At 41.4% G+C, this 144179-nt stretch overlaps 3 protein-coding genes and 1 pseudogene across 10 annotated transcripts in view; 1 reads left to right on the top strand and 3 right to left on the bottom strand.

Moving 5' to 3' along the window:
* Nucleotides 1–83788: 83788 nt before the first annotated feature.
* Nucleotides 83789–94896, bottom strand: ENC1 (ectodermal-neural cortex 1). The gene is made up of 3 exons (XM_081053179.1): nucleotides 94455–94896; nucleotides 89087–90901; nucleotides 83789–85013 (listed from the first exon to the last, which is right to left on the bottom strand). Exon 2 carries the CDS (start codon nucleotides 90886–90888, stop codon nucleotides 89119–89121), a length of 1770 nt encoding a protein of 589 aa, XP_080909305.1. The 5' UTR covers nucleotides 90889–90901; nucleotides 94455–94896; the 3' UTR covers nucleotides 83789–85013; nucleotides 89087–89118.
* A 25106-nt stretch (nucleotides 94897–120002) lies between these two features.
* Nucleotides 120003–121251, bottom strand: LOC308499749 (large ribosomal subunit protein uL4-like; annotated as a pseudogene). Its single transcript has one exon. The product of its transcript is annotated as a large ribosomal subunit protein uL4-like (transcript).
* Nucleotides 121252–127118: 5867 nt separating this feature from the next.
* GFM2 (GTP dependent ribosome recycling factor mitochondrial 2) overlaps nucleotides 127119–144179 on the bottom strand; it is a 79524-nt gene continuing 62463 nt past the window's right edge. For 2 of the 4 annotated variants that reach the window (XR_013993626.1, XR_013993627.1), the window contains one exon: nucleotides 127119–128196. The gene's annotated coding sequence lies outside the window, so the exon portion shown is untranslated. Of the gene's footprint in view, nucleotides 128197–139926; nucleotides 140045–144179 lie in introns of all 4 variants that reach the window. The other 2 variants (XR_013993625.1, XR_013993628.1) reach the window with 2 other exon arrangements.
* The window catches only part of HEXB (hexosaminidase subunit beta), a 26566-nt gene continuing 19947 nt past the window's right edge, over nucleotides 137561–144179 (top strand). For 3 of the 4 annotated variants that reach the window (XM_081053465.1, XM_081053466.1, XM_081053467.1), the window contains exons 1-2: nucleotides 137571–137918; nucleotides 141450–141595. In XM_081053465.1, the coding sequence (XP_080909591.1) occupies nucleotides 137671–137918; nucleotides 141450–141595 (394 nt within the window). In that variant the 5' untranslated portion in view covers nucleotides 137571–137670. Of the gene's footprint in view, nucleotides 137919–141449; nucleotides 141596–144179 lie in introns of all 4 variants that reach the window. The other variant, XM_081053464.1, reaches the window with a different exon arrangement.

The raw sequence follows: 144179 nt of genomic DNA, 5'->3' as shown, positions 1-144179 counted from the left end.
CTTCAATCAACTCCTTGTACACAGTGTTATATCTTCCTCCTCCTTCCCCAAGAATCCATTGCCCTCAGTGTTCTTCCAGTTCCAATATTACCCCTTTCTCCTCTCCTGCACCTACCCTGCGGACACCACCAAAGGACCAAGTCCAGTGACCCATTTCACTCCAAGATGGAGGTAACTGAAAACACCCCAGGTCTGACCCCTCTCTCAGGAGCTGCCCCTGAACCACAAGTGGCCTGTCTGTCACAAGTTCTCTTACTGCTTATAGCTCTTGGAGTCAATCAGAAGAGTTGAGGCCAATGGAACACCAGGAGGCCTCTCTGTCCTCTCCTGCCCCTCAGTCATGATAAAATCATTAATGTGGTAAAAAGAAAGCTAATAAATCACCTCCCTCAGCAACGTCCTTCACAACCATCCCTGCTCCACCACGCAGAGGGGACCACCACACAGTCACTAAGGGCTTTGTGGCTCTGCTCACTGTAGGACAGTTCTTTTCTCTGGACACTTCTTACTTTGTTCACATGGGGAAAGTGCCAAGAAGTCGTGGTGGGGAAGGGAGAGAGTGGAGTAGCCCACTGTCCCTCCAAGTCCCCAGCAGTGAATGAGGGCCGCAGCTCTGGAAGAGACAAAGCTCCCTTCCTAAATGCATTCATGCTGCTGAAATAGGAGACAGCCCAGATCTCTGACACTAGACGGGCAGTGACAGGGTGGTTCCCTGCCCTGCCCACCCTGCGCCGGAGGAAGTTCCCAGTCAGGAGTTATTTAATTATACAAGCATTTCTCAGGTTCTCAGGGGCTTTCAACCCTGGGCTGCCAGGAGGCAAGGTCTAAGGTTCAATTAATGCAAACCTCTCATTTGCAGGGAAGGAACAAGTCCCAGGGAGGAGGAATGACCAGCCCGGCACTGCAGTTAGGGAGGGCAGCGTGAAGGCCTGACTCAGGCCCCTCCCGGCACTCTTGCCTCCCGGGGGCAGCCTAACCTCCTTTGCAGAAGCAAGGAAAACTAGTGGTAGGCCTTAGTTTGCACAGAGGGCCTGAAGACAAGCCAGCAGCAAGCCTAAAGAGAAATGTTAAGATCTTTCTGCCTTCTTTTGGTTCCTTGGTTTTCAAGGGAATTTTCTTTTTCCTTTGGAAAAGTATGAGAATGTTTGAAGGTAGCAGATCACTTGGGTTCTCAATGGTCTGGTGACAAGAATTGCCTAGATGTAGGGAAGGGTGGAGCAGATAAGTGAGGAGGAGTGGGAGAAGGGGAGGAGGAAAGGAGGGAGAGGAAGGGGAAGGAGGAGGAAGGCTAACGTAGCGTTTGCTACCAACGTTCTATTTGCCACTAACTCATTTAATCCTCACAACTCCATGAAGTAGACATTTTACAAACAGGGACACTGAGTTAAAGAGCAGTAAAAGTAGCTTGGTCAAGTCATCCAGCTGGGTAGGCTTCATTATAAAAGAGAATTTGGTGGGCTTCTCAGCAAATATCAAACGACACTTATAATTACTTATCTAAACCCATTTCAAAGAGTTTCAATATTCCTATACTTTCAGGAAAAGGAAGCTTCTAGAATTATTTTTAATTCTGGAGAATTAAACATTTGTGTCAGTTTTGCAACCTGTTCAGAGACCTTTCATTTTCCAACTCTCCTAAAACTAGACACCAGGTAAAAAGCATTTCTCAGCTGCAGCTGCTCAGAGGGCACCTCTAAAATATGACCCCCTCCCCACCACACACATACCTGACAGGGAACAAAGCCTTGCTCCTCAGTCATTATTTTAGTTGAGACAAACTCTCTTTTTGAGCTCCTAAATTGCCCCTTGGTGTTTCCCACTTGTTTCTTAAAAGTTTATGGAGGATACTAAATTTAAGATAAAAGAGGTTAGTGCCAAAAGCCCATAGAAAGAAATATGTTTCTTTTGCCAGTTCTAAAAAATCTACCATCTACACAGTAAGTGAGGGATGTTTAGTCTCTCCTAAAAGGTTAGTTAAGTTTACCCCTTAAAAACTACAGACCACAGAGAGGAATTCACATTAACCCTTACACTAGACCTCAAATTGCAGTCTTAAGTGAAATTAAGCAATAATTATTCCAACAAATATGCTAATGTTTTTAAATGGTGTTGAGGGGAAGCCCCTCTTCTCAAGCCTGCCCCCTCACTCCCCCTCCCACCATGCATAACAATCCCTTTGCTCTTCCATCAGAGGGAAACGACCACAATAAGAGCCTTGTTTTTGATAAGTTATCTGTCACTGACAAAGAAGAGGCAATGTGTTTTTTATTGAGTCGACCCCCTTAATGAGCAATACACAAAAGATCATTAATTATAAGCCAGCCTCTGTCCCAAGCTCATACATGTATTTGCATTTCCAAAAGCTCCACTCAGCCCTTTTGAAAAGCTTTGAACTTTTGTCAAACTGCTTAGGAAATGGCTGCACCCAAAGCCACCTCCAGCTTCAACTCTCAGTGCACAAGACACATATTTAAACAGCAGTCTCCGGAGCCCAGGCAGCTGGGGGAAGGATGTTCACAGGTAATGTTGGCACCATTTTGGAAAAACAAATGTGAAGTGGGAGGAGAAGTAGTGAATTTCCTGCCTTTTGTGCATTTGTGTCACAGCAGGAACACCACCTAAACAGAGAATTTTGCTGAGTTTGGTGACCGTGTAGGAATGAAAAGAAAAAGGAAATGTCCTGTTTAGAATAGCTCTGTTCTCCCTGGGAAACACGGATTAACTTGTCGAACTAAAAACAACTTATTGAAGCCGCTTCTTCAGATGTGCTTTGTGGGCTCAACACACTGGGAAAATCCTCATGTTTATATTTTACATGACACAAAGTCTTACAAGATTACTTGTTTCAAAAGAACAATGTGGGCAGGTCTGTTTTCTACCGTGCAAGGGATGTACGTACAATATGTTCTAAGAGGCTAGAGGACACGTTGTACGGGACTCCTAATCACATTTACGATTGGGAAAGGATAGGGGCAGACAGAGCCCACCTGGTGAGCAACTTCCTGGCCTAAAAAAAAAAATGTATGAACAGATCACATGTCATCAGGAAAATGCAAATGTAAAAGACAAGATACCACTACACACTTATAAGAATGGCCAACATCCAGAACATTGACAACACCAAATACTAGCTAGGATGTAGAGATGCAAGAACTCTCATTCATTGCTCATGGAAATGCAAAATAGTACAGCCACTTTGGCAATCACTTACAAAACCAAACATGCTCTTATCATGTGATCCAGCAAAAACACTTCTTGGCATTTACCCAAAGGAGTTGAAAACCTAGGTCCACACAAAAACCTACACATGGATGTTTAAAACAGCTTTTTTCATAATTGCCAAGCAACCAAGATGTCCTTCAGTAGGTGAATAGATAGATTGTGACACAGCCAGACAATGGAATATTATTTGGTACTACAAAGAAATGAGCCATCAAACCATGAAAAGACATGAAGGAACCTTAAATACATATTACTAAATGAAAGAAGCCAATCTGAAAAGGCTACATACTATATGACTCCTATATGATATTCTGGAAAAGGCAAAACTATGGAAACAGTAGTTTTCAGGGGTTGCAGAGGTGGTTGAATATGTGGAGACCAAAGGATATTTACAACAGTGAAAATACTCTGTTTGATACTCTAATGGTGAATACATGTCATTATACATTTGTCCCAACCTATAGAATATACAACACCAAGAGGGAACACTAATGTAAACTATGGACTTTGGGTGATAATAATGTGCCCAGGTGGGTTCATGAATTGTAACAAATATACCCATCTGGTAGGGGGTGCTGATAATGGGGGTGGCTGTGCATGTGTGGGGGCAGGGGCCATATGAGAAATCTCTGTACATTCCACTCAGTTTCGTTGTGAACCTAAAGCTGTTCTTAAAAAATAGTTTTAATAATTTAAAAAAACAAATCTTTAAGAGCTACGTCAGGAGACCGTCTTCCCTAGGTTTAGCAGGAACATTCTCAATAGGCTAAGGTAGAATGAGCAATTGAACAATAGCTATGTGAAATATATGTATATGCAAGAATAGATGCAATAGGAAGCAAATAACTATTTAAATGAGCACTATTTCAGATTTCATAATAAGGAAATGGCCTCATGCAAACCATTGTTTGTAATTATTGTGATCCTAAAGTGTTGCATTTACACTAAATCAATTTTTTCCTCCAATGATTTATAACCTCTTTTAGCTCTAAAGTTAAAGATTCTATTACTGTGCTTTCTACGATGCTTTATCTTCATTGTACATCCTTAAGTCTAATAATTTCCCCCAATATTCTGTCTTCCCCTTTTATTCATTCGCCAAATATTTGTTCAGCTAGTATTGTGGGTCAGGCATACCCTTAAGCATTGACTTCATGTTTATTTTCCATCCTGTCCTTTTGCTTACAGTCAGTGAATATTTAGGATGATATTGTAATAGCATATACAAAAGGTAGAAAAGTCATAGTGATAACTGCTGAAATGAAGGGGACACAGGAGTTAGCAGTTGATAAGATGGCAGGATTACAGGGCAGAAGTAATGAGATGGAGAAGCTAATGATTCTCCTCAGGGTGAACCAATAGATCTTGGAATACTAATCTGGTTTCTGTTTGTGTCTTCCAACCCTCTTTTTTTCTCCCACTTATACCCCAGGGATTTTTCTGTCCTCTAGTCTATACCACACCAGGAAAAACATTCGAAGAAACTGTTTCTTTTTCAAAATATCTAACGCATCATTCAGTTGTGTAAGAGAGGTTATCAGCTATTGGAACCAAAACATTTACAGCTTTTCTACATATACAAGAAAACATGGCGTCAAACAGGAGTGAAATTGATTTAGAAGAACAGCCATTTGACCTAAATGAAAGTAATGCTTCACAGAGAGATATGTAATTGAACCTTCTGCAACTGTACGCGTTAAACTGTCCTCTTAAAGTGACTACAAACTTATAAAGTAAATGTGATGCTTTTTCGGAGGTAAGAAAAAGTGAATGAAATCGTCTGCATAATAACTCATTTTTAATATCACCCTTTTGTCCTCCAACTTGTAAAAATTCTATCTTATGCACTGTAGTTATCAATAAAATGAAATGACTCCCATTTATTAATGGCCCTTATCATAAAGTGGGTGTACATCTGTCCCGTGATGCCACATAGTAGCTGTTGATGGCTTGCCCAGCTAAAATGATCAATGAATATCATGGCTCCGACCAGAAATCCAAAGCCAAGACCCTCTCCAGTCCACTTTTCCTTGTTCCTTAATGAGGAGTACACCCCCATACAGAGAGAAACTTCTTCCCCTTCAAGTTCTAATCTCTCCACTCGTGTTGTTTAGGAGGAAAACTCCAAAACTCCAGGAGTTTTTCTAATATTTGCTTGAGAGGAATGTCTGTCTCCCTACTCAGATGTTAGCAATAAACAGGCATGGTACCAGCACAGTAAGTCTGGCACATAGTAAGTGCTCAATTAAGGGTGGCTGAAATGAAGAAGGAGATTACTTATCCTCTAAAAAGAACCATATTACATTCTTTGCATCTGACAGGGTTACTTAACTCTTCATGTTTACTTTCAGGAAAATGGTCCCTGTGTTTTACAGGTTTGCCCAGAATGTGGAAAAGAATGACAGTGGGAAGTTCAGAAAAGAGCTGACCCAAACAGAACACGAGGCTCACTGAGATGGATGCTGCTATGCAGCGTTGTATCCCGCCAGGTAAACCAGGGGCCGCCTCAGCAGTCTGATAACTGAGATGTGTGTGGAAATGACACCCCCAATACAACAGAACAAACACGTGCAGGTACCGAGCAGAGGGATGAAGAGCATCGGCTGGATGTGGAACATTTGCTTTGGGCCAATTGCTTAAACCTTGCTAAGTCTCAGGCTCCTCATCTACAAAATGAAAATACAGTTACCTCCTGAGGTTGTTGGCAGGATTAAACGAGATCATGTGCTAACAAATATTCAATACATGTAAACTATTCACCATCATGATCTTGATGAAATAAAATAATCCACAGGACAAAAAAAATGAGCTCACAAAGGAGCTGATTCAGGTTGGAAGGCATGAAGACATCACCCTCAGTTTGCCCCTCCTGCCAAGGCAGGAATTTTTCACTTGGGGTCTGCAGAGCCTTCAAACTCCCTGAACTAATGCAAAATATTGTGCATAGGTACATTCTTCTAAGAAAGATGTTCATGGTTTTCATAAGCTTTCCAACTGAGTCTGGCATGTCCCCCAAATCAGGAATCACTGCCCTAGGGTATACCAACTCTTACTCTGAGTCTTGTTTTCAAATCTAAATGTACACAAAACTCCCTTTCTTCTTCCTCTTTTGGTTCAGCCAATACATGCTGCATGTTTCAAAAGAATTTCACTAAGACTCTAAGGAGAAATTAGAAAGGGAAATAAAGCACATATCAAAAAAAAGTGAACATCAAAGTACAGTGTATATTACTGACTCTAAAACAAAGACTGTATAGCCACACATCAGCTGCGCCTGCTTGCAGGTGTGTGGGTCCAGATTCCTTCCTTCACAGCTCCTCTCTTTTGTCCCTTGGAAGATTCACTGCTTTCTTTTATTTAAATGTGGAATTCTTTTAAAGAATTTGGCATCTGCTTGGATTTGTTCATATAGATGCACACCATTGCTTCTCTCTTAAGAGAACCCCTAAAAGAAAGTTTATTAATAACCAAAAGGGGGTACAAATTATTCAAGCTCTTGATGACTAGGTGACTAGGAAGAGATGCAGAGGAAATTAGAAAGAAAGAATTTGGGAAGAATCAGAAAGGGAAAAGAAAAATCATGTTAGAGCCCTATACTACCGACAAAAGAATCTGTTTTAATAAGTAAGTACAACATTATTAGTTATTAAATCCTTAACATTAATGAGTTTTACAGGCTTTCCTGAATAATAGATTCTTTTTCTGGGGAAGAATCAGAGGTAAGTAAGGAAAACAAAGATATTAGATCTATTAGATCCCTAAATATGCTCTCTTTCCCTTCCTTTATTTTTAAGTCTGAATGGCTGAGGGCATTCATAACATTGGAGGGAGGGGAAGAAAACATGAAGAATAGGGAAGTTTCTGAAAATCATTCCAATTCAAAAACACTGAGCTCTTATTGAATGCCAGTCTCTGTACTAGGCTCTGGAAAGCTCGAAAATGTATAAGGTTGAAGTCATGTCTTCAAGAAGCTCTTAATCTAAAGAAAGATATAAATAATAAACAAATATCATTTAAAGTAAAAAGCATGTTGTTAATTGTGTGAGAGGAAGCCAGAAGAGGAATAAGATTGAGGAAAACACATCTCAAATTGAAAACCAGATTACCTTACTTTTTAAAGATAATCTCTGGAATCTGCCGCTTTCCTGTCTACAACCACACCGTGTTCCTCTTAGACTCTGATATGAAAAAAATTTCCTGGGATCAAAACATCTCAGGGTAAAGTCCAGAGATGAGTCTATGAGAATTGTGGTTATAGGGCCAGTAACTTGTTTCCACTTCCAAGGAAACAAAGAAAAAGAAAAGGAGAGGTTTTTTTTTTTCCCATAGACTGAGCCTTTGCAACTGTCAGCTTTCCCTTTGCTTCTGGAACGCCTTGTTCTGCAAAACTCAGAAGTTTGTGACACAGAAACTACTTTGCCAGAGTGTAAAGGAATCTCAGGAGGTGAGCTCCATAAGGGAAGGAAAGCTATGGGCACACAGTCTGGTTCCTTAGACGTACTTGGCAACAAACGATCCATTACTAACAGGATGTTACTTCTAAGCTATACTTCCTAGCCCAACTTCTGTCACCAAGGAAGCCAAACCTTTTTTGCGTGGGTCCTCATCCAATTCTAAACCAAATTTGTTCTCTCCACCATCTCAGGAACTCCTCAAAGTAAATCACTGAGCGCTAGAAACCTTGGGTGACAACAGGTGTGGGTAACGGAAAGGGAACACGACAGGCTGACTCCAAGGTCCACAAGAGGGATTAAGGAGAGGGATCCTAGGAAACTCGTATTTACCTTGGCAGGAGGCCCAGTTTCTCACACCTTACTGAAAAATATAGATGAGTTTTAAACAACTTACTGAAAAATAATGGCGTGCCAAAAATGTTGCTTTGGACTGCTTTACTAAACCATTTTGTAATGAAGGAAATGGAGCTTCTCTGGGAATCCCTATGACAGTTTTACATATTTCATATGTCTCTGTATTGTTGCACGATTTGCTTACTGCACTGCTGAGGGAATTCTAGAACCAAATCCAGTCTTAACTCTGGTTCCTCACTGATGTAATTCAGCATTGTATCAAGACTATTCTCTACAAACTACAGCAAGTAAGCTCATTAAAATCTTGGTTGGGATTCTCAATTTGTAGGAGTTTTCTGTTTGTTTCATTATCTACAAAGGATCTTAATTTAATCTGTGGAAAGATAGAAACATGTTAATATATTTCTATAGCCATTTTGTGTGCTTTTGAAAATTATTGACTAATTTTTAAACCATGTTCCCTCCTAAATTAGTCTGGCTCTCTTCCAGATCCATTTCTTTAGAGGATATTGCAAATTTATTACAAAAGTGCTTGGTAAGTGAATCAATGATGGGTTTAATAAAGTCATTTAAGTGAGAATTCATCTATATTGAGTCAGCTTTGTCAGGCACTGAGCCATATTAGAAGAGTAAAACATGTCAAATGGAAAATAAAGGACAACATCAATCTAGCAGTAGCAGCAATGGTTGATTCCTCAGAGACAGTAACGTGGGAACTATTGTTATGCTCATCCCTAAAGCCAGAGTCTAGGGATCAAGATGGCATTGTAAACTCATGGTTTGAAGTCACTCCCTCTACTCAAAACACTTAGCAATTATAGATAACATTTTAAAGGAGTAAAATTAAAAGATATTGGTGGGGGGAAGTAAAGCATGAGCATATGCATACATAAAGAAGAAATAAATATCTGTGCACTAGAAATTGAACCAAAAAAAAAAGCAGCATAAGTTACTAAAGCTGGGGTTTGGTAGACACTAGCAGCATGCAGAGATAGGCAGGATAATGCCTACACAGTAGTGGGAAGTAAAGGTACCTTAGATGGTTGGAGCCTGGATCCAGCCTTATTACTTAAACCTAAATAGGGTGGGAAATTCCTGCCTGAAAATAAGCTGCAACTGCTACCTGAGGTGTGAGGGCTTAGATGAATGTGCATCTAGAAAAGTAGGAATAAGCAGGCATGGTCTTATGGCAAGGACTTGAGCCAAACTGCCAGCTGGCTCAGTGACTGAATATGAAATGTCCCAATATTATCAGAAGATGGGAGTCCACAGCCACCAACACAAGACTGGGGCCTTAAAGCCTAACCAGTGCAAAAATGCTAGACAGGGAGAAGTAAGCAGGGAGACAAAGGGCAGCTAACAGGAGAAAAAGGGAGAAAGTGTGTGTGACACTGTTCCAGGTGTATATCACAGAAATTAAAATTCTAAACACTTGAATAAAATTAACTCTAAGAAGAAGAGACAACAAAATCAATATTTGGGAGACTTTTGTTCCAGATTAAATAAAAATAATAGCAGAATCTGAAAGTTCATTTAAAATAAGAATGTTTAGAATTCCCAAAGAGAAAAAGAAAGAAAGAAATCTATAGAAATGATCGATAAATTGTAAAACAAAAATGAAACATGAAACAAGAACAGGTATGAAAATTTTTTTTTAATCTTGGTAATGTAAAGTATAGTACTTGAATTAAAAGTTCAACGGACATGATTAATTCCATCTCGGATATAACAATAGACACAAGTGTGAATTGCAAGATGATACTGAAGAATTTGCCCAGAATTCTGCATAAAAACTTAAGGAGGGAGGGAAATAAAACATCAAATGGCAGTTAAGTGACATGGAAGACATATTGAAAGGTTCTAACATATATCTAATAGGATTTCTAGGATAAAATAGAGGAAAATATCTGTTAATCAATAGCCAAAGAGACACTGGCTAAGAAGTTTTCAGAATTAAGAAAATAATATGTGTACCCTTTCACTTGTGCAAAAGCATACACCAAATGTCAAACAGAATACATAATTACACATTGAACCAAGAAATATTTCATAGTGACACTGCTGAACATTGAAAATAATAGAAAATCTTCAAGCTACCAGAGAGACTTACAAAGAACTGACAATTAGACTAACGCTCATTTGTAATGCATGCTGAAAGACAGTAGAGTAATAATCTTTTCACAGCTTTGGGAGAAAACAACTATCAACAAAGAATCCCATACCCAGGTAAACTATCATTCACAACAAAGTAAAATAAAGCATTTTCAGATAAAAAGACTTAGTGTATTACCACTCACATGTTAAGCCCAAAATGTATAAAATATGTTGATAAATATAATTAACCATTGACTTTAAATAACTCATTTGTTCTAAAAAACTAAATTTAAAAATCTAGATAGCAATACTATGAAAGATGGGGCTGGTTTTTGATGGGTAGAAAGTGTGTGCTAAATTTCTTCAATCTTTGAGGAAGATGAAAGAGATAGTGAATAGCTCTAGATTTTGTTAGAAATTTTACTACATATATATGTATATATATATATATATATTTACTACATATATATACATATATATATATTTAGATGTAATCACATAAATTAAAAACTAAAAAGTAGAAGCCAGAGTTTTCTGATGACAGGCCTAAAAAATCTGCAGGGCAAGGTTTGAGTTGTGAAGATAGCAGTTCACTAAAGACTGCTCATGGCCTGAGAAAACAAAACTTTCCTGATTTCTTCATTGTTACTACAGAGGAACTTAAGCATTGAAGGAAGTTAAATGCCATGAAATTGAATTTATATACAAATTAAAATTTTTGCTTCTTTGGTAACTAAAGGATTTGAAAGAGAAATTTAGTACATCCTCTATTCAAAGTAGTTATTGATTATAAGACACCATTCATTTAAAAAGAAATTTATTTTGTCTATATTAATCATTAATTATAAAGTGCCACTTGACTTCAGAAACACTATTTATTTATATTGGTATATATTTTACATATATTGTGCAAGTTTAAGGCATACGTATATTAATTTGATACATTTACGTTCCAAAATGATTGCCATCATAGCATTAACTAATGTCAAATTATTATCTGTTCTAGTGTTGAGAACAATTAAGATTTAGCCACTTAGCAAGTTTAACGTTTATAATACAGTTTTGTTGCCTATAATCACTGTACTGTGTATTAGACCTCTAGGACTTATTTATCTACAAGTTGTTAGTATGTACTCCTAAACAACATCTCTCCCATTCCCCCATCCTCAAGCTCTTGGTAACCACCATTTTACTCTGTTTTCATGAGTTTGTATTTTTTTAGATTCCACATATAGGAGATGTCATACAGTATTTGTCTTTGTCTGTCTGATTTATCTCACTTAGCATATCCTCAAGTTCCATTCATGTTGTAGCAAATCGCGGAATTCCCTTTTTCCTCATGGCTGAATAGTATTCCATTATATATCTATACCATGGCTTCTTTATTCATTCATGTGTTGTTTCCATATCTCGGCTATTGTGACTAATCCTGGAATAAACATGGGAGTGCATATATTTCTTCAATAACCTGTTTTGATTTCCTTTGGATGTATACCCGAAAGTGGGATTGCTGGATCAAATGGCAGTTATACTTTTAATTTTTTGAGGAACCTCCATATTGTCCTTTATAGTGGCTAAACCATTTTACAATCCCACCAACAGTTCACAAGTGTTCCCTTTTCTCCACATCTCTGCCAACACTTGTTATCTCTTGTCTTTTTGATGATAGCCATTCTTACAGGTATGAGCTAATATCTCATCATGGTTTTGATTTGCATTTCCCTAATGATTAGTGATATTGTGGACCTTTCTTATTCCTGTTAGCCACTTGGATGTCTTCTTTGGAAAATGTTTATTTAGATCCTCTGCCCTTTTCTTAATCAGATTTGTTATTGTTATTGAGTTTTATGAGTTCTTTATACATTTTGGATATTAATCCTGTATCTGATACAAAGTTTATAAAAATTTTCTCCCTTTCTTTAGGTTGCCTTTTCATTTTGTTGATTGTTTATTTTGCTATGCAGAAGATTTAAGTTTAATGATGTCTTACCTTTTGATTTTTTTCTTTTGGTGTTTAAGTAAATACTTTAAGTCAATACAATGCATTAATTGCATTAAAGTCAATACAATGCATTAATTTAAACATCCTTTAGGCCAGGTAACATGGTTCTCCAAGTGCATAAGATTCTTTTAGAAAATCTTATTAAAATCCAGATCTTGGATACAACTCCCAGAGATTCTTCTGATTTTGAAGGTTAGGAGAGACTAGGGGTTTGCATTTTTAACAGATACAGGTAATTTTGATACAGGCCATATAAAGACCATAATTTCTGAAATGTTGGCTGGATGAAATTAAATTAGACAGACAGCCCTGAGGGAATCAACACCAAACATAAAAATTGAGCCATCCATTCTGGGAGAGATCTAGGTTGGAACTATAAGGAACTATAATGTTAGCCACTATAAGAAACAGTATGGAGGTTCCTCAAAAAATTAAAAGTATAACTGCCATTTGATCCAGCAATCCCACTTTTGGGCTAATTGATGAGTTAAATACGAGTCTAGAAATCAAAAAATCTGGTTTCCGTCCCAATTCTGCTGGTAACTAGTTTTAAGACATTGGAGGTGGGGGGGTGTGGGCGAGAATTATTTTTCTTTTCTAGGCCTCAGTTTCCTCATCTATAAAATAAGATTAGATTAATCCCTGCCAGCTCTAATGTTCTTTGGCTCAATGAGTTCAAGTAATGGGACCGTGGGCCTGTAATTAATTTCATCTTCATGCATTCTTTGAAAGAAGAGCTCCCCTTATTTCCCTGAAGTATGGCAGTGGGAAATTGCAGGGAAATGCCCAGGATGGTTTCTGTTTTGGGGACTGTTTCATTAGCATTCAGGGCTGTAAATAAGCAGGTTCTGAAGGCTATATCAAATTGCCCCTTAGAATCAGATCTTCACCTTCCCAGTTGCAAAAGTTATTCCCTGGTAAGAAACTTACCAAACTAATTCAGCAAAGGAGGAATAAAGAAAATGCAATAGAGTTCCTTTAATTGGAAATTATCTTGACAATTACACAAGGCAATTTAAAATAAAAATGAGTAGCAACCAATAACAACAACAAAGAATTGATTCCCAAGTTAAAATCTCTCAGATTCAGCTCAAAGTCTGTTGGCACACACAAGCTACAAATCCTGGGAGATACAGGGCCCTGGAAGAACTGTATGGATGGTGGCAACAGGGGCCCTAACAAAATAACCTTCGGAGAATAAATAGACTGTTAACTAGTTCTAAGAAAAAGAGTTTTTCCTTTAAAACCTGTCTTTTGTGAGCCTTGGATTCCTTCAGCAATGAGTGTAGTACCTAGCTGTTACCCCATAGACTGGAGCCCTGCATACCTCCTCCAGCGTCTACTGTAGAAATCCTTGTTTGTTCTGGAAGCCCTTTTATCAACACTTCAGTTACTCCTACAGTGTGGATGGCCAACACTACTGTTTAAGAAACTATCTGCAAATACCAGAATGGCTAATCCCAAAAATAAGGTGTTAATTGGTGTCTGGGTGATTCCAACCTCACACACAATAAATAGCCTGTAGTGTTTCTTTTCAACGGTAGACATTTGCCTTCACTGCTAGTCCAAAATGCTGGGCCCTTCTTACCTGGATTTCTTTTTTCTTTTTTGTCTTCTTTTCAGCTCAGGTTTTAGGCAAGGATGAAAGGAAACGAAAGTGGTGAGAAATATAAGGGGTCTTTCTCTCTTCATCTGACAGTAATTACAGGGTGTAAACCCAAAGTAAACCAGGCTGTACAGTGTCCTCAGGAAGAATCGAATTAGGAGGGAAGTTTGTCATTCCTGAAGTCTTCATCAAGAGCACAGGACCCTCCATTAAATAATACACACATCTTGGTGCCTCTGGCCCAATGCTCAGTTCACTATGGCCCAGTTTCCCTGGCTGTTGCCTGTTTACCCCAGGCAGAGATCAAATCGGCAAACTGCTGACATTAATCCTTTGTATCATCTTTATTGTCATCTTCCACCTCTGACCTGCAACAACTTCACATTGTCAGCTCAGATTCCGGGGTTTCTTAACCCTTCCGTGCCACTGAAAATTAATTTCCTCATTTGAGTGAAGTAGTGTGACTGTGGAGTGGTGACACAGTAGGGAAGACCCACCCAGGCAGCTACCAGGCGGACAGCCTCTAGGCTCTGCTCCCAACTTCCTTTATCTTTTATACCACCACACACTGCCAATACTTCACTGTCAGTTCTTGCTTTGGCATGAATAGGAATCTGACTCTGGTTTTTTATTGGTTTTCAGTTGAGTAGATGGCCGTAAAACAACGGAGTTTCAAGAATGTACAGTTCTTGTCCTTTGCTTGTGAGGGGGCCAGAGCAGAGAGAGGAAAGGGTTGCACTGATGGTGATAGTCCTTTCCCCAAAGTCTCCAGGATAGACACAGTGTTGAGCTGGACTTCGAGACTCTCCTGGGACTGCATGTACTTCCGGAAGGGCCTGGACGCCAAGTTGCCTCTAGTGGGACTGGCCTGGAGCCTGTAGAGCAAAGGTCAGGAGACAGGATGCAGGGTCTATCTGGGAACAGAGACTGAGCCGGCCCAGCGCTGGGAACTGAACACTCAGACATTACTTCACATCTCAGCAGAATGATGCAATGAGGGCTCCGCTGCACATTCTATTAAACTGCTCAGTGTTTGGTTCTCTGTCCTCAGTGATATTCTTGTCACCAAGCCAATGGCTTCATCAGAAGAACTAAGCAAGGCCCTTCTGATAGCCATTTTTTGTTACTGGTAGTAAACAGTAATAATTATTGGCTCCTTCTACTGAACACCATGCAAAAACCAAAATGAAAAAAAGCGGCAGCACCTTTCCAACAACTCATCTCCATAAAGATTATTGTTTAGTCCTTCTATATGATTCAGTCAACAAATATTCAAAGAGCAGGTTTTATGGGCATGACAATATGCTGGGTCTGCTGGTAGAAGACGAATTCAACACCATCCTACCCTCCAGGAATGTGCAAGACATTGCAGAGGATAAATGTGCCCGTAAAAAACAGAGAGTCCTAAGTACCATGACAGAGACCTGCAGCTAGGTGGAAGGAAAAGCTATTTCTAGCTGAGAGGGAAACCAGGCTGGTCTGTGTAGAGTTATCCTTGTGTACATGTTTTATTCTGGGGTGAGTAACTTGTCTCTACTATTATAACACAGTGAGCCTGTTGGGGTGGTAAACTCTATCCTTTCTCCATGCCAGGATGTTGTGGAATAGGTATTTTGTATAAAATCTCACCTGCTCTTGTCTTTCTATCACTTCCACTACAATAGATGAAAAGAAGGGCAGAGACCTCTGAAATAGTTTAGAATGATATCGAATAATAAACCCCACTGGGGTTTATTCAAGCTCACCAGTACAATACTCATATCCACACAAAATCTGAAATGGATTCCTGCTGGAAAATCAAGAATGGCCTGCAGTTGTCTTCACTTATTTACCATAAGTTCCTTTCTTCCCACTATGAGCAATGCACCCACAACACACCCAACTTCCTCTCACAGTGCCTAAAACATCACCACCCAGAGACCTTCCCTGAAGACTCTACCCAAGAGAGGTTGTCCCCACCCCTCCCCTGTCCCTTTAATTCATGAAATACATCACTATTTGTAATGTTTATTTTCCCATCATCTATCTTCCTGACAAGAATGCAAACTCCTTAAGCACAGGGGTCCTTTCTGTCTTATTCACAATGGTATACAAGTGCTTATTGCAGTGCCCAACACGTAGGAGATGTACACAAATTATGTGACGCATGAATAAATGAATGAATAAATGAGCGGTGGCACCATTACTTTAGGCAAGTCCTCCTCCTTCTCTAGACCATGGTTTCTGCACCAATAAAATGAAAGCATTTGAACCAAGAACCACCCCCATGATTAATATGCATATATGATTCTCTGACTTGTCAAACTCAAACCTAGCTCCTCACCAGCAAATGTTGGCCATCTCTGATTTAATGGAGTTTTCCTAGAAAAGAGATAAAATTAACAATGGATCGGAAACTGTTGGGCATTCTGATCCCATGTTTTAAAAAACAAAAATGCCTAAATATGTTTTGTGTCTGCTAAAAAACCAAGAAACAGAAAAGGAGCTCCTCCTCCCATGGAGGCAGACTGATTCAAACAGTGGGGGCAGTCAGGGGCCCGGGCTTCGCCCCATCCACTGGAGGACAAGTAACAAGAAGATACGTGCAAAACACTTTTCTGACGAGTCAAAATTGCTTCTGCTCAAACCCACGAGCTTGCTTTAAGTGCCTCAGTTCAACAGAACTCTAGCACTGCCTTACAGATCCTAAAAGTGGGTGGTCTAAACCTCTGCTTCTGAGCCTACCTCAGACTCAAACAAACCCCACATTAGTTCAAAACACAGAGGCCAGAGGGGTTGGATGGATCAGCGATGTTGGTAAATACAGTGGCTTTATTTCTTTAATCAGCAGGAAACATAAACTCCTCCTCAGAGCAAGGGGTGGGTGGAGGGAAAGCACTGCAAGTAATTTGTATCTGAAACTGTTTAGTAGCCCATGTGAAACACATCGGCTGTGTCACTCTAATTCACAGCAGACCCATTTCCAAATTTTGTTTTTAAGGCAGTCTTTTTCTGTTTCCTGTTAACAAAGAACATGGGGTTATTAAAAAAAAAAAAAAAAAAAAAGCACTATTCTACTGGGTTTCCTCAAGTGTTGATAAGGCTTGGAATCCTGCGCATCTCGTGAGAAGAAATCAAAACTCCTAATTAAAAGTTATGTTCTCACAATCAAATCTTGAACCTGTGTCCCTTGGCCTCACTTCTCATATGGTAACTCAATTCGATTTTCCTCCAAAAGATAAGTCAACTGTGTATGGGATGAACCATTATCAGAAGATTATTAATTGTTATTGTTTCCAGTTTTAAAAGGAAAGGGATTTTGCTGTAACATCATACTTCAGAGACTGTGTGATGTGTATTTGTGTGCCCAGCACCTAACCCAAGGCTCAGGGCCTACCAGGCAGTGAATACATGTTAAATTGAATTCTTCCTGGATTCCTCACAATTGTGTGTCTCCTAGAATGACCACACAGACAGAGGCGGTTTAGGAAATAGATGAGGTGTAGGCTCAGGTTGAATCCAATGACAAGAAACTGCAAATAGATCTCACGTTGGATGATTTGGTATTTTTCATCATTTTAAACAGACAGTTCAGATACTAGTGTTTTGGAAGGCTGCCCAAGATCTGCTCTGCATAGAAGGAAACTGTATAATGCAAACGAGGGCTACGACAAACCACCTGCTTATTTCCCTGAGCAGACTTCATATTTTCTCAACTGAAATATTTGGTGGGACCACAGGCCTAACTATTCGGAATTGGGACGGTCCTAGAAACCTGGAACATATGGCCAGGACCTGAAGGCTGGAGTCAAATCGGAGTTTTCTTACCTATTACGTGAACCCTTTCCTCACGTCCCCTGCCCCAACACACACACACACACACACACACACACACACACACACACACATGCATACATCACCATCCCAAAATTTCATATTCCTGTGAAGGACAAACATATTTTATAGAACTTAAATATTGAAAAGAGCCCTTACAAAATTTTAAAAGTGTCTTTAAAAGGGGTATTTAAATGCTTTCAAGTCTAGTCCACTTATAATTTAGAAAAAGACATACTCAAAATTCAAACATGAATGCAGGGATGGACACATCCAGGCAAATTCCTTTTCTTAGCAAAACTGAGTCTTAATTCTGATTCCTTTGGAGGTCACTTAGAAATTTCTGGAAGAGAAATAGTGCGAACACCCTTTCTGCTATCAAGACTGCCAGTGGTTACAGCAAATCATATTATGAAAACTTCTGTTTTACTTATTAAACAATACACTCATGTTTGGAAAGCTTTAGGTGGAGGGAGAAGTAGATGGGAAGCCAGTGAGGGCCTGACTGAATGTTAATCCAAATTGAATGTTAGCCCCAACCACTCTCCCAGATTCTATCTAGAAGGCTCTCTGTCTTGGGAGGGGTGGTTCCCTAAAACAAGGGGGAAAGGTGATGCTGAATGGAAATCCTTGTTCATCAAAAGAAGAACCTTCCCTCTGGTTCACCCATCTCTTGATTACTCCCCGTGGGTTCCACCGCTGCCTGGCACCTCTCCAAAGCTTGATGTGCTGTTTTTGGCTATTTCTGGCTGGGGGAAGACATGAGGTAAAATGCTAATAGCCTAGCTTTCCCACTCTTTACAACTAAAAGATTGCTTTTGAAGAAGAAACCTTAAAGTTGTGGCAAATTCAAGGCCCTTTGGATAATCCATCAATCTAAATGATGCCTTACATATCTGTTCCCTTTGCTCAGGCACCACTGAAAGAGAACCAAACTAATGGAATCTTATTACCCTATTTGCCATTTTACATTTTAAGAAATCCATATTTTGAACGCAAGAAGGAATTTTTTTGCTCAAGAGCAGTATCCTATTGTAGGTATTCTCCCAGAGACTCGACGCATAGCCCCTTGGTTTTCTATAACAGAGCCTTGAGTTCTAAGAAAGACTAGATAGCTCTCCAGCCCATGATGTAATGGAAAGGTCATCTCACTCCAAGAAGAGGCAGCAACATGCAGGAAGAGGAAAGGGAATTTTACTGGGTGACAGAAAACATCTCCAGCTAAAGCACTGCAGCTTCCCCCATCTCCCTTTCGTCCTCCTCATTTATCAGACCCCTTCCAGCACAATTGGAGTGAGCTTTTCCCCTCCAGTGCACCTCCTTTCCTCCTCATGTTCATCTATGAGGCTCCGGGGCCTGCAGGCAGTCACATTCCAAAAAGGATCTTGAATATTTCATTGTCAGGGGAATCCTCATTAGCAGGCTTCCTACTCTTTTCTCCAGCTCTTACTTGAAGGCAGGAGACTTTGTCCTCTCCTAATTTGCCCTCTGCCCCCCTCACACCCCAAACCCACTGCCTCTGGCACCCCTGCTGAGAACAATTGATGGGGGAGAAAATATTTCCGGGATTAGTCTCATAAATCTTTCACTGGCTTCCCAGGAAATTCTCTACCCTTGATTGAGCAAGTCGGGTGTGGGGGAGCCTTAGAAGATCATTCCTGACTCATCAGCACATTTCTGCAATGTGCCAGCTGGATCATCTAAAAATTCTTCAGTTACCCAGGAGGAAAAGCTTTTTGCCAAACGACAGGCTAACTCGAAGAATTTAGTGCGATCTTCAGCCCTAGTGTCAGGTACAAAGCTGAGAAGGTCACTCAAAGAGCCATTTTCTGGCCCCCAGAGTGGTCAATGGCCCCTATCGTAGACCTTTTACAGAGAGATTCTATCCTTTCCTGCCAAGCTTCCTAAAGAAAGGTTCAGGAAAATAATCCATTGTGTTGCTGCCTTTATGTGTGTCTGGGAAGAAGGAAGTCGTATACCTTCCTGTTCCTGATGGAGCAGGTCCTGGGAAATATAACCATAACCTTTCCCCTATCAGATCCCCATGAATTCAATCAGGCTGATAACACAAGCCTTTAGATTTTTACGTGTGCATTCACCATTTATTCTCTGAACCACTTTTGTCTTTGCTGCTTTGGCCACTTCCACATCTAAACGATTTTATCCTCACTTTCTCATTGTATTTGTGTCTGTGTTTCAGTCCCTGGTTAATTAATGCTTTATTTGATGTATCATTTTTATCAATAACAGAAGCTACCATTTATTAAATCCCTATTCATATCGGCCACTGCGCTGAGGGCTTTCCCTACATGAGTTCACTTATGCCTCGATAACACTGCAAAGTAGGTGCTTAATAACTATTTACACACAAGGAAACTGAGGTCTCGGAAAATTAGGACTGTTACTCAAATCACACAGCTAGAAAGTGGCAGTCCGGATTCGAACCCTGCTCTGAAGGTACGCGCTGCTCAAAGCTGCTTCACTAACACACAGAGCCCAAGAATGGTGCACTTTCTCTGATAATACCCAGACCGGAGCACGTGCTACAGAACCTGACTGACATCCACTGTCAGTCACCTCATCGGCTCTCTGAAGATGATGAAGATCGAGATGGCCATGACAATTTCTGCAAAAAGGCACAATACAAAAGGAATTTTAAGAATTGTCAAAAACCTTGAGGCCGAGAACGTGCCTAGTTGGTAATACAGAGCAGGGTGCTGAACAGGTGCCTGACTGAATGTTTCTGATGATGAAAGAGAAATCCTCAGGCAATGGAGATGGGATAATGAGGCGAGGAATATTAAATGAGCCACCCCCAGGAGGCAGAAACAGGGGTACTATCAAAGAAAGGAGACAGTCAGGCGAGCATAAAGCCAGAACAGTTATGAATAGAAAAGGTGAGCCTCTGGAAATCTGAGGGATGGGAGAAGGTCAGATATTGCACCAGAAGTCCCTCTGCTGTTGGATTCTAGGCATCAAATCTGTTTCCCCTCGTCAGTGCTAACCCTTTAGCAGCATGAGCTTAGTGCAATGCTAAGAGCCTAATAAAATATCACTGGAGCTAATTAGGAAACACTTGTTTCTGACATAGTCTCTCTGTCCTTCGTTTTCCCATCAAATCTATCCATTCATTCTAAAATAGTCAGAGCAGGCTGTACACAGGGTTTTGTCACAGCACTGTGAGAGGTGCAAGGAACATCAGATATGATTCTTGACCCTGCGTGGCTTGCTGTCGAGGTTATAAAACAAGAAATGCACACATCAAAAAGTGAATGAAAATAGTTCAGATCCATATCTATCTGCTTTACCATCCCCACTTGGAGGATTAATAAATACCTCGAACTTGAACATTATTCAAAAATAGACCCTTGGTTTCCCCGGGATCTTGACTCATCCCTTTCACTGTTCTCCATATCACCTTTCAAGGCTCAGCTTGTCTCCCCCTGGACGGAACCAACCTGCCCCTCCAGCCCTTACCGACTTCTCTCTCCTCTGACAGAGGTGACCCCTGCCATCCTCATCTTAATAAATAGCAACTCTTACCATCCGCCTTCTCAGGCTAAGACCATGAAATCACACTTGGTCTCTCACTTGCCCTCTGGAGTTACATCATTCTATTAACAAATCACTGCTTTTACCACCATCACGCGCTGGGACTTTTGCAATGGCCTTGTAACCAGCCTCGCTACTTGCCCTTGATTGTTCCTCTGCTATTTTTCCACACAGCAACCAGAATGACATTTTTAAATAAATTGGAGCATATCATTCTTTTGATTAAAATCTTGAAATGTCTTCCCATTAAATCTAAACTTCCCACTTGACACTACAAGGCTGTGCCTGAGCTGGGGCCTGTGTATGCCTGTGACACACATTCTTACTTATCTGCCTCCCTTTGCACCCAGGAGGTAAATGGACCTGCTTTCTTTTGCTCCAACAACTAAGCGTGTTCCATCCTTGGGGCATTTAATTTGCTGTTCTCTTCATCTAGAACATTCTTGCCCCAGATCACCCCAGGGTTGACTCTTGTTGTGATTCAAGTGTGAGCTTAAATTTCCCTCCTCAGAAAATCCTTTTCTACAATGCCAATTTACAATAGCCCATCAAGCACTTTCCAATCCATCACTGTTCAATTTTCATCCTAGCACTTACGATTGAATTTTTCTTGATTGCTGATTTATTCACGTAATTGCTAACTACCTCTTTCACACATACAAATTAGAATATAAGCTTCATTACAAGCTCTGTTCCACACTATTTCCACAATGTCTAGGAAAGCACTCAGTAAATATTTACTGAATAAATTAATGTAGTACAATAGTAGTTTTTCCTAACTAGGAAATGGTACTAAAAATACATAAGAACTAATGTGTTTCAGAGGAGAAAGTAAGCAGTGTGAGCTGGCTGCATCAGGAGGCTGCGTGGAGGATGTGAGACAAGCTGAACCATGAAGGAGCATGAGGAATTGAGCAGTGAATGGGATCAGGTCACGCATTTCTGGCTAGGGATTTAGCACAAGGACAGGCTCCTTCATACACAGCAAGAAGCAGTAAGACTTGACACAAACCTAGGCAGCCCAAATCCAAATACAGAACCAAACCCCACAAACGACTAATAAGCTAGGGAATATTGTAGTCATTCAGACTTGAGGTGCTGACTCCAGAGTGGAAAATGTGAGGGAGATTATAGAGGAGAGACAAATAGGCAACAAGTTATTTTAGTATAATTCAATTGAGCAAACAAATTAGAAGTAGCAGGATGACTTAAAGATGAATTTGAATTTGAAAACCAAAAATCGAAGATGACCTTAAAAAATTAAGGAGAAATTGTTGTGCCATTGATTGTAAAGAGGATGATCCATCTTGTGTGGAAAAGTGGATTAGATTTTAGTAGAGTTGGGTCTGAGAAGGTGGCGGGCCTTCCAATGGAAATATCTAGGCAGCCACAGGAAATGTAGACTGGTGTCTGAGACTGAGATAAAAGCCAAAGAAATGGGTCTGCAAGTCATCAAAACAGAAATAATAAAGGACCTTGTGATATATTCCAAGAGAAAGGAAAATTGAAGAGACAGTCTCAATGTCTCTCCCCTCAGCTGCTGTCATCCAGCTTCAGGAAAGGGGGACCTTGCCCAGGTTAGAGGTAGAGAGGATTCCAAACACCAAGAACAGAGAATGTCCTCCTGGAAAAATTGAACCGCAAATTGGAGCTCTAGGGAAGCAGAGTGTCTAGGTGGGAGCAATTCAAATGCTGGTACCCAAAGCAAGCAAGGTCATGTGTCAGACGGGCTGAAAAAGTAGAGAGCAAAGAACAGAATAGGTGCAGAGGGAATGAGAATTCAGGCCACAGGTGGGGACAGAGAGCAGAAGGGAAGGAAACCAACAGGATATCAACTCTATGTGATCAGAAGATCCAGGGTGGTAGAGTCAAGCAGCCAAGAGATGAAACTTCAAGGACCAGCTGTGACCAGAGTGTCTTGTGTTGCAAGGATATCAAGGAGAGCGAAGTGTAAGAAAAGGTCATTGGTCTTTCCAATCAATGAATTCACATTGACTACTGGGAACAATTTCAGTTGAGTGGTGGAACAGAAACCAGATCGCATGGGTTTATGGGTAGGAAATAGAAACCCCAGGTGCACAGAATTGATTCAAGAAGAATTGCAGTAACTGATATATTGTTAGTGTTCTATAAGGCAGTGGATGAAAGAGAAGAAATGAAGTAGGGGGTCAAAGGAAGAGAAGAAATAGCGTAGAAGCTATGGAGATGGGATAGATAATAAACTCTCTGAAGTGATGGCTATTTGAAAAGTGAAAAATGCTAAATACAGTCATTTGTTCATCTAATAAATACTTTTTGAGTATTGTCTTAGGCGAAGAGATAGGGCATGAACCAGCTCATGCCCTCAGGCAGCTTGCAGGGGTGGGTGTTGTAGTGGCCAGAATAACACTTGCCATTACTCTTCTGTAATTTTATAGTTGGAAAAGCACTTTCATATTCCATTATTTCATTCAAACCTGACAATGTTGCTTTGGGGCCAATGATGGGATATTCATTTTACAAAAAAATAAGAAAACTGAGGCTGAGAGATTAGAAGACACATCGAAGGCTCCACAGCTAGTTACTATGAGAGTGAAAATGACGACTCTGTGTGGACTCGGGCAGGGGCTTCTCACAACAAGCAAAGAGCTGGGTGGGCAGAAGGTAGCGATTTTGAGCATCTTTTTTCTTTGCTCTCTCCTCCTTCCCCTTTCCTCCCTCCCCCCACCCCTCTATAAATTATATGAAGTCTTTTCTTTAGATCTAATTTTTTGATCTGGGCTCAGCTCCAGCATTAAAATGCCAATTCAATAAACTTTGGATTTAGGGGTAGCCAAAGATAGTAGCTATCAATTTTTAGATGAACATTATCAGCTTTTAGGTTAATTCAAATAAATCCTCATGCACGCACCCAGCTATCCCATGGGATTTCCTTTTCTCTTGCGCTCTAGTAAATTTTGCTTAAACCTCCCACTTCTAAAAACTGTGAAAGTTCAAAGCACTTCCCTCAATTTCTATGAATTCCTGAAGCTTTACAGTCTAATCTTGTACCTGGTTTCTGCCCTCACACGTGCTATCTTCGCTTTGGCCCCAAACTTCAATCCAGCCCCCTTCACTTGTTTCCATTTGACTTTTATCAAATGTATAGATTCGCTAGGGGGTGAGGAAAGGGGTTTGAGGATATGCCTAATTAAACAATACAGAGTCCTACACCACCTTACTGTCTCTGCTCTCTCCCCGCCTTATTCTCTCCCAGTCCTCCCCTTATAAGCTAAATAAAGTCCTCTTCTTATGTCATGCAATTCAGTGTATCATTCACATTACGTGTCCTGAGCTTGCCCTCGGGAGTTTCATCCTCTACCTTGAGTGTCTTATCTAAGTATTTCTTCCAAATAAGTATAGTATTATCTACTAAGAGAAATTAAGGCAAACAAAATGATCTACATTTTTGTGACATTCGTAATAACCCTCCAAAGTAAATAGATATTATTATTCCCACTTTGCAGATGATGACTTGAGGTACAGTAAAGCTAAGCCACCTGCCCACATTTTTATAGTTGGTAAGTAGCAAGCCCAGATTGCGATTAAGATCTGACTCTACAGTCCATGTTTTTTGTAAGATGCCATAATCGTGAGGTTGTCCCAGAAAAGTCTAGGTGAAGGACCAATCTTGGAGAAAGAAAAATGGGAAAGGCCACTTTCTACCATATTCAGGAGGAATTGCAAAGCAGAAAATTATGCCTATAGGAGATATTTCCCTGCACATGTCCTAGTGAGAATAAAGCCTAAAACTCCCAAATTGTTATTTTGAAATGGCCTGACATGAATAGGTCTGTAACTTTCAAATCTGACAGAGGAATTTATCTTGAAGTGATATTTATCCCAAGTACCAGAAGTACTTACATCTTAATATTATTCACTTTAGAAAATTGTGCTACAACAACATGGATGGACCTTGAAAACATTATGCTAAGTGAGATAAATCAGATAGAAAAAGACAAATACTATATACCACTGATATGTGGAATCTGAAAAAGACAAACTCATAAAAACAGAGTAAAATGCTGGTTACCAGGGATGGAGGGTGGGGGAATAGGACAGATGTGTTAAGGATACAAACTTGCAACAAGTAGTAAATAAGTCCTAGAGATCTAATGCCCACTATAGTGAATAAAAGAAAGATATTGCATTATAACAACAATAATGCATTATAATCCTCAAACTTGCAGAGAGACTAGAACTTAATTATTCCAACCACTAAAAAAATAATTATATGACATGATAGAGGTGCTAATTATTGCTACAATGACAATCATATTACAATATAAATATGTATCAAAGCAACATGTTGTACATTTTAATTTACACAATGTTATATGTCAAATATATTTCAACTTCAAAAAGAAAATTGCTGTGGAGACTGACCCCCAAGGAAGATGAAGTCATAATTGAGGGAGCATCATTCAAAACATCTGAGGCTGACTGTAAGAATAGTAACGGATGGCTGCGTTTAACTCAGGAAATGAACCAGCCAGCCTCAGATCTCTTCCTGCTGACTCCATGAACCTAATAGTCTATGAGAATCTGCCTAATCCAACTGATGTCTTTGCAACACCTTGCATGATAGAATAGAGCCCAGAAATGACGTCTATGCAGAAGGGTGAACTGTTGCATTTGACTTGGGGTTAAACAAAAATTATAGAGGGAAAATCTAAAGGGGTGCACCTCCTATCACCCCATATGTCTTACAAGACATCATCATCATCATCATCATCATCATCATCACCGATTAACATAAGCCAGGTGCTGTGCTAGGCGCTATAGGTACAAGCACAAGTAAAAGCAGAGTTGTTGCCCTCACAGAACGTCTAGTCTAGTGAGGAAAGAGATTTTAATTGTAAAAATCACAGCTATAAGCGTATAATTGCACTAGCAAATACTTTACTTTCCTTGACTTATTTGAGTCCCATAACGCTAAAAGGTAGGCATTTTATGGCCGAGTAAATTGGGATTCAGAGAGGTTAAGCAACCAGACTAAGGCTACATGGGACTGGGATTTGACCTAGGTCTAAGCCCAAAGCTACCTCTCTGCCTTCTTGCACTACTGAAAAGAAGGACCTAAGGTGAGCATTTTAACATTGAATTATGACCCGTTAAGTCATGTTATTATGTTAAAGTGATGGTGTAAGAAAAGAGAAGTGATTATCCATTGAGCCTCGTGGAAACTTCTCGAGGACCCCCTTACAGTTTGTGCTATCACATTCTACCCTCCCCTTGGATTTTTCCTACCCTGCGTTCTCCTTAAAAGGCGGATGCTTTTAGGACCACTTTTGATTATTCCCTTGTTTATTTGATTATTCCTCGATTATTCTCAAGGAAATGACAATTCTTAGCATGACAGGGCCCTTATGATCTGACCCTTTCAATCCCTCTGCAATTCCCCAAAAAGGAACACACCATTGTTTTTTCAAGACCATATCTTCCCATTTAATTGCCTTAGAAAAAAATTTTTAAAGGGAAAAAAACTTAAGAGCTTTCCCCACCTACCGCAGGCATTTCCTCCTTTGTGTTCTCACCTTTATTAAAGCTCTTATGACCTTCTAGAGTATTAGTGCCTCACCAGGTGAACCCTGAGTTTCTCCAGGTAATAACTGTGTCATGTCACCTAGATAATTGTAGCACCTGAGAACAGGCACATATTAGGCACTTGATAAATGCTCACCGGATGAAAGTATGAATGAGTGAAGGAATGATTGAATATCCTGTGACTCAGGACACTAGCATTCCTGGCAGGTACAATTTCAAAATTCCTACTAAGCAATTTCATTTTAAGTAGCTCAATAAGTAGGGTCACAAAATATCAGCTCTGGAAGATTCCTGAAATAATCTCTTTTGACACTTTCATTTTACAGATGAGAAACTGAGCTTTGCAGAGAAGAGACTTGCCCAAGGTCACTTCTACTTACTCTCACTCCTAAATCACTGTTGGTTGCAGGTGATTCACTCTTCTAACTTTAAGCTCAAATGTAATCCGAAGACATTTTTTTTTAAATTAAAATTAATGACTGATCTACAAAGAAGCTTATTAGTGTCACAATTACCCCGGGGGACTTTTAGAGACGCTCTGGCGGATGGAGGGAGGCAGAAGCAATGAGGTCATCATGGTGTCTGTATTTATCAATAGGGATCTTAGTCCTTTTCCTCCATGAAGACTCTCTGCATTTAATGAGGAATTTTAAAAGCTTGTGGTTTGCAATAAGATCCATCACTGTGGCTTCAGCTGAGTCTATTGTTCCTTGCTCCTCACTGCAAGTACAAAGTGGGTCTCAAATAAATATGGAATGATAGTGAATAAATATACATACGGTGTAGGTAACATACAATTAGTCCAATCAGAGATCATGCAACTAATACTCAACTGTGTGTTGTATCCAAGAACTTGGCAAAGTCTCACTCTTCAAAGTTATTATGTTGTTGAATTCTTTACAAAGAGGTTTTATCTAAAAATTATGTAAAAAGCGTTTTTCTCCTGCTTATCAAACAAGAAGCAGCCAGACCTCACTGATGTGCCCATAGCTGTTTAGCTGTCTCTCTTCTCTTTTAGAAAGCAAGGGTTTTCAGAACAGGAATCATCTCTTCTCATCTTGTATCTTCAGTGCCTCAAACATAGTAGGAGCTCAATAAATGTTTGGTGAAATAATAGGTTCAGCAAACAAAAGAACGAGTGTTTGCCTACTGTAATTATTAAGGTTAGGTTCAGCTGTACATAATTTAAAACCAAAACAAGTGGTTCAAATTAAGAGGTTTTGCTTTTACATAAAAGAGAGGTAAGAAAATCAGACTAATATAAGAGTTCCACAGCCACCAGGGATTCAGGCTCATTTTATCTTTTTGCCACCTCTTTCTATACTCAAGGTTGCCTCAAGATCAAAGGTGGCTGCCACAGCACTAATTATTAAGTCCATGATGAGGGCAGAAAGAAAGGAGAAAATGCAACCTACCTAGTCAAGTAAATTTCTTTTCTTAATCTCTCTCTCTTTTTTTTATTGTGGTAAGATACAGCAATAGAGATAGAGATAGAGATATTGCATTTACCATTTTAACCATGTTTAGGTACATAGTTTAGTGGTATTAAATGCATTCATAATTTTACGCAACAATTACTCCATCCATCTCTAGAACTCTTTTGATCTTATAAAACTAAATCTCTGTCCTAGTTAAACCCTGACTCTCCATTCCCCCCTCCCCTCTGCTCCTGGCAACCACCATTCTACCTTCTCTATGAATTTAACTCCTCTAGATCCCTCATGTAAGTGGAATCATACAATATCTGTCCTTTTGTGACTGTCATATTTCATTAGCATAATGTCCTCAAGGACAATCCATGTTGTAGCATGGGTCAGAATTTTCTTCCTTTTAAAGGTTGAATTATACTCCATTCTATATGGAGTATATACCACTTTTTTTTTTTTTAACTATTCCTGTCAATGGACATTTGGGTTGTTTACACTTTGGGCTATTATGAATAATACTGCTGTGAGCACAGGTGTATCAAGTAGATCTCCTTTAGAAAGCTTGGCAGAAAGTCCCATCTGACTTCCACTTATTTTTCATTGGCCACCCTTCACTACAAGGGAAGTTGGGGAAAGTAGTCTTTTTTGTAGGCATATTTGCCATCCCAAATAATATATTTCCCATATAAAAAGAGAAAGAGAATATTGGGTAGGCAACCAGCAGATCGTGCCCCTCTGCTAAACAGTGTGAATGTCATCAAAGTGCCTGAGTTTTCCAAAATAATTCCATTTGCTCCCATGTCTGAACGCTCCTCCAAGACAGTTTGTCTGTGGGTTAAAGGATTGTATCTCTAGAAATGCCCTTCCTGGAAAAGAATGACATGTTCAGGCCTGAATAATAATTCTGCTATATTGTTTTCAGAGCGTTTTCACATATCTCATCTCCAGATCCACAGTTGCAATGACCTGTTTAACATTCCGACTTGGAAATTCGCTGGCATTTTAACTCAACAGATCAGAAAGGGTATTTATCCTTCCATTGCTCCCCACCCACCAAGCAGCTCTTCTTTCTCTGACTTCCTATTTCAACTAAAACAGGTTTTCTTTACATAACCTTAGAGAGTCTTTAATGTCATATTTGTATTGTGAAGCTCCAGAAAGAGAGGTACAGACTGGAACAAATGTATTTGTCCATGCAAAGCTTTTTTTCTTTTATAAAACAACTCAGGGTAAGCGAGCAACATATTATGGGAAACAGCCTCAAAGCCTGTAAACTCATAAACATCTTCAAGTTCCTCTTTCCTTTGCCACTTTCCAAGTCATCTCGATTCTGCTCCCACCATGTTTCTCATCTCTCCTCTTCCTCCCTTCTCTCCTGTTAAATTAATTAAACAAAGACGTCATTAGACCGAGGTGGTTCTAATACATTAGCCACTATCATGTAAGCAAGCCAACACCTGAGCCTGCAAATGCCTCAAATTTACGAAATTGAAACCTAAGGACAACCAATCACAAGCAGCCAACTAGGCTTTTCCATAAGGAAAATGCTAAGTTATAGCCAATCAAATGACTTTCTTTGCTTCCTTCCACCTTTTCCCCACCACGTCTGCCAAGCCCTTCTTAACCACTTCCGGTTTGTCACTGCCAGTTTCAACTCGATTTTTGCTCAAATAAACTCTTAAAATTTTTCATATGTCTCTGTTTATCTTTTCACACTCTCTTCCATCTCTAAGATCACCATTCTGAGATAGGACAGGGGTAGGACCTCTAAGAAAACCATTAACCTCCAATTGAGCAGGGGCAAGGCCTCCAAGAAAAACCACAAACTGCCAAAGACAAAAGACCCTAAATCAAGATAAGACAAGGAAACCAGCCAGAATGGCCAAGAGTAAGATTGCAACAAGAGTCACCTCCAAGTAACCTCTAGCAACATTATACGGGTCATTGTAATAGGCTCCATGCTAAATGATACTCCCACCAGTACCATGGCACCTCTGGAGAAGATCATATAAGGACAAAAAAGGGGTGTGTCCTAAAGTTCCGAAAAGGCCCACCCTTTCCAAGAACTAATAAGAAAATTTTTCCCCCTCTTTCCATATTTAAAAACTTAACTAATAAAAACCACAGCTATAAGAAGGATCGGGCTGTCTCTTGCCTCTACTTAGCCTGTGGAATGGATTACCTTACAATAAACTTCTTTTGTTCTGTTGTCTGGCTCATGCTTGAATTCTTTCCCGCTCAAGCCAAGAACCCTCTTTCCTGTAAAAATTCCACCTTTCCCAGTGTGACTTCTCCTCCTGAGCTAGGGCAGTTGCTTTATTCATTTATTCCAGCAACTGTGGACCAGTGGCAGTGCCAGGAGCTAGCAAGAAGCCAAGGGCCCTGTGTGGTGCTTTGCATTACTTTCATGCAATGGGCATGAAGAAACACCAAATAATCACAGAGTAAGAGTACGGTGACCTGTGATGGGCACTGCAATGGACAGGAACATGTAGCTTCCTGGGTAGGTCCCTGAGGAGCCATGTTTGAAGAAGAGAGCTGATGTTTGCATAGGAATTAATTAGATGGGAAGAAAGAGTTCACCAGGCAGAGGGGCACCTGGGGGACAAGGCAGAGCTGTGGCAGAAGGCAGTCTGGTGAGGAAGGCTGAACCATGGCACAGTAACCATATGGCACAATGAATGTCTATGGTGGAAGTGAACCATAAAAGCAAAAGAGATAGGTAGGGCCTTGAAGAACTTGTTAAGAATTTTTATCATTTACCCTTAAGCCTGAGGGTGATTGATCACCGTTTTCATCTTGAAAAGATAGCTTCGTCAGCTGTGTAGAGGACATGGGACTACAGAGAGGCAAGGTGATGTGTGCACAGAGACCAGACAGGAGTTATTGTAAGTATCCACGTGAATGATGGTGGTGGTGGCTTGGGCCACCGTGGCTAGATGATTATGGAGAAATGCGCATAGATTGAAGTGGTATTTAAGAGATAGAATCAACAGAACATTGTATTGGATGCTATTAGAATATTTATGGATTGGTCCCATTCCTTGAAGAAAAAAGTCTGTGTCTTACTTATTTCTTAGCTCCTCATACCTAACTGCAGAACTTGCATTTTAGATTTGTTTTGAATAGTTGCATACAGAGAGCAAAGGTTTGAGGAGATCCAACCAAATAGGTACACTCTGACGCAAAAAGAAGGGGCAAGTCCCACCCTATTGCACAGTTTCTGAGGCCAGCAAACTGAGTTGGGTACCCCCACGAAGCATGTCTGGGCCCAGCATGGGGACACAAAAGGAAACTCTCTCTCCCCTGCCTCTATCTGATGGCACAGACACAAACCTCTGTGGAAGAGATGTAATTGTATTATCATTTTCCTAATGAATTAGGGAGATAGGTGGACCACTGCTGAGCCATACAAAAGGGAAAGAGACTTGAGGGCCTTATTTCGAATAACATTTTACAACAAAGAGCAGTTGCTGGGGCACTTCAATTCTCATCACAATTATTGCTCTTAGATGTCGGTGGCTATGCTTAAAAATTGGAAACAATAAACAAATGAACCCACAATGGTCCAAAGTGCTTTTTGATTCATTGCTGTAATTCAGAACACTCAATATGGACCACCAAAAACAGTCATTGTGATCTTATATAAAGACTAGAAGTAAAAAATTATTTTACCCCACTCATAAACAGAGTTAACTTCTGTCAGAGATGCTGAAGAAAGTTCTAGACTCAAGGGTCAATCATTGCCATCTTGTTTTCAGTGCTGAAGCAATTCTGTTCCAAACACAAAGAGCTCCTTGTCCTCACTTGTCTCCCTCTGGCCCTAAGAAACGTTAGTGTTCTCCGGGCATCTTTGCCATTGACCCCACACCATAATTACAACCCAACCTGAAAACTTTCCAGAGCTCCATGGCATTCACCTAAATGACACCTTGGAAATAGAAAAATATTTTTCTTTGAAACAACAATGCTGTCCACATTGATGATGCTTTGTAAGTGATTAGGCTGAGCAGGAACAGGATGGTTTGGGGAAATTGCAAAACAGTAACTGATCATGAGATAACAAAAGGAAAAAAGGATGCCTGAGGGGAATTTCTAAAGCAAAGCTTTTTTGTTTTTTTTTTCCTCTAGCTCTGCATTTTCATTAGTTGCTGTCTGGATCTGAAAAGGTCATAGGCCTAATTATACCTGAAGACACCACATAATAGAGGCATTAACATGCTGCCCACTGACCCGCCAAAGGGCTCCTCCCCATCAGCCTGAAAGTTCCCAAAGCAGTCAAATCAAAATGCCCATGAAATTGAGATGACATTAATGAATTACTGGGATGTTTTAGGTATGATAATGATATTGTGAGTACATTTAAGAAAGCGAACGAGAGAGAGCCCATAGCTCTCAGAGATACACATTGAAGTCATTACAAATGAAAAAATAGGATGTCTGGGCTCTTCATCAAGGTAATCCTGCTGGGGTGGGGGAGAGAGGGGAGAGAATAAATGAAGTCCAATCAGCCTTGTATTCATAATTGCTGGTGCAAGGTGAAGGGAGAATGGGGGTCGGTATACAATGCTCTTCGTGTGTGTGTGTGTGTGTGTGTGTGAGTGTGTGAGAGAGAGAGAGAGAGAGAGAGAGAGAATGAGAGAGAGAAATTTTCCATCATAAAAAGTTTTTAAAACACCTCGGGGCATCTTCTTTTTCAGAACCAGCCTTTTGATACCCAGAAACCCATCTTGAGGCCAGGAAACCAATATAAGCATGTTGCTGTTATCACATGTTCTTTGTATTTCTAAAACATTAAATGTTGAACTCTTTGTCTCCAGAGGCAGGGGAAGCTAGGGGTGAGGCGGAGACTCTCTCTCAATGCATAAAAATATTAGTCACATCAACATTTTCCCTCACTTCTAATCACATGTGCCCTGTGGCCTGCCAGATGTTAGTCAACTGATTACTTTCAGAAGAATTTTTAAAACACTACTACTGCGGCCATCAGGCAAAAGGCCCTGTGGCTAATGCACTCCAAACAAGAACTGAGAGCCAATTAGAAATTCTATGTTCAAAAGCTTCTAAGCTTCTCCTTAGAAGCCACATCCACAATCTCCCTAGAAAACTTCCCCTGTTGGGGGTTTAAAGATTGCTCAGGAATCTGGCCCTTGGGGTTCCTCTCAGGTGGCCCACTTCTCAGCCCCTTTTGTCTCCTTTCACAACAAGAAGGTAAAATCACTCTTCTGGAATTTTTCTCCCACCCTTCTGGTTTCTTCTTCCTGTCCAGAGCAGCACAAGATAACGTCCTTTAGAACCTCCTGCTGTACCCATTCTTCATGCAGAGCACTTGTCCTGTGCCAACTCAGGTGTTCAAGCAAGATCAGAAAGTATCAATGTAGCTAGCACCTTCTGTGTGCCCAGAACTATTCTATGTCCTTTAAAAAAAGGAAAGAGAGAGAATGAGAGACAGAGACAGAGACAAAGGGAGGGGATGAAAGGGGAGGGGAGGGAAGGGGGGGAAGGAAGGGAAGGGAAGGGAAGGACAGGGAAGGGAAGGGACGGGAAGGGAAGGGAAGGGAAGGGAAGGGAAGGGAAGGGAAGGGAAGGGCAGGGCAGGGAAGGGAAGGGAAGGGAAAGGAAGGGAAGGGAAGGGAAAGGAAGGGAAAGGAAGGGAAAGGAAGGGAAAGGAAGGGAAGGGAAGGAGAACAGAGGGAGGGAAAGGAAAGAAAAATATGACTTCCTAATCAACTATCTTCCATAACTTTCAGTCATGAGAATATGTTTTTCCAGAAAATACTTTCCTCAGATTCACTAATACAGAACTTTAAGAGAGAAAAAGCTAAGCTTGATTTTCAAAATTTGTCTTTCTTCTTTTTTTCTTCAGTTATCTTGGGTTCAGAAGGCTATTTCTGTCAGCTGCCTCATCTGGACCTGGACCATTTGGTGGAGGCAGCAGCCATGCTTGATGATTCAATTGACTCAGCGGATGACTAAATAGTTTTAAAAGCCCTTTGTGTCAGCACAGGTCCTTTGTCTATATCATATGCAAAAGGAAGCTCTGCAGCCACTTCACATGGGCCTAGAGTGCTCCCAAATGGACTGGACACTGGGATTTGTTAAGAAAAATTGAACAGTACCTAGTAAAGTTCTTCCTGAATAATGGGTCCAGATGTTGGCTTGAAAAATGTCCCTTGTGCTTGTTTCATTTTAAAGTGTGTGGTTAAGAGACTTTGGCATGATTTATTTGTTGGTTGGGCATGTGGTAGAGTAGAGGGAAAGGGGCAGAAATTATATGACAATTTAAAACATAACAGATTTTGTTTGGCACTCCTTGGTGGGAACTTGAAATCAAATACAGTAGCAAAGTCATCTGTCAAGGGTAACTTGCTCTGATGTCCAAAAGAACCTCCATAGAAACTTATAAGTCATCAAAGTAAGAAATAAATGACATTTTTACTCCTTCCATTCTTCATGTCTTGGGGATATAAGATACAAGGAATGAGATCTTGGATTACAAATCATGGTGACTGGCTGCTAAGTCTGAGACAGGCCCATAGGTTAGTTAGTCTGCATGTTCAGCATTGTTCATTTTCAGCTCTCTCTTCCTGCCCTTCTCAGCTCCCAGACTATCCACCCCCCCACCCCACCCCCACCCATCCCCGTAGGCTTGCTATTGACCTTCATTTATCTTGATATGGATGACATAATGGAAAATTGTTAGGGCTTGAAGGAATTGCAAAGGAATGGTCAACTGAAAGATTCAATGTGGTCCTGCTACCTTTTTGGGACCTGTGAAAAAACCAAATGATAAATGAGGGAGAGGGGGAGGAATTGAACTAAACTAGCAAGTTTTTTTCTCATACTGATAAAAAAGTATATATTTTTTTGCAAATGTGACTTGACATTGGAAGATCTTTAATAATCGGAGGGCTCAACTAAGAAGATCAACTCCAGCCTATGTCTGTTTCCTACACATAAAGAAGTCAGGATTATAAAGGCTTACCTAGGTCATAGAAGGAAAATCAGGGAGTTGCTTTATTTTACATAACACCAGCAAAAATGTGGCCCTTGAGTCCTATTAAGACAAGTGTGTGTGTGTGTGTGTGTGTTGGTGAATGTAAAGAGAGGAATAAGAAGTTGGGTCACCTGACCAAACGCTGGCCTTTTCCAATATATGCAGCTGGAGCCCTTCTCCAGCTTTGTGGGTCTATGCTCCACTCATTTGTAGACAGTCAAGCCTGGAGTTCAAGAGGGGTTTTGGCAGTGGGGAGAGCAATTACTTCTTTCCACAGTGTCTGCTATTATTCTTCCCCAGGGCACCAGGAGGGTTGGGCTGCCTCCATCTGAAACCTCTTTTTGAAGAAGGAGGAGGAGGAGGAGGAGGAGGAGGAGGAGGAGGAGGAGGAGGAGGAGGAGGAGGAGGAGGAGAAGAAGAAGAAGAAGAAGAAGAAGAAGAAGAAGAAGAAGAAGAAGAAGAAGAAGAAGAAGAAGGAGAAGAAGAAGAAAAAGAAGGAGGAGAAGAAGAAGGAGAAGGAGAAGAAGAAAAGTTATTTCAGTTAAGAAACTGACACATTGATTTACATTGGTTCTGGCAGGAAACTGGCAGACGAGTAAGCTTTTACAGATGAACAGTGAATGCTCTGGCCCTTAAAACGGCCTGGAGCCATCAGTTTTTCACAGCCGCTGTGTCTAAATGCGGCATCACCATGGGGAGGAGCCTTGCAGAAATTTTATTTTTACATGTGATTATTCAGGTCCTCTGAGAATTGCAAGAGGTGAAAGGGATCCAAAATAGTGGGTGAAAATAAATGGAAATAAATTAAAATACACATGGAATTGAAGCACAAGCTGGTACATGAATGCAGACGTACTCTCCAAGTCCGGTCCATAGAATCAGAGAGGCCAACAGTCTCCAAAGAAGCAGAGAAGCCCCCCAGCCCATCGACAGCCCGTTCTCTTTGAGACCAGGAAGACTCCAGCTATGGGTCTTCCTATGTTTCAGGTCAAAGAGAAAAGTACATTCCTCTACAACCCATTCTTCCTTCTCTCCCTGCTCTGGATGCTGACCATGTCATATTCACCAAGATCACAAGAGATTATCTAGCAACCCAAAATTCTGGCTTATTACTTTGGGATAAACATCATGGCCAAGATGACTGGACTTGTCATGTCAAACTCTTAGAACCTTCTGTTCTCAGCAGCAAAATCAAAATAATAGCAAAAGCTTCCTTGGTGAGTATACTCATTGCCAAGAGAGTTGGACTTGAGGAATATTTTTATCAAGATATTACAACTTGAGAAATCACCTTTTTCCTCTGAAGGCATTCATCTGCTACTTGGACCAGAATTCATCTCTCCTTCCTTTGAGTTTACAGCCTGGAGAACTGCAGTTAGTACACCCCAGATCATCAAGCTGAGAAAAGAGTCAAGGATTTGGGACAGAGAATCAACCTATGTGGGAAAAATAATTCTCTCTCAGAAGGTAAAGTGAGGCAACAGGGTAAAGAAGTATAATTACAATCATTGTTAAGAAAGAGTTTGTGCTCTAGCTACAAATCCAGGCTCCACCATTTACCAGCTGTGTGACCTTGATCTGGTTATATGTCCTCTCTAAGCATGTTTCTGTACCTATAAAATGGGTTAATAAGGTTGCTGGGAGGTTTCAATGAGCTATAAGACAACACACAGTGCCTGGCCCCCTATAAGTGTTCAACAAATGTAAGCTAATATAACCATTATCATTTACTGTCTTGATTTTGCCATTTTTACCTTATACATTCTCCAGCTTGTTTTGGATTTCTCTCTATTGTGCAATGATCCCTCAATCTAAAAAGATGGGTCCCACTCACCCACTACACAGTCCAACATTTTCTTATCAAAGATAAAAATAATTTAAATTAGGGGTGGCCGGCTAGGTCAGTTGGTTAGAGTGTGGTGCTAATAACACCAAGGTTGCCGGTTCGGTCCCCACATGGGCCAGTGAGCTGCGCCATCCTTATAAATAAATAAATAAATAAATAAATAAATAAATAAATAAATAAATAAATAAATAATTTAAATTGGAAAGGAGAGGAGAAGCGACATTCCTCAGCACAGTATTCCTTTTTTTTTTCTGGAGAGGAAGCCTATGCCTGTGAGACTTGGGTGTCTCACCCAGGGGCACAGAGGCCATAGAGAACTGTCTTCTGAGTACAGGGTCCCTATGCTTCCCAGGAGCTAGGGAGTGCCACCCTGCCCATCACCTAACGCTGATTAGCTCCTAAGACTGTACCTGACCTGGTCCCACCATTGCTTCGTCCTCAGCCACCTGTGCCAACTCAGAATGGGGAGAACAAAACATTCCCTGGCTTTCTCCAAATCCAGGGTTACTTTTTTGAAAGGAGCTTTTTTCCATAGGAACTATTCACATGGGTGTCTCTGTATATTGTTTGGTGTCTTTACTATTGAGTGTCCAGAACCCTGTAATGCATATGCTCCTGGGATAAAATTATTTTGAGCAGTGACGTATCCTTCAGGTACAGATGGGCACATACATGTATAGCCCCGAAGAGGATTCAGGAAGGAATGATTATGAAAACAGAAACCAGAATCTCTTTTATCACAAACAAAATAGATAGTCATCACCACAGAAAATGTGTAACTTATTACGACCTTTCCCTTGATCCCATAAAAATTTTCATACTTTTCTACCCAAAAACTCCACTTACAAATTGGCATGTATAAGGATATCTATTGCAGTATTGTTTCCAATGATAAAAAATTGGAAAAAGTCTGAGTAAATTGTAATAAACAATCACACACCCATATTTTAGAATACCATCTGAGTAGTGTAGTTTAAAAGCTTCATGTAATGACTTGAAAAGATGTTTAAAACATATTGGGGCGGGGGGTGGAAAGCAAGTTATTGAGCACATATAACTCCATTTGTGTTAAAATATGTACACACCTACACCAAACAAAAACAAAATATATTTTTCTATGTGCACATATATACATGTAGATGGAAATGAATAGAAAAAAAGAGGGAAAGGGGTTCTGATTCACTGGAGAGAGAGGAATGACAGTTTGGCAAAAGGGCTTTGATTTTCCTGTATTATTTGACTATTTTACATAAGAATATATTTAAATATGAATTTATTTTTTAAAGGGGTTATTAGGAAATTTAATGAACTATATAACCTCAATTGGATGAAAATAGTATATATAGCCGCAATGTCAGTTACAGCAAGAGAATTCTCTTAGCATTTACAGGCCCTTTCAATAACCAAGAGACCATTTTGTTTGGCACAGAAGAAAAGCCTGAGGCAAAGATTTAAGGGAACCAGGATCACATATTTGAAGGAAATCAGATTTAACCATCTGGTCAAATTATAGATAACCATCACCTGCTGAGAGCCACAAATCATTTACTAAATTTGAATCTACCTACCATACAGGCAAAGATTAATTTGTCAAGCCCAACAGTGATTCAACCCCAATCACTGCTCTCCCACCAACAATGCCTTTCCTGAATTCATTTTCCCGTTCTCTTATGTGTACAAAATGGAAGCAAGGAGCACAAGTTACAACTCACACAGCAGGGTGGCCAATGTGCAGTAAAGAAGATGAACAATTCGCATAAGGTTTTCATAAACTCTGAACTGTTCATTCAATATCCTGTTGTGGAATATAATAAAAGGAGGCAACTGTTGTTGGATTATAATGTTTATATTGATGAGCTTATTTTTCCGCATTCAGCTGCAAAATCTCAATTATTTTCAAAGGTAGCTCTCTTGATAAAATAAAATGTTAAAGAGACACTCAGTGTCAAGTTCACACTAAAGTTTCAAAGACACAAATTTAAGCCTTGACACCACCCTCCCAAAAAAAGAAAAAGAAAAGAAAGAAAGCAGGAAGTGAAAAAAACATCACTTCTACAGTGAGTAGCGTGCTTTTGAAGCTCATTAACCCAGGAAATTCTGAATAAATTCTAAGAACACAATGGCCATAATTGCTTTTATTATTTTCAAAGCATTTAACATCTATTGTTATTGATACAACAACCCAATGGGACAGGCAAGCAAATAATAGTGTTCCCATTGCAGAGATGCAGAAATTGTGACAGATTTAAGAGTCTAATACCTTCTGGCTAAATATTGACAGGGCAGGGTTAGAATCCAAGTATGCTGACTCCCAACCAAGATCTTCAAAATTGTTTCAGCAAAACATCAATTTCCTAATTGGAAAAGGATACTAATTTTGTAACAATGACACGACTGGTCATTTAGTCAAGTCCTGTAGAAATGACCTTGTGCTTAGTGTGGGCTTTCAGCTCCCCTTAAGAAGAGTGGATCATTTGCCCCATTTTGGACCACATTCTTGATTTTTGCAGGGCAGGTCTGTGCTGCACCTTCAAGTTGTTTCAATTAGTTCCAGCAAACAATTGTCATAGCTACACAAATCATTTCAAGGTTAGGACAAGTGGGCACCAGAAGCACATCAGAAAGTGGGTACTGCCTGCTTTCTTATGGTAAGAACCATGGGCGGCCCATGGGCTCTCCAATAAGTCTCAGACTAAGCAGCAGAGGACCTTATTGATTAGTCTTTCAAACTTTTCCACCAAGATGACAATCCACCTCCCTGTTAATAATGTTTACCCAAGCCTCTGGGACCTTGGAAATGCAAGCTTCATAGCTTTGGAGAGGACTAGTGTTATCTACTGACATCATCCTTCCTATTATTCAGCAGACGCCTTCCTCCCCGAGAGAAATGACTCGCACAAATGACTTGAGGTTGTTACTGCAGGATCAATGACCTGAATATACAGGAGTAAAACTCCCCTAGAGAATTACATTCAAAAGAGACTTGAAGCTTCCCAGGAATCTGAAAGAAATGGCATTTAGGTTTTCATGGCCCACTAGAGCAGGTTAAAAGTTCAGAAATAAAAGGTTATTGACCTGGGAGATTTTCTTGGAGGAGGAGGGTACCACAGCTACAGCCCTTGGGTCCCGCCAACTCAGGGATTATCAAGGAGCTTGTAGGTCACTGCCTCTGGAGAAAATAAAAGTGGAGAAATGATTGGGAAAATCTACTCTGCATTTTATTTGATTTTTACTGAAGTAAATTACTAGGTGATGCTTTGCTTCCAAACAAAATATACTAGCTCTGGAATAAGTTGTGTTGGTGTGTCTTGGGTTTTATATCCAAATTCACATTCCTTTAATAATTTCTGCATTGGGACTTCCTGAAGTCCACACAGTTCCGTTCCTGCTCACCAAGTAAGTAAAACATTGTACATCTGGCTGGTTCTCTATTATCTCCTAAAAACTACCCCCATTGACTTGCAAGCAGGAAACAGGGCAAACATAAAATGGTCCTTAGCTTTGATCAAGACAAAGTGCCAGTCATCTGAAACTGCATTTGACAGAGTAGATGTACAATAGGAAGTGAACTAGTAAACTGGGTCATGAAATTGGAGAAAAGGAAAAGAGAAAAAGTTCACTGATCAAAAAGCCGTCACAGTGACTAAGATTAAACGTCTCCAGACATGACACTGGACACCCTTTCGGAAAGATTAGCCTTGCGGAAAGTGCAGTTGTATATTTCCTTAGCATGTTTGAAAAGTTCTCCAGCTCAGAATTATCAGTAGGCTGTGAAAATGCCACTTTCCCTCCGAATCCACAACAACCTGGAAAAGCCCTGTCCTTGGCCATTTATTACACCCAGCCTGAGCCATTTGCATGCAGCTTTACACACTTTTTGGAGTTTGACACTGGTTGAGCTTGTTTTTCTGGTCCCCTGGGGGCAAAAACAAGCAATAGCCAATAGTAATTTCACATTGTAAAATGTCCTTTCCTTTCCCAAACTTGTCCCCCCAACCACCATGCAATACCTGAACTATTACTCAAAAGAGGAAAACGAAAGGGGATTTGACACAGCTCAGCAGCCAACACTTCCCAGTCAAACTACGGGGCCATTGGTCATGGACAGCTGACCACCAATGACTGGACAGGACTCTAAGCAATCATTAAGGGGAAATGACTTCGGGGACTGAGTTAGACTTGAATCCAGTAAGTTTTTAAGGCATCTTGGTCTGCCATCATGCTCAAACCTTAGATTACGCTGTGCATTTTGATGGTTTCTGATCAGCGCTACATGTCTAAATTCAATGACAAGGAGAAAAAAGTAAATATACTGTTCGCAGAGCACATGAAGTATATCAGTCTTAGCAGTGTCGTTCCTGCTGTAGCACATCTAGGAAACTTGATGAAACGAAGTCATTATGTGCTTGTTCCCAGAATCTCTTTCTTTCCTACGGGCTTTTAAAAAAAGTGATCTTTGCTCATCCAGCTCTGGTCTCTGTGCTTTTGTGATGCAGAATGAGGAAAATCTATAGAAAACTGGAGAGAAGGAGGAATGGCAGAGACTGGACACAGAGGGAGAAGACAGGGGCTGGACCAGATGGGTGTCAGAGTTTTTGTTTGTTAGTGTTTGGGGTTTGTTTTTGTTTTGATTAGGAACTGAGAGTCAGGGAGAGAAATGGGAAAGGACCACTCCTTTCCTCAAAGAGCTCCCTAACAGTGCCTGAAATGAGAAGACAAGACTTCAAAGATATTTGGCATAAATTAAGGGTATATTTCCCTTTGTCCTTTTGCAGTTGTTCTAGACATAATTAAAATGAAGTTCCTATCGGTTATATTTTTCTGTTGAACAACTGTTTCTTTAAATCACCCTTGAGACTGGGCCGCATGGAGCCCCATTATGATCAAGTTATCTGTGAAACCAGAGGTAGCAAAACAAAGTTCAAATAGGGTCGGATAGTCATGACTGATCAGAGCCCCATTCAGTACAAAGACCCATTTTTGTCATCCTTGCCCATTTTTATCTACTGATAAGAATGACACCTACATTATCACTATCCCTTGATGTACTTCAAAGATAAAAGACTGACTTTGACCATATCATTACACTGATAAAAGTGTTCAATCAACCAGATGTCTACCTTTCAGTAAACAGAAGATCTAGATGGATAAAACTGGAATTTTCTATTCATCTGGATGTTTGCTGTGAGGGAGACGTGGTCACTGACATTCACATGTCAAAACTCTAGTAGATTTGATGCAAGGCATGCTGGTCTCTCAGCAGAAAAATATGCTAAAAATAAGAGGACTAAGTAAGACAGATGATGAAATGGGTGGGTCCTTTTCAGGACAGGGTGGTCTACAGTCCATAGTGTTCAAGAAGCACAGTGAGCTCAGACGCAGTGTCCTATCTGGAGTGTTTGACACCTTAAGTGAATCATTTCTTTTAATACTGCCCCTCTCCTCTAAACAACAAATTATTTTTCGTAATAATCATGAAATTAACCTAATAATAACAATGGCCAGAATAGAAACAAAGACAGTGAAAATGTTCTTTTATTGAACTGCCTATGTATCATCATGCCTGTAAAAATTTAAAAAATTAAAAAAGAAGTATATAAAAGGGAAAAATTAATATATTAATACTTTCTAATTTACATGTATTGCTACTTCCTAATTTCAACGTACTTTTTGAAAAAAGAAAAACTCGTGTGTTTATATTGGTTACAGCAATGATTCTTGCAGTTTGCACTTTGTTTCACTGGTTAAAATTTTAAGCACAAATAAAAACAAGTGATTATGTTTACAATCACTATGCCATCATAGTGATTGCACTGACTTGTACACTAAGGGAGCTCAAATAGTTCTCAATCATTGCAAATTTAGGAGACAAATATACATCTGATTCCAACTGTTGAGGGTCAATTGTATAACTAGGAGTCCTCAGAATTAAATTCCATTTCAATGGACTATATATTAAAGGACAAGAATTTGTATCACAAATAATACATAAAAATGTATTAAAGTGTGCATTACAATCGTATTAAATCACAATATATATTAAAGGACAATAATAAAATGTGCTCATTTAATATTTACATAGTATGATTAAAAGTCAACTGTTTAGGACTTATTTTTTGCACCGTGGTGGAATTTCTCCCACCACTCTGCCCTTACATTGCAATTGTGCAGGCTCATTTTGGGTTAAGATTGTTTATTTTGATGAAAGGAGCACAGCTGCAGGAATCTCTAGGTAGTTTCAAGATGGGGGGAATGGAGCCTAAATCAGAAACTGGACATGTGTAATGGGAGATGAGACGGCTACAGCTCATCAGGCACTCAAGACTGACTCCACTCCTGACTGGCTCGTAAGAACTGGATGTTTAATTTTCTGCCAAGTTTGGTTCAGAAAGCTCCGGACCAACTGGGTTGGGCAGGGCCTCTGGGGACAGTTCTTTGATCTGAAGTTGAGTGAGGCAAGCGCAGGGAAACTCAGCTTGGAATGGTCCTTTGTTTTATCAACATCAGACCATGAATGGAAGACTGTCAAAGAAGCTCTTCCAACCAGCAAGCATGTTCACATTATTATTCTAACGTTGTGGCTATTTATAAAGTGGATGTTAATTTTGGGAAGTCCTTGTCTGGCTTTTTCATGGAATCACTAAAGAAGTGAAAGGGATAAATAAAAAGATGCTGCAGCTACTCATTTCTTTGGCTGCTTTGCCTCCCGTTTCTGATGTGGCCACGTTTGAAAAGCTTTCATAGATTTCCCAAGTTATTATGTGACTGTCGTACTTCAAAAATCACCTGCTCAGCAGGTTCCTGCGCAAACCTTGATTATTAATTATTATAACCACCGTTTATTAGACACTGTGTTCCAGGCATGAGGTTAAGCTTCATCCATAAAAATAGTAAAAATAATTGGTCTTTTTGGTGCAGATTTACAAAGGGATAGTTCTCCTGTCACAAATAAGAACAGACAGAAAGCAGCTCCAAAGAATTAGTCATCATCCCAGCTGATAGATATAATCACACCAAACTATGTCAGAGTCAGGAAATACCACAATGTTAAGAAAATTACAAAGGACAAAGATGACTATAATTACTTATGTTTAACTGAATAGTATAATTGAATCACATAACTCATTTCCATTACTTCAGTTCCTGGCTTAGGAATGGGATGTTAGTTACTGCCCGTCAGGAATGACCTATTGACTCCACTGCACTCTTCTCTATTCAGAGATTACTGGGGAGCGAACGGGTGCAACCTTCAATGTGGCCAATAAGGCTCTCCTGCCCAGCCACCCCCCAAGCCAGAATTCTCTGACAAACAAAGACTCTGACATTTTGAACTACAATAAGACAAGCCTTTGACTTCTCCGGGATGTGAAGAATTCTAGGAAACAACTAGAAAAAACAACCATTTGTATGACGATGCACTTAAGCAGGGCTATGTGTTTGGAAGAAGGCAGGATCCAGCAATCGATCTAAATTTGAGTCTCCATTCACACCTAACTGGTTTTGGACCTTAACAAGGTCACAGCCTCTCAGATTCTTGTCTGTGAAACAGTGACGATGACACTGTCCTGCTTACCTTGCAGGTCACGTGAGGATTCCGTGAGATGATGCCATGTGACCACACTGTGTTAGGCCATAGAGTCTGCAAAATGAAGAGGGCATCATTCATAAATGTATTCTACCTTCCATCCCAAGTGCATGCTAATAACCACAGTTTTTCTGAACAAGAGACACTGTTAAATTCAAAATACACTTTACTGTCAACGGTTATTTCAGGCAATGCAATCTTCTTCGTTTTTTAATTCTTTTATGAGAAATTGTTTAGTTATTTTGCTGTCCTACAATCTGCTTTTAATCTTGCTATGATATTTCATTAGCCCAAATGCAAAAACTAGAAGTTAGGCAAACAATGGAAGGCTGGACAAGACTATTGCATTGTTTCATTTCCACAGGGGACGCTGTGAGAAGGACACAGGTTTCAGGGCAGAGGGGGTGGAAGTGAAGGAAAGGTAGGGAGAACAGGAGGGGATTTCCAGTTCTGTGAAAATATCCCTGGCCAGGACAGAAAGCCTCAGGGCCTCGGCTTCAGCGATAGGCAGCCTGAGCCCACCACCAGCTCAGCCCTCAGCAACATAGCAATTTGATGGGGGGCCAGTGGGAAAGCCTACCCTTTGGGCCATAGGACTTGGGCATTTTGCTGCAGCCTAGGGCCTGAAGGGTAGTGTCAACATGAGAAGAGAGTGTTTACTTAGGTTGTGGCAAAGCTGGCTTCACCACCGAGTAGATATTTGCTTAAGCCTCAAAGCTTATTAGATAGATTAAGAGGTAATTTGCTGGCCCTGTCAGCCGCTCGGCTGTCTCATTGTTTTGGTGTCTGCCTGCCTAGGTGTCTTGTGCTCATGCGTGTGTGTGGCTGGGGAAAGGGGGGCAGGTTGTAGAGCATGTGTATGGGAGGTATCCTCAGTGGGTTATTTCAAAGAATGGATCGTTTCAAATAATCTAGTTTCAATATAAAATGAATCTTTATTCGAAAGGAATAGGCCTTACGCTAAATTGTGTTTCACACCTTCGCTTGTGAAACTTTCAACCATATTCCCTTTTTCTGATTTCCATTTTGCTTGGGTACCATAAAAATGATCTTGCCTGGGAATATATATCATACACGGGAAAAATAAGTCAAGAGATCACTGGAAATTGATTCTTTCTGATTATTCATCCAATATTTGCCCAACACAGATGTCCCAGGAGTTAAACAGAGGCATGTACATGCTTGGAATAAGACCCTGGTTTCTCCCCGACCTCCTCACCTTCCTCATCAGGGGCGAGAAAAGCCTGCTGGCCCAGCAGTGACATGAGTGGGCACTGTGCCCAGAGACCACTAAAGCCCAAGTTATCTTGACAACCTTTTTGGAGATTCTTATTGGAAAGCTGGACATTTTGAAGAGAAGCACAGCGTCAGTAAGGCACCAGATTGCCTGTGTTTGACTCCTAGTTTTGCTGCTCACCAGCGGTTACCCTCGGGCAAGTTCTTAATCTTAGCACCTCAGTTTCTTCATCTGTAAATTGGGGATAACAGTTTTATTTTATGATGTGGTTGTGAGGAGTCATTGATTTAATATATGTAAAGCAATTAAAACAATACCTAGGTTATAGTAAATGCTTAATAATCATCACTACTACGACGACGACTATTATTAGAAAAATACTACTCAAAATTATACCGAAAAAAATCTTTTCCCCTTCGAATCGCTCTTACCAAAAGGACCAAAACTCAAAGAGGTAGTAATAGAGAAAAATAGGATTCCTGAACTCACAAAAATGTTCAACATGGTACGTGTAATCTTAAAACAATGTGTAATAGAAATAAATCCAGACAGAAATCATCCTCGTTACGGCAGAGATCTGAAAGAGGGATGTGCCTGCCTGGATTTGCCACTCTGAGTCCTGGTATTGAATGGCACTGTCCTGGAGGATCGACCCAATCGGGTACCTCGGCATATTAGTACTTCAGAGTCATTTAACTCACAACCTTGTGAGGACAACAAAACATTTTGTTGACAACAAAAGAACCTACTCTATGAGAATTATGTATAGTTTACTTTATATGGATGGGTAGTGCGTGCGTGCGTGTGTGTGTGTGTGTGTGTGTGTGTTTATAATAAACATAAAACATACACAACTGCTATTGCTCTCAGGTTTAATTTTTTTGTGTTCCAAACGCATAGTAAACACTTTCCTAGTGTTGGGGCGGAGGGGGGGGGGGCGGCTTTCTCATTGTTAAACAGTACTAGTCAGAGGTGGGGCCGCTTCTGTTTCCCCAGTTGACCATGGCAGTACCTCCTGGCGCACACTGAGGGTTTCAGGGCCCCGGTTTTTACCTACATTTAGTTCTTAGTCCTTGTTGCTCATTAACCCCAGAAGTGGCTGCCTATGGCATATAGTTCCTATTCTCCAATTAAGCACTCTCTGATTGTCTTATTATATTATTCAGCAAAGACTAGAGGTAACAGTTAAACCCCTCTTTTACCAGAAATAATTTCTGACTTAACGAGGAAGCTAAAAGTTGATCTCTCGTTCTACAAAACTATGGATGATGTGATGCTTCTCTGGAACTTTGTTGAAGATCCTTCTAGCCACAGGAGTGGGATGTTACTATTTACTTTTTCCAGGCCTGATATTATATGAGTTGCTTGCACTTCAGGCAAGGCCCATCCCAGCTTTTTCCTTTCCATGCTTATTGAAAGGAGAAAACCTTTCTGAAGTCTTTGCTCCAGATTCACTGCTGGAACCAGACCATGCCCGCACTCTCCAGGGAGCATCTGTGAAGCCCAGGGCTTCCAATCCTGATGACCCTTGACCTTGAATCAGTCTTCACACTCTCAAATTTAGCTAATATCTGGGTGGGAACAGGTTGATGAATTTGGTTTGCAAGCAGACTACATGCATGAACAAATTTGCCACTAAAAATATCAAAATTAAAGGCAATACAATAGAGAAAAGATAGTTTTTTTCAACAAATGGTGCTGAAATACCTGGACATCCATGTGCAAAAAAATGAATCCAGACCCAGCCCTTACACCCTTCACAAAAATTAACTCAAAATGGATCATCGGCCTAAATATAAAATGTAAAACAATAAGACCCCTACAAGATAACAGGAGAAAATGACCTTAGGTTTGGTAATGACTTTTTTGATATGACATCAAAAGTGTGATCCATGAAAGAAAGAATTAATAAGCTGGACTTCAGTAAAACTTAAAACTTTTGCTCTGCAAAAGACACTGACAAGAGAATGCAAAAACAAGCCATACTGGAAGAAAATATTTGTAAAAGACATATCTGGTAAAGGACTATTATCTAAAATACACAGAGAACTCTTAAAATGATAAGAAAACAAACAACCTGCTTTAAAATGGGCCAAAGACCTTAACAGACATCTCACCAAAGCACATATGTACAATGGGCAAAATCCAGAACACCAACAGCACCAAATGCTGTAGAAAATGTGCGGCAACAGAAACTCTCACTCATTGCTGGTGGGAATGCAAAATGGTACAGCCACTTTGGAAGACAGTTTGGCAGTTTCTCTTTTTTTAACTTTAAACTTTTAAAATTTATTTTAAGTGTGTTTTTCCAGGACGCATCAGCTCCAAATCAAGCAGTGTTTCAATCTAGTTGTGGAGGGCACAGCTCAGTGGCCCATGTGAGGATCGAACTGGCAACCCTGGTGTTATGAGCACCGTGCTCTCACCAACTGAGCTAACCGGCTGCCCCCAGTTTGACTGTTTCTTACAAAACTAAACATACGCTTACCATATGATCCAGTTATTGTGCTCCCTGATATTTGCTCAAAGGAGTTGAAAACTTATGTCCACACAAAAACCTGACATCGATGTTTATAGCAGCTTTATTTATCATTGCCAAAACTTGGAAGCAATCGATTTGTCGTTCATTATGTGAATGGATAAGTATACTATGTACATACAGACAATGGAATATTATTCAGAGCTTTAATGAGTTGTTAAGCCACGAAAAGGTACGATGAAAACTTGAATGCAAATTAATAAGTGTAAGAAGGCCACCTGAAAAGTCTACATACTATATTAGTTTAACTATATGACATTCTGGAGAAGGCAAAACGATAGAGACAGTAAAAAGATCAATGGTTGCCGGGGGCTACAGGGGAGGGAAGGATTAATAGTAAGCAGAGCACAGAGGACTTTTAGGGTAGTGAGAATACTCTATATGATACTGTAATGTTGGATACATATAATTTATCCACACACATAGAACGCACAACACTAAGAGTGACCCCGAATGTAAACGATGGACTTTGCGTGACCATAATGTGTTAATGTAGATTCATCTTTTGTAACACATGTACCTCTCTGATGGGGAATGTTGATAATAGAACCGGCTGTACATCTGTGCAGGGCAGGGATATCTCTGTACCTTCTTCTCAATTTCTCTGTGAACCTAAAACTGCATTGTTGTTGTTTTTTTAATTGAGTCTTTAAAAAAAAAAATCAAACTTTGAGCTCATCCTTACCCTCTCTTGTAGGATCTGTGCATGTTCCCATATAAATCATTTCCCAGAAAGCCTGTGAGGCAGAAATGTGAGTGGAGTAACGTTTCTCAGCATTTTGAAGAACATATAGGTGTTCAAAGCAATGGACCCATTCTCCAGAAAAAATATACATCACAAATTTGCATGAAGTTTTGGAACACTATGCATCCAGCACTCCCACTGCCGTTCTTGGACTCTAAGAGATCTGGGGGACGCGAATTTGAGGTGGGAATCAGGGCTGGGGCATACAGTATTTGCTGCCCTGGAAGAAGGGGAAACTCGCTCCCACTTGCACTCCAAAATCTGTCACCTCATCTTCCATACTTGTCTGATTCTTCCTGGAAACCTACCACGAACAAACTCACCTCACAGTAGCATTGGATTTGGTGGCCCCCATGTTTTGGGGAAAGCACCACTGTGATCACCTCACTCCGTACGGGTCATCTCTAAGATCCTTCTCAGTGACTGGTACTGAGGAGAGAAGGCCTCCAGCTTCCCCTGCCTGCCCAGCAGAGAAGACTTAAGCTACAACCCTTGGAAATTTCCACTTTCCCACTATCAGTCAAGCTCTTCTGAAACACATACTCTGTCTCCAGCATGGAACCATGAGCATGTCCCCAAATTGTATTAAACACAATCCCTAATCTCAAGGAGACTAAAATCTCCTTGGGGGCTACAAAATAAACACACATAATTTTGCAAGAGAGAGAGAGAGACAGAGAACATGATCAGAGGCTAATCACACTCTAAGTCCAGCATATTATATAAAGGGCAGTTGCTATATGAGCTGAGGGCCCGTAGAGCATAAAAGGCTTCCAGGAAAAGGAGGGGCTTGAGCCTGATTTGCTTTATGTGTCCCTGTAACTACTGTTCTCCTGAAAGTATACTTTCTTCTACCCACCTCCACCTTAATCCACGAGACTCCACCTCCCAAATATTGTCTTAGTAACCGTTTACTGATTAACACCAACAAGCCAAACAGGCTAACATGAATGCTGCCGCCAGAACTCAGAACTCTGTCATCAGAGTTTCAAGGTCAGAAGGGACTGTAGAGGGCACCTAGTTGAAACTCTCTTCCATTGCTTAGGAAAGAGACCTCTGGGGACATGTTCTCACAACTTCCTAGGAGAGTAAACCCCGTGCCTATGCGAGTCTTGTGCCCACGAAGAGGCAGGAGCTGTTAGAACACAAACACACCTGAACAATCTCACTGGTGTGAGCAGAACACAGCTATCTCAAAGATTCAGGCTGTCATAACACCAAATTGTGTAACTATGGCCACACATCGAATTATCCCTGCAACCAACCAAAAATAACCAGAGAAACCACACTGTAGTCAGCAAGCCTAAATCTCAAAGTCGGTGTGGAGGTTTGGCAGTTTGTACCAAAGCTTGCTCCTGCCCAACTCAAGGGCAGAGACTAGCCTCATTCCTGTGTGCTTCTTCAGGCCAAGTACAATGCCTGACCCTCAGCAGACAGCTCACTGCAGCTTTGGTGAACTCAACTCAATTGTGTGAAATAATTGTACTGAATGATACCGAATGCATGATGGTGAGTGAGGGCAATAGCTGGTACAGGAAATGTTACAGTGTCTGGAGAAGAACAAAAAGATGAGTAAACCAATTCCCTCCCGCACCTCCCCAGCCACTTCAGGATCTCTAGATCCAGACAGAAATGTCCACTCATAAATATAGTGAGGTAAAGATATTGTTTTCATCTGGAAATAATATTAGAATAATGATAATATTACAATGATTAAGTTACAGTCAGTAAGGTTAGAAACTGGATTTAATTTTTTTGGAAGAAGTAGAAATTGAGCTGGGTTTCAAAGGATGGGTAAGACTATGCTATCAATATTTGGGTAGAAAAAGAGGGAAGAAATGTGAGAAAACACTGTCAGAGGGGTAGGAAGAGTGATGTCACAGCAGCCAAGAGGAGGTGGGGCTTCAAAGAGAACTGAAAGAGTTCTGAGAGCAGACTCGGAAGTTAGATAAGGACTGAAGTTTCCATTAAATTTAGCAATAAAAAGGTCAGGGTTTACCACAGCAGGACTAATAAATGGAGTAGCTGGGATGGGAACCAGATTGCAGTGGCCAGAACAGCACAGAGAGTCAGAGGCTCTGAGAAGAGACCCACTTTTAGGTCATTTGATGGAAGTTGTGGAGCAGAATCAAGGAGAGTTCCCTATAAGAGAACCTTGAGCATCTTCACAGGTAGAGCGACAGGAGCTGGTGAAGTGGGAGGGGCTGGGGATGCCAGAGAGAGAGAGAGAGAGAGAGAGAGAGAGGGATGGTGTAGATGGAGGAGCGATTTACCTTACAAAGAGGAAGGAACTTATAACAAAAACATCCTGCACCTTGGCGATCATCCTCTTACACATCGTATACACAGATGGTCAAGAAAAATTTAGTTTTGTGTTTTTGCTTTTAAAAAAATGGCAAGACAAGAAAACATACGCTTAGTGCGTATTCTGTCTGTCAGGCTTTGTACTAGGAAATGTAACACTTTACTGGATCATTTAAAAGTCTCAGATGCTCAGCTGGTTCCAAAAGGTGAGACGCCAGCTGGGTGACAGTTCTGTGATACCCAGTTCAGGGCATCAAAACTGCTTGCACAGAAGGGCCCTGACAGAGCAGGCAGCACACAGCCATCTACTCCCTGAACATCCCAGGATGGTAAAGAAAGAACGACTAAGTAAGTCCCTGGCATTTCCCAAGTGACCTCCTTATCTATTAGGTGACTTCTAAGGTAGACAACTTGGTCACAAACATTATCTTCTTTTCTTTCATCTTATAGAGGAAAGTAAAATACCATCAGGCATTCACAACTTGCTTATTCATTGAACACTTATTAAGCACCTATTATATGCCAGGCTACATCCATTTGCTTTTGCTGCATAATTCACCCCAAGACAACAATCATGTATTATTTTTCACAATTCTGCATGCCCAAGTAAAAAAAAATCAAAGATTCTGGCTGGCCGGTTGGCTCAGTTGGTTAGAGCGCAGCGCTCATAACCCCAAGGTTGCTGGCTCGATTCCCACATGGGCCAGTGAGCTGCTCCCTCCACAACTAGATTGAAGACAATGACTTGACTTGGAGCTGGTGGGCCCTGGAAAAACACACTGTTCCCCAATATTCCCCAATAAAATTTTTTTTAAAAATCTCAAGGACTCTGATAAATAAACAGTGGTGGCACAAAGATGAAAGTGGCCATTTCTGTTTGGGGAGCTCAGGGAAGGCTCCGAAAAGAGAAGCACTTGATAGAGGTCTCAGATGTGGGGAAAAAGTTCATCAGGCAAAGAGGGGGGAAACAAGGCATTTGAAGAAATGGAAACAACAGGTAAAGCTCAGAGTGATGTGAAACAACAGGGTGAGTTTGGGGAACTATCCAGAAACCAGTACAAGGTGAGATGAGGCTGTCAGAGACCACACAGGGGAGGCTGGAAAAGTCAGATCTTGATGGATGATAAGCAAGGGAGGGGTTGTCTTTGCCAAACTAAGGGAAAGAAGGTGGAGAAGAGGAGACATTTTTGAGAACTATTCGGAAGTAGACTTGAAAAAGAATGCAAAATGCCAGGGGGGGTGGGGGAAGGACAAGTCCCAGGTGTGACCCGTGTTAGTGGACGGACAGTAGTACCATTAGTCAGGATGGGGGAAATAGGAAAAGGAGAACAGTAACCATGATGACTGTTTGGTGCCTCTGGGGCATCCTGGAATGGTTGTGCAGTGGGTGGTTGTATACTTTGGTTTGGAGCTCTAAACAGAAAGTTCTGGGCTGGAGAATTCGATTTGCAAGCTGTCAGCATACGTGCTTTAGGGATATTAAAAAGAATAGAGATCTTAATCATGGATCATCCCAGCTGGCAAAAAAAAAAAAAAAGAAGAAGAAGAAGAAGAAGAAGAAAGTCATTTCTTTTTTAAAACGAACAATCATTTTCAAATTCTTTTCTCTTCCAACAAAGAAATTAGCCAAGGGTTTGTTTCAAGACCAAACAAAAAGGGGGAAGCTATCAGCTTTCTACATGAATGCAATGGGTAATTCATGGAGCTCTGGAAAATACAGCTGCATTTTGCCAATAGTTTCCTGTGCCTGTGTAAACAGCACCATATTCTCTGAAGCTTTTTGCCCCTTCAAAAAAGTAACCTTTGCTTTGCCAATAAGTAGGGGCAGAACAATGTACTCAGTCTCCAAATTCTTTCTGGGTAAGACCATGTTCTTTTAGAAGTCTTCTGATAATAAATGAATTGGTTACTTATTCGTTGGGGAACTGGGTTAGGAACATGTTAAGTACAAGTGACCAAACATAGTTATTATTACTTATGTAGCTGATGAAGATGGAGGGGGGAAGGAAGATGGATCCTAGCAACAGATTTATCACTGTAGCATTTCTCTACCTCATAGGAACTGTTTGCTCCTGTTTCAGGAACATTTTGCTACTCCACCAAAAAGAAAGACAAAAACAGTAAGTTTGCCACTTAGAGGAAGCCGAGTTTGCCATCCCACAATATGCCTTTTGGGGATATTGATTATTTTAAGCTGGTTATTTTTAAGAGACAAAAGTCTCAGAAAGGGACTTTGACCTTTCCCTGTTACCTGCCTGAAGGAATTCAGAGAGAAAAACTTGCTTGAAGGAGGGGAGCTAGTACTTTAACATAATATGGACTAAACGGTGCAGACAGGAAGGAATCTAGCAACGTCTGTTTGATAGACCCCCTTCTGTGTCCCATTGTTTCTGGGTGGCCTGGCAAGAATTTGTTTACCAAATGTTTGCTTTCTCATCTACCTGCGAATTGCCTACTTTCACTTTGAAGTCCCCAACCCCTGCCTTCCTCTCCTAAGTCCAGAATGGTTTGTGAACCTCAATTGCCCCATTTGTCCTGCGGTCTTATAATCTTAGGGAACACTTGTATGTATATATGTAATAAATTTGGTTAAATTTCCTTCCATCTGTCTCATGTTAATTTGCTTATTAGACCATCCTGAAGCACTTAGAAGGGTAGAAATAAAATTATTTTTCCTCCCCCACACCTTCAAGAAAATTTGGGGAATACTCGATGCTAAATGCTCTCTTAGAGAATCACAGTAGTGACGAAATTTGTTTCACTTTATTTAAATCAGTGTTTCCCCAAACTTATTTGGCCAAGGAAACTTCATTTCGCAGAACTCTAATTATGATCTTATGGGCTTATGAGACACCAATATGCATTTTGGGAACATTGTCTCCGGGGCATTTGGCCACTGACGCTGAAGAGTTAGTTACTAGAGCCTTCCTCTTGGCATTTCTATCAGGGATAACGTAGATTTGTAAAGAGGCAGCGCATTCTCCCATCCCCATAGACCTGGGGACAAGATCTCAGCTGGGTGTGTGTGTGTGTTGGGGGGGGGGGGTTTCTCCCAATTTAAATGCTGAATTTGAGTGGTCAAAACAGCTGCCTCCCCTCCCCCAAACCTGCCCTGCTCTGGGAGAGGTTCCTATTGAAGAGGAAATCCACCATTTCCTGCGCAAGCAGTACTTCTGGTGAAGTGGGCCTTTGACCCGCTGAATTGGGGGTCTGTCTTTGGGATTTTTCCAGGACACAGGAAAAATTGCTCTTAGAAAAGATTCTTTGTGCTTGAGCAGCGCACCTCTAGGGAAAAATAAAAAACAAACACAGTCAGATTTTTGTAGCCTTATTTTCTATTCTATATGAAGTCAAGGGGAAGGACTTTTAAAAAAACCAAGATCAAAATCCAGTTCAGGAAAAGCAAAAATGTTTATGACAGCTTTTTTTCTCTTAGCTATTATATCCTATTTTAAATCAGGAAATGCAACATCTGCATCTGCTCTTGAGGGTTCTCTTTTTATTTTCTTATCACCAAAGATTTTCTTTTTTGGCTAAAATGTCAGACACTATAAATTTGCATGCACCTTTGAACTAACTTTGTGTAAGATGAGACCAGGTGCTGAGAGAAAGTGCTTAAGAAAAATGGGAAGGTGAAGGGAATTGAGAAGGGGGTGTCAACTGGCATCAAAGTTCAGCCATAACAAAGAAAGAAATAAGCAAATAAGTCATCACATTGACCTCATCAGGAGATTCCAAGTGCTGGAGAAGTAAGAGAGAAATAGAGGGAAAAAGGGGTGTCCCAGTGAATCAGAGAATGGGTCTGTGATGGTGGGGTGCAGTGCTTATGAATACTATATGAAGAGCTGACTTTTCATTTTAATTCACCACATATAAGATAGACTGTAATATTCTTACTACATCACTTCCCCATGTATGTAATGGAGGCTGGGAAAGAATCCTTAACCTTTCTTCTTGGGTCTTTGACTTGTTGCTTCAACTCACACTATATCATCCACCGTGTGGTCAGACCCAAATCCTACTTCCAGGCTTGCACAGACGCCTCAATCCATTGGAGACTCCAGGTGCCACAGTGGAGGGAAGAAGGTTGATTGATTACTCAACTCAGGAAGACCTTTCTCGAGGCACACACAAATGTATAGGATTTATCCATTAGGATAGCTCTCAGCTGCAAGTAACCAATAAAGCAGTTTAAATAAATAGAAATCTAGAGGGAGGCAGCTGTTGGTTTTGGTCCAATACATTGCCAAAGTCAGGTTGATGTCTGCAATTTTTATAGATTTTCCATTACGGCAATCATATGATGATTGCCTGTACTCTAGACATCATATTTACATTCAATCTTTCTTTTAGGCCTTAGGAGGAGGAGAAGGAAGTAGGTCCAGTGATGTCTTTCCCTTTTAGCAGGAAAGAAATGTTTTCCAGCAGCTCCCAGCAAGCTTTGACCTCTAACTTATTGACCCAAACCATGGGACATAGACATGCCTACCTTTAAGGAAAACTGCAAAAGAGGGTTAAATTTTTCCAGCCTCTAAAATGGAGGCAACAAGAAGATCAAGTAGGTCTATTGGATTAGCCAATGATAAGCATCTGCCACGGGATTATTATCCATTAATTTAATTATTATTGGACTCATTCCTGAAATTAGATCGCTGGCACCATCATGAAGCTAGTAAGGCTACGTTCTGTTCATCACTACACTGACCCCTTATAGTTAAGTAACGGTGTTCGTGAGCTAATTAGGTATGCAATAACTTTGTTCTCATTTAAAATGAAAGCTTTTGAATCAGTTTAAAATTTTTAGGCCCATTCATGTCTTCCTCAAACCCTCAAGTTTCTTTGGTTTACATCAAAGTCCTATCTAATTTGCTCCCAAGAGGAAACCTACCACAATAGTAAAGTTGTATATTTCCACAGGGATTTTCCCTAAACAGTTAATGAGTTGTGACTTCCTTATATGTACATGCAGACGAGATTGGTGCACTCCAAGCAGGTAGACAGAATTCGAACCAGATGGTTCAAGGAAAGGAAACTGGATTAGCAGATCATTTCAAACACCTCCATGTGTTGGCTGAAATCCATAAGGGGAATGACAAAACATGTACCTTATTTTCTCAACAAACTGTGCACCATATTGAATGTTAAACATTAAATTGAGGGAGGGGTAGAGCAAACTCTGGTTTTTCTTTCCTTGTCATTAGAACCATAAGCCTCTTTTTGCCTGATTCATGTATCCAGATTGGGGCGGGGGATGGGGAATAAATGCATGGCTGATTCATAAACTCATACCTCTGAGGGACCCCCTGGTAATCCTATAGCAATGGCATTTGAATAAATCAGAGGTGGCAAGGGTGTGTCTAATTTCCATGAGTTCCTTATGGAAAGCAAATCCCATTTTGCCTGATTTTCCAGTTTAAACAATAAACTATAGGGGTCTCTCATCCCCACCCTTAAGCCAACTTCATTGAAACTGGGTCGATGCAAATTAAGGCACTTTTCATTACTGAGGCCCCCCACCTCCAGTTTAATTAAAGCCCAATTTGGTTGAGGAGTAAACTGGTATTTACAAATAGGAGAAAATCTGGTTCCAGTAATTAAAGGGATTTTCTAATTCTTGTCCTCCATGTTGGAACACCCGTTTTAATAGTTAATTAAAGACTCCTTAACCATTCTTTGAAGGAAATTTGAAAAAGAAAAGATTAGGGATCTGCCACAAACACATTACTGTAGGCACAGAATTCTTTGTTAGGTACTTTAGGGGAAACCTAAGGTCTTCATTTACATAAAATACTTCGGGCATGCACTTTTTTTTTTTTTCTTTAACAAAAGGAAATACTTACCTGCCTTTGTGTTGCTGAGATTGCTGTTCCACAAATATAAGCAGCTTGCAGGTCACCTGAATACCACTTCCATTGCCGTTAAGGTAGGTTGGGAGCACAGATGTTTTATTCCTTTGGTTTCCCAAGCGATGGCTGGTGCCAAAATGTCAGACTCCTTGGGCAGAGGCCCCCCAGGTACAGAGAAGAGCAGCATTTACCTTGCAGATTCCACGTGCCTCTCATATACTAAATGGGCTAACAGTCACTCAATCAACATTTAAGCAACCTGTGCTAGGTGCTGGGAGGTGCACAGGTGGTGCACCTTGCTGCTCAGAGCCTTGTCCTCATGTAGAGGACAAACTCTTGTCCAGGTAACACCAATGCAAGGCATCCAGACATCGAAGATATCCTGAGATACAAACAAAGGACAACGTGAGAATGGGCAAGGGGAGAGAGACTGAATGAGAAACCCTTCTGGAGGTGTGAGTAAATCTTCCTCAATAGATAGGAGAAGCAGATATCTGGAGAATAATATTCCCAGACAGGGGGAACAAGCACATCGTGGCAGGAGGGAGCAGTGAACACACAAGAAGGACCCTGGAGATCCTTGGGGCTGGAGCGAAGTGTTCTCAGGATAAGGGGCTAGAGGACGGAAGAAAGCATGAGATAAGCAAAGACTGCATCGTGGAGGGGCTTTCCCACCCCGCTGAGAAATGTGTTTCGTTCTACAGAAAGAAGGTCTGGGGGTGATGGAAGTAACAGTTGAGAGCCAAAAGAGACTTAGGCAGAAGACTAGTTCAGATATTACTGCTCAAAACTGTGGTGCAGCACCCACAGGTGTGCTCTAAGCCACGAGGTCTTCCAGTAGAGGTACTCACACCTCATGAATCCACAGACTTTCCAGAGGAAACATATACTAAATAGAGCGTTTGGAGGGAATCAACTTCTAGATCCTCAGCTTCTATATATATGCACTTTTTTCTAAAACTGACTGGTAACCTGAATCACACTTGAAAAAAAAAGCCATACCCTTCACCCTTGCTAAATCTTTCTATGGCAGGTTAATGATTCCTCAAGGCACCTTAAACATGAGTTTCCTGTCTTTGCTTGTCATCTTGGTTCCTTCTGTTAAAGATGAAACTTCACCGTTGAGGGAGGTTCTGAATTCAGAATAATCAATGCAGTATAGATGAGTGACATTGATCATTCAAGTGTTCCTGGGATGTTTCCTAGAACTTTCAACTTTTTAAAGATAAAACCCACAAGTAAAAGTTCTATTCAGGGCAGCCGGTTAGCTCAGTTGGTTAGAGCGCGTGCTCTTAACAACAAGGTTGTTGATTGGATTCCCACATGGGATGGTGGGCTGCGTCCCTTGCAACTAAGATTGAAAAGGGCAACTCGTCTTGGTGCTGAGTTGCGCCCTCCACAACTAGATTGAAGGACAACGACTTGACTTGGAGCTGATGGGCCCTGGAAGAAACGCAGTTACCTAATAAAATTTTTAAAAAATTCTATTCAAATTCTTTCTGATTCAGAAACAATTTCAGGAAGTCACAACCTACCTTATGAAATCTGTCATAGTTTAATTAGTTAGTTCTCATCTTATTTCACATTATAGTATGCTTAATATTGTCTACCTATTAACAAAGAGTAAACTTCTTTAAATCTAGGATAAAAAATTTTAGATGAAATGTTTATAAGAGAGTATATAGATTTAGAAAAATCTTTTAGGAGTGCCCAAGCAAATGAGTTTTAAGAAACACATTTGAGCTGTCACTATGAGTTCGGAAGGGAAACAAAGTGGGGGAAGGTTGGTTTCTGTGGTAAGTTAAGTTTGAGAAATGTTGAGTTAAAGTGGAACACACCTCAAATCCTTTTAATGTGCTAATGATGTTGGGATTCTCTCCAGAATTATGGTATTCAGTTTCTCCCAAGTGTTTTATTTTGTTTTTAATTATAGTTGACATACAATATTATATGAATTTCAGGTGTACAACATAGTTATTCAACATTTATATATCTTACAAAGTGATCACTATGATAAATCTAGTAACCATTTGTCACTGTACAAAGTTATTATAATATTGACTATATTCCCTGTATTGTTCACTATATCTCATAACTTATTTATTTTACAACTGGAAGTTTGTACTTCTTATTCTCCTTCACCTCTTTTACCCATCCCCCACCACAACCCCTCTGGCAACCATCAGTTTGTCTTCTGTATCTTTCAGTTTGTTCTGTTTTGTTTTATTTATTCCTTTGTTTTTTAGATTTCACATATCAATAAAATCATATGGTATTTGTCCTTCTCTGTCTGAATTATTTTACCTAGCACATTACCCATCAGGTTCACCCATGTTGAGACAAATGACAAGATTTCATTATTTTTTATGGCTGAGTAATATTCCAGTGAGTGTGTGTGTGTGTGTGTGTGTCTGTGTGTGTCTGTGTCTGTATGTGCGTATGTATATGTGTGTGTGATTTTCTTTATCCATCTATCAATGGATACTTAGGTTGCTTCCACATCTTGGCTACTGTGAATACTGCTGCAATAAACACAGGGCTGCATATATCTTTTCGAGTTAGTGTTTTTGTTTTCTTCAGATGGATACCCAGAAGTGGAATTTCTGGGTCATATGGTAGTTCTATTTTTAGGTTTTGAGGAACCTCCATACTGTTTTCCATAGTGGCTGCTCTATGGAATTTTCAATCCCACCAACAGTGCACAAGAGTTCCCTTCTCTCCACATCCTCACCAACACTTGTTATTTTTTGTCTTTTTGATAATAGCCTGACAGGTATGAGTTTATTGTGTTTTTGATTTGCATTTCCCTGATGATTAGTGATATTGAGCATCTTTTCATGTGTCTGTTGGAGAATCTGTATATCTTCTTTGGAAAAATGTCTATTCAGATCTTCTGCCCACTTTTTAATCTGGTTGTTTTTTTTGATGTTGAGTTCTATGAGTTTTTTAAATATATTTTGGGTATTAACCCCTTATCAGATATATCATTTACAAATATCTTCTCCCATTCAGTGGGTGGCCTTTTCGTTTTGTTGATGGTTTCCTTTGCTGTGCAAAAACCTTTTTAGTTTGATGCAATCCCATTTGTTCATTTTTACTTTTGGTGTTCTTGCCTGGGGAGACATATTCAAAAAAATATTTCTTAGACCAATGTCAAAAAGTTTACTGCCTATGTATTCTTCTAGGAGTTTTATGGTTTCTGGTCTTACATTTAAGTCTTTAATCCATTTGGAGTTTATTTTTGGACATTGTGTAAGAAAGTGATCCAGTTTCTTTCTCTTTTCTTTTTTGCACGTAGCTGTCCAGTTTTCCCAACACAATTTATTGACTAGATTGTCTTTTCCCCATGATATGTCCTTGCCTTCTTTGTTGTAGATTAATCAGGATATAAGCATGGGTTTATTTCTGGACTGTCTATTCTGTTCCATTGATCTATGTGTCTGTTTTTGTGCCAATCTCATACTGTTTTTGATTACTATAGCTTTGAAGTATGGTTTGAAATCAGGGAGCGTGATGCCTTCAACTTTGTTCTTCTTTCTCAAGATTGCTCTGGCTGAGTTTCTTCCAAGTTTTGATCATAGGAGAGGGGCAGTCCCAAGGGAAAATCTGAGAGTCTTTTACAACTCCCCCTCAATAATCTCCATCATTACAACCTCCTCCAGCCACCACCCCAAAAAACATAAACTACATAAACTACAGTAAATACAGTATCTTACTCTAAACATGAACTTCTGGTAGTGGAGTGCTGGAGCCTATTCATACAGGCTCACACCAGCAATTTGGGTACAACTGGCAAATGTACTCTGAGAAAGAAGTTCTGGAACAGTAATTCAAATCAACCTTGACCATACTTATGTCACACAGAAGTAGACAATTGAAGCAATCGTGATGAAAATGCCAGAGCCCTAAAATGTCTATGTACTTCCCTTATAATATGTAAATGACAAATTGGATGTTTTTCTTATTGAATTATCTGGAAACTTGCTTCAGTTCTTAACATCGTTTTGTATGAACACATGCAGCCTCTGTTCATAGGATACTTAAATCATTCCTGATTTGGGCCTTATTAGTGACATATTCTTCATACACAAAGTGTGTAGAAAGAAGCCAGTTAGCCAGAGGCATGGACGAACAGTTGAGACAAACCCAATGATAAAGAACTTCTTTCTGTATCATCAATTCATGCTACAGATGAAATCTTATCCCTAAGCCTGTTTCACCTGGTGTATCTTTGCCATGTAATCCAGAATCCATACAAATATTGTCTTTGCCCTTCTTAAACAAGATTCTAAAAGTATACTTGGTTGTTGGTATAACACCCCCAAACACCTCCAATTTAATTAATTCGCTGAATAAAAAGATGTCTTTTCAATTCCAAAATTAATAAAATTCCTTGTTTGATATCAATTTAACAACTAAGCTATTGATTGACTGAATCTTTGACTTTTCAATTGAATATTTTGTCTCTGTGTCTGCTGATGACATATGTCATTGTGCAAAATGGAAAGGCCATCTGGCAAGAGCTGCTCTGGCAGATAAGGAAGAATGCAAGTATTCTTACAGTAGCAATGCTCAGCCTTGAACTATGGTGAATGCTGTAAAATTAAAGCTTCCCCAACAAAAAATGTCCTTCAGATGCAAACTTCATATCTCTCTGTCACATCTGTGCTGTCTCTGCACGATGACGAGTGAGTCTGACGTAGACTTCCTTTGCCCTTGGAATCCTCACAGAGCAACATAAAGGACTTAGATAATTCTCTAATGCAGGGTAAGCAACATATAATTTCAGAAATGAAATGGAAGCCCCCTTTCAAAAGACAGTGCAATTGTCTATGAGCTTTTTTGTATTACAACACATCATTACATTATTTTGTAATTACATATTTTCCAAGCCATCTGTCTGGTCTGCTCGACTGAGAGCTCTTCAAGGGCATGGGTCGAATGGGCCTTATATGTCTTCATCTCCCCAACAGCCAGCCCAGAGATTGACACAAAGTGAGCACTCCATAAACATTTGTGAAATGAATGAATGGGAAATTGTATGAATGAATAATAAATAAAAGAAGGAGTTCAAGATTTGAATCCCTAGCTTCTTCTGGACCATTCTAACAAGAACCATTCTAACTGCATCTTTTGGTCACACTGGTTTTCATGACCTGTCTGCACCATCGTGTGACAAGCAACAACTGATATTTCTGTCTTAGAAATTTTCTGCGCCCTGTATTCTCTGAAGAGTTGGACTAAAACTTATAGCCCATTCAATATTGAGCTTAGTTTCGTTTTTTATGCTTCGATATTTAACCTCCCCTTTTTCCAGATACTTAATACTTTATTTCTGATGACAATAATCTTCCTTAAATGTGCAATCCCTCCCTTTTATCTTCTCTGTCATTTTACAAACACACCAATACTTCCTATCTTTACTGACTGATACTGTTCTAATTAAATTTCTTTTTTGGAAAAAAAAGTTTTTTGTTTGTTTCCTCTATTTATTTTTTTTCTGTAATTTGTTCCCAAGGCCTCAGTTCTAAAAGCTGTCCTTGATCCCTGAATTTACACTGAATTCCCACAGCCACTTTCTCAGCTGGCTTGCCAGCCACTATCTCTAAAACATTCCTAGAATTGCTCCTCGCTGAGATAGAAACCCAAGAGCACACCTTAATCTTGACTTATCTTGACAGTTCCAATTTTTCCATATATGGTCCAGGTACCTCCTCATCATCTGAAGGTCTACAGATGAAAATCCTGTGTCTGTTACACATCTAAGAAGTGAATATTTCACTTCCATGGCTGTCCTCATCTCCTCTGAAACGGGATTTCTCTAGGCTAACTTCCTTCTTTAAATCTGATACCGCTCTTCAAATTATTTCTTTAGAGCCAGTGATCCTATGTGGAAAATTTTGTGTTGTTTTTTCAATGGCTCTGCTATTGACATGATAAAAAGCTAAAGACAAGGTATTGAATTTGACTCTTTTAGTGAGCATAAGGCAGGGATTTAAAATACTTGGCATTCATCCACTCTAAGCATATCTCTAAGGATGAATTAGTCTATAACCATAGTAAAGAATTTATTATTATGGATCTCTATTAGTAGTACTATAATTTTACTGATGGTGTTAATGGAGTTTATAATAATATAAAGAAATACGTTAGCAGGCATGGAAGCACAGAAAGTCTCTATTATCACAGTCTTTAAGAATTTTCTGTCCACTGTGCTCCCTCCCTTCTCTAAAACCTACTGGGCATTTCTTTTTAGCAAGTATCAAACTGCCCAGCAATTAATTTTTCTCTTACGACTTTCTGTGTGTTACCTTTGTCCCAATTAGATTATAAGACCCTTGCAAACAAGGCTCCTGCTGGATCTTTCTACCAAATCTCTGCAGTACCAGCTTCAGCACAGGCCACGTAAGTTCTCAACAACACTTTTCAATTGGCAATACAATTTCATCCTCTTTATCACAGTGAATAAAGGATAGTTTAGGACTTTAATGAGATTGCAAAGTTAAAAAATTACTAAATTCAATGCCCTTTTTTGTGTGTCTCTGGAAAATAAATTGCTCCCAACCCTCCTGCAGCCCTGAACCCAGTCCCCAGCAATCCCTGTGTACTTACAGCTGAAATTCCCAATAGATTTCCCTCCTCCAGCCAGTCTCCTGCTCCCAGGAGTTGAGGTCATGCCAGAGCACATCTCCTTTCCACTCACCCACCTTTTCTGGCTATATTCCTCTCCAGGCTTTTCAGATTTGTATGTCAGCCCCCGAAAATGCTACATTTATCTGAGGCAATAGACCCAGGAGGAACAATGTCACCCCCCACTTCCAACCCCCACCTCCACATACTGCTGTACAGCCTGTGGTCTCACTCCTCTTGTCTGCTGCTAAAAGGAAAGAGGAATTCATATTTACTGAGCACTTGCTCTAGGTCAGAGACTCCTCTACTGGTTACTTTATAATGTGTATGTGTGTATTTCTGTGTGTGTGTGTGTGTGTGTGTGGATGTGGATTTTTTTCCCAATCTCTCTCACTCTCCCTCGCTTTCTCCCTCCCTCCCGCTCCTTCTCTCTCATAGAGGTAGGTAGTTTTGGGGAAGTGATAACACTGCTAAATTGGTAACAACCAGTCTGGCGGGGGAGCCCTGGTTTGTAGTGTTGGCATATCTTCATTGTGTAATAGGTACGTGACATCACTGAATGTGGAGGTGAAAAGAGATGTGCCCGACTGGCTGCAGCAAGCAGGGTGGAGCTGGCTCTAGTTTAGAATAAGAGTAGGTAGCAACTCAAAACTCTCCCAAAGTTTCTTTGAAACCAGCACAAAGAAAAATAAACATAAATTTAGCTCCCCTTTTTTTTTTGGCATTTCACTTTAAAGCTTTGACTTGGCTCCTTTGTTATACATAGAATACCAACTATTCACCATGAAGGGCAGCAGAATATGCCACCCCAAATATGCCACCCTCTGTTCAAGGTCCATTACAGACGAATGGCTGACTCGTCTTGCAAAAAGCATTTTTCTCCAGTTTCTTCAATGCAAAGCATGCAGGTAGTTTTAATGAAAGGCATTACATAAAAAATAAATAGTACCTTCAGACCATTCATGCAGACGACTTCCTGACAATCCTTGGAAGTGCCAAGTAGCCCATAAGCTAATTATCCTGTAAATTTCCTTTTCTTCCCCAGTGTGAAGGTGAGATCTAATTTGAAAGATTAAAATCTTTGCATGATTACAGTATATAGTAATTGTTAAGCTCTGTAGTTACATGCTCAATAGCTACTAAGTACAAAGAATTATAAGGTGATTTGTGCCTGTAAGATAAATTCCAAGAATTTTGCTTTTACAAAAGGCAAGGAAGTGGACGTGACAGAACAACAGATGTGCTAAGTGAGCAATTTATGGTGAACTTCAGGAAAGAGGGACTTAGGGGTCTGTCTTCACAGACTGGCCACTTGCAGAATGCCTTCCGGTGCATTTCTTAGCTCGTGCTAAATTTTATTTATACAAAAGCACTGCTCAAGTGGGTGAAGTTATCTAAGGAGTATTTAGCCTAAACTCATGGAAGGGTTCCAAACGTCTGCTTTCTCATAGCTGAGGAACCAACCAAACCATGTGTTCATCACTTTCAAACACAAAAAGCCAAAGTTCAATCTTCCTGAACTCAATACTACAGCAATAATATTATATACGTTTCATATAGATACATATGAAAAATAATGAAGCTTTCATTATGTTTCCAACTCCAATTACTATTTGGTTTTGTGCCAGCCATTCTTTCTCTACCTTAGTAGATCACACCGGAAAATTCATTCATTAAACAAATATTTATTCAGCACCCAGTGCATACCAGGCTCCTGTTCTTGGCACTGGGGACATGATGATAAATAAAGTGGATAAGGCCGTTGCCTTCGTGGACTCAAAGTCCAGCAGGAAAGAAAGATTCACTAATACTTCCAAGTATTCATTACAATTACTAATACTTACAAGTACAACTTACAATCCTGGGAAAGAGAGGGGCAGTGTACCGTGTAAAGTGTAGGGTCTATCCTAGTTTAGGTCTCAATGAAAACATCTATGAGGAAGTAATGCTTAACCTGAGACCTTACGGATGTAGACATTATTAGCTCAGAGAACGGTGGGCTCAGAGAAAGCCAGTCTTTTCTCCAAACAGACAATGCAAAAGGAGTTTCCAAAACTCTTGTCTTTTAATGCCTTTCTCCCTCCAAACCATGAAGATCCCCAGCCCAGCTAGCTGGTAGCTAAGATTTCTTTCATTTTTCTAGTTATAACTTCTGATGTTACTGGTAGCTGCAGGTATAATTCTAAGAGAACAAGAAATATCAGACCTGATGAAACTGGGCCTTTAGTAGACAGGCAATAATGAATGAGTCACTAGAAGTTAAAACTCAGAATGGCCTGGGAGTAGCTTGTTCTAGCATCCATTCTGTGGAAGTATCCAGGAGTCTGTCTTCCCTAGTGAAGAGAAAGCAGGCCAAAGAAGGAGGGGCTAATGGACGAAGATTGAGTCAAACTTTTTTTTAGACTCCTCATTTGGAACTGCCTTCAGAATTATTTTCTGAGTCTCCTTCATTTTTACTGCAAATGATACCACCCAAGTTGATTACGATTCTTATTTACCTATTTTGACTTAACCTACTTTGAGAGGATTTCAATGATAAAGTTTCTCTCCTCTCAAGGACTAGAGGATTGCCCCCAATGCCTTTCTGTCCATATCAGTCTATATTTCCAAGAGTCTACGTGAAAATCTAAAAACCAAAAGAGGGAGGAGGTTTTTGATAATAGAACATCCTTGGAATAAGCAACAAGGCATCTGAATGTCAGCAATAAGGTGCTGACATTGATGAAGTCCAAGTTCATCTGCATATGTTGGTTCTGGTGGGGGTCTCCACGAGCAGAGGTGCTGTGCACAACCAGTACCACCGAATTTGATGGCCCTGCTTCTCAAATGTGCATTTGAAAGTCCATTTTGAATACTTACTTGAAGCTCAAATACTCAGAATTGCTTTTATTTAAAATAAAAAATAAGAAAAAAATCTGCATAAAATCTGCATAAATTAGTTAGGCTTCACCATGTCAGATTTAACAAAGTTTTATTACTATTAACTGTGTGTACACAATTGTAAGCACTACTTTTTCTACTGAAATGAGATCTAGTCAAGTTTACACTGGTGTTATACCACCATTTAGAGAATTATCACACTATGCCCCTTTGAGTGTAGAATGGCGCTTATGTCAATACACATTTGTTCAGAAATTCCTAAGATGCTCGTTTTCTGAGGTAGAATCATCAGTGTGATTGATTGTTAATTTAAAAAACACTCTTAGGCATCTCAGCAACAATGCATTAATGTTTTTTGTAGATCGATAATTTTTCTCTCTAATCACAAAAAGAAATGCAGTGCATCAGAAAAGTCATCAGCAAAAACATAAAAAGATACGTGCCAGCTGTTTCTGGCAGCCCGTTGAAGAGGGGACAGAGTAAAATCAGAAATGTTTGCCATATGTTGGGAAATGAGTGGTAATGGAAAATATTCATAAACAAATGACTAACACTTGTCTGTATGTTACTCAGGTGTGCAGATAAAACACATCCATCTCCTTAGCATTGACTTTTCTAGATGCAAATTACTCTAAGGCTCAGGCAGTCATTTTCAGTCTTGTGATTCCTTATGCTGACCGAACCATCATTGGTGTCAGCAGTTTTGCTGCATAAGCACTTTAAGATTAAATCCTAACATCTGAATTCGCATAAAACATTCTGTGTAAAATAGTTCACATTAGAGGCTTTCCTTTTCGATTTCCAAACTGGCATTGCTGTTGTCTTGTATTTTGAATCAGCTCAGAAATCTTCCCCCTCCTCTCTAATCCCATTTCCTTGGTCCTTGGCTTGACATTCCTCATCATGCCCATCAGGCCAGCTACTTCCGCTGCATTTGCTGAGGCCGACTGTTCGATGCAGAAGGAAAGGTACCACAGACTCTGCCCCATTAAAGGTCAAATCCAGCTCATGAGAAAACAACCATTGCCTTTGCTTGTATTTAAGCAGGTATGTCAGATTTATTTCCCGCAGGAATTCACTGTGTTCTCCTGAATTCAGTTCTGCCAGAGCAAGAAGCAGTTAGCTGAGCAGTCACGGTGGGCAATAAAACTCCTGCTAAGTACAGGGAGCCCAAGATGCACACAGTCCTTCCCGGATGTGAGTCAGTGAGGGAGTGAGTCATCCATAAACCAAACTGTGGCTTTGACAATCTGGTTGTGGTTCAAACACATGAAGGCGACATCCCTAGGCCTTATGGGAGAGCCAGGGAGGCCAGCTTTCGAGTCTGTGGGTCCCCGGTGTGACTTGGTCCTGACCATGTGTGCACATAGCCATCGTTGGGCAGGCTCTTTCATTTCTACTACTTTGTTGAATAGGGACCTAACAGAGGTTGCCACAGCTCTTGTTTTAAAAAATCTTGAGAAGAGAAAACAGTTGTGTTTAGGCTAGAACAGAGAATTGACTCACTCACTTCTCAAAGGAAGTGATATTACCCTCTGAGGAAGTATGGACATTTGTGGGAGTATTTTGGATTGTTGCTCTGATTGGGAGGCACCACTAACATTTAGTGGGTGGGGCCAGAGGTGGTAAACACCCTGCAAAATACGAGATATGGTCCCCACGACAAAGAATTTTCCCATATCCCATGCTGATACCAAATGAATGCCCAATTGTGTGAGTGGAAAACTTGATAAAATTATCTGAACCTAATATCTAACTCCATTTAATACACAAAGTATTTTTTCACAGTTTTAATACATATTGAATTTTTCAAGAATGCAATCACTGTGTGTAAATACGTGTTTTGTTTCAAAGTTTGCAAAGAATTGACCACCTGGTAAACCTCCAATGATAATATCTATCCACATGTGTGACTGTCACATTCAGGTAGAGATGCATATATATCCTTATCTAGGCCTAACTTCAAAATGCCAAATATTCAGAAACAATGTGGACAATATTCAGTTGATTGTCTTCCCGCATGCCCAAATTAATTCATTATAAATAATTCATCATGATATCTCTTAGCTTAGTCATGCCCAAAATACATATGCTTTCGTTATGAATTACTTTCCTAACTTTTTCCCCTTTCTATTACAGTTTGTGCTAGACCCTTTGCATCTCGCCCAGACCCCCACTTCAGGGCTTCTCAGCTGCTGGGGTGTTGACCCCTGACAGCCCACAGCAAAGTATCCCCACCCCTCCCACCAATCGCTCTGGTCTCAAGTGAGACGGCCTCTTCCAAGGTCCGGCCCTGTGACCCCTCCCTCGGAGCTGCCTGTACCCAGTGACAGCTCACTGGGGGGCACGAAGGCTGCGATGAGGCCCAATTCTGCAGGACAAGCCCAGCTCCAGAGCTTCCCATGGGATCTGTGGAGTCTTCTGTGGGCTGCATCACAGCACAGCACAGCCTCTCCCTCTGCCCAGTCCTGCTTCTTTCCCATATGTGTTTCTCCTGAGAGCATGTCCAATATACTTCCTGCCCCCAAGGCCATCTCAAGTTCTGTTTCCTACGGAACTTGACACAATTAGAGCATTATAATGTTTTTTTTGGACACTGGGTGGTATGTTATTTGGCAATTTTAACTTAGGATAGGAAAGAGGGAAATTATAAAATATTTGTAATTTAAGTAAAGGATGCTGTATGTGATGGGCAAGAGAACCTCTGGACTAGGTGATCTTTTCAGGGTTCCTGTACCTTAAGACTCTCTCATTTAGGGCAGAAACATTGCTTGCCCCAGATGGGCTGCAAATAACCACGACTCAAAATGGCACCTTACACAACTGTTTCTCATGCACTTGAATAAAAAAAAGTAGCCCTGTACAGCATCAGTTAACATCCGCATTGCTTTCCAGATTACCCACCCATCATGCCATGTATCGCTCAGTAAGTACTTGCTCCGCGCGTGTGTGATGCAAGCAGCAAACCCCAGCAGTGCGTGCCCTTCGTGCATTCCTCACATCCAAATGGCCATGGGCATCTTTAGCTCTGAGGGTCACTAGGTACCTGAGAAGATAATAAGCTGGCTCTGGAGTACCAGGTGCTCTGTCCTTTGAAATGTTTTAGATGAAATACAGATTTAATTTCATATCTTAACATAGTATTGGAGTTCTCCTTTAACTGTCAACTGGAAAAGATTCACAAAGCCAGAATAGAGCTGGAGGGTGCGTGTGTGTATGTGTGTGCTGTGTATGTGTGTTTGGTGTGTGTGTGGTATGCATGTATGTGTGGTATATGAGTGTGTTTGTGTCTGCAGATGCTCTCTGTGTCTGTGGAAGAGAGAGTGCTTGCTGGCCTGCGAGACTGTAGAGGAGGACAATTTAAACCAAGACCAGTGAGTACTATGTTTGTTCCTCTGGTCTAACTTTTTAAACAGGCAGCTGCAAAGCAATGACTGAAAATCACTTGAAGCTACTTCATTTCTCATGTCAGGAAAGTATTCTTTTATACTCAATAAAGCCAGAATGAGAATTATAGTCGACCACCCCCCTTATCTGTGGTTTCCCTTTCCAAGGTTTCAGTTATCTGTGGTCAACCACAGTCCAAAAATAGTAAGTGGAAAATTCCAGAAATAAACAATTCATAAGTTTGAAATTGCGCGCCATTCTAAATCGCATAATGAAATCACAAGCCCTCCCGCTGGGTCCCTCCCTGGACTTGAATCCTCCCTTTGTCCAGTAGATGCTCCCCGCCAGTCAATAACTTGGTTGACATCTTGCTTATCAGATCAATTATCACAGTATTGCTGTGCTTGTGTGCCAGTAATTCTCACTGTACTTAATAATGGGCTCAAAGTGCAAGAGTAGTGTTGCTGGCAATTTCAACATGCCAAAGAGGAGATGTGAAGTGCTTCTGTGAGGTGAAAAGGTGAGTGTACAGCACAGTAAGATATTTTGAGAGAGAGAAACCACATTTACAGAACTTTCATTATAGTATGTCATTATAATTGTTCTATTTTATTATGTTATTTTTGTTAATCTCTTACTGTGCCTAAATGATAACATAAATGAAATGTTATCACAGATATGTATGTATAGGAAAAAAACCTAGTATATATAGGGTTTGGTACTATCCAAGATTTCAAGCATCCATGGAGCATCTTGGAACATATCCCCTGAGGCTAAGGGGCAACTGCGTTCTGTGACTCCATTCAAATTGATTGTTGATATACTTCAGTGTGCCATAGTCATCAACTTAGTCATTGGACATTCAACACAGAAACACAAATCAGTGTCTGAAAGTTTTAACCCAGTGCCACAGTGCTGGAATGCTGCCTCCAGGCTGTCTGAGTGTTAAAGGCTGGCTAGTCACTCAGTATCTCTCTTCCTTAACTTCTTCACCTGTAATACTGGGATACTGTTCAGAGTTTCCACCTCTGGTTCCTCCTAGGGGTGTGGTGATAATTAAAGCAATAATGTTTTTCAAGTACAGAGACATTCCAGATTAAAGACACTACGTAATTGAATACATTCTGCTTCTAGTAACATAGGTTGACGTAATTGCAAGCTAGAAAAATAAGATTAAGCTAGGTGTCCCTACTATCGTGTTTCCCCGAAAATAAGACCTGGCTGGACAGTCAGCTCTAATGTGTCTTTTGGAGCAAAAATTGGTATAAGACCCGGTATTGTATTTTATTATATTATATTACATTACATTACATTATGTTATATTAAAAACCTGGTCTTATATTATAGTAAAATAAGACTGGGTCTTCTATTAATTTTTGCTCCAAAAGACGCATTAGAGCTGATTGTCCGGCTAGGTCTTATTTTCGGGGAAACGCGGTATAGGAGTAATGCTATTTGCTTTACTCTCATTTACTTAAGGTTTGCCTGCCTCAATATAGAAAGAAGTCCTAGTCCCCAAGAAAGAAGACATCAGGTTGAGAAAGAAATGCTTTCATTCATTCTATTTTCATTTTATCAGTCATCAAATGTGTACAATTCTATTCCACTCTCTTAGTTTAAGCTAAAAATAGATTTAAAAAATCAATGGCACATCTATTGGTTCATGTCATTTATACTTCAGAAAGAGCTTTTATAAAAATATTCATGTTGTTGTTAAAGGCAGGAAGACTATGTAAGGTAGACCAGTTAACCTAGGCAAATGCTATGCATGTTCACTTTCTTCTCTCTCGTATATAATTGGCATTCTATCCGGTTACACATCTGCTCTGCTGACCAATGCATCCCCTCTTAACCGAACATCTTACATCTGGCATAGATCCTCGGTGTGAGAGGGTCAGCAGTGCCAAAGCTACAAACCACAGTGGTGACATCAAGTGAGGTACGATCACAAAATACAGTGAATGTTCAAATTAAAAAAAAATTATTACAGTAAAAGACACATTGCCATTAATCTCCCTCAAAATAACCCCCGCCCCACTTCAAAAACACTTATCCCATTGTTCTTGCCACTTTCTGAAGTGGTTCTGGAAGTCCTGTTTCGTGAGTGTCTTTAGTTGCACTGTCGTGGCTGCCTTGATGCCCTGAATCGATTCAAAACATTTACCTTTCATGGTCATTTTGACTTTGGGGAAGAGCCAGAAATTGCATGGTGCCAGAGCCAGTGAATAAGGTGGATGAGGACACACCGTAATGTTTTATTTGATAGAAATTGCCACATATCAGAAGCGATGTGTGACATGGAACATTGTCATGATGGAGGATGAAGTAAAGACACTCCCTAAAGAGGACATCCAGAACTGCTTCAGAAAGTGGCAAGAACAACGGGATAAGTGTGTTCGAAGTGAGGGGGAATATTTTGAGAGGGATTAATAACAATGTGTCTTTTACTGTAATAAATCTTTTTAAAATTTAAACATTCACTGTTTTTTATCACACCTTGTACATTGCAAAGATATCAAGAAAAGTAGTTTGGAGGTCTAAGCTCTTTGTCAACAGACTGCACTTCTGTAAAATAATGCTTATGAAAGATTTACTAAGATGCTGTATTCATAGCCAAGCCACAGAAAATGTATTTGGAGTTCCAGGTCTAAACTGGCAAAGGAACCAAGAAAGGTAGTTAGAAGTGAAGTTCAAATGTTTACCAGGCAGCTTGGATTGAGGAGGTCAATAGAATGTGAAATAGGAAAGAACCAGAATTCTTTCTGATTGGCTATATCTGCTGATTGAATAATGCGTAAGCTTGGCCAGGGTGCCTATTTTATTCCTAATGTCCACATGTCCAACCTTCACCCAAATGAAAAGAGAACAAGATTAGAAAAATATTAACATGGAAAGAACTCAATGACGTATTAACAGAAAAATGCAAGTTGAAGATTAATTAGTATAGTATGACTGATTCTCCTTGCTCCACCCCATGACCAAATTCATCAGAAACCAAGCAAGTATGGTTTTATAGATCAGCTACATTTGGACCACAAAAATGTAAAGGCCATCATAGGAACTTCACCCATCAAGAATAAAACCCTCTCTGTGGAAAGATGTGTCCCAAATTCCAGACAATTCTTGCTTCACAGCTTTTGAGCATAAAGTCATCCTTAAAGTCTTTCAAAAATGTGTTATATAATAAATGGCTTAACTGAGAAGCTACCTTGATTATTACTTTACAAAAGCTGGGTGGTTAAAAAAAATTACCTCCAGGAAGCAAGCTAACATGTTCTCATTAATTTTCATTTGGGTCTTTGGTGTATTTCTGTGAACCCTCCACCATAAGTGACACATAATGATCCGAACCTCGCCTCCAAACATATTTCTTCTAATTCCCTGGAAAATATTCTCATCTGAAACTACGACTATCATGTTAAATAACAAGTTGAGTATTTATTACTATTTAAATAAATCTAATTTTAGGTATCACACTATAAAGGGAACAGCCCGAGGTACTTAGATATATTAATTTTGGTAAAAAGAAGTTTGAAATTATTTTGATCAAGCTGAAACATGAAAACTCTCCAGTCAACTTTTCCTGGATTTAAAAAACTTCCTCATCGTCTGTCATTTCTCTTTCACTTAAATTCTAAGGATGAATTTGCAAGAGGCATGTGGCTGTCAGTGATTCTATTTTGGTTCTTCAATAACATTTCAAGTGGATGAAGGACAGCACACTGACTAGGTTTAACTTCATCTCCTGCTGTTAACATTTCAACAGAAGGGGCTTTTAGTGGTAGTCATTTAATAATTCTCAAATTACAAATAACTTTATGACATAAACAAGGAGGCCCAAGCTTTTTTTTTTCCTTCAGTGACTAATATGGTTTCTTCTACTCCTTCCTTAAGACCTTTAAGTGAATCACAGAGAGAAGCTGAAGGCTGAAAACAATGTGTCAGCTTTTTAATAAGCTTTAATTGTCACCTCAGAAAATTAAGCATAGGCTGAGAGTCAGGATTCAAGGTTAACTATAAACCCCAGACTGGTAATCAGCTCTGATCCCATGATATTGTGAGAGCTTTGTCTCTGGGGTAAGGGATGGGTTCAGAGAAAACCTGCGTGGAGCACTGGAAGGGAACTTTCCACTTTTGGGTTGGGTCCCAGTGGAGACTATTTTCAGTCATTTCCTACCCTCTGTGCATTTGGCTGAGGAACCCTAAGGCAGGATGGGAACTGCAGTGTGGGTCCTGGCTGAAGGCATCAAGATATTGGCATCAATTAGTGGTCTTTTCCAAAGCATTGTCCTCTAGCCATCTTCCAAAAGTAAGTACCAGAAACAGAAAACTAACCCTGAAGAAAGACATCGCTCGAGGGTCAGGATACATGATAAACTGGTGACCCACGTGGGCTCCCTGCTGCTTCCAAAAGCAGGAAGTTGCTTGCAGGTGCATTCAAGCAACAGACTTTTTCTGAGTAACATTATAGCAGTTTGAAAAAAAATGGAGCAAAAATAACTGTGGAACTCAGTGTGTTCAGTATCTATTTCATAATAATGCTCAAAGGTCTCCATTGGAAAATCTTGAATGGATACAATAGCCATGCTTGTTAAAACGATCAGAAATGGTAGGCCAGGGTTCTATTATAGAACCACACTATTTTAAAATGCACATTAAATGGCTCCCAAATCCTTTTATCACAACCCGCAGATAAAAGAAGTAGTTTCTTCTTAAAGAAACCAAGACTACTTTCTCCTCCGAAAAGAAGCTATTAGAGCTGGTAAAACATTAGCAAAGAGCCCATTCGAGCTACATAGAAAAATAATGGTTTGGTTTTGTTAGCATGGAAAAGTGCCATTACCTTTAAGGCTTTGTTATACTAAGCGGCAGGATCATTGCTACTGCTGTTAACCAGCGTGTTCTAATGGGATATTAGCTCACTTATGAGGCAGAGGGAGGAAGAGTTTTTGCCCAGGTGACTTGTAACAAAATGAAATAAGAAGATGTTATGTATCCTGAAATTACCGCCAAGTTTTCATGAATTGTTAGAGGCTGAAATGCTCTGAAAATTCTGCCCGAAATTGCAGCTTAGTTGTGAACAGAGCAATCATATCTCTATGCTCAGACAGACTGTTGCCAAATGCTAAGAAGTTCTCAAAAACATGTAGTCATCTCCCCAAGTATAAAAAAGAAAGTGAAGAAGCTATCCCTGTGAAAGTGAGCTGCTAAAAGCGGGGCCACTATGGTGATGGCATCCCTTCTAAACACCTGTCACCTGTACCTCACCTGCCTTGCCCACAGGAAATCATACGGGGCCATAGGGTGAGACGCTAGGCAGGGGGTGATTTGAATCTTAGTCTTCAATTGTAATCGTCCTCAGTTAGTTTGGATTCCCCAAGGACAGATGTCAATACAGGATTAGACAAGTAAGAGATACTCAGGGAGAAAGGCCTCTGGAGAATCAGGGGAGAGGACAAGAGAAGGCAGGGAGAGCATTCAGACCACAACGCAGGCTGAGCCTTGCAGAGGAAGGAAGGAAGGACAGAAAACAGTTTTCTAAACACTGCTAGTGGAGCTCCTGTGTTGGGCATGAGCTGCTCCATCTACTCATCTCTCTTATCTTACCTTTCTTGAAGGTTCTATTCCAGTGCCAAACATTACAGACCGATGCTATGCTCATCATAGACTCTCTCTTGCCTTTCAAGGCCTACCTGTGATCACGAGTGTCTGCGTGTAAGCCAAACCTGGAGAGAGGGGAGATGGGCATCGCTCCTCTCTCGGTCTGTGATTCCCCACTTTCTGCCCCGCCCTCTAGGCTAATGCCTGGCCCCTGCTTTCCAGGTGCAATTACAGCAGCCCCTCCCCACCTCTCTGGTTCTGAGAGAACACCTACAAACATGCTCAGAGATGCACAGGGAGGAGTCATGCCATTCCTTGATCTCAGATAGGAAAAGATCTCCTAAGGTCAAGGCTCTCCCGAGGATGCTAGTTACTCAGCTTACCACCCAGCCTGAGTAACTCACTAAATGTCAGAGCATAAGCCATGCCAACCCAGAGACCTCAGGACTCCATGGTTCTCTGCCCTTGGACATGGTTTTGGAGGGTATTCAAAGGTTATACAGGTAGTCACTGCCTAACAGCCTTCTCTTGGGGTGGCTGGAAGCAAAGCACAACCAGCAGCATCTACCCCCACCCCCACAGCGCCTCTGTACCCCCACTTCTCCACCCTTAGGGATCCCAAAGCTGAAAGGTACCTCTTCAGAATAAGTTGGCGGAGCCCTGCCCTGACACAGACTGGCAAGACCAACCTACTGTCAGCTAAGAGCAACGCTCTCCTTCCCCCAGCTATCGTTAATCAGTTCTAGTAGAATGTTTGGAAAGACCCATTGTTCTTCCCAAATGGTTTGGTTTATCTCTTTGAACAATTTCTACTTTCCATCTAAACAATCAGGGAAGGGATAACGATCCCTTCCCTGATTGTTTAAAAAAAAATTTTTTTCTAGCAAACAACAACCAATGAATGAAGAAATACATTTCTAGTCACATATGGGCATTTATATACCTATACTGCCATGTATAAAGCTAGTTTTCTGCTCCAGAGAAATACCCGAAAAATAAAATATATAAGTTTTGAACGTTAAGTATTGTGGAGGGGAAAAAATTGGCAGAAATAAAAATTATTGAATCATCATTTACACTGTAAGTGCAGATATTCATGTGTAGGTATTTGCCAAAATACAGACTATGTTTACGTTATGAGTGATTTGGTTCTGACTGTGAGTTTATAAGTTGGTAGCTTGGAATGTGGGACATGCATCCTACTAGCGGCGACATTATAATTGGTGGTTGGGTTCCCCAGTTAGCCATCATGACTCCATTTCCTGAGCCCGATTCCAGGTCCCGGGACCACGAATGTGGGAATGGGAGGAAGAGTCTTCTCCATTTCCAGCACATGGAGTCCACCCATGGTAACATTTCATATATAGTATGTATGGTATGCTTTACTAGATTAAACAATTTATTTGATGTCCCATAAAAGACTCTTTTGTTTTTAATGTAATTTGGAGAGGATATTTAATAGACATTTTTTAGAGCAGTTTTAGGTCACAGCAAAATTGAGAGTAAAGTTCGGAGTCCCCACCCTCCCACCCGCCCAACACACACAACCTTCCTGCCCACCAACATCCCACATCGCATTTGTTACAAACGACATGTGTTAGGAGCCCACACTGACACATCATTATCCCCCAAAGTCCATAGTTTACATCAGGGTTCACTCTTGGTTCTGTACCTTCTACGAATCTTGACAAAGGTATGACACGTATCGTCCATTGTAGTATCATACAGAGTAGTTTCATGACCCTAAAAATCTGTGCTCTACATATTCATCTCTCCCTCCTCCCAAATGATAATATTTTGAAGTAAAATGTTCCGTTTCTCATTCTTCTCCCACCAGCGACTACCACCTATAGGTCCCCTACTCCCCGGCACTCCCCGGGGTGTGCCTTAGTGTGTGAGTACCACTCAGGCAAGAGCCCCCGAGGTTCCCTGATGCAGCTTATCAGCACTCCCACCCCACATCCCCGTTCAGAGTGGCCTTATCATATGAATGTGTAAATGACCAACAGCCCTCAAAATGGAGTTTAGGTATTTCCATTTTGAAAGAGGGTGCTGGTTGGACTCCCTTTATCTCTTGAACTCTCAGGAAGTACTAGAAAGGGATGTGAAGTGGGCCACCTCCTACCAGACACATCTCCCTGAAAGTATCTTCCACTTTTCCCTCTTTCTCCTGTCCTTCCCTTCAGAGTATATAAATGATTTCAAAATTCCAAGATTTGTTCTCTCAGAATAGTTCTCCTGGCACAATGCCTTGGACAGAATGTATGTGGGTGGCTGAATGGGACACGGGTGTTTGCAAGATAGAGTAGTACTGGTGTATGTTAGAACCAGAAAGTGAGAGACAGAGACAGAGAGAGAGAGAGAGAGAGAGACTTTAGTTCTCACTTTGCAGGTGCCTAGTTTATGTGTACCAAGAGGCTGATTTCATCTTTGTGGTTACAATGTTAGCATATCTTGTGAAGAAAAAAAAAATCCTCTCGGCCTTTCTAGGATATCTGATATACACTCCCAGCACCATCTAAAAAGTGGTATAAAATAACTTTTCGTAACAAAACAAATCATCTGATAACACAAGAGAAGGATTAGTGAGAGACTTTGCTGAAATTCCAACTGCCTTTCCTCTGACGCAGTCCCCCATCTTTGCTCAGATAAAGATTATGGTTGCCAAGGAAACAGGACTAGAGAGAGAAAGACAGAAACTTTGTCTCATTTGGTTTCCCCCAGACTCACAAAGCAAGCTGGGGCTGTAAACAGAGCTGGATGAGATTATGGTAGATTTATAATTTACTTAGTCAAATTGCTTTTAATTCATGGTCATGCCTCAATATACATGTTTTTTCCTCTGAAAGTTAGGTTTTGCACATAGTTGTCCAATGTCTGACAAATAACAGAGCTTTAACATTCATTGTCTGTGATTAAACTCAAATGCAGGACAGATGGCTTGCTGAGTATGTGTCAGACAGGCAAAGTACTTAAGATTTGTGACAGGCAAGACCAGGAATTAACTGCTAAGTTTTGCATTTATTCATACATTTATGTGCACTATGAATACGGCTGTAAAACTTACTTAAGTGTTCTCACTTTATTCAAAATATTCCTAAACAAAGCAACTGCTCTCCTTTTGGCAAACCAGATGCCCTAATCTCAACCCCATTACCTCAAAATCCATTTTTCTCATATTATATGTATTGTGTACATTTCATTTATTCTGACATTCAAGCTGAAAACAGCGTCCTTCTGAAAACCCAGCTTACCCAGGACCCACAATGTTGGTCCCCTCTTCAGTTTTATGAACCTTTTTTCTGGGAAATATTTAATTATTTGACAAAAATTTATCTGTAAAAATAAAGACCAATGAGAATAGGCAAAGGTTATTTATTCAGAGCTTGCTATACAGCAAGAGAGTTAGTCACTGTCATTGGCGTTTTGACAGAGACGCAAAGAGAGGCAGTGGGATGGGAAAGCTTTATACTGGAGAAAAGGGAAGTCTCCAGGTGTGCCCTGATTGGAGGCTGGTGGCAGGGGAAGCTGGAGGCAGGGGGCTCCTATGTGATGGAGAGGCGCGCATATTTGGCTTTCTCTGGTTGGTCCTCAGCTGGAAGCAGGGTCAAAAATTAGGGAAAGTAGTGGTTATTCACCAAGTACTGGCCATTTTGTGTCCATTGTTACAGGAGTCATTGTTTGGCTTGCTGGACCACTTGCTAGAGATAGTGGTCTGACTTCCCTGTAAGTCTGATGTGTAGATTGCAGGCTGGCTTCCTGAACTGGTTACTATAGGTAACAGGTTTGTTTCCTGGGCTGATTGCTGCAAGTTGTGGGTCAGAGCTCTCTATTTATCGTGGTCTGGCCATCGTCTGTTTGTATATTCAATCTTTCAGTCAATGGTCATTATACAAACAAAAAAGTACACAAAGCACAAGTAAGCACACAGCTCAATGAATTATCAAGTGTAACAACTGCCCAGGGGCCTCCATTTCCTTTTAAATTCTCTACAATCTTTCCTTCAGAAACCTGTGGTCAAGGAACATTCTATGTTGCTTAGACTCTTTCCATGTGCTTCTTTAGTCCTTATGTCCAGGGGTGGGACTCATCAGCTGCAGGCTTCCTCAGACCTTTTCATGAAGTCAAGTCTTCCCAGAAATGAAGGACCTGAGGCAGCCTGGGCTTTCCCTCAGTCAGCCTCAGCCCCATGAATCACCATCCTCCACATTCCTGGACCGAGAGGAGCAGGTCAGAGAGCACGTCTGGAAATCCAGGTTCCACCACTCCCTTGGGCAAGTTAGATAATCTCTCAAAATCTGTTTCTTCATCTACAAAATGGGGGTAATAGCCGTGTCTGCTCTCCTCAGATTGCTGTGAGGATGAAATAAGGTGATGGGCATGCAAAGCTTCAACACAATCCCTCGTATAGAATAGGAACTCAGATTCAGATTCATTGGGTGTATTTCTCCCAGATGTGTTTAAAAATGACAGCTAAAAATTATTGAGAACCTACTATGCACCAGGCACTGAGCTTGATAGTATTAGTAAATCTCTGTATTAGATAGAGGATATTAATCATTCTTATTTTACAGATAAAGGAGCGGAGGCTCAGAGATGTTAGGAAACCTCTCTATTCTTATCTACCTTTGTTGTGAGAGTTAAATGAGATGATTGAAAAACATGTCCTCAGTGCAGTCCCTACCGTGTTTCCCTGAAAATAAGACCTAACAGGACAATCAGCTCTAATGCGTCTTTTGGAACAAAAATTAACGTAAGAACGGGTGTTATAAGACCCGGTCTTATAGTAAAATAAGACCGGGTAATTATATTGTATTTTATATTCTATTATATTCCTGGTCTTATAGTAAAATAAGACTGGGTAATTATATTATATTTTATATTATATTCCCGGTCTTACAGTAAAATAAGACTGGGTCTTATATTAATTTTTGCTCCAAAAGACGCATTAGAGCTGATTATCTGGCTAGGTCTTATTTTCAGGGAAACACGGTAGCACATTATAACCACTCAATCAACAGGACTATTGTTGCATTAAATGACACTTTATTATCCATTGTAACAGACCCTGTGCAGCAGTTGCCCAACCAACCCAAGCAACGCCTGTTCTCCCTTTCATCCTTATTAACAAAAATCCCATCTTTGTGTGGGTTGGCCCCATGCCCTGATAAAACTACTCTTCTCCTCAGCCTCCTGATTTCTTTGGAACTTCATGTGACCTACTTCTGGCCAATAAGAGATAACTGTAAGTCTTCTAGGCAGGCCTTCTGGAAAAACTATTACTATCCCAGGAAAGGCACATGCCTTTTCCCTTTTGTCTGTCCTCATCTTTGTTGCCTGGAAAGTACAAGTAATGCCACGAGGTACAGCTACATTCTGCAAAGTGAAGACCAAAGGCCCACGTTCAAGATGGCAAAGCAGAAGAAAGAGTCCAGACCCCTGATGGCCTTGCAGGGGTCTAGTCTCAGCCCTGGACTGCCAGCCTCCAGATGGTTTTACCATTGTGATTACCTACCATGGCCAGATTTCTATCCCATGCAGTCCAAGGCAATCTAAACTAATATCACCACTGTTTAGGTGATCTGAATGTCTGATATAAAATGTCCAAGAGAATGGAAAGCAAGAATTTGCAGTATCTTCTTTATTTCAATGTGTTTACATGTCCCAACCGAGATGATAAAGAACTCTGGAGGTTCCCAATAATCTCTCAACGAACCATTCTCAACCATTCTGAGGACTAACATCAAAGTTTTGCCGAACATGCAAGTTCCACATGTCAGATTCCCAACTGCTAATTGTCCCTTCTTCCCTGTCACATGGTGTCATATATGGTGTTGTCACCAGTTTCTGTGGGCTTGGGATCCAACGACTCCGACACTTGTTCCCGAGGCTTGGCTCTACTCCAGCCTCACCCAGCCCGGAACTGAGTGATCCTTCTGTAACACCGAAGGCGACTGCGCTGGCTTCTTGGTCCACGTCCAAGGCCCTAATTGCACTCTGCCTACTCGTGAGCTCTCCCAGACTGCTAATTAGGCCGTATTTATTTTCTATCCAAAAAAGATTATGCCCAACATTACTCTGCACATTAAAACAGTGAAGGGTCCAACCCAAGTGATAAAGGACCATCTCATGGTGACACTAAGCAATCATGAGGGAGGGACGAAAGGCTTCACCTGGTGTGAAGCTGAGCCAGCTGGGACAGTCACTTTCAAATTGGAAGAAGCTAAGTGTACCCAAGGGGTTAAATTTATGGTTTTCTGTGCTGTTACACGGAAATAATATGCACATATTTCCACTTTCTTTAAATGATTTCAAAGGCAATGTCAGATGAAAAGAGGATTGAACCCTTCTCTCATAGCTTTACTATCCAAATATAACCCATGTGAGGGATACATAGCTAAACTCTTTCTAACAAAGTAGGCTGTCTTAATGTTGCATGGTACGTGACTTTATGTATTCTAAGTTATGAATAACCCATAATTTTGGTATTTTGCTTTGCTTAAAGAAATATCTTAAAAGGTGAAAAATTTTAATTATTTCATGTGCAAAATTGCTTTAATAAAGGGATGTGACTCAGCGGTAAAATAAAAGACATTCAGAAAATATCTGAAATGATCCTCCTTTTGATTAAAGCAGAAAAGGCACAAGTTTTCAATGCTTAAGTTTATGCTGTATTGAAGTCAAGACCCACACACTCAGTGAAGAGAAAATCTCTGATAATTTATTTGACCTTCAGTTTCACATTGTGAAAAAAAAAAAATAAGTTTTACAAAACCTCAAAAATGTAGTAGTAGGAAACAAGTACATATGAGCATGAACACTTCTTCAACTTACACAGAGTTCTGTACGTGAACCACATATTCAATAGCTAAGAGAGGGATATTATTCAGCTCTAATCACTCTTATTCAGACAGGTGTCAGGCCCAGAGAAAAGGGGGCTACACAATTATACCAGAAGTGGAAGGCTGCCCTTTGTTATCCGTTTCCACAGCAACCAGTCCACAGAATAAGAAGAACCTTCTCTGTCTTATGCCAAGGTTTTTGTATGCACTGTGCTGTGAATTGTATTTGCTTCAAAGTGTGAGACATTTCACAGGGTGAGAATGGTCAAGTAGTGAGCGCAAATGCTTACATCAATTCAAAGAGGGGGAGCCCAGAAAGTTCCCTGCAGGCTGGGGGCCCACCCTGACCATGGCTCCCTCTGGCTCACACATAGTAATTAATAGAGGATTCAAGGACAGACCACAACTTCGAAACAGCTGCAGAAAATTCATCCTGCTTTCAGAAGCCATGCAGTGACACACACATCTCGACAGATTTGCACCATAAACTACCGAGCTGTAACTGCTACAATATAACAACACCTAACTATGCCGTCAGGGGACAATTACACATTTGCATTGCTTAGGACACATCTAGGAGTGAAAGACTGACTGCTGGAAAGTATTGTGATTCTTTTATTCCAACGGCTCATTTATTTGGGTCCAACTATAGGCCCCTTATTCATGGCACAGACAGGACATGTACAATTAGCCTAAAGTTTTCAGGTAGAGAGAAATGTTAAGGATTTATCTGCCATTAGACAATGCAAGCACAGTCACAATGTAAAAAAGGTTGTCATCAGTCTTAAACCCTATTTTCTAAAGTACAGTAATGTGAGTGAGATACATCAATGAGAGCAGTGCGAGAGTTGCAAACTCTGGTCTTCCCCAGACACCGGAGGAAGCACCTATGTGAGTCTAGTACTAACACCTACCACAGCACGTGTTTAGTCAACAAGCACGCAAACTAGCAAAGAATGTATTCACAACCGATTCCCAACTATCCCGAAAAACTTCAACAGGGGCCACTGCTTACAATTCTTTGGTGTCTTGTGGCCAAATGTATCACTTTTGTGCACCAAAGACTTCTTTTAGAGACTTACCTATGGGTGAGCACTAAAGTATACATTGTACCAACGTGATTATTGTCTTGGAGAACTTGTCATGCTTGCTAAATTGTACAGCAAGAATAAAGAACAATGAATCCGGCTCAAGCAAATCTGGCGAGTGACTTCATTTATATATATGATAGTTGTTTTTTTTTCTTCTGTTTTTTTTTTTCCTGTTAACCATGGTTATGGCAAAGCATTCACAGGGTAATAAATAGATAAATAAATAAACTTTGGACTATGCTTTTACCTGTGCTCTATATACAGAACTATTCCATAGAACTTTCCAGGATTTCAGGTTATTACACAAAGAAAAAAAAAATGGCAAAGCAATTTGGTCCTTTGTAAATTTCAGTAGCTGAGACTGACGGAGGTGAATAAGATGGGAGGAGAGGGGCAGAAAGACGCCTTCCCTCACCCCATGAGCCATCAGCATGATCGGAGCCCATGAAACCCGATTAAAAGTTGGTTAGTCTAAGAAAAGTGACCTCCATGCTTTCTCTACCTCTAGGATGTTCATTTAAATTTCTGTTTTGTAATCTTTCCCTGTCTTGACATTTACAAAATCCCTCCCCTTCCCAACCCACCCTCCAGTTATATTCCAAATTGTAACTCCAAAGTTTTCATTTTTGTGCAGCAAAGCACATCACAACAACCACAAAATTGTGCAAAACATACAACCATTCACACACATCCATACACGTGAAGACAACTCTAAGCATTGTTTCAGCATGCAGGCATCCGACAATAAATAGCTAAATCTATAACAAATTTCTTAACTGCCAAGGGAAAGTTTAAAGTCACTTATAAATAGAAAAGAACATCTACCAAACGGCTCCCAACAATGTCCCCATTGTTCAGAAACCTTCCTGGGGAGCACAACCCCTCCGAGATGAGCAGAGTCCAGTGGCCCTCGCTCTGCAGCCTGCACTGCCAGCTTTCCTCCTAGCCCCACAGTTGGGCTTTCAATCTCCAAAAGCAGCTGGTGTGGAGGCTTCAGGCTTGCTCCTCAGAGAGAGGTGACAACCATTTCAAATTTTACACATAAATGGTGGAGCCCATGGAAATCAAATGCTGAATATGGTACAGCAAGGGAAAAGGCCCGGCTTTTCTCTCCCTTTGAGGGGCTGATTAACGCTGACATTAATCCACAATTACAAGACAAGGACTAGATCATAGGTTCACTCATTCATATTTAAACCATGTGCTACTTGCACGGAAAATCCCACCCCTCCCCCATCCCTTTCCTTCATGTCCAGTCAGAGCATTTACAAGGTGCAGCTGATCGTACAATCTCAGTCTCACAGCAACTTCTTTTCCTTTTTCTTTTGTTTCTCTTCATTAAATTTGGCCTCTCCAAAGTAGAAATCGCATCGCGTGTCACTGAACGGAGTGAGCTAAAACAGAAGAAAAAGATTTTTGAAAGTAGCCCTAAAATCTCTAAAAAAAAAATTAAACTCAGAACAGAGCTGGACAAGATTGCTTCTACAGGTGTCAATTACAGGTTCAATAGGAACTGTGCAAAGATATGTGAAGTGCTTGCCTTCAACACACGCTTACACACGTGCATGCATGCAGGTGGCTGGCACAACAGAAACAGTAGTGTCCAAAGAAGGATCTTCACTTCTTTCCTAAACATACATAGGTTCAAATTCAACCTATGCATCTAGGTGCTTTCATTAGTTGCCATCGTCTGCTTCCAACATTTGTAATTCCTCTCTGTGGTTAAACAGAGCCACTGCGAAGGGATCGCCAGCGGCTCAAAGAAAAGATTCCTGTGCAAACCCTCCTTGGCCTATTTACCCTAAAGGATTCCAAATTCAATTTATTCACCACATAGATGGTGCACATATTAATCCTCTTACTTAAATGCAGCTCCATTATTCATTATGGCAAAAATCAGTTTGGCTTCCTTTCACGGGACAACATACCAGGCAGGTCTCAACAGCCCAAGGCTGCAGTTGATTCTCAAGGTTCATCAGTCCACACTCGGGAGTCTAGCTATGGTATGCAGCGTAATTACCTACAGAATCCACCAATGGCAAGTGTGAATATAAATTCAAGGTGCCAAGACCATGAAGCCTGGACTTTTCATGGGGCTAGTTCCACTTTTGCACAGGGAAATTTTACAGAGGACTTTTGTCTTTCAAACACACACCCTACCTGTTCATGGAGCACATTTCCCGCCCTGGTAGGAATCTGTATCCCTATCACTATAATTCTAAGTCTGGACAAAGGGAATTCAGGAGGGGCCACTCCTGACTTACACTGAATTCTTCTCACTTGTGTGTGTTCAGAAATCTGATTCATTTCATTAGTTGTTTCTTTTGGCAGTTTCCTAACCGTGATTCAAGCTTTCAAGGCATTCCTTGGACTACAGTGTCATCCCTCTATCCGTCTACCCCCACCTCCTTGGAACCCATATATCATCATTAGGCCAAAAGAATGTATCTTGTAATAATATAAAATTTCAAGATGTTGCATACTGGGAGAAAAAAAAAACACCAAAAGAAAAGAAAAACTCTAAAAAGGGCAGCTCTAACACTCTAAAAGCAAATCAAAATCTAAATGCTGTCAGGTTGGGGCCACACAGTCTCCTGAAAACCAGAGACTAATCAAAAGTAATTTCCTTTTTCTCCCTCCCACCTGCTGACGGAACAGCAGGACACAGTTAAAACCTCCTTGGTGGAAGAGCTTTTTAGACCAGGGGAAACTTTTTGTTACCACTGTATTAATTAGGTTAGCACCTACATTTGGAGAGCAAAGAGATGCCCCAGAAGGTTTTGCAGTTTAGGACGGATACCTACACAGCACCTCTCTTAAGTCACTCAATCCAGCTTAAGTGTTTTAACGCTATCTTGTGTGTAGTAAACTACAGCCATTTAAACCAACGTTATCCCTGTGGGAAACTGCAAGTGTGGCTTTGATCAGACCCACGCCTTTAGAAAGGCAAACCTGGCCCTGTCAAATTTTTCTGTGATGTGCTTGACCTTCTAGCTGGTCACGCCAAGGGCAGAGAGGATGTTATTTCACATATAATCTAATACTTTTTATTTGCTCCCCTTCTATGGGGCTGGAAGTGCATTATGAGGTTCAAATACCCAGGTGAGGGTGAATTCAAGTATTTGCCAACATACTCTGGGCTGAGAAAGGAGGCACCAAAAATGAAGTATAAAGATAACAAGCAGATAATAGTCCAAGAAACCTCATTTCCCCATAAAGCTAATTCCATCGCAAGCTAAGGTCTAAATTGGAGGGAGGAAAGAAAGCTAAGAGTATTGAACACTGAATGTATACATGCCGGGCACTGGGCTATGTATTTTCCTTGCTTTCTTTTTCACCCCTCATTTATCAGTTCACCCAAGTCTGAATTGGGACTGATCTTAGGGAAAGCATAATGCAAATCACTCATTTCACAAAGGAGCTAAGTCCAGAAAGGTCCAACCTGCACAGCTTAGGACCAGAACTAGAACGCACATCTCATCTCTCTGCTTCAACTTCTTCACCTTGCTCCAAGGATGCCAGCCAGCCTACCAGTTACTATTTTGATGTACCGCCACAATCACTGGCAATTTTTATAGCTCTCCTATGCAAATAGCCAGTTCTGGATTAACACCCAATTTAGTGCGCTGTTAACTGATGCTTTACTCTCGGAGGTTCTTTAAACTCGCTTTAGAGGTGAGTCATGCATCCATATCACAAATGAAATAACCACTTTCAGAGCACTTGTTTATTCAGGATTACTGAGATGCCAGCAAGGCTGCAAAAACCAGTTTGGTGTGGGTCGCTCTTAGCCCAGTCGCTCCCCAGAGGCTTCTGACTGTTCCTGCGCCTTTGAAGGATTTTCATTCCGAGGAAACATTACTAAGAACTCTACTAACTGGAATAGGCTGGAGGAGATAACTGCAGAAATGAAATAAATAGAAAGATTAAGTGTGAAAGCGACAGCAATTTCCAGGGTGTTTTAAAATGAGCTGTAAGAGATGAGGAAAGAAAAGACAAATGAGGCAAAACCCCTCTTCGCTTAGCTTGCAACGACCCTGAATATCCTCTTTTCCTTTTGAAAGCTCCCTTCTAAAGGTGTAAAACATAGGAGGGAAAACAGAGCCAAAAGTTTCCAAGTAATGAGTTAGTTTTCACTGTGGCTCCTCCAAAGCAAAGTTTTTAATTTTATTCTATTATTAGTAATGTAATAAGCCCATGAATCACCAAAACAAATCAACACACTCTGCATGCTCCATGCAGCATTTAGACATGCTTAAGTGATTCCTGGGGCCAATCCTAAGAATGCTTAACAGCAGCGAAGCGGCTATTAGCTTCACGAACACTGAACTGTGTAGGCCTATTAATTATTTGAGCCAAGAGTATTATATACTCTTAAGTACACAAGACAACCATTATGTACTCAGATATATGACACAGAAACACAACTTTTGTTAGCTCTGACAATAGGGTCGGCCTGTCTGATTAACTCTGAAAGGCGGCAGTAAGGGCAGTTTAGATGGCTCCGTGTATCCACACATCCAACAAATTCATACAATGCAAGTGCCACCTTTTACAAGGACAGACCTAAATTTCCCTCTGAAGTTAATAACTACCCTCAAAGGGGCAATGTTTTGTAGAGAGAAAAAAAATTTTAAATAAGCTAATAAATAATTTTGGAGAGCACAAACTAGGAAAAAAAATTAGGCATTCAAAATTTTAAACCCTACTTCATTCCAGAAAGGGTTTGGGGAAGCTAAATTTGAATATCAACACCTCTCTCCTGGGGTGACACCAATAGGAAGCTCAAGTTTATTATGTGGTAGTAGCCTGAGATTCAAGTGGTAACGCTCGCAGCCATGCAGCCATCGCAGCCAGATTGCCTGTGTGGATTTCCTGACCAATTCTTCTGCCTACTAAGTAAGCTCTATCACCTTGGGCAACTTACTTAACCTCTGTGTGCACGACGTGTTTTCATCTATAGTGTTCTAGTAATAATCTCTCACAAGGTTGATGTGAGGGTAAATGAAATGATGTATGAGAAACACAGGGCCCAGCTCCAGACACAGTGAGGGCTCACTAAGCACGAGATGGCATTATTAACATAGGTCAAGGATTCTCCACCTGGCTGAACAAAAGAATCACTGGAAAAGGTTCTAAAAACGCTGATGCCTGGGCCTCACTCAGACCAATGAAACCTAGTCTCTGGGATGGGCAGTTTTTACAAAGCTCCTTGGGAGATTCTGAGGCTCAGTAAAGGCTGAGAATCACTGGCTGACACATGTTATAGTGTGTGTGTGTGTGAGGGGGGTGAGGGGTATAGCTGTGATCAACACAAGTGTTTAAGTTCTGTGGTGCAAGTTCTTTTATTTTTATAGCTTTGTAGCACCTCTATAGGATAGGCTACATGGACCACATCTCACTCCACATCTGCACTTGCACAGCTCGCTTAATTACATGCATACTTAGAGCTCAACGGACTTCTTACCTCATGCTCACTTTCTGTAGGATGTACTGAGTTTAAGAAGGCAGATGTTTCCAGGTGCTGACAAATGCAGTGGGAATCAGCGAGTACGGGACGGTGGTAATGCTGTTCCACACATCCAACGTTGGATCGTAGCAATCCAAAGTTTTGCACCGCTGAATGCCAAAGTATCCTCCAACCACGTAGAGTTTGTTTCCGGAGGCCACAGCGTGACAACTCATGCGCTTTGCTGTCACATCTCCCACCTTGGTCCACTGGTAAGTCTCACTGTTGAATTTATAAGCAGAGCAGGCAGAGAACTCTGTGTCTCCCCCCATAATAAAAATCTGGTTCCCCAGCACAGCTGCTGCTGTGTAACGCCAGGGCTGGGGACAGGTGGCCGGTACCGTCCACCTGTTTTCACACTGATCGTAACACTGAACCTTGGGGAGCTTGTCATGACTGACGCTGGTACCTCCGAAAGCAAACAGCTTGAGTTTGGCACTCACTACTGCGGCATTGCTAACACCTTCTCGGAGTGGGGCCACCATGGTCCATTTGTTGGTTGTGGGGTCATAATGTTCTACTTGCTTTAGCGAGACCGAGGGGGAGGCTGGGAGGCAGCCAGTTGCAGCCGTGTGCCCCCCTACCACATAAAGGCAGTGCTTCAGTTCAGCAGAGCCATGGCCAAACCTGGCCACCAGCATGGGGGCAGCTTTGGACCACTCCTCATGCAGGGTATCATAAACCCAGACATCTTTTGAGACTCCATTTTCAGACCCCCGCCCCCCAGTAATGTACACTTTGCATCCAATGGCACACGCGCTGAACTCTTTTCTTGGGCTGGGGATGTCAGCCTTGGGAATGATTTCTTTGGCCTTCTGGTCTACCAGATACAGCTTGTCACACATGAAAGTCTGCCCTCCCAGGAGGAAGAGGGCATGGCCAGTTTTCCGAGGCCGGGCACAGAGGCTGGTTACCACACCGTCATTCTGCAGGATTTTCAGTTTGCACCTGATGGCCTCTTCCACAATCTCCTTGCTCTTTCTCTGCTTGGTGATGAGTTCCTCCATGGCCACGTTCTCCATGAGATAGATGGCTGGCAGGAGAGCCAGCCTCACTGTCTGCAGCAGCTCTGGGAGGTAGCAGTAGCGCTTCTTCAGGTCATAGCTGATCCAGTTAATTGCAGACTCGTACACGAGCCTTTCATCTTCTGTCTCCAGCTCTTCGCTGGACAAGAGCTGCACTACCATGTCCTGAGGCAGCTGCAGGAAATCTTCATTCTTCCTGATGGTCTGGAAATTGCTAAGACACATTCTCCAGGAAAGTTCGTACAGCTTGGTGCACTGGTGAGCATCAGACAGCAGCAGCATGCCCAGGCAGTTAGTGGGATGCAGGTTCTTTTCCAGGAATTCGGCACAGGCATCCCGGATGTCTTGAAACTCCAGCATGTCGCCAGCTTCCAGCAGTGATTCTGCGTTTTCTTCATTGATGATGACCCGGGAGGAGTACGCGTAGTCGAGAAGCAGCTCCAAGACTTCTGGGTGGATGGAGTTGTCGAAGTTGACTTCGCTGTCCTGGCTCTCTTTCAGGCCACCACTGAACATGGCTTCAAAGTAGCGGCTGCATGCAGCCAGCACTGCCCGGTGACAGGGGAAGGTCCTATTTCCGGCATGGAGCAGGACATCGGTGAAGAGGCGCTGCTGCCGTAGAAGGTTTAAGTGAGTGAGGACGCTGTCAGCGTAGGACGACTTGTGAAACAGATAGATGTTAATGGAGCCACTGCTGGCCCTGGACTTCCGGTTCTCGTGCACACTGACTGACATTTTGTTTCTACGCCTAAAACAAAACAAAACAAAACAAAACCATTGAACAGGGTGCTCCTGATGTGTAGCGCAGCAGAAGAAAGCAACAACCCTTTTGGACGGAGAACACAGAACTTTTGCTGTCAGTTACGCTGCCTAATGTTCTGAATGATGGACCGCCATTCCTCTACAAAGTCAGAGACAACTACCTATAAGGAGAGGCATTCATGGTAATACTGTTGAGCTATTTGAACTATACACTGTTAAAAAAAAAAAAAGTCATTGCTTGAAAGCAGGTTCATCTTGGAAAACCTGATTGCCAACTTTCAGAATACTGAAGTCCTCGAGAATGTAAGTCAGCACAGGCCAAGAGGAGCAAAGTCTCATTCTCACAGCTCCTTTGTCCAGCTGATTCACTGTGGGCCACTTAAAATGCCAGGCCTCCAGCTCTCATAATGCCAGGTGAGGCACCGGCTTTAATGCCCGATGCAACATAAAGCCATGTGTAAAACAAATACCTACTAATTAATTCCATTAAGAATTCCTTTGGTAAGATCTGGTCTCCCTGCAATATACAGTCAATGGGAAATGTAACATTAAAATCACAGGCTTAGGCAACTTCTACAAGGATCCGACTATTATTTAAATGTTACAAATCATTTCTAACCAGACAGCTCCACCAGTACAGAGTCCTAACAGAGGCCCAACATAAACATCACCATGTACCGACTAGCAGGCTTTCGTGAAAACACAGAATAGATTCTGAACACAATCACCCTGCATCTTTCTTGCTCTGGACAGCTTCCAAAATGAGGATGTGGGCACATAAAAGGAAGAATATTTTGAGTAGAATACTCTTGAATGCTGTTTTTCTGTTCTTCCTGCTTTACCTCAATTCTTGGGAAACCAGTTGCAAGAACAAAGAATCTGTCTGTCCCTCTCTTTTGATTGAACAGTGCATCATCAGGACCATTCTTATGTACCTACTAATGCTGGCTCCCATACATAAGGAGTTCAAAATGCAAACACTGCTTTATCTAAATCAAAACATACACACACACATATGTATGTGTATATGCATGTGAGTGTGTATTTTACCAGCCATTGTTAACTTAGGGCCACCCTAGAATTTATTTGCTAACTAAAGTGCTTTCGTCAGTATCTAAATTGAAATTATGGCAGAATCTAATACGATCATTGGCTTTCCTCCGGAAGTAAATTGTAGGCTAAAGATAGAGGAAATCCCTCTAGCTTCAAAAATTGAATATGATGTTTGAACATGATCCCCCCCCCCTTTATTACTTTAAAGGAATAAAGCCTTCAAGAACCTGCCTGTCAAAGGATTGCGAAGGAAGCTGTGTATCCCAGGAGAGTGAACTGTGTGGTTACTGTGTCTATTTCAGACATAGTCCAGCCAGTCCTTACAGCACTGCTGAAACCCATGGCCTGCTTGTTTCTTTCAACCATTCAGATATTTATGTGTAATTTATATTCCAGGAATTATTAATAAATGCAAATTAGGAACTTCTCACAGATTCATGGGCTAGATACTACAGTGCACTTCCCTGAACAGCTGTATAACACATCACTGAAAACAACAAAAGCAGGTGCCTAACTTGCCCTTACCACACAGGCCACATACCATTAGGTGATGCAACTTGTTTTTCTTTATTTTTGGAATGTTAACTTTTCCTTATCAGTTCAACATGGCTTAGTGGAAGAAAATAAGCAACCAAGTCCTAGGCTCTGGTGTTACCAAGACTTCACAAAGCACCCATTAGTCCCCATTAGTCTCTTCACCCCCCACCTCAAGCTAAGCCTCAGCAGTCTTCCCACTCCATTTTACCAGTCGGGAGAACAATGGATATGACCCTATGTGAATGTACCAGGTTTCCAAAGCATGAAAACATGTTTTAGCATCACCGATGCTCTACCACTGAAGTTGTCATTTGAATTTGTGCTTCCCACCTGAAGTACTTTGAGCAGGATTTTAAGCCTGCACCTCAAAAGATGGAATAAATACTCATATGCCTAAGACAGAAACTTACAAAAATTCCAAATGAGTAGTTACACAGTTTTTCAAACTAATGTTTCCAAAGCAATCTCAAAAGCTGCCAGTTTTCAGGCCAAGAGCAAATGCAACTCTGACTGAAGAATGAGAGTCCTGCACAAGGTACATAAGCAACTTGAGCAGGAACCCCAGAGGCCCAGAACATGTTGCTCTGAGCATTGGATGCCAGGTGGTGCCAAACACCACTCACCACCAGCCCCACACTTAAGGAGACTTCAGAAGACCTTAGGATCTAGGACCTGCATCTCTATGTATCCTGCACTGATGTTCCTGTATTTTCCAGGTTGGCTAATAAAGCCAGAACAATAACCTAGCCTGTCATCTTGGATACCATCCAGATGGAGAAGCCTGTCACAATCAAAATCCAACATTCTTGCAACAGTATTTGATTAAAATAAAAGGTAAACTTGAAGACCCAAGGGAAACGAGTTGCTTTCTGGTTTAAAATTATGCAAACATCACAATACCAGCAGAAACCACTTATATAGTCAGTAGGCACACCTTCAACATAAAATGAATCATCATTCCGGCATTTTCTAAGCCCCCAGAGTAATAATATTTGCATGCCAAGTGTGTCCAAAAAATGTGCACATATGCTTAACCTGCATCTACAAAGAAGATGAGAAAAGGGTTGCTATTACCGCAAACATCAAAAGGGCTTCTAGTTACAGTAACTTCAGTTCACTTAACGCTCCTTACTTAGGCTCTCTGCCTCCAATTCTGCGCGACCAGTCACATCTCTATTTTTTTTTAAACCTGATCTCAATGCAATCAAAGGAAAAACTAGGGAGAATTTCTGGGGCATTTGCACTATTGGTAACAATGAAACATCATAAAGACCTTGTTAACAAGAAAAGCATTTCAGCATGCAGTCCTCTGTAACACTTGCAACGCTCTTTAACTCGCTGGCCATGCCTTTCAGGGAGACACCAAATTACATGCCGAACAAGTTCAATGGTTCATCCCCACCCCGCCCACCAATTCCTGCCCTTCGAAACTAACAATCTTACACTAAAAGCCAAACACTGTACTTGCATGAGAAGAAACTAATTTTTCAAAAAACAGTTTTCATTCATTCCCTCCAGACGTTTCGCAGCAGTGAATGTGCCCTCACGAGGAGTGTCTTCGCGTGGCCCCAAAGCTCCCTGGTGCCGGGAAGGCACAACAGTGCCGCCGGCCGGGTCCTGGAGGCAGGGGGACCCCCACTCCCAGGGAAGGGCTGTGTTCCGCGGGGGGAGGGGGGGGGCGGAGATCGGTCGTACCCGGGCCCTGCTCCGCGGTCCCCCCCGCAGCTCTGGGCGGCGCTGCGCCGGAGAGAGGAGGCCCCGCCGGCGATGCCCGGCTCCTGCTTGCTGTGGGAGCCTAGCGGCCACACTGAGGTCTCCGCCCCCAGAACAGCTCCCCACCCCAGGCTCCCAGGCGCGAGCACACCGCTCGCGAACACACCCCCGCAGGCCAAGCGGTCCCTGAACTCCGCGGCGCCCGCAACAGGTCCGGGGCAGTGGGGTCAACTTACAGCAGTGGCGACTGGCCACAGTGCACAAGCAGCTGGGGTCTCGCCTCGGTCGCCGGGAGGGGAGGCGAAGAAGCGGACGTCTCAGCCCCGGGGAGCGGCGGCGCCTGCCTGGGCGAAAGGAGCGCGCATGGGGCGCCTGCGAGGACAGGACCGTGCCCGGGACGCTGGCTCGCGGGCCGGCTACCGCTGGCGGTTGGCCTCGGCCGCACGATCCGCACGCCACGGACTCTGCCCGCGACCCACGGAGTGTCTCCTGGAGTGAGTCTCGGGAGGGAGAGCGAGCCCGCGGCTGCAGGCGCTGCGGAAGGAGGCGGGCTGTGCACTCGGGGGAGGGAGCTAGAAAACGCCGCGCGCGCCGGCGGCCGCCTGGCGTCTGGGCTCGGTCTCCGCAGCGCCACCACCGAGACGCGCCTCCTGCGGCTGCCGGAGCAGTCTGCGCCCGGCCGGCGTGCGCGGGGCTATAAGTGGGGCGGCGCGGCGGGGAGGGCGGGGGGAGGGCCCGTGTGCCGGGAGTGACACGGAGAGGGAGGGAGGGAGGGGGGGGGAGGAAGCGCTGGGAAGCGGCCCGCGGTGGAGGAGGAGGTGGAGGAGGAGGAGGAGGAGGAGGAGGAGGAGGAGGAGGAGGAGGAGGAGGAGGAGGAAGAGGAGAGGAGAGCGAGAGGAGAGGAGAGGGAGAGGAGAGGAGAGGAGAGGGAGAGGAGCGTGTCGGGGGAGTTAATCGGGAGAGGAAGCGAGGGACGGGCGCTGCACAGAGTGGAGACAGACAAAGCGGACGCGGTATCCCAGCCATGAGCGAGCAGCTGTAACCCTCGGGGACCGCGAGTGAAACACGTTTTCCCGGGTCGGAGCGTCTGCGCCCCCTGGACAGTCCTGGAGCTGAGGGACCCCGGGCAGGGCAGTGCGGCCCCGGGCTGTGCGCTCCGCGCCGCGGAGCCCGCCACATGCTCAGGAAAGGGTGGCGAGGCGCGGGCGGGAGTTCGCGGCGGGCAACCTGGGCGCGCGCAGCCTGCTCGCTGGGTGGCACATCTGGAGGGAGGACAGTGGCGAGAGAAGGGGCACAAGTTTGGACCTTCCGGGGACAGTGATAGCTGGGCGAAGCCAGGCCGCAGTTTCTCGCTGGCGGGGGGCCGGACTCGAGCCCCACGCGCGGGCCCCCTGTGCCCTCGCGTCCACAGCCGGGGCGGGGGCGGCCAGGGCAGCCCGCCTGTGCCCCGCGCGGCCCCGGGACCGTCCGGCCGGGCCGCCCACGTGCCGCGCAGCCAATCGCCGCGGCGGCTTGATTCAAAGAGAGGAGCTCCAAGCAGCGGCCACGCCGCCTCCTCTCGCAGGAGATAAAGCCTCCTCCGTCGCCCTCTCGGACGGGGCCGGTCCTGTCTTTTATCGCTCGGTTGTTAGTTTGAAGTTCAGCAACGAAACGGCCCCGCACACACGTTTGAAGGGCCGCGCGCCAAGAGAAAGGAAAGCGATTTGAAAAGTAATGTCGCGTGTCGCTCACTGTTTACGAACCCATTTTTGATCTTTGCACTAGGGGCTTGTCTTTCCACCGGGAGCTAAACCGTCTGGTGGTTTTTTTGTTTTTCTTTAATTAGGGTTTGGAATTAAATCTATGAATGAACTGGAGAGATGAGCGGTCCGGCCCCCTGCTTTTACAGACTAGGAAGCCTGGGCCCAGGGAGGCGCGAGTCCAGCTCCGTCCCTGCCGGTCTCCGACCCCCCACCCCCACTCCCCCCAAATACTAGGCGCAGAAATGATTTAAATACGCTGAGGAGGCTGCGCCTGGCGCTCCCAGAATCCAAAGACTGCTGAAATCAAAAATGTCGGTTCTTTATTATAAACCCACTTTTCTTTACCCGTGGTTTTACCTGCTATTCGCATTGAGAAATTGCGCTCCTTGCAAACAAAGAAAGACAGTGCCCTCTGAAGTCCTTTGTCAGCATTAAGTCGTCAGGCTCACCATGAGCCTTTAAATCTGTTTCCATATTCTAAATTTTTATGCAGAGTCTCAGCTCGGGACTGCTTCACAAAGCCAGAGAGAGCTGGATCAATTCACAGTAAGACCCACATGGAGCGACTGTGGGAGCTGTGAGGTGAAGAGAGAGGGGTGCTGTGAGCAGACCCTGTTTCTGAAGGAGATGTGGATAAAATCAACGGATACCAAACGAATAGAAACACTGTGGACATCAGAGATAGGTGCTAAAAAGATGGGAGGTGGAAATATGTAGCCATTGCACATAGTTTTAAAAACATGCTTTCGTAGCCTGTGGCAAGGTGTGAGGGAAGCTGACAGGAGGCCTCAAGGCATCACGGAGGAGAGTTTTGTCTGTCTAGGTGATGGGTGAAAAAGCAAGCACATTGGTCTTGAACACTAAATGTTAATGTCTTCCTTTGGGGAAAATACTGTTAAAATTAGGAGATTAACACTTGCTCTCGTAAGTATTTCCTTCTACTTCAGTCACTTACCAAATCTACCTAGAACTTCACGTCTGTGACCCTGCCTAGAAATAAAACATGTACACAGCTCAATTGGTTAGTTGCAGATTTTGTTAGAGGAAGCCACTGAGCTAAGAACAGGCGCATCTGCGTCTGTTGCATCTTTACCACCTGGAAACTGCAGTGTCCTTAAACAAGGAGACAGCAAAGTTTACTTCTCTTTGAAAATAGCTATGGTAAGTAGGCAGGGCTCCTCTGCCTTGTGTCATTATCCACTGATGCCAGTTTTCTGTGTCTGCTCTACCTAACGTTGCCACCTTTCTATGCTTCAAGAACAGAGAAGGGGAAAAAAAAGTTGTAGCCTGGAAAAATCTTGAAATGTATTGTTTAGTGACCATATATATTGGTTTCATCTGCCTCAGGGAGATAAGCAACATGGAGGCTGGGGAAATAAATTAGCTTAAGTGGGCTATGAAAGTGGAAAACATTTTCCTGCCGAGAAACACAGGAACTAAACTTGCATTTGGGGGAAAACGTATGTGTGGTCAATGACCTCCTACAAACTGTACACTGGTTTGCTTAAACCAGTATGTGAAAAGTTTTCAGCCTGTGTACACTGTCTAATGTTTATTTCACAGCTGAAAGGGATTTGCAGGTTAGCATAGTTATGACCACAGCAACACAAACTGTGTTATTTCTCCAACATTTCTCAGCCAACCCTAAGGGTAACTCTCGTCACTTCACTCACGGGAAGAAAAGATGAGCAAGTCTTATATCTGTGCAAGAAGAACTCTAGGCAGGCCTGTGATCAAACTGGATGACGACATACATCTTAGATATCCGTGTCACAGACAACTCAGGAAATGCTACAGACAACTGTGTTCTTCGATGGCCACCACCTCACTCAAAATGTTAGGCCAGTCTGGGACGCCTCTGGGAGCTGGTCTTCTCCTCTGCCTTGTGACACCAAAGCAAGGTCTCATTTTTAATGCTGTTAAGAAGCTGTGCCCAAGGCTTTGGCCTTGTTATCTCCCTTAACAACATTATTTTGTTAGGCTGCAAAATAAGCAGCATGGGGTTAAATGCATTAGCTGCCTTCAAACCTAATTTATCTTCATTCCTTCCTAATTTACACTCAGACTGAATTAATGAGAATGATTTAATTAACATGGTACGACTGTGGTACCAGGGGCAGGACAGCTCTGGGGATTAGACCGAACAGTGGGCTCAGCAGCTGCCGTCTTGCCTCCTGTGGTCCGCTGAAGCCCCGCCCGAATTTCAGTTGTGTTCCCCTGCCAGTCTTCCAAAAGCCTCCTCTTTGTTCTTGGATCCACTTCCTGAATCTGTGTGAGGAAGATGGCACCTTTTCCTTCCCTGTGCTATTTGTGAGATGGGCTTTAAGGCTGTGGCCTGTGGAGTCAGTGTGGCAGAGGGACCACGTGCAGCCAGAGATCTGTGCTCTTCCTCCCCTAGTGTCAAGTTCCTGCTGTGAAGTGGACACCGAGCCACCGGCGACATCCCCCGGCAGCTCTTAGGTCCTGGGATCAACACCTACCGTGTTTCCCTGAAAATAAGACCGAGTCTTATATTAATTTTTGCTTCAAAAGACGCATGAGGGCATATTTTCAGGGGATGTCTTATTTTTTCATGTACAACAATCTACATTTATTCAAATACAGTCATGTCATCTTCTGGAACATCGTCATAACGTACTAAATGCGTCCGTCTGGCTGAGATCTTAACTGGGGCTTATTTTTGGGGTAGGTCTTATTTTCGGGGACACACGGCATGGAAGGAAAGGGAGGGAAGCAAGATGGGTAGGCGGAGGAACTGAGATGGGATGCAGTCTCAGCTGAGGCGTCAGCCAAACCCCTGTGGAGCTCAGAAGTGGAAATGACCTTGCAGAGTGGTCCCCAGTATAGGCTAGAGGCCAGGTTTATAGAGCTGCATTAAGAGTTGCTGGATGTGGCTTCCCAGGAAAGAGGCAAGGACTTGCTCAAGGTGGCACTCCTCCAGAGGCAGTTCTGAAGAGGGCAGACAGCTGAGCGCCTTCTGCCAGCACCACCAGCAGCTCATGCCCATTTCAACACCTCACCCTAACAGGGACACAGAAACCTGGGACAATGAGGCCTCAGTTCCCATCAGCAATCCGCGTACTTTTAAAAAGAGGGTTAATTTTTTTTTTTTTTAAATCTGGCTATTTATTAAAATGACAAGAATAAGGAAAAAGTAAGGTAACCGATACAAGACGTTATCAGCATTGTGTAAGGCACTTATTGTTCTCTCTGAGGATGAACAAGAGGTCTAAACTGATAGTTTTCTAAATTTTAGTTTGTCACTTCTGCATCTGTGCCCTTTTAACTGTATTAATGTTAAATACCTGTTATGATAAACCTTGAGAGTATTCTTCAAATTATGTCTAAATTGGCTTGGTCAGATTTTAGAATGGTAGTTGCTTCCCACATCCATTATATGTGCTACCACCTTACATGTATTTTGTGAATTAAATTGGATTATTGTCTGACTTTTAAATTTCAAATCCCAATTGTTCATTGCTGATACAGACTGATATACAATGGACTTTTGTATTATGACTTTTAAAGGGAAGTTTTCTGTGAAAGTGTATTTGTGTCCTTTCATTGCTAAGCTCGACCATCATATTGAACTCCATTCAGGGTTGTTAGACCTGGAAAATTCATTCTTCCTTTGAGACTCTGTCACCTTACACAGCCCCAAGTGAGATTGTAAGGGGTAGACAGTTTATTGGCTGCTTACAGGACTGCAGAGGTACACATTTGAGTCACTTTTCCTTGGTATTACCCTATAAAGTCTGGTCATTAGTAAATCACGCAGTGTAGGCTGCTTATGTTATTTCTACTCCAAGGCCCTTCAAGGCAATGCTCTTCACAGCCTGTTGGAGGTTATAGATTTTAGGGTCAGGATTTTAAAGCAGCATTTTTTATTTTCTCTATTACAAAAGCAATGCATGGCACAAATTTGGAATAAATACAGACTGAAAAAAAAAAAAAAAGAACTAACCATAAACCCACCACTTGGAGAAAATGACACTTAGCCTTTACATTCTTGTCTTTCTATGTCCACATAGTATTTTTATTTTTAGCAGTTAAGTGGTTAAGGGTGGAGTCTCTAGAACCAAGCCAGAATTTTTGCTTTTACATTTACTAGCTGGGTGTTTGGGAGCAGGTAATGTAATGTCTTGATGCCTTAGTTTCCCCAGTTTATAGTGTGAGATCACGACAGTACCTGGCTCAGAAAGTTGTTTTGCGGATTAAATAAACCAGCACGTGTATAGCATGTAGAACAGTGCCCGGCTTGTGCTAAGTGCTATGTAAGCTTGCTTTTATGATTCCTTAGTCACTGTTTAAGGAAAATGGTACTCCTACAACCCCCACAGCTATTTCTTAGTAACTCTCCTAAATAGAAGTCACTTGGATCCTTTTCAAAGTTCCCCTTTCCACATCTGCCCAGTAGCACTGGGCTAAGGGACACTTCCTGTCTTGAATGAATTTATGTACTGTCTTGGAGTGTGTATCTGAGACTGCTCTTCTTGCACACCCAAGAACCCGACAGCTTATGCAGTAGCTCAAAGGCATGGGATTTGCCCTTGCCTTCCCTCTCTTCTGGACACTGTCTTCATGTTTTGTACTGGGGCCATCGGTCCTCAGTTGATGATGGAGTAACAACTCTTTACTCTCCATTATCTTAAAAAATTAAGCTGCTGCCAAGGGGAAAGTATTTAGGAAATCACACATTTAAAAAAGAAGCAGCTGCTCTATTTAAAAGAAGGCCACCAGGCTAAAATAGAGCATACATGGAATACAGGCCCCTACTGTTTAGTGCCCTGACATCATACAGTGCACACTTGGTAATAGCTCACTCGTGTCTATCAGAATCACACCAGACCACTGTGGGGTGTGGCCTTTCATAGCCCAGGGACATTTTAAATGCCCCTCCCCCCCATTTTCCATAATCTTTTGAGTACCTCAAGGCTCCTGAATCTAAACTCTTAATTTGTCCTAAGTAATTACTTTAAAGAATTGACCGTTGTTCTAAGCAGTGAAAATGAAGGTTTTGTTTGGCCTATATGCTTTGCTTCCAAGGCAAGATGCCAAGTTTCTGAGCATGTCTGGGCATGAAGAAGGCCTGAAAGAAGGAACCTTTGTGGTCCAAGAGCTTGTACCTTTGAATGAATATTAAAAGGATTTTATGGCACTCTGTGAGCACAGACTTTACTAATTGCATAGAGTTTAGTTCGAACAGGAGTCTGAAAAAAAAAAAAAAAGAAAATCAGGAAGCTTCAAGTTAACATTACCAGAATGAAGAAAGAATGAAAAAGGAGAGAGGGATGTTGGTGAGAGTGTCGTCTTAAAGTTCTCATAACTGTTTCTCAGGATTTTGAGAATACAGCATGAATAATCTCACGTACACAAGCGTTCACAAATTTCCCTTAGCCTCATGAATAATTTTAGAAAGCATTCACTATGAAATCCCAAATAAAGTTGGAAGACTTGCTATTTCTTTATCGGAGGATATTTGGAAATATTAGGAGAAAATGGTAACATTTAAAAAAAATTATGTATATTTGAATAGTTACAAATCAGTTTTTATACCCATAATTACCTGAGAAGTTGTGGTTTTATTCATTCATTCATTCATTCACTCAGCCAATCAATCACTCATTCATCCAGCAAATACTTCTTTAATGGCATCGTATTAATACTTGGTGCTGGGGATATTCCCCAGGTCCTTCCAGCCTTTCACTGTGATTTTACAATGTGCAGGCTTGGCTTCAGCATACTTGTATTTGCATTTTGAATGTGTCTCCTTCCAACTCTGAAACCATGGAAAGAAGTCAGATGTAGGGAAACTTGAGAGAAATGAAGGGAGAAAGAACATAAACATAGGCAAAAAAGGAGCTCAATGTCTGTCACCCTTCTTAGCCTGCTGCTAGTCTAGAAGAGAACCACCAGAATGCAGGCCGCCTGGGTTGTGAAATGGTCTTGCCATTTTTTGAGAAGGATTACAAGTAAAGCCATTATTTCCTCATTAAAAACTAGCCTGTTAAAAATGGTAAAGTGCCTCATAATGACCTTGGCGAAGAAAGGAAAAGGCAAACCTCACAGAGAGAAGTACGGGGTAAGCATCCACACTGCACCCTCCATCCTCTGAACAAAGACCTAAGCTTTCAAGACATTCTGAGTTTTGTCACACGGTAAGGAAACATCCTAGGGTTCCCAAACACTGCATAAATTGCTTCCATGTCTTTTCCAGGTCACTTATGATGCGAAAATGCACAGGAACACCAGGTTACACAGTAATTTTTCAGACAGTGGTATTTCAGGCAGATCCTTGATCAAGTTCATCAGAATTCATTGTCTTTGTCTCATGTGTCTCATTTTAAAAATTCCATGCATAATTTTGCATGACTTAAAAAATATTTTAAAATTTGTCGTCTCAATATTTTTTAATATATTCCTTGCTACAGACAAAAAGGTTTTTTTTGTTATGTTTTGTTTTTTCCTTATTGGTTACGTAAAAATTGAAACGACCATCCTCAACAAAGCCGGAAATGGGACCCTAGAGCACAGGGCTCCACAGACCACAGTGCAGAATTTGGGTAAAGCAACAGCGCCCTCTTTTGGCGAAAATGAAGAATCAATTACAGAAGAACCAGACAAAATTCAAGATGATTAAGAGATATTAGAGATCTACTGTACAGCATAGCGCCCATTGTTAATAACAATGTACTGTGTACTAAAAATTTTTCCAAGAGGGTAGGTCTTATGTTTTGTTCTTATCACAATAATAATAAATAAAGAGGGCAGGAGAGAACTTGGAGGTGATAGATAACGTTTATGGCATAGACTGTAGTGATGGTTTCTCAGATAATATACTTATCCCCAAACAGCCCATCCAGTGCCACGCTCCTTCTGCATATAATACTAGTGCAAGTTGTCCTCAGAGCCGCTGCACAGGGACCCATTTGTCCACCGGGATGGTCGTGGAGCTAATAAGAATGACTAGAATCCCTAACACACATTTAGTCTTACTATGTGCTAAGCACTCTGTACCCATTTTATTTAATCCCCATATCAACCCCAAAAGACTAAAGGTATCCTTCGGTGAAGCCAGAACTCAAAGTGGTTTTCATTTCGTTAGAGTTGAGTTCCTAACCACTAACCTACACTGCCTCCTCTATTTTCCTGATTAGCTAGGGCCCCTGTTTCTCTGTCCCCTGGAATTCCAGCTTTGGACACCTGGCACATGGGCAATGAATTTACAAGAGGAGTAGAATAAATGAATTGCTTGGTTTACTTTGCTTTCGTATTGACAGTTCTGATAAAAGTGCGACAAATGAAAAGCTGGAATAAAATGAATAAAAATAAGGTTGTTTTTTTAAAATCAATTTGTACCCTTTAATCATAGTTGAGTAAATGTTTTACCAGATTGTTCTTTCATCCCAGTATACTGTACCCACTAGAGATTGGTACATCAATTCACAAGCAAAATAATGTCCTAGTCAAATTGCTCTTGAAATTTAGTTCAGACAGTTTCTTAACTATGGAATGAAGCACTGTTTCCCTAGCTATGATTAAACTCCAACTATTGAGAGTCACATCTCGTGCCTACTTCAGTGTCTATAGTCCAAGGGTCTGGGGGAGCTCTGGAAGGCCCCCTGGAAGGATTTGCAGAGAAAATACAATAAAAAATAAAAGAAGTGTTTAACTTCTTGACTGTATCCAGAAACTGTGACATTATAATTAAAACCCCAAAATATACAGATTACGCTAAAGTTTGAAATCTTTATACAATTGTCTCCTGGTATCCATGGAGGATTGGTTTCAGGACCCCCTGTGGATACCAAATCGGTTCTCAAGTCTATTATATAGAATGGCGTAGTATTTACATATAGCCTGTGTACATCCTCCCGTATACTTTAAATCATCTCTAGATTACTTATAATACCTGATACAATGTAAATGCTATGTAAATAGCTGTTAAACTGTATTGTTTAGGGCATAGTGACAAGAAAAGAAATCTTACGTGTTCAGAAGTTCATGTACATCGTAGGCCTAACATTATAGTACACGTTAGCAACAATGGAACATTTTTTTTTTTCCAAATATTTTTGGTCCACGGTTGGTTGAATCTGCAGATGTGGAACCGGGGATATAGAGAGCCGACTGTACTGGGCAATGGTTTACAGATGGGGACGATGTTGTCAGTGAGTAGGCACTCAGTCTCTTTGAGCACGTTATGGTGCTTTTCACTCCTTGAAGAAGCCAAACACAATAAAACCTCAATAGTCTAGGAGCCAACTCACTAGAATAATTAATAAAATATTTTTCCTATACTGAACTAGAGGAAAGATGCTAAAGATAAGAAAATATGTCCCTGTTCGTGACAACATGAATGGATCTTGAGAGTATAATGCTAAGCAAAATAAGTCAGACAGAAAAAGCAGAGAACCCTATGATTTCACTGATATGTGGTATATAAACCAAAAACAACAAAAAAACAAGACAAACGAATGAGAAACAAAAACTCATAGACACAGACAATAGTTTAGTGGTTACCAGAGGGTAAGGGGGGTGGGGAGAGGGAGATGAGGGTAAGGGGGATCAAATATATGGTGATGGAAAGAGAACTGACTTGGGGTGGTGAACACACAATGGGATTTATAGATGATGTAATACAGAATTGTACACCTGAAATTATGTAATTTCATTAACAATTGTCACCCCAATAAATTAAAAATAAAAGAAAATATGTCCCTGTTGGAGCTTTCTTTTAAAAGCAAATTTTATCTACCTAAGCAATACATCAATAAGTATTATCTCAAATTAAAAAATAAGAATTTACAGTAGATGGGCAATATTGACAGATGTGGGACAAAGTGGAAGAACAGAAAACAGAAACCTTTTCACATGGCTGCCTCTGCAGAGTGGGCTAGAAACGGGGTGTAGGGACAGGGAAACCAGGGACTACTGCCTTTCCTCTCTTCCTCTCGTGTTATTTGTACATCCACGTTCATTTATTATACTATAATGACAGGAATTTTAAAAAGACAACTACAAAGATACTTTAAAAAAAAATGAACAACATCCATTTAATATCACACAGTGGGTCAGAAATTCCAGCACAGAGTGGTTCAGGTGGGTCCTCTGCTCAGTGCCTTCCAAGTCTGAGGTCAGGGTTTAGCCAGCCTGTCTCTTTATCTAAAATTTCTGAGGAAGATTCTACTTCCCAACTCATTTCAGGTTGTTGACAGAATTGAGTTCCTTGAGGTTGTAGGACTGTGGTCCCCATTTCTTTGACTCATGACGCCCTTCATCTTCAAGCCAACAATGATACATCAAATCCCTCTTATGCCTTCCCCTTCTGCTACATCTATCTGATTTCCTCTTCTGCTTCTAAGGGTTCATGCATTTATACTGAGACCACCTAGATAATACAAGATAATCTTCCCATAATAAGGCCAACTGATGAGTGGGCTTGATTACAAAGGTCAGAAAATTAAGTTCACGAACTCATCCTAGAAAAAGTGCTACATACCTCATTGCTGAATATCACTATGGTCACCTTCGAAGTACTCCCCTTGGGAAGCTATGCACTGATGCCAGCGCCTAGTCTACCCTTCAAAGCAATTCTAGAACTCTTTTTCTGGAATGGCCATCAGAGCCGGTCATTGTATTACACTTGATGTACTGAATGTCATCAAAATGTCTTCCTTTCAATATTTCCTTTATCTTCAGGTAAAGAAAGAAGTCACTGGGGGCCAGAGCAGGTGAGTAGGGAGGGTGTTCCAATACTGTTATTTGTTTACTGGCTAAAAACTCCCTCACAGACAGTGCAGTATGAGCTGGTGCATTGTCATGATGCAAGAGCCATGCATTGTGGGCGAAAAGTTCAGGTCGTCTAACTTTTTCATGCAGCCTTTTCAGCACTTCCAAATAGTAAACTTGGTTAACTGTTTGTTCAGTTGGTACAAATTCATAGTGAATAATCCCTCTGATATCAAAAAAAGGTTAGCAACATCCTTGCAAGAAGTTCTCGAACTTAATTGTTAGACTTCATATATCTGCAGTTTCCCTTTTGCCACAACATGTAATATACCCAGGAGCATGACATCATAGGGCAGAGACCAGGGGGGCCAAAATTCTGCCTACCACACGAGCTTGTTTAGAGAGAGAAAAACTACAGTCCTTGGAAATGAACTGAAGAGACAATAATTATATTCTTCTTCCTTGACGACAGATGCAAGTAGAGAGAAGTTCCAGCTCAATATCATGTAACAGGCTACTTTTACTTATCAACTAGGATGAGCCTATGTTTTGTAGGTCTGGTACATAATTGTGAATAATAAGAACTGAGTCACAGGAAGAGTGGCCTGAGCTCTAGTTCTAGCTCTGTGGGTTATTAGTAAGACAACAAGCCAAAAACAGAGTCACTTAGGCTAAGCTCCGAGTCACCAAACTGAGACTTAATTTAAATACAATTTTGGCTCTCTTAGAAATGGAATCTTAAACCAGTTAATCAGGAATCACCTGAGCAGCACCAGTCAGGTAATCTGCCTGATAGACCCCTGCTGTTTCCTAACAGAAAGTATCCTTGCAATAACCAATCTGCTTTGCGCCGAGCATAACTTCCTTGTCTCTGCTCTCTTCTCTTTGAATAGGCAGCATCCAATCGAGCAGATAAGGAGCTCTGAGGGACTATACAAAAGGCTTCCAGGCTTTCATTCTGTACAGCTCCTCGGAGCTCTTTACCTGCTCGATTGGATGCTGCCCAATTCAACCCATTTTTGCTCAGAAAAAAATCTTTAAAATTTTTAATATGCCTCAGTTTACCTTGTAACAGGGTCCTTGAGCAAATCAGTCCACCTCTTGAGGCCTTGGCTTCCTGATTTGTAAAAGGAAGGAATTAAAGCAGACAGTTTCTCCCCCTGCCCCCAAAGGTTATTTTTAATACGATAGAGAATCAGCATAGAAATGGTTTCATCTCTTAAAAGAATCTAATGTTTGAACCATTTAGAGTGATTTGCATAAAGCAATGCAAGATTCTAGGCATTAAACAATAAGACCATTCATAGAAAACTGCAGTTTTTAGGGTGCTTTCTGCAAGTGAGATATTGTAATTATTGGGCCCCATTACCCTGATGATGGAGAGTCAGAGAAAATAAACATCTTTCCCAGAATCACATAGTTGCTAAGTGGTGGTGCTGCAGTCTGAACACAGGCTCTTTCGGCCTCTATTAGACAGTCAGACCCTCTTTGTCTTTTTACCACTGTGTGTCCAGCCCCTAGTTCAGCATACAACCGTAATACAATAAGTATTTGTAGAATTAATAAATCCATGCTTTGACCAATGAACGAATGACTCTTCGAACTATCTCACAAGGAAATACCCAAAGTATGCTCATTGCTCTGTACTTGCTAACGCAAGAAAAGTCTAACAAAGCATTTTAAATAGATTTTCAACTTGGGCGAAGTCTAAGATGATTTGCTTTACATTATCTGGAAAACCCCACTTCCAGAATATTTTGCTTAATCACAATTTCATTGGATGTCTTACGAAGCAGGACCACGTTCGGAGCCATGAATTAGAAGAAAGTTCTCCCAAACCTCCAAACAGAGACTTTTATCAGCATGTGACGAATGAAACTTCGCAATAACTTGGTTCTCCTTGGAAACATGGACTATTCCAATCATGAAGGAATCAGCATCTCTGAGCTTTTACTCTTGAGATAAGAAATGTTAAATCACCCAAAGAGCAAGTCACCCAAAGGTGAAGTAATTTATTTCTGCTCCTTGGTGATTAATTGGTCTATATTCTTTGGTACCGGAAATGATAAGACTTCAGTAATGAAAAACCAGAGCCTATCTCCCTAGTGGGAAGTTCACAATCATCACTGAATTGTTATATAATTCTAACATGCCAGTACAGAGCTCCTGGCCTGTGGTCGGGTAGGTAAACCTAGTCCCCAGCTCTGTGTAAAACTCCCCTGATGCCAGACAAACTAGGAATTTCCTGAAAAATCTAACCTTAAATTACTTTCCTTGGTCTAATACTTAAGTCTGGAGTGAGGAGTCTACTCAGAAATTAAATTAATGCTCACTTTTATGTCCATAAGTAATATGTATCCATGAATCACCTATAAATAATAATTCAAGTCCATTTATAGTCACACATGACTTACAGAGTGTGTTGAAGCCTCCCAATCATGCCGTGAGGTAGAAACTATCATTATCTTCATTTTGTTTTTGAGGAAACAGGGGTAACAATGCACTTTAACTTGCCCAAGAGTCCACAGTAAGGAAATGGCAAACTCCAGACCCCAGGCTTTCTTATTCAGAACCAGAGTTCTTCCTGTTTTGTGGGCCTGCTGCTCAGCAAATTCACTTGTGCGGGCCAGCAAGCAGCTCCTGAATACGGGGTAACTTTTTGCCTTCCTGTATCTTCTCAATCAGTGGATACTAAAATCACAGCAGCTCTCATGTTAAGTGATATTCTGCAAAATTTTTTACATTGAAAGGGGTCCTTATATTTGGTGGGAATTATGAATCTGAAGACACAAACTCAGAAGTATAAGAAAGGTAATTTTATTTTTCTAGAACAGAACTTAATTTTTATTATAAGCCCCTAATCTGCTGGTTGGTAGAAACTTAATTTGCACCACTTAAAGGATTCCCTCTCTCGCTCCCTCTATTTTTCCCTGAGGTTGTGTCCAATTTCCAAAGGCTTCTGAGGAGCCAAAAGACCAAGGATAGAAGCCCACCTGGTTCTCCCCACCATCTGGCCTGCCCATGGCACCCCTTCTGATCTTCGTTAGGTGATTGCTGAGTCATCCCAACTTCCCTGTCCCTTTCTGTTACCTGGTGTCATTTTGCTGTCCTACGCCATGCTGGAAACTTTGCTAGGTTGTTGAAGTCCCTTTCAGCCTAAAATACACCCCTCAGCCTTCTCCTTCTGAGGTTTTGCCACAGTCCCAAACCCATTCTAGGAGCAAGCAGAAAAGCCTCCTTCTCAAGAACTACCCGCATCGACTCCAGTGACACAATGTCCCTTTTTATACCAATTATTTCTAATGTACCCTTTGCTTTCCTCAAATGGAATTTATAGCTAATATAAGCTATCAAATATAGCAAAAAACAAAACAAAATAAAACAAACACCTCAATAAAATTCCTTAACTGTAATATAAAGGAAAAACAAATGGAAAATTATAATAAATTATATGCACTTAAATATGTAAATGTCCTGACTACACTAAAAGGCATTATCAAGGAGTCAGGTAATTGTACACATATGCAGAATCACTGTGAACATGCATTTCCAAATGGAGACAATTACACACGTATGCAGAATCATCTTGAATATGCATTTCCAAATGGAGACTGAGACAGGGAACAATATTGGCCATTCCAGTACCATAATTCACGTTACATCAGTAACATGATTTTCCAAAAGAATGATTAACTCTTGTTAAAATCCCAAACAAAATAAATGAGAATTGTCCTTCAATTTTCACAGTAGAGTCACTCCTGGATAATTCAGTGAGTATTAAAACACTATAAAATACTATGTGCTTATTTAAAAAGCTCCTGGCCAGACTAGAATAAAAGGGATCAGATTTCCCCTCCCACTCGAAACAACTAAAATCAGGCAGAGTGTATGAAACAAGGTCCCTTAGGACATTTGGTTATTAGGCAACAATGCCAACCTTACAGGCCAAGGTCCAACCTCCCAGTCAGATCTATTCCTGCAGGACTACACAGAAATTAAATCAATTCCATTTAAAACATTAAGTACATCCCCTCTTTGATTGAATGTACAGACATTTATTTACAGTTTACTAAGTGAAGCTTCCCGGGAGCTGTATTAGGTTGGTGCAAAAGTAATTCGGTTTTTGCAATTCTTTTCAATCTTTCAAACCGCAATTACTTTTGCACCAACCTAATAGTGGTGTCATTGTTGATCTTGTAGATAATTTTGCCTAAAAGTGATAACTTAAAGCCCTGCTCAAGTTCCGGGATTCTGTCCGGATTAAATGGTTTCCGTTAAACTCAGTGAGATTATACACTGCGCTGACCTGACAGATACGAGAAGACACGATGTATATAACTTAAGCCAAAATCCAACCATAAACATTCACTGAGCACCCGCTGTGTCTGGTTATGGACCGTCAATAGGACACACCTTCAGGGAGCTCAGAGACTAGTAGGGGGTGTTCTATCTACTCTAAAGGCTCTGAATCAGCGATAAAACCACCCTATGTCAAACATCTCCATTTCCTATGGGACGAAAGATAGACATGTCACATATCATATGGACATCTGCCCAGGTGGAAATGGTGAGCCCACCCGGCTCTCCCTGGGGAAGCTGCCTTCATCCCCTTTGCCCAACTCAGGTACATGTTTGTGAATCCAGGTGTGGCCAGCTCACACGCGAGTCTGGAGCTGAATGTGAGGAGCCAATACATCTTTGTAATCTGGCCCGTTTAAAGCACCTGTCCCCAGGAATCAGCAGGTGTTCTACACTTTCCATCTAAACTCTTGATATCAGTAACCCTTACCCAGTGCTTCTTAAACTTCCATGTGCACACTTGGGGATCTTATTACACTGCAGATTCTGATTCAGAAGGTCTGGGATAGAAACAGAGATTCTGCATTTCTAACAAGCTCCAAGGTGATGCCCATACTGTTGAGCTGCAGGCCACACCTTACAAAATACAGTGTTACAGAAGGAGCAGGCCTTACAAGATACAGTGTTATAGAGGGAGCAGGCCTTACAAGATACAGTGTTATAGAGGGAGCAGGCCTTACAAGATACAGTGTTATAGAGGGAGCAGGCCTTACAAGATACAGTGTTATAGGAGAAGGGGGGGCCTCACAAGATACAGTGTTACAGAAGCCATCAGTAACCATAGAATCACAAAGAAACTGTCAATGAGGTATGTAAACATCTCTTCAATCCCTTGGCACTGTGGCTCCTTGGAGATGAGGTTAGCTCTCCTTCCTTTGTTCAGGGGGTCTATATGTCAATAAACACTTTGTATAGAATGTAAGTGAATGATGGACTTTCTAGAGAGGTCAGGAAAGGCTTCCAGGAGGAAGTGATTTCTGAGCTGGGTGCGTAAAGACAGTTCAGTGGGTGGAGAGGAGGAACAGGCCCAGAGAGGTGAGTCCCTGCAAGGCACAGACAGCACAAGCCACGCTGAAAGGTTAGCTAGAGAGACATAACTGAGCATACACTCGGAGTGCTGTGTGGGGAGTCAGCTGATGCAGTGCTGGTACCCCTGCCTGGGACAGTTGGGAGGGAGAAGATAGTGGGCACAGCTGGGCACATGCTGAGGCTGCCTGGGGTTAAATGTCCAGGAGATGGACACTGGCAATCCGAAGCTGGAGTCTGACCTGGAGGCTGGATCTTGACTCCACACACACATGAGTGGTGGTGGGAGTTGGGGAGGTCAGTCGTCCTAGGGAGGGCAGAGGTGTGCTGAGGCCCTGGGAAGCTACACTAAGCGTCTTTGGCTCCGGGTGCTCATTCCAGTCAGAAACAGCCCCAAGCATCTGTTCAGGTTAGTATATAAAATCACACAGTTGTTTGTGCCAGGTACTAATAAGGACTGTGATAAGAACATCGAATTTTTAAGAATGTTTGAACCAACATCTAGATAAGCATGGAAATACTAACCCTTAAAGCATTGAATTTTTTTTAACTTTGAATAGAGTTTTAGACTATTGACCACTAATCTCTCAGAATCTATAAAAATCTGCATCCATCATTGTGTAGCAAAGCCAGTTAGAACTAGTCAGCAATCAGTCTTTATGCTAATTCACACAATCAGGGACTGCACTATTATTAAATGCAAATGGCTCCAAGCAATGAAAAAAATCCGTGTATTATTTTTAAGGGCGCCAAATCCCCTTTTCACAGCAAAGCCAGTTTGTACAATGATTATTCTTGCTGTTTTAAGTGTTATTTTCCAGAACTTTTACATAATAGATTTTTTTCATGGATATATATACCTTCCTGGTGTTTATCTTTAAGTTATAATTTCAATAACCACTATGTAACTTGAGATATATGTTATAGTCTGGAAGAATTTGTTTCGATTATTAATAAGGGAAATTTATTCTCAGGACTGCACACTCTGAAAGAAGAAAGAGAAGCAATATTTTCTATGTCTGTCTTGACTCGTGTAGCGTAAGAAAGAAATTCCAGCAATTTGATTAAATTTACTGCACTCTGACGTGTACATTTTGTCTCTTATGGTCAAATGAATCTACTACCGACATTTATGTACAGCTAAGTCAACATTGTATGGAAGCATTAACTTTTAAGTATTTCTTAAATATATTCCACATATATTTACTGATGACATGTTAGTATCCAAATTGGTAATTAAAAGCAAAGTGATCAGTTAAAATGACTGTCAACTGCAATACTTTTTACATGCACAGTATCATTTAATTTTCAAAATTCTGTGTAGAAATTTTTTTTGGAAATTGTATCCATTTACAGACTGCTGGAGCTTAGAAAGATCACACGCTATCAATAACAAATCTGAGACTCCAGCTGAGGTTACCTGTTGCATGATGACAGCTGCATAAATATTCTAAAGTGAAACAGGGTTTCGGTTTTTGTTTTTTTTGTTTTTTTAACTGTTCAAGAAAAAGAAAATATTTAGAGTTGACTAGAGAAAGCTATTAAATAGCTAGTTCATTAATCACTTCATGGACACTGTAAATATAAATGAAACCTGAATAAAGCTGAGCTATCTTGGGGCTGGTCTCAGCAGAGTATTATATCCAAAAGAAACATGAATCTAACTCCAAAAAAGCTTTGCAACTTAATGGAAGAAGTCTCCTGGAGACGCAGCAAAGGGGGAACCACATTGCATGACATACAGTGGAACATTCTAAAATCTTTTTTCCAAAGTTTCCCTCATCTCAGTATCTGCTCCCCTAAAATTGCTCCTCCACAAGAGACTTTCCTTAGTACCCCCTCTCGGCCCCCTTCTGCCCCTTTGCTGGCCACCCCCAGCCCCAGTGCCTTCCAGATTCCACTTCTTTCCATGGTTACTCCATGTCCTTTCTAATACAATTCAATTTAGCCTCTTAGCTCCCTCTCAGGCTCTTCCACAGTAATCCCTGGTCAAGGCAACGATGGGACCAGCAGGCAACAGAGAACTCAGGCTGCGGACGCGGAGTGGGGTGCACATATACATGAACTTTTGTTCTCCTGGTCACATGAACTTAACAGTTTACATCCCCTAATGGCTTCCAGCTCCCTTCCACACCCACAGAGTTATTTATCCAGCCTCATCCCCACTCCAGCCACACAGACTGGGCTGCCTTGTTCATCCCCAACCACTCTCTAGCCTCAGGTGCTTTGTACTTCCTCTCCTTCTGTCCAGAATACTTTTCTATAGATGTCCACAAGTGTGGGTCCCTCCTTTTATTCAAATCTGAGTTAGTGAGGCTACCCCTGAGCTCCTAGTCTAAGACAACAGCTCCTCTCTCTCCACCCTTTTGCCGTGCTTTATGTTTCTTCAGCACGCTTATCACCATCTCACACTGTGTGCTTGCTTGTTTGTTTGTATCTCCCATTAGGAAGCAAACTTTACGAGGGAAGGGACTTGGTCTATTTTACGCTCTGCTGAATCCTCAGCACCAAGAATGTTGCACGTATGTGGTAAATGTTCAATAAATACTTGTTAAATGGATGGATAGCAATTATTCATCAAAACCTTATTAGAAGGCTAATAAATACTTCAGGTAATGAAGAACACATTTTCCTTTTGAAACGTGACACTAATTCCTTGTGTAGTCACATGTTTTCTAACGAATCTCTATTCTATAAGCTCCTTTGGCTGTTCTTGTTATGGACTCTGCGTCTCTGCGGTGTCTTCCACCTCCCACCTGCCTCTTCTGTTGCATATAAAGTCCAGGTTTCCCTGTCCAGTCTCCAACTCAACCTGCGTGGTCTCTGAATCTCCTAAGCTCCCCGCAATCTCCAGTTCAGGTGTTCACAGACTCTGTTCTAGTTGATGGAAGGTCATTAGCTTCCAGAAATGTTAACCATCTGTGAGCCCCCAGGACACTGGTGTCTTGAAACATGGAAGACTCCAAGGCCCTGGCCTTGCCAGCATCTCCGATGTCTGAGTTACAGCAGAGAGTGGCAGTGCTGGGGACGTTGGTGTATGTGCTGCCCAGCGTTGTGAGGGCCTTTCTGGCGAGCAAGAAAATGGGCCCCAAAGTAACTGTTTAAATGCTAGCACCCACGAATAAATTGCTGCCTCCAGGGTGCCCTCAGTGCCTCTCACACTTTGTGATTTCCTGGAGGGAGCACCACCTATACTCGTCTCAGTAATGAGCAAGAAGCAAAGCAGCCTTTGTAGTAAAGAATTTGGCCACACCCAAAGAGAGATGTGGCCCTTGCCCGGGCTTCTGAGAGGTCATCTGTGTCATTCCCAATAGTAGTGTCTATTTAGGGCCTGGCCCTGATACACCAGATCTCAGAGTAAGGCTGACTACAACCAATAGTTTTAGGGTGGGAGCCAGCTGTGCCAGAAAGACCAACCTTGTGACTTTGGTTGCGGGCTTTGGCTGGAAGCTGAGATCAACTGGGGGCAACCGAGCAATCAGTAATGCCTATGTACGAGGGCCCCCACAAAATCTCCAAACATCAAGGCCCAGGTGAGCTTCCCCCACTGCATTCTGTGTATTCTGTCACACATCAACATCAGGGTGGTAATGCACGTCAAGGACAACACAGGCATTGCTTTTGGAATCCTCCCAGGCTCTGCAATATAAGTCTCTTCCTTTAGTGGATTTCAATCTCTACCCTTCTCCTGGGATATACCACAACTATACGTATGTCGCTTTCAGTGGGTTTTGTCACTCCTTCCTTCTAGCGAAATATCAAAACTGAAGGTGGTTTGGGGAAACCCTTCCCACAAACTTGGAGTTGGTGTTAGAAGTGAGGATGATATTGGGAACCGTGCCTGGAAACCTCAGTTTGGCTAACTCTGGGTGCACCCCCATACCACAAGATTGGGGCATCTGCTCCAAGGTGTTTCAAGTCAAAGCAACATGCCACCCTTCTTTTCCATTTCACTTTAACTTTTATATTTCTTTCTAAATTTTTTTAATTTCTCAATTACAGTTGACATATAATATTAGTTTCAGGTGCACAGCATAGTGATAAGACATTTATGTCTTGTGAAGTAATCACCCTGATAAGTCTAGTACCCATCTAACACCATACATAATTATTTTCCATATTTCCTATGCTGTAAATTACATCCCCACGACTATTTTTATGACTGGCAATTTGTATTTCTCAATCTTTTCCCCTTTATCACCTATCCCTGCAATCCTCCTCCCATCTGGCAACCATCAATTTGTTCTCTGAATCTATGAGTTTGTTTCTGTTTTGTTTGTTCATTTATTTTGTTTTTAGATTCCATATGTAAGGGAAATTACATAGTATTTGTCTTTCTCTGTTCGACTTATTTCACTTAGTATAATACCTTCTATGTCCACCCATGTTATCGCAAATGATAAGATTTCGTCTTTTTTATGGCTGAGTAATATTGCATTGTATATATGTATCACATTTCCTTTATCCATTCATCATCCATGGACACTGAGGTTGCTTCCATATCTTGGCTATTGTAAATAATGCTACAATGAACACAGGGGTACATATATCTTTTTGAATTAGTATTTTGGATTTCTTCAGATAAATACCCAGAATTAGAATTGGTGGAACATATGATATTTCTATTTTTATTTTGAGGAGATTCCATGCTGTTTTCTATAGTGGCTGCTCCAGTTTAGAATCCTACAAACAGTGAAGAAAAGGATTCCCTTTTCTCCACATCCTTCCCAACACTTGTTTGATTTATTGATGATGGCCATTCTGACAGGTGTGAGGTGATATTCCATTGAGGTTTTAATTTGCATTGCCCTGATGATTAGTGATGTTGAGCATCTTTTCATGTCTGTTGGCCATCTGTATATCCTCTTTGGAGAAATGTGTTTAGGTCCTCTGGGTTTTTTTTTATGTTAAGTTCTATGTTAATATTTCTTTATATCATTTTTAAAAGCTTTTGTAAAGGAAATGCACTTTTAAAACAGGAGGTAAACACATCGTTAGTATTTATGTAATATTTGTGTTAAGTCCCAAGAGACTTTAAAAATATTGAATTTGAAAATGATTTCCAGCACAGTATTTTTTTTTTTTTTAGCGTCATTAAGTCACCTGTCTAAGACCTCACAATGTTCACAGCAAAACTAAGAACAGAACATGCAATGCCTGATTTCTCCATCTGCTCAACAGACCATGGTCAGGCCTGAGGACACATTAGCCTTAGAACACAATGGAGAGCACAGGATCTTCAGTAGGGAGCAGGTGAAGGAGGGGAGCCAGGACAAGATAAGGAAATTGGCCTCGGGCAAATTACAGAGATGATGAAGGCGGCGCCCCAGGCAATTCTGAACTCAAAGGGATCACAAGGTGAAATATGAGGTCCTGGCCAGCAAGAGATAAGAAAGCAGAAAGAAGAAAGGAGGCGTGAGGAAAGGCACAGAGGCTCTTAGTAGATGTGAAAACAGAGAAAAAGTGGGGTTGGCGATCCTATAGATGAGGTGTAAGTGCTGAGAGCTGTGGAATAAGCCCAACTCACTCCTGCTGTGGGAAAAACCAGGGATTGCACTAAATTCTTTCTCTCTTATCTTTTCAATCAGCCAACACTTAGCACTAGAGGCCTTCAACATAAACAAGCATTGCTTTATTGACAACCGATGAAGAACGCTTTTCTTCAACCTAGGAAATTGCATTTGGATGAGAATAAATGAAATTTAAACCCTATAAACTTGATAAATATCTAGAATTGAATATCATATCCCTAAAGTCAAAGAAGTTTCTTAGAAATAGTGGTTTTTCCTCCTAAAGGTGAAAGGTGAGGAGGGAATGACTGGTAATATTCTGTCCCTAATTGATGGAATGGAGGAGGTAAGGAGCCCAGAGGCAGAGAGGAAATTACCGCATTGAGCTAGAAGCAAAGGGAGAGGAGAGACTCTGTGACCTTTGTCAAGGAAATAAGTTATTGGGGGAGAAAAGAGTATGTGTGGTACACAGGTCTTCCACCTAGCTGGGCCCACACATCATGCCTAACAGTCACCCCAAACCTAGATTCTATTCCAAACTGTGTGTAGCCCTAAGTAATGAATCTTGATCAGTCTAAGCCAATCATAGCAAACCTGTTTCTTTCACCAAACAGTTGATTTCCCGGCCCTCCTCTTAGCTAGGGTAGCTGTGTGACTCAGCTGGTGCCAACAAAATGTAGAAGGAAGATCTAGAGAGATCCAAGACGGCAGAGTAAACATTGTGCCTGCTTCCTTCCATGAACACATTAAAATTACAACTAAATGATAGAACAGTCAACCTGGAGAACCATCTGAAGTTTGGATAAATAGATGTTTTATGACTAAGGATATAAAGAAGAAGCCACGTCAAAACTGGTAGGAGGGGCGGTGATGCAAAATGAGCTGGCCCCGGTGGGGCCTGATGGTTCAGTTGGTTAGAGTGCGAATTCTTAACAACAGGGTTCCTGGTTTGATTCCCACATAGGCCAGTGAGTTGCGCCCTCCACAACTAGATTGAAGACAATGAGCTGCCGCTGAGCTTCTGGAGGGAGGCCAGAGGGCTCAGTTGGTTAAGTAGCACGAGCTCTCAACAACAAGGTTGCTGGTTCAATTCCCACATGGGATGGTGGGCTGTGCCCCCTGCAACTAAGATTGAAATCGGCGACTGGACTTGGAGCTGAGCTGCGCCCTCCACAACTAGATTGAAGGACAACGACTTGGAGCTGATGGGCCCTGGAAACACACACTGTTCCCCAATATTCCCCAATAAAAATAAAAAATTAAAAAAAAATGAACTCAGCATCATTGAAAAAAAAAACCAAAAACGAGCTGGGCCCAAACCTTCATATGGCAGTTGAGAACTGAGAGGGATATCTCGGCCATGGAGGATTCCCCCCGGAGGAGCGAGGGACCCCAGCCCCACACCAGACTCTTCAGCCCAGAGTACTGGTGCAGGGAAGAGGAGTCCCCACATCTGCCTGTGAAAAACAGTGAAGATTCTGATCATTTAGGTGGAATGGAAGGCTGCGGGAAGCCGAGATATCCTCTTAAACGGCCCGCGCACAGACTCACTCGCTCGCAAGCACTCACCTTGAGCTCCGGTGGAAGGACGGTGACTCAGGAGGCGTCAGAAGCATACAGGGGCAGACTGAGGTGTGTGGCTCTGAAGCAGGGCTGGAGAACAGTCACCATTTTCCCTGTCTGGGTTCCTGCTCCTGTGCAGCCTGCAGCCTGGCGCCATCTTTCCTGTGTTGAGCCCGCCCCCACAGGCCAAATCTGAATCTGATTGGCCTGGTGAGCTCCACTGCTCCACGTGCTGACTCACTGGGAACCTGCCCTACCCAACTCCCCCAACGCCAGGGGCACTTCCTTTCGAGCAGCCAGTCCCACCCACATTGTACTCTTTCTTGGAAAAGTATCAGAGTCCCCTGGCTCTAGGTGGGTGATGACTGGCCTCAGTGTGCTTGGAAAAAAAAATTAGGAATAATAAAATGGCAATAGCTACATATCTATCAACAATTAATTTCAGTGTAAATGGATTAATTGCTCCAACAATAAACATAGGAGAGCTGAATGTATAGGGAAACAAAACCCTTACATATACTGCCTATAAAGATACACACAGTTGAAAGATACACACAGACAGAAAGTAAAGGAATGGAAAAAAATTATTTCATGAAAATGGAAACAAAAAAACACCAAAAAAATCTGGGGTAGCAATACTTATACCAGACAAAATAGACTTTAAAACAAAGGCTATAACGAGACAAGGAAGGACCTAGTAATCCCATTTCTGGGTATTTATCCAAAGAAACCCAAAACGCTACTTCAAAGAGACATGTGCATCTATGTGTTCATTGCAGTATTGTTTACCATGGCCGAGATTGTAATGGAGGCAGCCTGGGTGTCTGTCAATGGAAGAATGGATAAAGAGGGAGGTGGTGCATATATACAATGGAATATTGCTCGGCCATGGAAGGAAATGGGTTCTTGCCATGGCGGCATGGATGGACCTGGGAGGTACTGTGCTGAGTGGAGTATGTCAGACAGAGAAAGACAGATACGATGTGATTTCATTTATATATTGAATCTAAATAACAAAAAAGAACAGAAGTAAACTCATAAATACAGAGAACATTTTGAAGGTTGCCAGATGGGAGGGTGGTTGGGGTTGTGGGTGAAAAGGGGGAAGGGATTAAGAAGTACAAATTGGTTGTTACAGAGTAGTTATGGGGATGTAGGGTACAGCATAAGGAATATAGTCAATAATATCATAATAACTATGTGTGGTGTCAGAGGGGTACTAGATTTGTTGGGGTAATAGACGGTGGGCTGGGGGACAGGGTGAAAAAGGTGAAGAGATTAAGAAGTACACATTGGTAGTTATAAAATAGTCATGGGGATGTAAAGTAAAACATAGGGAATATAGTCAATGATATGGTAGTAAGTATGTATAGTGCCAGGTGGGTACTAGACTAGTTAGAGGGATCATTTCTTAAATTATATAAATGTCTAACCACTATGCTGTACCCCTGAAATTAATATAAACTAATATTGCATGTCAGTTGTAATTGAAAATTTTAAAAAGGGGGGAAAGGATGAAGGGGAGTTAGAGGTCCAAATCTCCAGGTATAAAACAAATAAGTCATGGGGATGTAATGTAGAGCATAGGGAATATAGTCAATAATATTGTGATGGCATAGTGCAGTGTCAAATGGTTGCTGAACTTATGGTGATCACTTGTTTAGGTATATAAATGTTGAATAACTATGGAGTACACCTGAAACTAATATAATATTGTATGTTAGCTATGTTTTTAATTTTATATATATATATATATATATATATATATATATATATATATATATATATATATATATGTTTGTTTCTCACTGCCTCTTTTATTCAAAATTAGCTGTCCAAAGTGATTTGACCTTTACAGAATAAATAAATTTAAGTTTATGCCACAGGCTTCTTCTGTGGTGGGTTTGTTTCCTTCAGGCTTCTTGTCAGCTGCTGGTTTCTTGGTAGTTGCAGCCTTTTTTCTCACCAAAGGCTTCTTCTGCTTTGTAGCACCAACATCCTCTTTCCTTTCTTCCCTACAGCTGGAATCTTGCCTGGAATCCCCTTCTCATCAGATTTGGCTTTTCGCGCAGCTGCTGCGTCTTCTCCCCAGAGCTGGTGGTTCTTGGCCTGGAGAAGAATGCTGTTCCGGAGCATGATCTTTGCATATTTGTTTAGCTTCAACACGATTCTCAGATTTTTCAGTGGATTCTTCTTCAGGACTCAGAGATGAATCTTCTTGCGAGATGCTTGGAGGGCTCCTTGAAGCTCTGGGCTTTTCAAGATTCTGCTAAGGTGTGTGTCGAGCATCTCGTGCGTGGGAAGGTTGTAGTTACTCTTGAGAGAGGCCTCTTTACGCCAAGTGCCACACAGGTCATCTAACTGGCGGAAAGCATTTTCAGTCCAAATGCAGAAATGGCCCACGTGCCCCCGAGGAACAAGTTTGCTTACATTAGGCAGAGTCATTCCAGGGATGTTTCCGAAGGCTTTGATGATGCCGTTGTCTTCATTATAGATGACGCAAGGTCCCCTGTGCTGGATAGCACGATGCCCCTCTCATTTGCTGAGAGGCATAGACCTTTTAGATATCATTCCAGACCTTAAGTTTCTTAAGAAGGATAAGAGACTCCTTGGTCTTCTTGTAGCCTTCAACTTTATCTTCAGCCACCAAAGGAGGTTCAGAAACTACCTCAATACAATGACCTTCAGATATGACCAGCGTGGGTAAGGCCGAGCGAGCCAGGTCAGAGCAGATGGCATTTCGCTTCTGTGTTGTGTTCACTGCGTTGCTGACGGCGCCAGATTTTGGTTGGTGCAAACATGCGCCCCGCACGACACATATCACCAAAAGCACCCCGGCCAGAACGATAAGTCCCACCCCCTTGAACTCTGGGAATTCGAGCCGCGGCTCTGCCCGTACCCCACAACCCAGCACTGCTTTCATGACCTGCTAATTCACTGACAGCACAGGGCTGTATATTGTTTTTGCACAAGTTGGTATAAACAAAGTTCACAGTATCTCGTTGAAGGGGAGCCTTGAACACAACAGACAAAGTGACTTTTCTGTCATATGATTCCCCCTTTTCAGAGTACACTGGTGTCAGCATATGAGCACACGCCATATGCTGTGTGTGGGGGAGGAGATGGCCACGCTCCTCTCAGCCTGGTGGCTCCCACAGGAAAAGGATAAAAATATTAAAAAAAAAAAAATTGTAGAAGGAAGCTTCTAGGAGGTTTCTGGGAAATGTTTTGTTTTCATTATTAAAAGAAACCAATATGGCTGATGCCACCTCCTTTCCTTTTCTTCTTGCTGCCAACACAGACCTTGAGGCTGAAGCTGCAGTGAACGACTTGTAGTTACGGGAGAAAGACCAGAGAATCACAGAGACACCCGCCCTGACGTCATGAAGCCTCTGAGTTGAGCCAGCAGCTGCCACCTCCAGGCTTCTCTGCAGGTGAGAAAAATCAGAACTTGTTTGCTTGTGTTACCCTTGATTGTGTCTGCTCTTACTGGCAGCTGCTGAATGCAGCTTCTATACAACAGTCTTAGTCCAAGAAAATGTCTTTTGATCTTGAATCATTGCCTTCATAACCGCTAACATCATATTTTAGATGGTCACTGAAGGAACCCCACAATTATTTTTTTAAATTGCCTTAGAGATCATGGATCCCATCCAAGAGGGCTCTGATCCTCCAGGCTCCATAAATTCCAGTTTGGGAAGTAAACTAAACCAGAAATGCAATTATAGCAAGATTAAGAAAGACAAGGCATTGACTAAAAGAAAAGGGTCACCTCAAGAAAGTGAGACCATGGGAAACGGAAGGCAGCAGGACACACCCGCATTCCTCCAGCCGAGGGAAAATGGTGACAAGAAATCTGTTTCTGCTTGGCATCCAGCCTGCATGCCAGACGGCAACAGACTGAGCCATGGACAGCTGGTCTGTTGGTATTGATGGGGGGGCCACTGAGCAATTGGTCCCCTCTCTGGCTTCCAGCATGACAAATCCAGAGCTTTAGCAAGGGCCAATTGCATTTGTAATTAGTACTCATTAGATTCCCATGGCTTTCTGGAAGCTAAACTGAAACTGAAATCCACGGTTCTTGACCCCAAGAGTCACCCTCTGAATGGGATCGAGAATGGGGGGAAATCAACCGGGATGCTAAGGATGGAAGAACAAAACCAGAAAAGGAGAAGGTGCTAGACAAACCAGCTGAGAACTCGTCTTCTTCTACCAATAGAAGCCTTTTCTCTTTGAGTTCTGAACAGCATGACTTATGTGTTGAAACTGAGTCCTACTTAAAAGAAATTCAACACTGAGTCCTACTTAAAAGAAATTCAACACATAAAAATCCAAACCTACAAAACAAATTGAAAGATCGTTCACATTACAGATGGAGAATTCATTTTACATACTGCAGGGTTTCTTCATCAAATGAGCTTTCCTCGTACCTTTACTCCAAGATTTGAACTCAGCAGAATTCTTCAGCATGGTGTCCCCATGCAATCATAACGCCTTATGTGCGTGTAAAGCGTTCCATACTTTATATCTCCACGTTTGCCCTCATGACTACACTATTTAATCCTTATGAGAATTCTATGATTATGAAAGGACACATGTTCCTTTCATAATTACATATTTTTGTTCAAAAAATAAATATTCACTTAAAGATAGGTTTACCTTTAGCTGAGTGTAAAATTTACATATATTCATTGCAGAAAATCAGAAAATATAGAAAGTTGAAAGAAGGGGGGAAAAAATCCTCCATACCCCAAAGAAAACGACCATGATTTTAAGCTTTCCTTTTTTTCAAATAATTTTTAAAATTGAAATATAAGTAATGTATAGCATTATATTAGTTTCAGGTGTACAACATAAGGATTTGATACTTGTATATACTGCAAAATGATAACTATAGTAAATCTAGTTAACATCTGTTACCGTACATAGTTACAGTTTTTTTTCTTGTGTTGAAAACTTAAGATCTACTCTCTTAGCAACTTTCAAATATACAGTACAGTATTATTAACTATAGTCACCATGCTGTACATGACATCCCCATAAACTTTTGTTTTAGTCTTTGTGCTGTGCATGTTATTTTGACATAGGCATGATAATACCGATTAGATGATTTTATTGTCTGCTTTTTTTCACTTAACATAACATGAAGATTTTCTCAGGATATTGTTATTCTTACTAAATGTCATTTTTTATGATTGCATTCTATAATTTATTTATTTCTGATAATGAAATACTGTGCTCATTTTGTTTTGAATTGCCCTGTCAGCATCATGTAAGCAAAAATCTAAATGAATTATGCCATTATGAAATCTACGAAGCTCCCTAGTATTGAGATTTTCCTCTTACTAATCACTTTCTGATGAACATCTTTATGTGTACATCTTTTTCTATATCCGAGGTGAATTGTTTTAAGTTAAATTACTAGAGATGAAACTACCGTTTCAAAAGGAATGAATGTTTTAAGGTGCTTGATTGCAAAATTACTTCCCAAAAGGATTGTACCTATCTACACTACAAAGTGTCTGTTTTAACCACACCCTCACGATACTGAGTGGGTGTTTTAAAAAATATTTATAGGTTAAAAAAAATCACATATTATTATATTAATTTACATATCTTTGATTATCAATGAGGTTGGTACATCTTTCCAGAAATTTATTAACCAGTTATAGTTCATCTTTTCTGAAAGATTTGGTCCTAGATCAGAAACAAACTTCATTTTACTGCCAAAGGGAAAAAAACTAGCTGAAGTTAAACCATTTCCCCAAGGCTACGCAGTTATTAAAATTACTGAGGACGCCCACTCCGGCTTTTTGAGGCCTACTTGAGTAATTTCCCTTTACTACCACTGCCATTTTTTTTTTTAATTCCTCATTCCTACCTGCAATATATAAAAGAATAAGTACTTTTTAAAGCACACAATTCAAGCTCATAAGCTTCTCTTCCAATTTATAATTGAGTAAACTGAGGCCCACAAACTCCTATAGGCATCTGTTGCAGAGCTAGAATTGGTTGTCCAACTGGAAAGATGACTTATTTCTAATTGTGTGCTGTCTGACTTCTCTTAGGCTTATGCTTAGATGCTTACAACACAGAGATACATTGTATTGAAATACAGTGGGCAAGCTAGGAGCAAAACCGAGAATTAATTTCTAAAAAAAACTATTGGGAGTCAAGGGTTTCAAAGCCAGGAAGAGTTGTGGTTTGCAATCAGTGACAAAAGATAAATCCCATATCAGGCAGGAGAGATTGACTAAGGAAAAATAAATATCAGCGAATTATCTGCGAGATTTAAATACATTTAAGGAAGACCTAAACAGAGAAATAACACAACCTGTGCTTTTAATTTTTAAAAGATGGATTATTTTAAAAGGGAATATTGAATAAATGGTGCTGACACAATCTGTTAACCATTTGGAAAAGAGTAAGTTAGATTCCCCACTTCAGGCAATATGTCAAAAATCAATTCTGGATAGATTTGTGTTAAATATAAAAATAAAACTATTGAAAAACTAGGAAAACACAAATTTAAGAAAAGCCTAAATCTAGAATTTGATTTCAAGCTGGGAAAACTTAAAAGCCAAAGAAAATCCCCGCCGCCCCCCCATAAAGGAAAAGATTGAGAGAATGGGAGTTTAAGACTTCTAAACAAGGGAATGGGGGGGGAGGGGATGGAGGGAAGAAAACTTGGCAAAACAAATGAAATTTTCCAGCTCATCATCCAAGTTAAGAGGCAAATATTAAATTAGAGAAACAATGGCAACTCAAACAGCAGGCAGAGGACGTACATCTTTACTATGGAACTGTTACTAATGAGAGGACTCCGAGGGCATGAGTGTAGGACACACATTGTTACACCCTTTTTGAAGAACATTTGGGACAGTATGTATTAAAATAAAGTCTGAAAAACAAAAGCTCATACACTTTGATCCAGTAATTCTACTTCTAGGAAAGAATCAGAGACCTATAAAAAGATTTTTACACAAAGATATTGGTCATAGACTATTTATAGTAAAGAACGTTTCTGAAATTTTTAATGTCCCAAAGTAATCTAGCTCGGTAACAATGGTCTATCCATCAAGACACATTTTAAAGAAATATTTAATGAAAGGAAAAATGTTTGTGGTATTTGAAGTGACAAAACAGTGTATAGAGCATGATTGTGATTTTATAAAATGAAAAGTATGTATAAGTGGTAATAACAGGATATACCATAGTTAGATGGTTTTTTCAGTTTTCTTTTTGTACTTTTCTGTGCTTTCCAAACTTTCTTAAAAGTGCATGTGTGTGTGTGTGTGTGTGCACGCGCGTGCACAAGCACATGTGTGTTTGGTAGTGTTGTGTTCGAGAAGATTTGTGGAATTGTATTAATAGCTCAATGGACTATATTTTAGATATCGCCATTCCCCTTCCCCCAATACACATGTTAAAAACATCTTGTTGGAATCCTAGAAAGGACTATCAAATAGACACTACCCAGGTGAGTCACCATCTAAGCTTTCTTAATGAGAAATTGGGAAGAAGTGAATAGAAATCATTTCTTCATAAAGCCATAAATTTTACAGAAGACATATAAGAACATAAACAACTGCAAGATCAAAGACTCTGTGGAACAAACCCACTGGGAGAGAAGGAAAAATTTATAGATTGAATTCTTTTTTGTAAGCCAGTTCTCTGTGAGTGTCCAGTTTAATGACTGTTTAAATTATATCTGCAATCTTCCGAGAGGTTCACTTGCTTTTCAAGTTTGTAAACCAACACATCAACAACTCCCAATCAATGGGATAGCATTCTCCAGGGAGCTATGAAAATATACTTCACATTTTAAATGCAATAAAAAGCATGACAAAACATGCCTCTGTTCTTCTTAACATAGAAGTACCACATCTGGTCATAAAAAAAAAATGCATTATACAGAGTTGTAAGGATGCCAGATACTTATTACAGAGAACTGTTTTATCCATTTAGCCCAATTTTCCAGATGTTTTATTACTTGGAGACAGGAGAATTGTTGAAACTGGTGATTGAAGCCCGTTTATTTCAAGAGGCTCGTCTGCAAGCCATAGGAAGCATTTGAGAGACAAGTTAATTTATGACAGGCCACAAGGCACTGCTTGAGGAGAGCTGTCATCTCATTGGGGTCACAAATAATCCCAACAAAGAACAAAATACCCAATTTCAGTAACCCCAGCTTCATCTGCAAAAATTGCCTCTTAGGCAAGCACTTAGTACTCATTTCACATGCAAATGTTATGCATGTAATTGGAGCAATTTCCATAATAGTAGGTCAAGTTGGTAGTGACACTGAAAATGGCCCAGGTTGGCTGGGATTGGAGGCCTGGTTCTCATTGTCTACAAGAAGCAAAATTCCCACTTGGACCAGTTGGAAGTCTTGTCCTCATAAAGACAACAAGATCAGGTTCAGCAGGAGCAGGTGTCACTTCCCCCACCCCTTCCCCAACAAGGCTGCCCCACAACACACACACACATACACACACACACACACACACACACACACAGGCAATCAGAGCCTGCAGAGCTAGCCAGGGGGGCGTTAGGGTAGCTGGCTCTGGCAGCCAGAGTCATTGCAGTTAATTAGAAGGTAACTCAATGTGGTCAATTCTCAACTCAAATTTGTCAATCAAAGTAGGGATTTGAGGGGGGAGTGGAATTTTTAATTTCGCTTCTCTGAAATTAGCATCTCTGTCTTTGCTTCACACACATATGTAGGAAAAAGCTCTCGGGGCATCATGAAGATGTGTTCTCAGGCTAAAAGGGCCACCTTGCAAATTGACCTAAGCCAATGTGTCCACAGCAAGTGTTGTGTAATTAATTTGTTGTTGTTTTCATTATTCTTGTAAATGATGGTAGCCTTTGGCAGGAGAAACAGCTGGGTCTGTACATCCTCTCCCTGATACGCTTGTTACCAGGTTGTTTATTACAATGAAAGGGAATCTGGGACCAAATTCTGCTAAATGGGCCAGTGTTTATTAACAAGCAGATATAAAACGATCATACATTCTTGTGAGCTGGGGCAAGGTCCCCTCTGTCTTTAGGCATTCTAACTAGCTCTTTGCTTGAGAGGTTCACTCCAAGGAGGAACAAAGTTTGCGGCAGGATTAGCCAGCTTTCTAGTTGGGTCAGGAAACAGACTGCACGGGGATGAGGAAGAACACAGGTCAAGAGAACATCCAAGGGTCAACTGCTGCTCGGAAGGCTTCGGGCTGGGCTTGTTGGAGGCTAACACTTGCTTGGGTGACGGCAGCAAGGCTTGTAAGGTCTTTCTAGTCAGCCACAGATTTCAACTCTGCATTTCACCAGTGGGTAATCATGCCGGTCATTCCTTATGCTCGTTTACCAACCCTCTGTTGTTAGATCTATTTCAAAAACAATATTCAAATCCATAGTTTTGGAATGTATCTTCTTGATGGGTGTACTTCAGAAGCTCACGGATCTTCCCGGAAGTATGGATTCCTCACGAGAGGTCCTCAAATGCTGACTGCTCCTACCCACATCACACTGCTTACACTGGGTAATAGTCAAGTAAATAATCACAGGTTGTATAACATCCACTATCCACAGGGGAGGATTGGGTAGAGACAGAGGCTCTCAGAGGACAGACAACCTGCCCTCCACAAACGGATGGACTCTGGCTCTTTGATACCTACTCGTAAAATGTCTTGATGTGACCTGTTTGCAAGCTAGACCCAGCCCAGGCAGGGTTACTTGATGGAGACAGGGAACAGTTAGTTACCTGGTGGGAAGGGAGAGAGGGAGGGGAGGAGGGGGCTGCAGCAGTGTGTCTCTTCGCAGCTAGTTTTGTTTTGTTTTGTTTTTCTCTGCACACTTTGTCCCTTGATTTTGAATTCTGCTTTTTTCTTCTCAGTCCTTGTTCTGTTTACTTCTAACTTCTTGTCCATCTTTCTTCTGGATTGGGGGTTGCGGAGGGGAGTAGAGGGGGCAAGTAGTTCTTCCAAATTCAGGCCCTATGGCAGATGCTGCCTTCTTCTTTGCCAGGTAAGAGAATTCCAGAGAGGCAGCCTGCCCTGGTGGGTTGAGAACAGAATAGGAGGTTAGGCTGGGAGGAGTTCAAATCCTGGATCTCAAACTTTCTAGCAGCGCCTCTCTGAGCCTCCCTTTTCTCATCTGTAAAATAAAACCAATCCTGTGTATGTTGCAAGGTTGTCATAAGGGTTTGCGATACTGTGTGTAAAGCATCTGGTATATAGCGGGGCTTTTAATATGATAGCTTCTCTTAGCCCCCAGGAGACTCCTGCAAGTTGTGATCAAGCATAGGTCGCTGTAGTGTTCAAACTGGTTTTTACTCTTTGACTAATTTAACCGACAAAGGATCACGTCTCATTCTTTTTTAATTGTACACATATTTGAATGCAGCAAACGAGGTTGAACATTTTGTCCATATGTTCATTAACCAACTGCATTTCCTTATTTGGACACATCCTCTGGCAATTCTTCTATAAAATGTTTATTGATCTGTGTGAGTACTTTATATAGTAAATATGTTATGCCGTTACTAGCTGTATTTGTCACAATAGTTTTTGAAGTTCAAGAAGTACATTTTAATGTGGGATACTTTTTTGACATGCAAAAGTCTAATAGATTTTTTAAAACTACTGATTTTTTTTCTTTTATGAGCAACACCCAAATCTAAGCTAAGAGAGAGGCCTCCCTCTGCAAAGATTTAATGAGTGTTCACTTTTGACTTCTTCTAGGTTTTTAAAAACTTACCTCATCAATAAATCTGGAATTAATTTTTGGAGGGCTGAGATAATTATCGAAATTGATTTTCCCCACAGGGAGCTCATCAATTGTTCCTCTGCCACTTACTGACTACCCTTCTCTTTTGCCCGAATCTGAGACGCCTCCTCCAGCATGTATTAAATTCTTACATCTCACAGGGTCTGCATCAAGGCTATCAATTCTATGTCATTGATCTGTTTGCCTCTTCCTGGACCAGCCCCACACTGACTGGAGAATGCTGATAAGCAGAGTTGGGGGATGGACGGAGCCAAGGAGACTGATAGAGAAGAAAGGGAAGGATTTTCAGGACAGGCAGAGTGGTCAGAACAGAATTAGGGCAAAGGGGAAGTTCAAGGCCTCATAAAAGGATGAAAAGCAGCTATCTCACTTTGTCTGGAGACTGAGGCAAATGAGTAAGGGCCTGAGGAAAAGAAGAATGGGAAGGTAGTTGGGGATGCCAAGTGTGATGGGATAGAGCCTCAAGTAACAGGAACTTACCCCATGCAGAGCTAAAAGGGATTTACAGCTGTGGAGGTCGTGCTATTGCTGTCCTCTACGGCTAGGGCAGTACGGAAACACTGATGATAAAATGCCAACTGTAAGGAGGGACGACAGTGCCACACAAGCACGGCCAGTGAGATGCTGCAGGGACAGTAGAAATAAGTGTCTCCTCTTTCATCCTACCCAGAAGTGGCTGGAGTTCTGGAAATAACCCAAGTGTCTACCGAATAGTAAATGGAGAAACTCATTGTGGTATATCCATACAATGGTACTAGTCAGCAATAAATAGGAATGAACTATTGATAAACGCCGCAACACGCATGAATCTCAAAATAATTATGCTAAGTTAAAAAAAACAAAGAGCTAACCAAAGAAGAGAACATGATTCCATTTCTATATAATTCTAGAAAATGCAAACTAATCTATGGTGACAGAAAGCAGATCAGCAGTTGTCTGGATGGGAGGTGAGGCAGGGGTGGTATGGGGATAGAGAGGGCAGAGGCAGGAGGATTGGATCGCAAAAAGGCTGGAAGAAACATTTGGGGGTGATAGAAATGTCCCTTATCTTGATTGTGGTGATTGTTCTACTGTTACATACCTAAAACTCACCAAACTGTACACTTTAAATATACTCGTATGTAGTTTACTGCATGTCAATGACACTCAATAAAGTTGTAAAAAAAAATCACCTTCATCTTACACCTGCTGATTCTTATTTAATAGTTCTGGGCTGGAGCTCAAATCCTGGTGTGTTTCCTAAATTCCCAAGGTAAGCCTGATACATTATGAAATAGAACCCCTGGACCTAGTGATATCTGAGCTGTTTTCTGGTTCTCAGAGCCTGTCCCTTTGTAACAGGAAGATTCCTTGATGGATACTAGGAAAGTATTTCTCCACTCATGTGGAGTCTGGCACATTGGTAAGACTAGGACGTGGCCACTCTTTTGCTGTTGGTTATTTCTACTGCTCTTCTCACACTGGGACTTGAGGCTGATGAAGTCTGTGTGGTTTGTTCCCATAGAGGTCGCTGTGTGATTTCCCAGTGTATTCATTCAGTGCTTGTTCCCAGGCTATGCCTCCCACCCCAACCTGCTCTTGCCATGATGAACTGTTAAGGGGTCACCATGTCTCCCCTCATAGGCCTGCCTGTGATATACCTGCAGGCCCTTTAGGGTACATACCCCCTTGCTCAGATGGGCCAGCTCACGGCTCCGTCATCTAACCAGCTCATCTTCACCAAAAGGAAGCGGTTCCCATGCAGCACTATCTGGAGACATCTGGCGGAGTTTTCTGGTCCTTCACACACCACAGCACAGCACACAGGGCTTCATGCTGACACTGTCCAGAACACTTATACGAGCGCTCGCTGCTTACAGAGTCCAGTGAGAAGTGCCCCTGAGTCAACCTCACATTTCTCCTGGGGCCTCCTAACCTCTGAGGCAACAGACCAGACTGAATGCCTCTGGCAGGGAATGGAACCCAATGCCGATCTCTAATCCCCAAGAACTTTGCTCTTCCCAAGAAGGCAGACTTCCCCACCGCTCTAGACTTCTTCATGCTGGAGGGCAGGGCGGGTTGGCAATGTAGGCCCGGCAGCAGCACCCTCCTAGTAAACCCTGAACTGAGCAGCTAGTGCCTTTTCTTCTCACCAGAGAGATGTCCTCTCATACTCCCTGGTTCATTTACATTCATCAAATTGAGTCCCTTTTTTGCTGGCGCCCTCCACAACTAAGACTGAAAGGACAACAACTTGAAGCTGATCGGCATCTTCCACAACCAAGATTGAAAGGACAACAACTTGACTTGGAAAGAAAGAAAAAAAATTGAGTCCCTTTTCCATTACACTTCCCAGTCCCCTCCCCGTTCAGATTCCTATTGTAACATCTCACATTTCAGGACCAATTGTGGAGGGTGGAAGGAGGGTAAAGAAGGGACATTTTTAGGAGGGGTAGAAGACATGCAGTCACCAACATGACCTTTGCCCCACATGTACAGATTTTGATTTTAGAAGTCTGAAGAAGTCTATTGTGGATCTTTGCATTTTGCGGCATCCCAGCAGCCTTTGGTCACCAAAATGTTTCCAGATGGATCTGGAATTTTTTCAGCATCTTGGTATTTGGTCTGCATTAACAGGTTAAATGAGTAGCCAAATTATATAAATAAAATTCATCAATAGAAGAAGGTGCAGATGGAGAGTTGGGGAGAGAGAGAGAGAGAGAGAGAGAGAATGGATTCCCACCAGGTGGCAGTGTTTAATAGACAAGGGAGTTCAGAGTTGTTTCTATGGCTCCTCTTAGCAAACCAGAAAGAATGCTTTCCAGTTGCCACAGCAGATTTAACTCCAAACCCTCCTGTCATTGTGGGGAAGCCCAGTTTAGCGTTCCTAAGCCAAATGGAGTTCAATCTCAGTTTTCATGATTGCAGTGACAGAATCACAAATATTTCAGGGTTATTTATGGCTGTGTCATGAGAGCAGAAAAAGGTAGTCAGAGGGAAGAGCCACATCCAATAGCAGGAGCTGCCCCCACCACAGGCTCTGCATGCTTCTTTAGGAGTTAGGCTGCTCCGCCCACCAGTCTGCCCAGGCCCTAGACTGTCCGCCCATCTCAGTGAATTGCATAACGGTCCATGAGGATGCTGAATTCACTGATTCAGCTTTCATCCATTTCAAGCTCCTCCTTGTGCATCTCCCTGTAGTAACAGACTGGAAACTGCATTTCATAGACAGCCTTGCTGCTGGGATTGCATGTTTTTCACTTTATTCAATGTGGTTACTTGAGACTTGAATTCAGAAGTGAATTACGTGGTGACAAAGACAAGGGATGAGGTATCCCTTTTGTTAGTGCGAACTGGAGCTGAACTGGTATGATTCTAGAGTTAGAAGCTGTTAATGGAGGTTCCTCCCTCCAGCATATGGCTTCCTGGTCATGAAAGGAGCAGGTGCTCAAGGAACATCAGCCAAGTCAAGTTCTTCGGCTCTTACAAGATTGTATGAGCCACTTGATACCCTGTAGTTAATTCATTTCTGCTAAAACTAGCTGGAGTGGATTCTGGTCCCTAGTACCACTAAGCCTTGAATGACTGATAAATTATCTATCCACAAGCCTGAGCTAGAATTATGATAAATTTCCTAAATGCCTCTTTCCCCTCTCTGCCCATGGCTAACTGACCCACAAATATTGCCTAAATAAGTCATATTAAAGAAAAAATGATCCTGACACTTATTAAGATGGTAAGGAAAACTTTACCCAGGACTATTGCAATAAATGTCAAGACTATCACAACGGGAAAAAGAGATTGGGCTCAATTCCCTCCAAATACAACTGAGACAGCTGGGGATTTCTAGCCAATAAGCAGAGTGGGTGTAGGGTATCAATGGATGGAAAATTATTAAGAGGAAACATCAAGAGTAGGGGAGCCTCTAGCTACACTGACCTAATAGAATTCTTGCTGGCGGAGGAGGAGAAAGGCCAGGATGATCAGCTATCAAAGGAGAGTGGGTGGGATTCTCCCAAAACTGACTCACCAGAATTCTTGCTAAAACTGGGCTATGTTAGTCAAGAGAGCTCCAAGGTTCCTGACTAAAGTTTGGTCGAGAACATCTTTGTCAGTTGATAGATGAAAATGTGCTCAGCATAGGGCCACAATAGGCTGGACTAGTTCTCTTTTGCTCCCCCATTTTGCTAATAACTTAGGTCAGGTTGTGAGGGAGGAGAAAGCTCAGTGGGTTCAAGCAACGGAAAGCCTGGGTGCCTGAAGCTGGGCAATCAAGAGTGAAGTGATGCAGTCAGAGGGACCCGCAGATGCCAGATTTGGCGACACCATGCGGATCCCGTCAAGGAACTTGAATTTTATTCTAAGGACAATGGGAAACAAGCCACTGAAATGTTTTAAGTAAGAAAGTGACATGACCTAGTGTACGGTTCAGAAATAAGACTTTGGCCACTGTGTTTCCACACTGGTTGAAGTGGAGGGGTAAGGCTGGTGGTATAAGCAGCCAGTGGAAAGATCTTTCCAGGCCAATACCTAAAGTTCTTCTTCATTGTTTAATAATTTCGGGGTGGGGGAGGCGCAAACAAGGGGAGAAGTTCTATTAACACCAGCAACAAAAGAATGAAAGGCCTAGGAACATGCCTAACAAGAAATGAGAAAGCCTCGTGTAGACTATGAGACTTTGGTGACAAGCAAAAAACAACTTTATAAATTAAGAGAAAGTACTTCTAAGGGGGAAGACTCAATATCACAAAGACGTCAGTTCTCTCCAAATCAATCTAAAAAGTCAGTGCCATTCTAAAAATACCCAACAGTTTTTTTGGACCTTGGCAATCAAAGTTTACATCAAAGGAAACATTATTTAAAATGGCAAGAAATTTTAGAAACAAGAACAATATGTGTATGCCCTTCAAGATATCAAAGTATAATTCAAAATTATAATGGTTTAAGCAGTATAACATTGACAGCATAGCAATTGGCCCAGGAAAAGATATGTAGACCAACAAAACAGAATAAAGAGCCCCAAACAGAATTACACATCTTTATGAAAATTTAGATTCCCAGATAATAAAAAGCTGAAGTTTATCACCACCAAACCAGTATTACAAGAAATGTTAAACGGACTTCCTTAATAAGAAACACACACACACACACACACACACAATTAAGTTCATGAACTCATCCTAGAAAAAGTGCTACGTACCTCATTGCTGAATATCACTACAGTCACCTTCGAAGCACTCCCCTTCGGAAGCTATGTACCAACGCCAGTGCCTAGTCCACCCTTCAAAGCAATTTTGGAACTTTTTCTGGAATGGCCATCAGAGCTGTCATCGTATTACCCTTGATGTCCTGAATGTCATCAAAATGTTTTCCTTTCAATATTTCCTTTATCTTTGGGTAAAGAAAGCAGTCACTGGGGGCCAAATCAGGTGAGTACGGAAGGTGTTCCAATACAGGATTTGTTTACTGGCTAAAAACTCCCTCACAGACAGTGCCGTCGTGATGGTGCTTTGTCGTGAGGCAAGAGCCATGAATTATTGGTGAAAAGTTCAGGTCGTCTAACTTTTTCACGCAGCATTTCAGTATTTCCCAATAGTAAACTCAGTTAACTATTTGTCGAGTTGGTACAAATTCATAATGAATAATCCCTCTGATAGCAAAAAAGCTTAGCAACATCGTTGCAACAAGTTCGCAAACTTAATGATCAGACCTTGTATACAGAGGGAGCCAAAAAAATGTATACACATTTTAAGAAAGGAAAAAACTATTCAAATTGTAACACTCAATATACACCGATAACAAAAGATGAATACAAGTCATGTCTGACTTCTGTAATTACAAGAGGTGCTCAAAGTGGTTACCATCAGTGTCCAGACACTTCTGATTATGACGAACTACTGCTTGAGCAACACTGACCAAAGTGTCCACTTGTATGCATTTTCTTGGCACCCCTGATATGTGTGTGTGTAAAAAAATATTGCAAAGAAAAAAATTCTCACTGACAAAGGCAAACATAATAAAAGCAGTGGATCAACCAACACTAAAGCTAGTGTAAAGGTTAAAAGACAAAAGTAGGAAGATCGTGTGTAACTACAACAGTAAATTAATGATACACAAACAAAAACTAACACAAAAGAAGTTAAAATAATGACAAAAAAAGTGTGAAGGGGGTGACTAACAATGGTAGTGATTCTAGAATGTGTTTGAACCACATCTTAAAACAGACTGCTGTAAGCATAGCTTCAGGTATGAAGCACATGGCAACCATAAACCAAAAATCTACAAGAGATATACAAGAACTATAGAAAAAGAAATCCAAACACAACACTATAGAAAGTCATCAACATACAAAGGAAAAGAGCAAGAGAATAAAAAAGGAACAAAGAAGAACTACAAAAACAATCAGAAAACAATTAATAAAATGGCAATAACTACATACCTATCAATAATTATTTTAAATGTAAATGGATTAAATGCTCCAATCAAAAGCCGAATAGATAGGGGAGGCTGGTAAACTCAGTTGGTTAGAGCGCAGTGCTCTTAACTACAAGGTGGCCAGTTCGATCCCCACATGGGCCACTGTGAGCTGTGCCCTCGACAACAACTACTTGACTTTGAGTTAATGGGTCCTGGAAAAACACAGTTAAATAAATAAAAAGTTAAAAAAAATACACTTAAAAAATAAAAGACAAATGGATAAAGAAGTGGTACATATATACAATGGAATATTACTCAGCCATTAAAAAGAATGAAATCTTACCATTTGTGACAACATGGATGGACCTAGAGGGTATTATGCTAAGTTAAATTAGTCTGACAGAGAAAGACAAATACCATATGATTTCATTTATATGTGGAATCTAAAAAACAAAATAAATAAAACAAACAAACTCATAGATACAGAGAACAAATTGATGGTTGCCAGATTGCGAGGGGCGGAGGGGGAGGGGAGAGGGAAGGGAGCATTGGGAGGCTGTGTAAAAAAGGGGAAGGGACTAAGAAATACAAATTGGCAGTTACAAAATAGTCACGGGGATGTAAAATATAGCTTAGGGAATATTGTCAATAATTGTAATAACTATATATGGTGTCAGGTGGGTGCAAGACTTATCAGGCAGATCACTTCATAAGATATATAAATGTCTAATCACTATGCTGTCCACCTGAAACTAACATAATATTCAATGTCAACCATAATTGAAAAATTTTTTAAATTTCTGTAAGAAAACTTAGAATAAAGTATAGCACGTGTTTTAAACCAGTGAAGAAAGAATGGCTTATTCAATGTATGACTATTTTGATGACTGGCTAGCCATTTGGGAGAAAAAAAAGTTACAGCTGTTGAACAAATTCAAAAGGAGTCTTCAATAATTAAGATTTATTGAAGAGTCTTACAGTTTCCAAACTGGGAACACAGCTAGGCAAAAACCCAGGAATGTTCCATAGAAGAAAGAATAGAGATCAAGTCCAGGCACTTTCAGGAAAACGTGTCTAAACATGAAACCAAGGTGTGATTATAAAAGCCCTCAAGACCTCAGAAAGATCTAACATGGTGCCTCAGAGTATCTGTCAATGAGACAGGTCCCCTAACTATTTTAAGGGTGTGCCTGACAGATCCTTTCAATCAACCAAAAGAGTTTCTAAGGAAGTTATTATCCCTCAGCAGAAGCCTGAGGTAGAGAAGGGCATACCTTGAAGAGATCGGTGGGTGTAGGTTTTGTCTAATGGCATGAACCTTAGTGAGATGCACAGAGAATCAACAGTTTTTGTTTTGTAGTCAATTTACTGAATTGTATCAGCAGAAACACGGTCAGTTTGAACTGAAAAGGATAGAGATAGCACCAAATGAAAAAAAGGTCTTTGCACCCCCAAATCTCTACAAGTAAAAAGCAGGCAGAGAAATCTACTCAGCTGTAAATACCTTCTACTTTTCATGAAGAGGGAAAGATGAATCAGAACCAAAAGCCGAGAGACTGGAGTCAAGAGTCATAGAGAATTATTTCAGGCTCAGATACATAGGGCTGAGTCACTGTAGGACACTACCCAATTTTAAAGCTGTTTTGCCATCTTATTCTAACATTGCTTTATTCAATTGTCTTTAAACCAGACTTACCATTATAAACAATTATCTAATTAATGAGTTGAATAAAATCTTTGACACGTTTCATTCCATTTTGTAATAGTCATGTTTTTTGAAAATTATACTGACAATATTAATCCCTCATTATAAATATATTCCCTCTTTGTATCATCTGCCTCTTAACTTGGTCCACGGTCCTTCTGAAGTTTTAGGAAGTCCTTTCCCCGCCTCCACCCCCCCCCCCCCGCCCCCTTTCACGGAGTATCTTCTGCATAATTTCCAACCTCCCACCGGTCCAAACCTCTGCCCTGGGGAGTTCTGATGGGAGGCTTCATTAATTAAAGCTGAACTGCCGTTATCGCAAAACCTAGCAAATAAATCACCACCTCAGTTATGTGGGGTTTGGGGTGAGGGAAACGGGGTGCTCCTTGGCTTGAGTCCCGCAGTTTCACTGAGGCCCCCGCGAGCAGGAGCGAGGACCCGACGGCAGGCGGGAGGGGTGCGGGTTTGGGCAGCTTGGGAGGGGGGGCGGCCCCGGTGCGTCCGCCGGGGGGTGGAGTCGGGGCCGGTCGCGCCGTCAGCTGACTCGGTGACTCGCGCTTCCTCCCCTCGGGCTGAGCCGGGAAGTCGGTGCTGCTCGGACAGACCTGGGCGGACCCGGGCAGGGAGCAGCCGAGTGGCCATGGAGGTGCTCGGGCGGGGGCTTCCGAGATTGCCCCGGCTGCTGGCGGCGCTGGTGGCGCTGGCGCTGCTGGGGGGGCAGGGCCCCCGCGTCTCTGCGGCGCGGGGCCCGGCTCTGTGGCCCATGCCGCTCTCCGTGCAGATGTCCCCGCGCCTGCTGCGCCTCTCCCCCGACAACTTCTACTTCAGCCACGACCCCTCTTCCAAGGCCGGCCCCTCCTGCTCCCTGCTGCAGGAAGCGTTTCGGCGGTGAGTGCTCTGGCCGGCGGCGGAGCGGGTAGGGAGCCTGGGGACCCCGCGGCGGACCCCTCTGTCGGCTGCGCAGGCGCGGGGGGCGAGGGCGCGGACGCCTGAGCGCCTCTTATCACCTGCACAGCCACCCAGCCACGCTCGCGTTCTCACCCCATTTCACAGACAAGGAAACAGTCTCCGAACCAGTTAGTGACTTGACCAAAACCGCAAGTCTAGAAGATGGCAGAGCCGGCTCCAAACACGCAATGACACCCAAACTCTTCCCCTTCCCGTACTGCCGCCTAAGGGACCTCTTGGGCGCCCAGGAACCTGGTTTGCGTGCGGGATACCGAGTGGAAGGAGTAGGTGGCTCAGGATCTGTGGCCATGTTCACCTCGGAGTGGAGAATGGTGGGTGGACGGGACGGAGGAAGGGAGGCATATGGCAGCTTCTCCTCTGCAGGGAGTTCTAGAAGGAAGATTAAGTGCCTAAAGCTTGCGGACCAGGGATTCCCCAGAGTTGGTTGTCACTTATAGGCTGTCTCACCACCACCCTCAAAAATCTGGTAACAATTCAGATGGCAGAAAGTCCTTAGGTTGGTGCACACCCTAAATCTCCCCTTCCCTTCCAAAATCAGTGTTTCATATAAAATGTTCGCTGTTTTCATCTAATTACTTTGATACCGTCTGTGCTCCTCAGTTCTGCTTTTTATGCAGAACTGTGCTTATCCAGTCACGTGCTTGCTCTCCCAATTTGTTTACTTCTTTAGTAGCTCAGTCAGGGTGAACTGTGTAAAGGGGAGGCAGCCCACAGCCTAGCTTTGCAAACCACACCACACAAAAGACACACTGCACACAGGGAAATGTTTCAGCTGTCATGTGCTGTCCCCTCACTGAGACCTGGTAGGAGGTACTGAAAGTGACTAGTGCCCCGAAGGATTGTAATTTGGTCCTGGCTGTATTGCCTCTTTCCTCCCCCAGTTTTGTCTGTTCTCAGTGGGCATTGTAGCTTAACTGTACCTGCAGGACACCAAACAGATAATGGGAAAATGCAAAACTAGCTTAATAACACCAGCTGGCCCCAGATGGGCTTTCAGGCTTAGGCTCAGGCTCACGAGGCCCCACCGGAAATATTGATAGCAGAGATGGCTTATTCTCTCCTTCAGTTTTCTATAACTAAATGGATATTGTTACCTTTATTTCAGATGCATACCCTAATGAGCTTTTAGTATTAAACCTGCTAGCTAACAGGTCAGAATGGCTAGAGTCCGGGTGAAGAAAAGGTAGTTGGTTGCCTGGGATATTGAGAAGGAAAAAGTACCTGAAGGTCATGTAAAGGAAGATCACAGCAGGGAAATCTTTTAAAAACAAACACACTTACTATATTTGCTTTGTAAAAGTGGATTTTCCTTCAGTGCCGTAGCACTAGTAAAACAAGGACTTGGTAATATGCTGAAGCCATATGAGTATGGCAAGAAAGCATGGGTGACATAAGTTAACCATGGTTGTTAGATAAGCAGGTCTTGAATCAGCTGTGAGATGGTTTAAAAACAAGGCGTGGCATGTCAAGTCAGTGCAGGTAATTATCTGGTGTTTGCCTAATTAAGTCATGCCTGTGTGTGTGTGAAGCAGCTATGAATTATACCCGACATTGTTAGGAAGCAGCTTGTAAAACAGCCCTTGTGGCTAAGACTTGAAAGCATTTAGGTGAGCATTCTAGGAACTCAGGAGGGGTGAAAAGGTTTAGAGTTGATGGGGACGTTCCAAAGCTCCAGGCAGTCAGGAACACACATAGCCTAGGCCCCAGATCGTTCAGAACCCCACGGCTCCTGTCTCTGAAGAGCCCAACTTCTCTCACAACTCTGCTCTGAAACAGTACGCATTCTGCAGGCAGAGTTGTTTGGTGTATGGCCGCCTCCTCAGCTTCTAGAACAAGGTCCATCCCGTGCTAGTCACTAATTTTTTTTAATGAATAGCTTCGCTCCCTCAGTTCCTGAAAGGCTAAATTAACCCCGATACGGGCATACCTCAGAGACAGTGCGGGTTCAGTTCCAGACCATAGCCATAAAGCGAGCCTCATGATAAAGTGAGTCGTAATCTTTATGCTGGTGAAGTCTTGCCTTCAATTTGTAAAAAGTGCAATGTCTGTGAAGTCCAATAAAGAGCACAATAAAAAGAGGGTACACCTGCACGTTGGACGCCACTGCCTCAGAACGCTTTGAGTCTGTTGTTAGAATTTTAATACCAGGGCCAAGATTTTCCTTATTTGGGACAAGCAACACCTAACTCAAATCTCAAAGCTGCTGGCAGCGTTAATTACCCTTAAAAAGTTTTTTTCATGTGGTAAAATACATAAGATTACCATCTTAACCATTTTTAAATATACAACTCAGTGATCTTAATTTCCTTTTGACTCTGTCGAGGTTTTCCTACCGTGTTTCCCCGAAAATAAGACCTAGCTGGACAATCAGCTCTAATGTGTCTTTTGGATCAAAAATGAATATAAGACCTGGTATTATATAAGACCTGGTCTTATTTTACTATTTTAATTTTCATTCCAAAAGACGCATTAGAACTCCGGCTAGGTCTTCTTTTCGGGGAAACATGGTATGAACAGGGCCCTCAGCACCTTCCTCCATTCCAGTCTCTCCCTGGTTAACTTCCATACACTTCCAAATTCCTCAGAACTTTCCTACCTCTCCTTCTCTGGAAAAACACAAGATATTCTTAGACATAAGTAGCATACACGACCTTCTGGCTTATCAAAATCTATACAATATTAAACAATTGCTTTGAAGCCTATCTGATCCTTTTCAGCATATTGAAGTGTTTATTTAATATCCTCTTTCTCTGATATTTGGGTACCAGCAGAATATAAATTTTCAAGGCCTTAGTGAGAATTCTGTGGTCTAGCGATGTTTTTGGAGGTTTATATATTAGCCAGGATACATTTGTTGGAAGGTAACAGGAAGCCTGACTCAGTCAGCCTTAAGCAGTAAGAAAATCTATTAATCTCACACATCAGAAAGTCCAAAAACAGGATTTTAGGGCTAGTTGACTATGGCTCAATAGGATCATTAGGGAATCCGTATTCTTCCATCTCTGCTCTGACATCTTTAACGTGGGTACAACTGGTCCAAGTATCACAAAAGTTTTCTTCTTGTGGCTCACTTAGGAGAGGAAACTTCCTACACCCCACCCCACCCCCACCCCTTACCCCATTACTGGTCAGAACTGGTTTGTAGTCAAGAGTGATTGGATTACCATTATTGGTTTGATTACTGGTTCTGAGTCACTCGGGAGTGAGGGGACCTTTTAAAATTCCCATGCCTGGATCCCACTCTCAGAGATTGATTCTGAAGGTCCGACATCAGTATTTTCAAAAAGCTCCCTAGGTGATTCTAATGTGCAGTTTGGGGTGAGAGCCTCTAGCTGGACTAATCTGGGATAACATGGATTTGAGGGGTCAACTACAATGTCAACTGTCACATATGGATTTAAAACTTGGCTACTACAATGGTTTAAAAATTTGAATTTATTTCTCACACAGATATTATAACTACATCTTTGGTTTCTACAAGTGGCATCATGGCTCTGCTAAATTTCATACTGAAACGGAGTTACAGCAACTTCTCGTCTCAGTTGTCCTTGACTCCGAGTGTGACACTTTCCCCAATATCTCTTCAGATGAGTCCTGTGAGTACCTATGTAATGTGAATTTAGCGCATTCAAAGCCACTTGTTAGAGACTGACGTGCCAAAAGCAGTCTCATGCCATGACCTATGGTGAGTTCTTGGCAAGTGAGTTTATAATTCCTATTTTTTAAATTACCACTAAAGCCTGACGATAAAAAGTAATACAGTCATTGTAGAAAATTTAAGTATGGTAAGTGAAGAGGAGGAAATAAATCACTCATAACTCCAGCACTCAGGTAACCACTGTTACTTCAGATTTTTTTAAGAGCAGTAAGTTTAAATATTTTATATAAATATATGATAAACAATGACATGAAAATGGGTTAATTCTGTACATGTTTTGTATTTTGCTTTTTTTACATAACAATACATTATAAACATGTGTTTCACTATATATTTTTCTATTTAGTGAAATAGACATCTTTAATGGCTAACTGAACTGATGTTCTACCACTGTGTGGATGTGCCATAACTAACTTCACTAATCCTTATTTTTGGACATCTAGGTAATAACTGTTACTTCGAAGACAAGTCTTTGTTTATATGCATGATCTCTATTTATAACCTAATTTGACACAAAGATAATGCAGAACTCTGAGGGCGGGGGGAAGCTATTTCATTTGATCGACAAGTTAAGCAACATTTAGCTAGATGATCTTTTTTTGTTGCCTGAAACATTATTCCCTATAAGGCTTTTCCCAAATTGTTTTGGAAGGAATAAACAATTGGGCAGGCCTTTTCCATAGACTGGGAATAATGTGGAATTATACCAAGGAATCAAAGAGGAGCAATGTGAGGATATGGGTGATAAAAGATTATTGCAAAGAGAGCAGACTGGTGAGCTGGGTGTATTTATTGTGTATCTTAGAGAAAAGTGTGACTCCTCTGTCCTTAGACTGCCTCACAGACAGTAAGTACATCTTTGCATCCTCTTGGTATATAGATGAGATTTCGTGATAATACATCTTTTTGAAAAATAATTTATCTTCAATCCTATAGCTGTTCTTCAAAGAGATACAGGATAACTTCCCAACATTAGCCATGTGATTTCATTTGGCAGTCAGCACTCAGACACTACATGAATTAGATTTTGCAATCTGAATTGAGACAGACATGGTCATTAAATTATCAAGGAATATTTGTGGACTGTTGGCAATAAAACGACATATTACACACTCCAGAAAATCTGGACTGGAGAGTTACAGCTTATCTTCCATTCAGCTTTGCAACTCCTCTTCTGAAAGGGAAATTCTTTTTTCTTTTTTCTTTTTTTTTACTTCATAGAAAGACTGTTAAGTAAGTGTGTTTTACTTATTTTTTTTATTTATTTATTTATTCATTCATTCATTCATTTTTTTAGTTTCAGGTGCACAAAACAATGTAATAAACATTTATCATTTATATCCCTCACACAGTGACAAACCCCCTATCCACTATCCCCCATCCCTCTGACATCGCACACAGCCATTACATGTCCTTGTTAGAAACTGACGTGCCAAAAGCAGTCTCATGCCATGACCTATGATGAGTTCTTGGCAAGTGAGTTTATAATTCCTATTTTTTTACACTGTCTCTATTCCTAATGCTGTACTCTGCTTCTTGTAAATATATATATATACACACACACACACACACACACACACACACACACACACACACACACATATATATTATTTCTATAATTATAGTTGACATTCATTATTGTTCAGCTTCAGCTTCAGGTGTACACTGCAGTGATCAGGCATCTACATCATCCCTGAAGTGGTTTTCCTAATGAGACAAGTGTCCATCGGTACCCTACAAAATCTTTACATTATTGATTACATTTCCCAAATTGACTTTTATATCCCCGTGTCAATCTTGTGGTTACCTATTGTGCTTTCTAATCCCCTCACCTTCCCCCTTATCCCCACCCCGCCTCCCATCTAGCAACCCTCAGTTTTTCCTCTATGTCTCTGAGACTGTTTCTGATTAGTTCATTCATTTACTTTTTCTTTAGATTCCACATATAAGTGAGATCGTATGGTATTTGTCTTTCTCTGTCTGACTTATTTCACTTAACATAATGTTCTCTAGGTCCATCCATATTGTTGCAAATGGTAAGATTTCATTCTTCTTTATGGGTGTGTAATACTCCATTGTATAAATGTACCACAGTTTCTTAATCCAGTCATCTACCGATGGGCATTTCGGTTGTTTCCATGTCTTGGCTATTGTGTATAGTGCTGCAATAAACATCGGGTGCATAAACTTTTCTGAGTTAGAGATTTGGATTTCTCCAGATAGATACCTAGGAGTGGAATTGCTGGGTCATAAGGTAGTTCCATTTTCCCATTTCTGAGATACCTCCATACTGTTTTCCATAGTGGCTGCACCAATCTGCAATCCCACCAACAGCACACGAGGGTTCCTTTTTCTCCACATCCTCTCCATCACTTGTTGTTTGTTGATTTATTGATGATAGCCATTTTGACCGGCATGAGGTGGTATCTCATTGTGGTTTTTATTTGCATTTCTCTAATGATTAGTGAGGTTGAGCATTTTTTCATGTCTGTTTGCCATCTGTATGTCCTCTTTAGAAAAAT

The sequence above is a fragment of the Rhinolophus hipposideros genome (assembly GCF_964194185.1).
Source record: "Rhinolophus hipposideros genome assembly, chromosome: 7".
Lineage (NCBI taxonomy): Eukaryota > Metazoa > Chordata > Mammalia > Chiroptera > Rhinolophidae > Rhinolophus > Rhinolophus hipposideros.
The sequence above is the reverse complement of the archived record's forward strand: the minus strand, read 5'-3'. Positions and strand labels throughout refer to the sequence as shown.

What these genes read in the sequence shown, in the direction of transcription:
- ENC1 (XM_081053179.1), bottom strand. Translation starts at nt 90,888, where the DNA reads ATGTCAGTCAGTGTGCACGAGAACCGGAAGTCCAGGGCCAGCAGTGGC.